This window comes from Diadema antillarum, unplaced genomic scaffold (assembly GCF_040938485.1).
Source record: "Diadema antillarum isolate AM-2024a unplaced genomic scaffold, OU_Dant_1.0 seq00001497_RagTag, whole genome shotgun sequence".
NCBI classification, from domain to species: Eukaryota; Metazoa; Echinodermata; class Echinoidea; order Diadematoida; family Diadematidae; genus Diadema; species Diadema antillarum.
In genome coordinates, this window is record NW_027272234.1 from 721,433 (window position 1) to 865,611 (window position 144,179).

The window sequence follows — 144,179 nt, forward strand, 5'->3', positions numbered from 1 at the left end:
GCAATGCAAATTTATTTAGGTATTGGCTTTAAGAAGCCGCAGAGCTATGAACGCCGGTTTTTGTTTGTTGTTTGTTGTTTTTGGGGTTTTGTATTTTCTCTTTGTACATAACGCACAACCATGCCATGTTTTGTTTTGTTTTGTTTTGTTTTTAAATCTGGTAGTGACATCTGTATAGTGGGCAAGTTCACAGATTCATTTGGGACGTTAGTCTGTTGTGGGGTCATTCCTAAACAAATTTAATGGCACTAGCTCGTTATTGTATTGATGCCACATGGGTTAATAAGAGCCTAATTTTAAATCCTGTTGCAGGAGGCGAGGATAATGCATCCACATTTACATCTACATCTAGAACGGACATTAGTTAATAAGAGTTACAGGGACTTTGTGATTGTTAGTTTATCCCTATAACGTTTGCCTGTATAGTAAATAGTGATGGGGGGGGGGAACATGCAGCAACGGCATATCATAATAGTGATAATCAAATTTTCAGCAATTTTCGTTGTTACCTATTTTGTGATCATAGGATGTATAGGATAGCAGCAGCAATAAGGTATTACATAAACCCACACATCTGATCAATAACGATTAATGATTAGCGGCATTAAAAAAAAAGAACTTATCTTTAAGGTATTCTTTATGTCATTGATACTGATAGACTGCCGCATGATGAACGCAACACCATTGTGGAAAGTGTGAGAAAAATGAGCATTAACAAGCTGTTTCATAAAGATTGCTATAATTATGGGCCTACACATTCTATGTCTATGATGAATTGTGATGTATTCCATGAAAAAGGCTGTACCTATTAACGGGTAAGAGGAAAGCAGTCGCGTGTCATTTTGATCGATCCGATATTTCAAGAAGAAAATTATCATAATCAGTGTATACAAAAGGATACAGTTTTGACATCATCAAATTGTACATCAATGATGTCGTCAAATGTAAGCAATAATTATTTATTACATTTTTTGACCAATAAACTCAATTTCTATTCAGCATCACATAATAATTTTCACATCCTTTCAAGGTTCGCATCCTACAGTTTCAATTTAAGTTTGGCGCATGCGCGTATGTAAAGTTTCTATAAAAATGTAAGCCAAGAGCTATACATTTCCTGCAATGCATGGTGTTTCACATCTTTCTTCCCTAATACTTAGAATACATCATCCCTGCCCTGTAGATGAAATGATTCTTCAACGCGATATCCGACTGCATTTATGCACGCGGAGAATATTAAACATTAAGTTTTTGTAATTTGTTAAAATACTTTATATTTCATTGATTTTATGCTTTTGGATTTTTTTTTAAAACTTGATGTTTAGATTAGACACACATATTTTGCCATGAGCATACACGGTTTATCACGTTCGGCTACAGTCAGAGTGGAAAGCGGTTTGAATGGGACACTCTAGTCCCATGTTTCCAAGTCTGAGGTTATGTGAGGCACAGGCAAATTATATGGTGTAGCTGATACCAACAATACCAAGGCGCGATCAACACTGACAGAATAGACTCAGCGTAACATCCTGTTTCCCTTTATTATGAGGGGTGATGTGATTATAATTATGGAAAGCTTTTAGCTGTTATAGGTTTGATGGTACGATACTCATAATAGCCTACATTTTTATACGAGAAGTATTATGATATATCCCCTCTCTCACGGTAGCATGATAATCAATATAAGTGCATGGCCCCATGGTAATCATGACGAGGATTTTGCCAATTTTTTTTTTTTTTTTCAATTTGAGCAGTCTAAAGGAGTTTGTATTCTAAAGTGCCTTGGGGATTTTCAAAGAAAAATAATGTCGGAAATGATCGACTATTTCGGTCGGGTTAGATTTTAGCAGATTGAGAAGTTGTGACGGTGTCTTTTTTAATCGATTTTGCGGACAGCATAACGAAAGATAATGAATAAAGCTTGGCATACGTGTACATGGGTGGACGGAGCCGTGTCTACCAACCTTTGGGTGCACACGTTCGAGGTCAGAGGTCAAAGGTCATTGGTTAATGGTCATCTTTTATTTTACGATGTGCTCCATATCTCTGTCCGCCAATGCCTGAAGGTATTTTCATGAAACTTAATGTATACCCGGTACATGTTTTACTGTACCAAACAACGATTCTCTACTGTCATAGGTTCAAAATTTTGGTCCATAGGTTCAAAGGTTAACGGTCAAAGATCAGGTTAAAACGCTGAAATTTTCTTATTTAGTGCTGAAATTGAATTATTTTCTCGATACATCAAATTCAACTTAATGGGTTGAGTGTATTACGCTCAATCACATTAGAAAGCAGCCTGCGTTGATATTGCACAATAGTCGTGTAGGGAGAGGATTGGGCCATTCAATCAGAGTCAAGTGAAAACGTTGAAATGCTACTACATTGCCATCATTTGAAGAAAAAAAAAACTCAATATTGCCGTGAAAATTGGACATTAAAAATCTCAGTGATTATTACCAGATGTGAATATTTGGAGAAAGTTGTTGGCAATGGGGTCATAGGGCAAGAAGCAAAGGTCAAATGAAAAACCTCAAATTCGTGAATACTTGCTCTCTAACACCATTTAGCCATCTAAATGAAGCCCGGTTTAATAAAGGTATAAACGATCAACACATTTGGGTTATGCCATCAAACTTTCAACCATGCCTTTTCAGATTTTCACTAGTCATGTGAAACTGTCATCCCACATTGTCAGAATGATGTACTATAAACCTTTCGGGAGAATAATCATGATAATGCGAGATGGCGGACGCATACAAGTCGCCATAGCGGCATTTCTAATTATGCCATGCATTCACTTGCAGAATCTAACAAACAAGTTAGTATAATGTCGTTACTTTAATAAAACACATTGATAAAAACAAAATTGTCTATTGCCTACAGATAAACATTCTCAATCAAAATAGAATTTCAGAATTTCAATAACTTAATCAAACTACTATCAGATCAATAAAGAAAACCTAAAATCATTACAATATTGCGCTGATAACATCAAATTCGCATAACCTTGAACAAGACATTCTCTTATCAACACTATATGATATCGGACATGTAAGCATGCATATATGAATAGAGCATATGAATATATTTACATTGAATAATACCATTATTTTTTCAAGACATCGCATTCCTTGCCCTGGCAATAATTAATGAAGACGAGGCAGTCATAAGTAACAAGGGATTAGTTCTCTGACCTACCGGGGTGATTACCGGATTCATTCATATCAAAGAACTTGAGCGATCTCAACCTCTACCTTTTTTACTTCATTCCCCTATTCAACGAGATTATAGTCTCTTCCGTGCGCTGTTTGACGAAACCCTCATACCAAGTCGCTGCCTGCATAATAATCACTACAAAAAAGGAGAAAAATAAATAAACGAATATTCAGAAAGTTCGCTATGGCAACTGGTATGCCTCTGCCATGTCGCATTATTCTCCCAAGCTTGTGAGTTTACAAAGCAACACTTGTTGAACTTTCCGTTTCTCACGCTAATACAACCTTGCATCGATTATGCTTCTTCTGTTTGGGGTCATCGTACTTCTGAATCATTGGTCAAATTGTTATGCCTACAAAAGAGAGCAGCAAGAGTGGTGAAAAGCAATACTATGATTGTGTTAATAGTCTCCAAAATGTCTTGGGGCTGATCTTATCAAAGAACTTAAATGGCAATCATTAATTTTTGAGCATCGGCGAGATTATCATAATATTTTATTCCAACATTCATGTATACACGTGTATATGGTTTAGCTCTGTTCGTTTGGTTTAATGAGATAGAAATGGTCTTTGACAGACATTCTCACAATACCCTTGCTGCTGACTCACTCAATGTGGTCCTTCCAAAACCAAATCTTGCGTGTTTCAAGAAGTGTTTTCGTTCTTAGGAGCACAAATATGGAATGCTTTATCAGCCACCTTACAAAATGCACGGACTGTTCAGAATTTTAAGCGCATGTATGAACAGGTTATATCATTATTTCCTGGGTTATATTTACTTCTCGATGTGACCATCTCAGCTGTAGAAAATATTTTCTATTTATATTTGTAGATACTATTGAATTCTATTTCGGTCTTGAAAATTGTTGAAGTTTTCTTGTCTTCTTTTTTTTTGTAACTTTGTCTTTCTGCGAGAGACTGCGATGGAATAATATCGTGTTTCATATGCTCGATAATTTTTTGATATAATTCATCTTTTTCATCGCTATAGTATATACTTTGACATAATCATATGCGTGTATAATGTGTGAGAGAGTGGATGGATATTATGTGCTCATAACTGTGTGTGCTAAATTGCGTATAGTTATTCCTGTCATTAAAAAATTTGCCATAATATGTTGGCATTCATGCTAACGTATTCTGCTGCGTGGTTGAGATTCTTGTTTTATAGCATTATTTGATTAGTTATTTCAATAACAGCAGCCGATTTGGATTTGTATACTGATCATTTTTTTTTTTCAATGATTGAATTTTTGTTTGTACTTTTATATTTCTTTCTCAGGCCCTCGATGAAAAGCAGCTCATATGCTGATCAAGCAATCCTGAATAGATAAGGTTTTTTTTTTAATAAGAATAAATGAGTGACATAATTACATGAATGGATAGACCTTCGACCTTTGACCCCAAGGGTGTAGAACCAAAGGTTCTAACTCTAACTGTTACAAAAGAGTGATGATCAAGTTTAAAAGGGAAGGAAAGGGATTTGTCAGCAAACATCAGACAGCAGTAACTGACCATGACATGGCTAGGATTTTGTTTTGTTTTGTTTTTTGTTGTTTTAGAGATAAAGTCGTCTATCGGCCTGGTCCTCCTTGATCTCTAAAGTATATCGCTGACGGACAGTAGTATGTATTTGTTCTAAGAGCAGTAGAATGATCTGCTGTGAGGCGTGGATTCTATTGACGCTAGAAAGGCTCTACAGACTTGAGACTCTACTCCAAATTACCGTTGTAAGCTGCCCGAATATCAGGAAAGGGCTAATCCTAAATTAGTACTCCAAAGCAGTTCTTGATTTACAAGCTCCATGCAGCATTTTCACTTTCACTGACCAAATTGTTGCTTCTTACAACAGGCAGAATACTAGTATCAGAATACCATAGAATTGTTTATAATATATATAGAAGTATCTATAGACCCTGTAGATTTTACAAGCCCAGTGGTGTTAGTGGATGGACCTGCGGTCGTAGTGGTCTATTGCGGTACTGAAAAGCCAGACATGTTCGACGAGACTTCTAGATAGTCTCACCTTTTATATTTCTAACTCTAGTCAGTTGCATAAGATATAACGCCAGTTTCTGGACTATCTTGACTAGAACCTAGACCATAAATTCTAGTCCAAGTAAAGTTTTCCATGTTGTTTCTATGTTTCCATGTCTAATATTTTAGCTAAGAACAGGCTTATTCAAACTAATCCAAATTACTGGAATTCCTCGAATCTTGGCATAAAATGCGCTCCTTTTATATGCATTCATTTACAGGGAGATTGATTCCTTTTTTTCAGTTCTTTTAAACAATCGCATGATGACGACCAAACAGAATCGGGTTACTTCGCAGGCCTATTCTGTCAGATTCTTTTAAAATTTGCAGTGCCGCCCCTTTTATTATCAATATTGTCTGTCCGAGTGATTACAGCTAAGGTATATGATTATACTTTCTTTAACCTACTGTAGTTCGCATTTGAAGATGGACATACTCTCGAATCTTTTTTTTTTTCTGTTCTGTTCTGTTCTGTTCTGTTCTGTTCTGTTCTGTTCTGTTCTTTTCCTTCTTTTTTTTCGTGCTCCGGCAAACCTTCGGGGATCTTTGTCTCTTGTTGTACATTCCTTTCTATTTTGCTATCTCGTTGTCATTACTAGTTTTGTTTTCTATCGTATCCTCAAGTAAGGGTTTCCCTATAAGTGGCTTTGTTGCTGTCCCAGTCTAGTTTACTTTCATGTTTGATTGTTTATTTCTTTGCTGTTGCTTTTCCGCGTATCCGTTTGTCCGTTTGTCTCTTATTAGGCTGCCAAACACTTTTGTTGTTGCTATTATTGCTGTTTCAATTTTTAAGCGATTTTTTTTTCCCAAGTGGGGCTCACACTCTACACACAAGCATTGTCTTTTCAGTGGGTCCCTTCTGTCTTTCACACAGTGCATATTTCCCTTTGATATCCTCAGCACCATTACTATACTGTATAGGTCTCAATTATTGTTGTTTAGTCTGTGCAAATTCACATGCATTCCTTCCGTCAATAAGAAAGTAAGATGTATAAATCATCATGTTAATGTGGAAAAAAATAGATAATAAAATAATATATATTAATATATGATAAAATAGATAATAAAATAGATTTGAACTTATCTTGATAATGGATGTATTCTAATTTCATTTTGTTATTTCGTTGTTGCAAACTTGGCCCCGGTCGCATTTCTGCTTCTCCACGTGTTCTATTGTTCTATTAAAAGACCTATAATTCTAAACTTATAAACTTTCGACGGTCCAGGTGCTTTGTTGTATTTCTCCGGCCAATACTTATACGGGGATTATTTGATTTGCATTGCTCTTGATTTCGACGAGCTACCGTTTCCACACAATAAACCTCACTCTGCTGTGCCCGCGGCTCTAGATCTAGAAGAAGTTTTACCGGTAATGCTCCCTCGCGCATTGATGCAGTCGGCGTTAATGCAGTCTTTTTAGATGTCTATAAAATAATCTCTCATTATAAAGGTATCTGACACGAATATTTACCCTCAATTATGAATAAACGAATCAGCTCAGAAGACAAGTGAAGCACAAACTTCAAACAAAACCACAAAAAGCCAATAGCATCACATAAAACAAAGGACCACTAATAAAGAGAGTCGAAGTAGTGCTCTACCCCTCGAACCTGTCATAAACCCCAAAAGGAGCCCCAGATATGCCGATATTCAAGCTGACGTAGAATCTTAAAAATGATGATGATAAACTGCGTGTTGAGAAAGTAAGACAGGCATTATCTTCTATATCCTTCATGCTACGGATGGTACGGTCTAGAATCACGATCGTAATTTCTCACTCACAAATTTTGCAACACGTTTGTGCAGCGCATTTGCCTTGGCGGGCAATTCTCAAACACACTACTGGTGATGAAATCATGCAGTTGTTGTTCCTCCGGCATGGGTGCAGTTTATCAAGAACAACTTTTATCTGTGGTCTTCCTCCTACTTCAAGTTTGCAGACGCGGATTACACTTGATCCAAAGCTATCACAGATTTTTTTTTTTTTTTAACATTCATGTCGCAAAATCTTAATGCTCCTGACAGGTATTTTCTGGAGCCGACAGGACTACACGATTTGTTCAGGCAAGAAAGGATCAATTTGTGATGCATTTCATGCAATTCGATATCGAGCTTGCATAAACTGATGTCATCAGCTTGTAAGAACCTTGATGATATCCCATCTCGCTTATATCATGATTAGGCTGTACACGCATGTACTGGGATGATAAAAGTAGATTGCCTTTATATCGTGCTAATTTTAAAAAGATTCATAACTCAGTGTGATCATTGCGGAGCCGCTTGGATAATCATTATATGCATCATGGCGTTTTCTCGCCAGCCATAATGGGTTGTTGAGCTCTGGATTCCAGCAATAGACTCGAAAGAAGATAACGGAACTGCCTGAGATGTATACTAAGGCCTGCATGTGACAAGATCCCAACAATTTTAGCGAGTATATGAGGAAGTGCTGCAGTGTGACGTTTACATGAACCTATCTGATATGAGGACGTGACGAAACAATTATGTTTAATCTCTTTGATAATGGTCATTCTCCCCCTCCCCAATACAAATTCTGCGGAGAGACATGGCATGGTTGTGCATTAGTGGTAGAAACGCTGTCAGTGCATGAACAAAACACCATTGCAACGTAATAATTGATTAAAAAGGAATAAATGACAAATTCCATAAAAATGAACAAATGGACGGAAAGTGTGTTGGAGACCGTACCCAATGATTAAGAACAAATTTGTGAAAGGAAATGTGAGAGCAATGGATACCTGCAACAAGTGATCAAACCCATGGACAAAAGAACATCTGAATATTTAAGAAAAAGGCATCTAAGCCCTGGGCGATGGATGCCCGGCCTGGTCTGCACCAGTGAACTCTGTCGGGGTCTCGCCATCGTTGTCGCAATCATACTCGCACTCCTCCTCGTCCACTTCGTCGCATGTGGTGTCGTTACTGAACTCGCTGTCGCTTTCGAATGTGTCACTGACATCAGTCTGCGTGTCGACGTCGTCATCAGTGACATCGGTGAAATCATCACTGTAATAAGCATCGGCGTCAGCATCGTTGTCGGGCACGCTGTCATTCCTTTTCTTTGATGTTGGTGGCCTCGGCATCATAGGAGCAGATGGCTGCTGGATGGCTGTCGTAGCGGGACGAAAAGTGAGGAAAGTGTCAACCACGTGTTTAATTGGTATAAACTCGATTCAATTCGCTGTCATTTCTCAACCACCACTGATGAATGAAAGTACCATAGCGCCACCTTTTGATAAACAACGATGACTTAGAAATCAAAACTAAACAAAACCTGAAACCAAACAACACAAGGTATTTGACGCTTTGTAAATTGCATATACTGCTACTCTTCAACATTATGATTTGTGGTGATGTTAAAAGGGCTTTGATTTTCAGTCAACGAGACATTGATTGATCACGTTGATATTGAATCAAACACTATTGCAAGATTATAATGATGGTTCTGTTATGAGATTATAATCATTTTCACCATGCCTGAATTTCCGAAAGTGTAGGCCGATTTGTAGCAAAGCCTGTATACTTTATTCAAAGCTAAGGATTATCAAAACACACAAACGCACACACACACACACACACACACTGTTGCATAACCAATAAATAACATAAAAGTCACTCGTCAAGCAAAAATCATTTAATTCTATTTTGAGCAGCTGTAGAAGACGGATTTTGCTCCTTGTAAAATCTATGAATTCTAACTTAATCATCACAGTTTTTATCAATGAAATATCATCTAATATTGATGTCTACTAACAACGATACAAAACAACGTTAACACGGAAATTATACAAGAATAGTACTACTTTGATCAACAATATTAAAATAATATAGAAGGGTTACATACCTTGATGTTGTGTGCGTGCTTCCGTGGTAACAGACACCTGCTCTCTGTCTGTGACCCGTGAGGGCAGCACGATTTTCCGGCCGTACTTGCCCATCAGGCGGGATGTCACGGGTCCGGCAGTGTTTGATTCTGCAGCAGAAGACTCACTGCGATTGTCCACCTTGGCACTTTTACCTATCAAAATTAACATTATGTCAAACCGTCAATTGTACCACCCCGTGTCATACCCGTGCAAACTTTTAATCTTTGTTTTTTAAGACTCTTTACGTTTGAAGAATTTCAAAGCGTTAAGTGCAGGCACTGTTTACCTTTACTTTGTTAACCTGAAAACGAAGTAACCAGGGATCTTTTAATCTCTCATTCTTCCCCCACGGAGGAGTAATTGCTGTTGAACAGAAATGCTATGTGCCAATACAATGTTGACTGAAAGATAACTGCAAAAGTATTAAAAGAAAAGGTTAAGAGCTATGATTTATGATCTAGCCTAAAAGATGAGATGAGAGAATCTAAAGACTAGACGGGATCAAACTACCTGAAGCTGGAGGATGAGGGGTCATGGCTATGAACTGATCAGGTTCATCTTGTCCAGTTCTCTGCAGTCTAGCTGTTCTGACTCGAGTGGTGCCGGTCTTGGGTCTGCCACTGTGTGGGGGCGTTGCATCTGGAGATGCCGGTTTTCTGCTCGGAGGTCTTGGATAGAAGACGGGAAGTTCTAGATCAATTTTCTGCGCCTTTGGAAGGACGCAGCCCACCACTTGACCATCGCTCAGCCTGTGCACGACCACACGGGTTCCGCTGCCCGGTTTCGGTGTGTTCGGAGGTCTTGGGTTGGAAGGTTCAGGTCGTCGTGGCGGTTTTGGTATGGGAGGGGGGCGTGGGGTATCTGGTACCGCTGGAGGTGCTTGAGGAAGCCTAGGGGTTCGTTGGTTGCCCGTGACCAGCGGTGGCTTTGGGGTGTTTGGTGGCCTTGGAAGGTGTTGGGATGGGTGTGGATATAAGCTGCCTGATTGACGAGGCTGGGAAGAAAAGACGGCGCTTCCACTGACTGTGGGTAAAGCTGGGAGATGGACACTTTGTGTAGTGAACGGTTCCAAGGCTCGTTCACACTCTTCGAGCTTAGCCGTCACTAAAATCATAAGCAAAGAGCCCAATTGAAATAAAAAGGTAAGGACTAGAATGATTATGAAATATTTACTCTATGCAACCATGTACACCATTTTTCAAGTTTTTGTTGTTGTTGTTTCACTTTCATTCGTTGTATTTGCTAAGCATAACATTGTGTCTGTTTGGAACAGGATTATAGATGTTGCAGCATTCATTTGCCGCATTACACAAAGACAGATAGATTTGTTTAGAACTATTAACCAAGAAATACTACTTGATGAATAGGCTATAACTGTCAAATATGAAATAAAGCTGCAACATGTGACGTCAATTTTAAATAATCATACCAATTATACCCAAACTTCTTTGCGTAAACAGCAAATAACATGTACCTGTTACCACCGTGTGTGGAAACCTGTTGTTCTAACGAGAATAAATGCAAGATCAACAACAACTCTGAATTAAAACAGATATATCATTTTCTCTCTTTTTTTTGAAGGCATTTTAACTGGTCTTTTCTATTCTCCGCTAAAGGCGACTTTAGTGTTCTCTAAAGCAAAAAAAAAAAAGGCCCGTATTGTCATGGTGAAAAATATGAGTACAAATATGACTAAATAATTTCTTGTTTAAGAGGAATAAACATTATAATCCTGTAATCATAACACCACATAGTGAGAAGATTATGTGAAAAAAGATAAACAACACTAAATCAACGCCTTCAGGTATGCCTTCACAAAACAAATTGCAACTTCAACTGTTAGAATTAGTGTAACTTCAGCAACTTTCTCCAGTGCACTTTCCAATACATGCTCTGGTTAATTCAAGGAGTCCCTTAGAGATGCGCATTTTTACATAAACAAAATATCTGAAGTAAACATATCTATGCAATAGTGAAACACAATATTATGCACTTGATGTAACAATTGCTATATTTTGTAGTCTTCCTTTACAGCCATTATATGATTCAATATTTGCTGAATATTCTCTTGCTTGTTTATCAAAGTCATAATTTGGTTATGAAATGACATGCATGGAAGATCGCTTACCTTTAATTACGGAGTGAACAACAAAGTATATAAAAGTACAATTATTGTAGTGTATATCATGCGATACAAATGCCGCCAAATTATCAAGCCATTAGTTCATCTGTTGGTACATTGTTCAATATTCACGTCGCAGAGATGCAAAGATCATGTCTGTATCAGTGATGGTTCATGATGCCTTATTTCTATGTAAACATGATATAATATACTCAAAAAAAGATAATATGTATGATTCTGTTGTACTTTTTATGCATGGCATTTGACACTGATCAAAATTATATGTTGAGGCGAGAAATCTAGGATGGGTAATTCATCGTGATTTAACAATCAATTTTTTTTTATATCTTTTTTTTTTAAATAAAATTGTGTGTGTGTTTAACATAACTAACGAGTATTTCCATTTACAAGTCAACTCACGTTCTTCCAGTCTTCGCAGTTTTTCCGCAAGACTCAAGTGATCGAACTCGTCACTTTTGACATCCCCGTCCACATCGGGGAAGGGCGTTCCCCTCCTCCGTGGCGATGGAAGCGGGAGGGGTGAGTCGAGGCGGGAAGATGTTCGCGGGGACTGGAGAGGGAGTAGTTTGGACTCCATCCCGTCCCGTCCGTCCTCGTTTAATCTCTCTGGAGATTTCTGATTGACCATGGTCATATACAGAACTCTCCTGGCGCTGAGAAAGATCGATCTTGAAAATATACACTCAAATAACGAGGTGCAATACTCAAGAAAGGTTTCCCTCTGTTCCAAATAGAACAAGTGATGGATGCACGTGAAAACACATATATCGATCCTTGTGTACAATCTAGTGTTGATATGGCAACGTTTATGATAATGATTATCTTCTGTGCGATGCGCGCATTGCTATGATGACGTATTCAATGGATGTATTGTGTCCAACACACCGTGACGCAGTGTCTATGCGCGCACGAGTGACTCTTGTAGTCGTGACGTATTGAATAAACCTTTGTTTCCACAAGCGCTGTCTCACAATGGTAATTGCGCGATATAGTTTATTGTTAGTGTTGTTTCATGTTTTCATTTTGCATTTGCGTGAGATTACTTGCTCAGTGGTGTTTACAATATAAAGTGAATGATTAAAAGGTAAATGATGGACCGAAAGAAATAATGGTCCATCACATCGCTAGTCATAAAGTGCTATTTGCATAAAAGCCGCATAAACACAGCATTGCATCCTTGGGCGTGATGGGAAAGCTAATAATTTGTTTTCTATCTAATAAGCTTACACACCTGCTTCACAGAAGATGTCAGTGAACAAGCGAGTACATTCAATATAATACACTCCAACTATCAAAATAATCTTCTCCAACTATACCAATTGTAACAGATGACGTTGGGAAGGCAAACAATAATCATAACAACCTTTCATGTGTTGTTCATGATTATCAAATACCCCCCCCCCATATACCAAGACTGCGCTACTCATGAGAGTTAAGGGTAAATGACCGTCATGTGTCTTCACCGCTTTCACATGTGGACCCCTCAGTAAAACAGCGCAACTATAAAGTATGCTGACACCATTCCTGCCCAGCGGTATATTATCGTACCCTTACTTCTATGCTAGTAGTTTGATTTTGCATTCATACATTTTTTTTTTGCATCATGTACAATTTGCTTTCATGCTTACAAAATGCAAAACAAAATTTACAAACAAAAGGAATAGACAATTAATGAACATCAGGAGGAGAAAAGAAACTGGATTAAATTCATGAATGAGCAGTACATGTACAAACAAATTTGTATGGGCACTTACTCTGTAAGCCCACTATACTTCAGAGTTATTTCTTTTGTTTGTTTTGTCTTTTTTAAATGAGTGATACGACGACCTCGTCTATCACAAATGCATGAATGTTCTTCTAAGGTATGTGACTCAAATCTTCGTATCAAGATATAGTTCCGCACGATTTGCAACGGGGGATTTCAGTAGGTTTATGTTTTTGCCTCCCATGCACGGAAACGTAGGATGAGGTCCGTCATACATTTCTTTTTGATTTGATTGCTCTCTGTGCATGTCATTCTCCCTTGCATATTTCTTTATTTTGTAAGATTTTCTGTGCAAATTTTCCTTCCTCTATTTTTTTTTTGTCGTCGTTTCAGGACATTACACTTGTTTTCGCACACTGCAGCGCAAGTTTACGCTTTAACCCTATAAAGCCCAAGGGGGGGGGGGGCACATTGTGCCCCTACCAGATTTTCATTCGCCACTCATTCACCCTGAATCCAATCTTAAGCAAATATGGGGAATTTTCCTAGAATCTTATTCTGAACATTTTGATATATAATTTAGCTATATTTGATAAACTCACAACTATGTCAGTCAGATTTTGCGTATTTTTCTGTTCCAATTCCAATTAACAATAATCGCTTGGCTGAAATTTGCTGAAGAAGCAAAATGTGAAGTAATTATGGCCCTGAAATGTTTTTTCCTATTATTTCCTAATTTGTTCTTCTGTGACAACGGCATAAGACGATAGATATAATAGGGATACATGTACTTAAAAATAACAGTATTTTCCAAAGATTGCCGTTCTATTTTCTGTCATTTTGATTCCCTTCACCCAAGTTATACCTCTAATATCATTTGTTTATCACATTATCAATCTGCAAACTTAAAATTCCAATATTATGGGAATATGAAATATGATAACTATGCATGTACCTTTCCCAAACAATACATCACAGGTCTATTTTGTTATGAATAGCGCCCCCATGTGGTGACCTTGAGAAATTTCAACCATAACAAATAATGAGCTTTGACTTGCACATCATTTGTGGCAAATATGAAAAATTTTGGTCTATGATAAGACATATATACTGGGGATAAAGACATTATACAGAAAAATCATGTTTTTCGCATATTTCCTATGTATTTTTTTATATTTTGGTAAATAGCGCCCTCTATGGGTGACCTTGAAAAAATTCAAGTCTACGGTCATGTAGAGTATGAGTTGTTATACCCATGTGCTAACTATGACGATGAAACATCAAACAATTACAAAGTTATATAGGGGAGGGGTGGGCCGGGGAGGGTCAAAATAGCTTGGGCTCGTTTGTACTGAAAGTGACGTTGGTTGTGTTGATTTTTTTTAATGACCTTAAATAGACTACTAATAAACATTGTCTTTTTTGTTATGCATAATATAATAACTAATAGCAGGGCCCTCTGGTAGAGCAGTGGCAACACTGAAGAGGTTACCCTGGGTATCAAGACATTATTATTATTATTATTATTAGTAGTAGTAGTAGTAGTAGTATCATTATTATTATTATTGTTATTATTGTTGTTATTTTTATTAGTAGTAGTAGTGGTAGTATCATTATTATTATAATTGTTATTATTGTTATTATCATTTTGTTTTTCCAAGCTGTGAGATATTATGTTTGCAAAAGTGGGATAGACTAAAGTCCTGTTTGCTTCGTTGATAAGATGTCTCACAGCGGGGAAACTACCGAGCACGCAATGTTTTGGTCCCAGAAACACGTCTAATTTTCAATGTGATAACACCTCCCCTCAAAGTCACTCTACACCAGACTCGAATGTTTTTCTGCTCGTTGACGAGGATCACCTGAAGAAAACGCTGCGATTTGCGAATTCGATATTCCAATGTTTGATGCTCCATTGGAATAAGCTCAAGCATCATTACGCTATACGTGCCTTCTTGGGACTTCCATTCAACATGACATTGTGAGAGAGATCATATTGAAGAAAATATGTAGTACCAAGGTATGTCACGTATTTCCTTATTTCGATGATAGCCTTTGAAAAATCTTGTGATGTTTGCTGTAGTCTTGGACATTATCTATGATTCTTTTGCGATAAGAATATTTTCCTGTGATACTCAAGTAAACAATGGCTTAGATATTTTCTGCGGAATCTGATTTTGATTTCAAATTGTTGATTGCTTCTGTTTTTTAAAACAGTTCTGACTTGACTGATTTCCGTCGTTCTGTCGACATCATCTGCATGACATATAATGGACATAGAAGGTGGACGATATTTATCGGGAACGCGACGTCCAGCCAGGGTCTTCGGAAGATGTTGGCCCTGTCATTGCCGAAACGGCTCGACGGGATCAAATGAAGTAGAGGTTCATCGAGGGACTGATCCAAACACCGTCACGGTCCAGATTGTCCTGTCGCCTGGTGGTGACCCAACGATCGCCGAAACACTCCGGACAGGAGACATTGGAGCGGAGGAAGCCGAAAATGAGTCACGGAATGGTTCTCGTCACCAAGCTTCGGCATCTGTTTATGTGTGTATGGGAGAGGAAGATATTGTGGTAGACGCAGAGCTGAGCGATGTTTTCCACACCAACAGCTGCCAAGAGCAATTGTCTAAGATTGCTCAGACAATAAGTTCACGTGACAGTTTTCACCAGCTAAAGACTGCGCTACAGAGTATCGGTAGAAACGTTTCAGAGGTGCTTTTGACCATCTTTGCTATGCCGATGCGGGTGAGGCAGACGTTGTTTCGCCGCTCTACCTCCTTTGATGTGCGCGTCAACGTTTCCACACGGCAGCCGTCCGAAGGCGTCACGTCGAGAGCGTCCCTCGATCTTTGTGGATCCCAGAACATGGATGCAATTCCCTACCAGCTGAGAAGGATCCTGAGCCGTCTGCTCGGGCGCACAACTGTTACGGGGAATGACTGGCGAATGCTCGCCGACAGACTCGGCTTCGACCCGATAATACGCGACTTGGAAGACGTGGCGGAGCCGGCGATGGAATTATTTGCAGTGGCGGATGAGCTCAGATGCCTCTCCAGCCTGGTCGAGCTAAGGGCCCTCCTTGAAGATATGGAACGTTTCGATTGTGTATACGAAATTGATCAGTTTCGTAATAACAGAAATCAGCAGAAGAAAGAAGAGGAGATGTAGCTCCTCTTCATAACCTAGGGAGGATAGGTGTGATTATTTTCCCATAGTGGTTGTTAATGAAGTATAGCGGAGTAGAGCAACGGAATGCTCGTATTATGCGAAATGCAGGAAAAAGGTCGCTCCTGCAAACTACCAACAACAGCAGATTTTACCCAAAGAATAAAGAAGTGCAGAAGGAACGGAATGCTATCCAAAGGCAGGTTGCGACAATCCCACTTGCTCACACATGCGCGGCAACAAAAACTCATGGACGAGTTACCCGCCTGCGATCTTGCTTATTAGAGTATTCACCTTTTGATTAAAGGGAGAAATATCTTTTGTTATGCCCTGAGATAAAACTTGTGTGCCGTCAGTCAAAATTTCAATCAGCCCCATCTAATTCAGTGATCCCTTGTAGATGCTTACTTCACAAAGAACAGCGTCACGATTTGTTTTAACAATTCTGGAGTGGCACAGTTCCTGGCTATGTAGAAGACCTGGTGATTCACACTATAATCGAATACTATCGATATACGCAGCTAAAAAGTACTTGGCTATTCCAAATCGAGTCCTCTCAAACCTCATCTGTCATGTATTCGTTGCTTGAGCACTTTTATCACGCAGTCAAAATTCTGACGTTAGATTGCAATTGACTTTAATGCAAAAAGGGGGTCGTTCATACGAATCGTCAAATGTTTTAGTGGTATAATGGAAAACTGATAGCCTTGCTTGAGAAAGCCTTTTGTATTTGATAGACGTCATCATCATAATCATCAAAATACACCAAATGATGCGTGGATCAGCCTCAGCCTCAGCTATCATTCCCCTTCTCATTGGGATGTGAGAGTTTAATCTGATTGCAGACATTTGTTTTTACTCTGCCCAAAACCCACAGATCAAATGCATTGCAATGTTCACAGTTTCATGCACTTCAGATTTTGATGGTCGTAAGTTTCAGATTTTTTTTTTCAGACTTTTTATGCAAGTACTCTCCAAGCCCTGAACTTAGCACGTACTGTATACCCTACATATTTCAAAGTAGTTTAAAGGTCAGTGGATTTAACCAACATGCAAGTTGGCACATGTTTTCGGTGAAAATTGAGTGCAAGTTCCTTATTAAACTTACAGTCATGTATCAATGCTAATCAGCACCATCAAATGTGCACGTCTGTAAGCCAAATGAATCCAGGCACAGCTAAACAAATTTAGACTTTACCTTTCTTCCATGGCCGTAGATGGGGCTCATCGTGATGTAATACTATAAATAAGATTCACAGCATACAGGTCACCGTTCGCTTGGGAAACCGAGTAGTGCTATTTCTCCTTATAATAAAGTTTTTTCACCCGTACGCACTTTCTTTCACCCCTACGCACTTTACAGGGATTGTTATTTTGGTAAACTTTACATTTACTAGTCCAGATCTCACAATAGGAAGTTGCTCCACCAAATCTTGATATAAAAAAAAGTAAGCGAGGCTCATAAAAGTCAGCATTAGCAACTGTACACTCAGTTTCATTGATGCTGTGATGGGATGCTATGGAATCTTCACCATATCATAATGGGGTAATAGGCAAACCGGAAAATTGATAGGGGTAATGGTGTTGATAATGATGACGATCACTAAAATGATTATGATGATAAACACTATACAGTGATGACGATTATGATGATGACAATGATACTGATCATATTGGTATGGATAAAGACAGTGATAATAAAGACAGCTATTACTTCAACTGATCTAATTAATGACTTGAAACGCCAATATTCCAAGAGAATCGAAGATGATTACGAACATGGCTGTACATGGTTCCCACTTCCCAAGGAATCGCTCATCGTATTATTCGGGGTTTTTTCAATGAAAATTTGAACCAGTGTGCATGCGTCTACCTAGACGCACAGTTTCATAAAATAAAAAAAGCACTGGCAACATATTCATATCATCGGAAGACGGAAGTTGAGGAGAAGCGCTGGCAAAAAGAAAGCACATCATCTTTGAACAGATGGAGATCGCATCTTTGAATTTGTCGCGTCTTTGAGAAGGAAACTCGGGAAAAGGGAGGTCGACAACACCATAGAGTACAAAAATGTCTTACAGATTGTTGCTGTGTGCAGCGGTTGTTTCATCACTCACTCACTTTACCTTGTCTATGTAGTCTGTTTTTAATTTTCTTTAAACCAGACAGCTATATTCTTATAAAGTGAACAATGTCAGAGCATGAAACTATTGCAATAGCACACAGTCAGACAGTGGTCGTAGCTTTGATGTTTCACAAAGTAACACCACATTTATCACATGTTTATCATGACGAATGCTTTTATCATTATTTTGCATAAGAAATAGACTCTGGAGATATGACTTCCCCTGTGGTTAAATAAATCACTGCAACAGCGCTCCTAACTGTCAAACTAGTAGTTGCACATTTTATCTTATGTATGAAGTCACGTATGTTTCTCACACCTTATTGTGTTTGTTTTTTTCCAACAGCGCACCGATAAAACGGAAGTAGGACCCTCGTGAAAACAAATGTGTACTTTTGTTGGTACTCGCTACGGGACTTTTTTTTTAAATCTGCAGCGTTTTCTTACCTCTAAACATACTGTATACATTGTGTTATCTTTATGAACTCAGGCTTTTGTGTTATGTTTATTCAAGAAGATTACAGAACACTGTTTAATTGTACACATCTTTTGGTTGCTATTTTGTTCATCCATGCCAAGCAATGTTCTTCTTAACTTTCAGTGCTATCAAGATCTGATTTCTTTTGATATTTCTTCATATTGCCTTGTAAAAAGAAATAAGTCTAAAGTTTGGAAGTGAGGTTGTTCAGCTAGTTCGGAATTACCCCCATTTGCTTGGTAAACATGCGGCACAACCACGCGGCTTAAAAACGGTGATCGAGGGACATGCACAGAAGGGAATTTCTTTCACTTATTCTAAGTTAACTTCATCAAAAGTTTAACAGGTTGTAAAAAGTTCATTTACTCCGGATTGACCCCATTTGCATGTGGCACAATCACGAGTTGGTGATCAGGGACCACTGCAAAAGGGATTTTTCTTTTCTTTAATCCGCTATTATTGTAAATATCAACAAGTCGCCGGTCGACGATTACAAAACACAACTTTCGTGTTTACGAATATTCGTATATCTCTATAGTTTTCCACATTTACGTTGTATGATGGGTCAAAATACGAGTCAGCATAAATTGTCTTTTCCCCCTCATAGATGTTAAGATAGAATAAACAAGACGAGTTAGTCTGATGAGTTGAAAACGCAAATGACGGCTTGATCCTCCTCGAACAGTCACAGATGTAACAATATAAAAAGCACAAATAACCACTTTTTTGTTTTTCTTGCATGAAGAGATACTGAGTTTCATCTAAACAGGTTATTTTAGTGCTACTGTCTCGGCGTGTGTCGGAGACTCTTTGAAAATCTTCGAATACATTGGTATACACCTTAATCATTCCTCGGAACATAATATATCGCATGCATGATCAATTTTGCACGAAAAAGAGTGAAATGTGCGAATAAACATGTATATTTCTTTTTAGATATGTAATGTCACGTCCGTGTACGTTAGTGCGCATGTTCACAAACACGTGATGTATTATGTATGAAGAATGTGTATGCAGACAATCTTTACAGCAACAGTTATAGTACCTAAGTCGTTTCAAATTCGTGATATATATCCGAGATGAAAGAGGTTTGCATTCGCTCTGCAAGTAATGAGTGTTATGGTATCATACCATGATGATCTTTTTTTTATGTCACATGAATTGAACGTTTTATAAACATTGTTGTGGTGTCTGAAAGTGAAACCCGCACATTTGTATACGTTTACTGGAGTATAACCAAACACAGGGATGGATTTTCACTCGAATTTGATGTCATTATGGATATACTCCAGTTTGCTTGGATAAATGAATATGGTACATGTTGTACATATAGGCCTATCTCGTTTACAGTTTAAATAGAACTCTCTACATCTACTTATTATACTAGAAATAACAGCACCAACAACAACAACAATGATGTGCCGATTGTGGCATCGTGGTCATGCAGAAATCGGAACTGAGTTATTATACTACTCATAGCAAAGCTATTGTTTGCTTTGTACGATGGTGTAACTACATGTATGCGTGCCGTCATAAATGCATGAGACCTTGGACAGTGTTATTGCACTATATGGACATAAGAGTTCTGACATGGTATTGATACCCGGGGTTTACCCCCGATGCTTGCGCAGGGATTATGAGCATTATATAGCAAACTCACGCGTGTTTTGTATAGCGCAGAAGCACGTCGCGTTTTTGCAAATGTTTCTGCGATACCCATGCCACATTGATCCATGCATTTATCCTGTATATACGGGTATGATATAATAGTGTAGTATATCATTGTAGTGAATGTGAGCATTTATCGTTCACGCCTTATCCTATATCAATGATGTGATAAAAGATATTTTGTCTTTGGGAAAATTAAGTACGATAACAGAGTTGGAAATGGCGACATTATGTTCTCGTTGTGAATTCAACAGCGTATGTGGAGCGTTAGTATTACTGCACACTGAATAGGCAACAAAGTTTTCTGAAAAGAAAAATTATACGTACTATGGCATGAATGACATATGCATGAAAATATGAGGGTCTGACGACTTGGAAAGGACGCCTTTGTTTTCATATTGTCATGATTATTGTTGTTTGAGTTTTGTTTTGAGTTCTACTTTTAGAAAGCCCCATTGTGGTTGCTGTGTTGCTCATATAACATTCTCCATTATTATGAAAAAAACAAAACTGCACTGCAGTAGGTAAACGAACTTCCGTCAATAGTGAATGATGATTTGCCTTGTCTGGTTCTGTTAATATTTATGTGTGGGATCAGTACTGCTAAAAACTAAAGCCCGCCGCACACTACACGATTTTGCCCCGATTCACCGGTCTTAAGACCTTAAGACTAGAAGTGTGACGTCACAGTCGTGCCAGTGTCTGGTCGTAAGACTGGGTCTTAGCGCCAGTCGTAGAGATTTGACATGTTGAATTTCTACGACTGGTCGTAGGCTTTCAGCCATTCACAATGCAGTAAAATGCAAGCGCACGCAGTGCGCACTGCGCGCGCTTTACAGTCGGGTCGTATAGTGTGCGGTGTCCGGTCGTACGACTGGTCTTAAGACCCAGCTTGGCTTAAGACTTTAAGACCAGTCTGATCGTGTAGTGTGCGGTGGCCTTTACTTGTCGGTGCCGATGTTGCTAACAGTCTCTATTTTTACCATTATGCCATACTGATATTGAAGGCAGAAAAAAAAAAGTTTTCGCCATGTATGACGATCTGGAGGTCACATGCACTCCTCGTTCCGAACATGAAATCTCATGGCTTACTTTAGATTTTGTGACACTTGTGTTTCAGTTTTATGAATCAAATGTGTACAATGTATATATATATTTGTGTGTGAGTGTGTGTGTGAGCGTGTGTGTATGTGTGTATGTGTATGTGTGTGTTTGTGTTTTGTATCATGCAATACTGATATTGAAGGCACTGAAAAAAAAAATGTTCGCGGTGTATGACGAACTGGAGGTCGTTCATGCAATCCTCATTCCGAAACATGAAATTCCGAAATATGAAATATCACGACTTACTATTGTGTAGCACTTGTGTTTCAGCTTAATGAATCAAAGGTGTATAGATTACATTTGAGTGTTTGTTTGTTTGTTTGTTGGTTTTTTGGTAGTATGCCATACTGATATTGAAGGTAGAAAAAAAAGTTTTCGCCTTGTATGACGAACTGGAGGTCACGTGCTATCCTCGTTCAGAGCATGAAATGTCATGGCTTATTACGGATTATCCAAGTTGTCCGATATCTTTATTTTAGCTGTATGTATCAAGTCATGTGTATCTATTTGAGTATTTCTTTTCTTTTCGTTTTTTTCCTTTTTTTTTTGGGGGGGGGGGTATTATGCCATACTGGTATTGAAGGCTGAATTCAAAATCGCCATGCATGAAGAACTGAGAAGGTCATATTAAGTTTTCGTTCCGAACATGAAATATCACGGCTTACTACAGATAATACATCACTTGTGTTTCAGCTCTATGATATATGTAGTATATAATATATTCGAGTGTTTGTTTTTAATTTGTATTATGACACACTGATATTGAAGGCATTAAAAACGAAGTTTTCGCCATGTATGACGAACTGAAGGTCACATGGAATCCTCGTTCCGAACATGAAATATCACGGCTTACTATAGATTATCTAACAATATTGTCCTTCAGCTTTGTTATTCAGGTGCTTATATATTGGATTTTTGTTTGTATTTTGTCCTTTATTATAATTATAAACAAGTGCATTCGCATGTTTTTGTTATTTTATGCCATGCTTATATTAAAAGGTAGAAGGGGAAAAAAGTTTTCGCCTCGTATGACGCACCGGGGTCATAATATTATTATGCGATCCTAGTGCTGAACATGAAGTATCATCTCTTATTACATTTTCTGTAATAAATGTGTTTCAGCTTTATGAATCAGTGTTCAAATTTTCGTTATTTGTGTCTATATTGTTGATGTAACCATGTGTTTTCTCATATTTTGTGTTGTTCTCATATTTTCTACAATATTTATGTAAGTGATTCTCTGTCCCACCTGTGTATGTAGTTCGGAGTTAGCTCATGGGCGCATTGGTACGAATGACCTTTCTCTTTTCTCAGTCGGTTAGGGGCACTTCACTCGTTTTAGAGCGACATAATGCATAAGTTTTGCAGAACAATTTATGGGATTCACAGTCCTGTTCAAACAAAGAACAGAGTTGCGTAGACCAGATGAGCAGAACGATCCGTCAATTTACACTTGGGAAAGCATCCATTTCATTATTTTGCATTGAATGTATTGACAATCTCTTTCTATTCATATTGCCAAATACCACTTTTGCTGTCAGGTAGATGTGCTGGCAAGCAGCATTTATAAGTATCTCACGAATAATCATTACATTACAGATGCTTATCCCAGTGAATTTAAAAACCATTATGCCTGTTGGTCCGAATGACCTTGTTTCTGCTCATGCGCAAAGTAGAACTACGAACTGGCTTATAAAATAAAATGCTTCTACTTCTAGATAAATAGCAGTACAACAGCAGATACTACTACTGTTACTAGATACCCCCACTTCCATTACTACAGCTTATATTACGACAGCAACTGACAACAGCAATCGAGCTGTCCCTATATAGTTCAATCACTTCTGTATTTGCTCTCAACACTCCCCCCCCCCCCCGTGTTTCTTTATAGAATTAGGCGTATTCATCTCATGAGCATAATAAGGATAATCATGAAGGTAAATGACCATAAAAAGAAATTATTAATTATCGTAACTTGTTATTGATAACAAGTTTTATGAAACGGGGCCCAGGTTTCCAACTTTTTTTTTTTGTGAGACAATGAGAAACCGCTCATGAAATATGAAAGAGCATATCTTAGAGGAATACAAAGTTTATTCGATGAAAAATGGGTTTGAATGGCTCAGATATCCAGAAGCAAAGAGGACCTAATAAAAGGTTGGATTCACCTTTTATTATATAGGACCACTTTGTGTTACGTTGTTTTTGGATATCTCGGCTTCAACAGATGCTCGTCAAATAAGATTCGAATTCCTATTAGAAGTGTACCCTCTTTGCAGACACATGATATTTCATATAAGTTGTATTTCATTAATTATCTCGCAAAAAGTTTAAATCTGAATTCCCACCTACCAAAATTATACCATCCCTTTCATCATCATTGTCACCACTGGACAATATTGTCATTTTTTCTCACCTATTGTAATAATCTTCCTGACATTGACTTATCATTCTCATCCATAACACGATCGTGGTCGACGTAGTTGCCGTCGTTTTAAACTCAAGGAGCACAATTTCATAACCAAAGAATATTACACGCACACACACACTGAACCGTCCGAAGTTAAGTGCAACTGTTACCAGTATTTTATTTTATTCCGTCTTTGCTGCATCAGCGCACAAAAGTACAAAGTCAGAAATAGAGTCAACATCGAAAATCAGTTGTGTAACTACAAGGTGCTCCGCTGTGAGGTGCAAGAAGTTATAACCGAGTTGTTGTTTTTTTTTTGCAAACAAGTAATAAATTAAATTGATTTAGTACATTCTAATTGTGAAGTGATAATTGGCTGCCAAGCACTTCAAAAGATTATGAAACGCAATATACTTGGATAATGATGATAACGATGATAGTAAATAAAATACTGGTGAAAAATCAAAAGAAATGATGACACTGAAACTTCATGATAATTAGAATAATAATAATAATAATGCCTTGTTTATCCAGGGTAGCCTCTTCAATGTTGTCACTGTTCTACCAGAGGGCCCTGCCATTATTATTATCCAAGCGTTGCCAGATACCCATTTATATACAAAATTGCATCTGGGTCGAAAGGGACGTTGTGGGTAAAAACATCTTGTCCAAGGACGTAAGCACGGGGCGGGATTCGAACTCGTGTCATCCCCGATTGGGAGTCGGGGGTCTTATCCACTATGCCACAGTGCCCCGAATATAATCATCGTTATCATCTTCACAATTTAGGCCCTAAGTGTTATCAAAATCAGCATTGCAGTTGAAATTATGACTACAATAGAAAAAACAAGCATGACTATGATGTTTTTGATCCGTTTCGTACTTGTGATTTTATTTTCATTTTACTCAAACGTTAGTGTCATTATGGCTAAGTTTATTTGAGAAAAGAGCCAAGTAATATGTAATCACCTACCAAGGGACATATCAAATACATAGTGACGCACCACTTGAAGCAGCGCCATTTGTTATTCATATCGGAACATATAAGTGCAATGAACTTGATGGCAAGATTTATTACGGCTAACCAACGCTGCATGTATGCCGCTTCGATTTACACTCTGCTAATCTGGTCTATCGTATCGAAAAGTCATCAAACACAATATGCCAGGTTTTTTATCATTATCATTCTATATATGCATAATATTGATGGTGGATTATTGTCCATGCAGGGACCTGGCTTTGAGCCCTCTGATCAAGCTATATTCTGTGTCAAATGATATACTCTTAATTTTTGAAATCAGATTTGCTGCCCTCAGTGCTACTAGGTAGGAGAAACTTAGTGCTCCTAAGTCGTTGGGCAAGTCATGGCTGTTGTAAGGAAAAGCCAATGGTTGGATTGACACATGGAAAATCTAACTTGTAGTGAGCCATTGCATTTAAATGATACAGCAACGCTCTAATGGAATATACCTCAACATTTGTGGATTCAGCAAATACAGCAATTATATTGATAGAATGAATCTCTGTAGTTTGAGGAAAATCGCACAACTAGTTTAAAAGTCATGAATTTTGCAATAATTTTGGTGCTGCAATTCACACAATGTACAAAATTACAATAAATCTTTTTTTTAAAGAAAAAATACACATAAGTATTTTCTTCGAGTTACTACTGACAAACAACTATGTTGGGATTGATTGACAATTTTCCCTTCCAACTGAGGGAGGAAAGTCGAGTGCTGTTTCATCATGTTAGAAAAACGAAAACAATAATATGATATTATTATCTTTTTGGGCTATTGATGATAATCTAGATAGCGAGCTGTTGTAGCCTGCTTATTCAATTATGACGGCACATGGATTTCGTAACTTTAAAAATTCATAACTGTTTTGTTTACTGTTTGTTAACTGTTGTCATTTTTTCCTCAAATTACACTGATGTGCTCTGACATAGATTTCTGCATTCAGAAAATTTAGAAACTTGCATAAATTGATAGGCGGAGGCATAACCTGGAATAAGGCCTACCTACTGCTACCTCAAAACATTTGCGTCAAAGCATGGACCTACAACGTTGTAGGTCCATGGTCAAAGTAGGAGCGAAATCAACATCAGTGTTTAGTAAAACAGTGACTGCGCTTTCACAGACAAACTGGTACAAAGTCGTGTACATTAATGCAGTGAAAAATACCATTCTATTCACACAAAGTGCGCAAAACAGAGACAACATATTAAACACAAACAAAAGAATGAATTCAGTCCCACAGCTGAAGTTAAAATACAAGAAACCCACATCAATAAAATCTTCCTTGGCATTTGAGAGTAGGCCCTAAAAGTGCAGGGATGTTGATCTTTTCCATCTGCTGAAACAATTAGAGTAGAAGAGAATCGCCATGAACTGAAATGCCAAAAGTATAATCGTACACGCAATATCGCCATTGAAAATAACGCCTCTGATCTGGCTCAAAGAAACACAGCTCACGATCAGATCTCGCAGCAAAACAATATCAAAACTAGGATCTGTGGATTCTTCCATGCTGAACACTGTTACCAACGATGGCACAAAGACTAAATAACAAGCATCTAAATGCGAAATGTTTTTCTTTCTTATGCTTTATACACAATGGAAATCACATATTGCTATTCTTATTGTAGCAATGTCTTTGTCAGCGTCATTAAATTTAAGTACTTTAATCAAAATGTTAACCATCTAGTTCCATCTATACCCTGATCTGCTGATAGTGAAAGTGGAATGAGGAAGAAGGAAAAAAAAACTACACTCAGACTTTTGTTGTAAGGGAATGATTTGCGGTCACAAGTGAACTTGTCTTTACTCCTTGCCGCTAATTTGGAATGTTGGAGACATTGTGAAGTGATGTTTTTATAGGAGTCACAAGCGTTCGTTTTTTCCGATATCTATTCGAAAAGCTCAAACTGTCGATGCTTTCTTGACGATGACTTATTATCTCTATTATTGGTCTTCTTAATCCAGGGTAGCCTCTTGAGAGTTGCTGTTTTTCTACCAAAGGGCTATGCTATAATTAATTGCTATTACTAGCATATCATTGTCAAGTATCCATTCACCTGGGTCGAGAGGAAAAATGGTGGGTAAAAACATTTTGACTACTTAAGTCGGGAGTCTCATCTATTCATAACAGTGACTCCACTTATTACCTGAACATAGCGTTCCCTCTGAGTGGGATTATCATTTTTATTTTAAAGATAATCATCTGACGATTAAGATCTGAATCATTAACCCGACATTCTCGAACAAAAGGATGATTTTCATGATAGAAAAAAAAAATGACAAGGGCTATCAGATGACTGAATACATTAGAATTTAGCTGGATTTTTTTTTCTCCAGGTGTGCGGCAACGAGAAGAAAATATAGTTTATCAGACTTTTTTTTTTAAATCTTTGAATACTTCTGCCTTCTCCTGGTAAGAATGATGACTGGTGATAAGCAATTTGAGTTGGTTGCAAGCTTTTCAGAGATAAATGACTGAATTCAAGCTATAGGCTATAGGCTTCAAGCTCACTGATGTAGAAGTTAGTCAGTCCCCTTCCCCTTTTTTTAATCCTCTTGTATTATCGTCCCAACTTAAAAAGGGTCTGACGAAAAAAACAAACAACCAAACAAACACATCCCAATCACATGCACTTCAATTCATATAACTGCGATGCTTTCATTGTTAACAATAAGTTGCAACGAAGATCATAAGATCATTGAAGATATATTTGCTTTCAGAAGAGTTTGTTTGTTTGTTCGTTTGTTTGTTTGTTTGCTTGTTTGTTTTTTGCGCGCATTGTCAGGAACAAAATGAGGATTTCTTTTTTCCCCACTGGTTTTAGACACAGATGAATGTCAAGCGACAAAGGGCAATGTATACACAGGATGCTGTCATTCGTTACGGCTATAGCGACTTTCTCATTCAACTTGGGATGCTAGCTCGACAACAATGATGTTCAATTATTGAGTACGAATGTTGTTAACAACCTTCGGTCATCACTCAGGCTTGGGATAGAAGATAACAGTGCGCAATGTACCAACATACCGGTAATTATAACTACGGCGAAGAGGGCGCACTTACCTCAATCGCCGTCGGAGCCAAGTATACACAGATTTTTGTGCCAACTCGTTTCAGTTAGCCACAGCATGGCGTATATCTACTACTATATTCCTTTGGTAAATTCTTGCGTAATAAAGGATCATTCTCCAATGATTTTACTCACTGAAACAGACTTTGTGCTAGATGGCTCTGAATCATGTCATTTTGCTTCAGTCATTTCATGTCATTTCGCTTCAAGCATGTCAAGAAGTTAAAGACAAGGAAGCTAAATTAGGGGCATTCAAAGGAATCGTACAGTTTTGGTTGAGACCTATCTTCGGGTTTCTAACATATTTTGGTGAGACAATGACAAACCTCTTAAGAAATATGAAAGAGCATGTAATTCAAGAGGGATCCAACGTTTATTTGATTAAAATTGGCTTTGAAATGGCGGAGACATCCAAAACAGAGCAATCCTATAAAGGTGGGACCCGCCTTTTATTAGGATCGCTTGCTTTACTTTGTTTTTGTCTCAGCCATTCTAAAACCAATTTTCATCTAATAAACTTTGAAGTCCTCTTAGCAATGCTTAGAATGATATGTTGTGTATTATCTTATAAGTGTTTTCTTGGTATCTCGCAAAAAAATTAAAAGCCCATCTTCATCTCAACCAATACTATACAGTACACCATCTCTTCAAAGTATGCTTCATGTTTATGAACACGTTAGCCAACCGGCTTCAACGCAGTCCTGACAGTTGCAATGAGAGGAGTGCCTCCACCTATAACAAGTTCCAAAAAGGTATACAATGTAGTACCACATTTCTACCACTCAAAACATGTTCTGTGTGCGCGGAGAAATATGCGTGAGTGAAATAAAGAGTCGCATGCTTGCTTTTCCAAAGTATACTAATCGACTAAAGTTTGTGAGAGTAGTGGTACGGTACTGTGAATTAAGCCTCCATCCCCCCCCCCCCCCCAAGAAAAATGCCGTATTTATCGGAGTAAAACTGTAAGAGTCAACTAGAATCCCTTCTACTGATCACGTGTTTGGATGGATCTAATAACAGTAGATTATGGCACTTGAAGGTCAGCTGGTCATAAACTAATGAGGTCCCCTAACATCGCTTGTAAAACTTACTTTCGAAAATGTATCGCGTATTGTGTAACAGGAGTTTCATGTCGAGAAGCTGCTATTCAATTCCCGAGATTTATTAACTGCGAGTAGATCAATTTAACCGACAAGACCGATTGTAGAACTGGAAGGAAATAACTGGGAATTTAATGATTATTAATTACTCTTGAAGGAAAACAAAATAAATCAAATGCAGCTGTCTTGAATCAAAGGCAAATGATTGTGTTCTCGTATTGTTCATTGTGATTGTCCGTCCAAATGAATCGGAAAGTACAATGGACTCCCGTTATGACGAAGTCCTTGGGACCGGCAGTTTTCTTTCGTTCTATCGAAATTTCGTTATAACCAAACAATGAAAAAAAAAACAGCAACAACATAGAGCAAGTAATGTTGCGGCCTGAATTTTTACCTTGTTGCAACCGGAATTTCGTTATAACCGTGTTCGTTATAACGGGAGTGCACTGTAACACCTTTCTCTATTCTTGGTAAGGTCATGTGTCAACATCATGCCGGCATACAACGTAGAAAGAGTAGATAAAATTAACAGTTATCTAAGTGTACCACATATTAAAATGTTTAGTTTTTTAGGCGCATTATACAATGTGTTAAGCTGCCGTGTCGGGTCATGGCTATGGTGAAAAATTAAATCAAGATCAAGTTAAAGATTTACTGATCGTACATTTCAAAGCTTAATTACTGAGTAACACTTAAATTGAATGATCGCACGAAATGTTCGGTTAGCACCAGGTACTCGATCGTTGCTATGCCTACATGTGCCAGATTGCTGCATGATTATGATCCCTTTGACGAGGGTTTACTCGTTGATGACATCAGCAGTATGTCACTTCTATCGAGGGTGAGGAGAGGACGAGGTGAACACGGCTGCTCTTCAAGTTTGTGGTTGCCATGGTGAGCTCCTCCACTTTCCGTCGATGCCTGGAGGTTAGTGCAAACAAACGAGATACAATGTGAACAGCATTTTGTCAGATAATTATATCAATGTATGAATCGCGAGTGAGGATTTACTGACACAGAAATGTCAGAATGAATAAAGACACAAATTATGTATTACCATTGTACATACAAGATTGCAGAAGCATATATGAGATTCTCAGTGTAACTCTCCCTGTTCTCAGGTAAAGGTGACGTCGAATGTATTAGGAGTGACTCCGGACAGACAACCTTCCTGGAATGTCATTTGTCAACCCAAACTACAACATGAGCCCTCTCACACGGGGTACGGCAAAACATGTAGTATCTCCATAGCAACCCACCATCCAAGAGCCAGCTCGCCGGCCACTACATAATAATAATAATAATAATAATAATAATAATAATAATAATAATAATAATAATAACAATAATAATGTCTTATTTATCCAGGGTAGCCTCTTCAGTGTTACTACTGCTCTACCAGAGGGCCCTGCCATTATTATTACCCTAGCGTTGCCAAGTACCCAGTTATACACCTGGGTCGAGAGGGACATGGTGGGTAAAAACATCTTGTCCAAGGACGTAAGCACTGGGCGGGATTCGAACTCGGGTCCTCCGATCCGGAGTCGGGAGTCTTATCCACTACAAGTTGTATGCCACCACATGATGGAAATGATGACAGTGGGACAGCTAGCTCATGACGTAGCAGTCATGTTCTGTGGTTATATTTCATTGCGACGCATTCTGTGCAAAATCAATTTGTATGTAAAATATTGCGCGGCAGTACTAAATCTTCTCAAAGAACATACAGTGATACATTTTATCGCTTTTGATCTTGCAGGAAACCATAACAGTTGCAATGGCGCTGAAGATATGCTATTTTGTCTCTGCTTCAGGGATATCACAATGGAAATTATGTTATGTAAATATATAAATTTTTTTTTCATGCTGCCATGTTCATTCTCTGATGGGAATGTTATTTTTGGCGACAATTATAACAATGAAAGATGCCAATAATGATTATAATAATAATTCTTATCATTCTAATTATAACAATGACAACATAATCCAGTTATAGATTTATCGTTAGTACTTATATCAATATCATCATCATTAATGTCATTATTTATTTAATTGAGAACATTCAAAATCGACATTGGATTTCCTGTTTCGAATTAGACTGTTAGAAGATGTCCATTTTCACCAATGGGCTGAGAGGGATGTGGTAAGTGAAAAGTTTTGTCCAAGGATGCACGCATCGGGTAAGATTCGAACCAGAAACCTTACCTTTTTATGTCAAGAGCCCTTATCCACAACACAAACGTGCACCCGCTGTTCAAACCACTTCCTTCCAGTCCTTAAACTCTGTCAGAAAGTAATGCTCACCTCAATTGCATGTCCTCTATTCTATCCTGGCACACTCTGTGCATTCGCAGAGCCTGGGCCGTTTCGTCCTTGATCGCCGCCAGAGCCTTGCGGTAGTTGAGAAGTATTGCGTTCCGAGCTGCATGGCTCTGTATCCAGGGAGAAGGCAGAGAGCCAAATTGAAGAGTATGCGGTACAGAGGAAGAGATGTTATTACTTCTAGTTTGATGTTTCATTTGAGTGGTTACATTTATGTTTACGTGGTTATCAAAGAATCATACCAACAAGCAAGCAATCACGGGATTCACGGGATCGACGGGGTGAGGTTCCCTCTAAAGGACTGGAAAGAATGAGAGTACACGGTCTTCTTTTAAAAAATGAAAGCTGCTGCAATGTTAACCCTGTTCTACCGGAGGGCCCTGTAATCATTATTACCCCTAGCGTTGCCAGGTATCCATTTATGCACCTGGGTCAAGAGGGACACGTTGGATAAAAAAGCATCTTGTCCAAGGATGTAAGCACTGGACTGGATTCGAACTCGGGTCCTCCGACTGGGAGTCAAAAGTTATTCCCTAAACCCTAGCGCCCTCAACCTTCACGGTTAGCAAGGCACTCAAACAACACACAACAATCTGGCAAGATTGAGATTCCCTTGTCCTAATGAGAGAGTGAAAAAAAAAAGTTTTTTTTTTTTTTCTGGACTGTGCCGGTTTGACATGAGTAATGGAACGGTGTGTGCTTTTCAAGATCAGATAATCATTCAGTATGATATGAATATCCCCATCACGGTTTACGGGATATCAACAGTGCTCATAAGATACCAGTAAAGCAGGTTTAGAAATGATGCAAGCGTGAGAATAATCACTTGACCATTCTGAAGAATTCTTTATCATTACTTCTAAAATGGTTATCGTTGTATTCTCTCTGTTCTACTAATGCATTTAACGGATCTGATTTTCTGTCAGATTGAAATGTAATACTTGATTTGTTTTATCATATGAATCTTCCCTTCACTATAATTAGGACAACTATGAAACATGCACTCTTCCATACTCCACACACACACACACAAAAAAAAACTGTCCTTGCTTTTGGATATCATTACTTTATCCTCTGTCAAAATTTATTAACTACTTTTTGTAATCACTAAATCTTTGAGACGTCATTCATTATTGGGGAATAATGTTTTTTTTTTCTTTTTTTTTTTTTTTTTTGGGGGGGGGGGATGGGAGTGGAAGGGATGGTAGGGGTGGGCAGAGGCATCAATAAATTAATCATTTCATAGTTAACCTTGATTGAATCGCCAAAGCGAGCTTCTGCGGATAATTCGTTTTCCTCGTCTCTCCTCTTGAATTTCCACTGCCAAAGTTTGTCTCTGTATCTCTTCTTGATTGGAGGGTTGATGTCAGGCTTAAACCTCACGACGTAGAGTTTAGGGACGAAGAGGCAACCACAGAGGGCGATATTCGATATCATGAGGCCGAATGAGATGACGTAGGTTCGATAATGGCGGCCGCTGGGCAGGACGAGGTAGATAGCCAAGATGGCTGTCCACATCATGGCTGCTATGATGAACGAGAAGAAGACGAACTTCCCTTCCTGGAAATTCTTGTCGCGATTGCGGTTGCCGAATGCTACGAAGATCCCCAGGATATCAAGGGTCAACGCGTAGGCTATCAGGACGACCATCCCGTCGAAGTTACCCGAGCTGACGCAGTCTATGTAGACTATGCGCTGGGTGCGGTCCACCAGGTGGGCAACGACGGGCCGACTGGCCAGTATCCACAGAAGGACAAGGAGGCCGTGGACGAAGAGGACGGCAATCATAGCCAATGTCCAATTGTTTAATTGCACGTGTTTGCGATGATATGTGGTGTACGCAGCAATGATAAGGCTTCCTTCCGTAGCAGATAACGGCAGTAGCTGCGTCGCGGCGACGCCAAGGCACGCTACGTCCGACGCGGGAATGACCGAGAATGTCGCGGTTATGAACGACGCCATGATCCCGACCATGATCAACCTCCAGGAACGGGCGAAGGCGTGAAAGATGATGACCGTGTTCTCCTTCAGTGTGAAGATGACAGCGATGACGATGCACACGAGCCACCCTGCAACAGCCAAGGTCAGGGCGGCGATGCTGATCGCGGAGCTGGGCGTGGCATAGCTGTATGGCAAGTCGAAGCAGTCAGTGTGGTTCTCGTTGGACACCTGCTCGTCCTGGCAAATGAGGCAAGTTAAGGCATCAGTTTCGTTGGAGAAGTAATTGTCGGGACACGGGACACACTGCCAGCAGCAGCTACTGAAATCTAACGTAACTCGACGCGTACCAGCCGGACATAACTCTCCACACACCGAGCTAGGAGAGTCTCTCGACCACGCACAGGTGTCTCGCGACGGCCAGTATACATCGTCAGTAATTTCTACTTGTCCCCTATCGTTTCTCCATTCACCGACTTGTCGAAGTGTAAATCTGTTCGAACAAGGGGAAGCTGGCTGCAAGTTGTAGAAATCGTACCAAGCAATGGCCGCCAGATTCCCACTGGGGTCTGGCCGAAGTCTGTATCCAGAGTACCCCTGGAAGCTTACGTTTTTCATGCAGGCGATGAGATTTTCGCCCGTTACAGCCGCCGGTTTTTCCGTACAATCTTTGTCACTACAGCCTAATGTTTCATGCAGCGCGCGGGCTACCACCTCTACGGAATCCAGCACAGCGGATATCAAAGACTCATTGGTGAATAAATACGTATCGTTTAGAGACTCGGTGCCATCGCATACCCTCAAGCCTTCCACATTTTCACTTCCATCGGGTACATGACAATTGAAAACGTTTTCCCAGAACTCGTTGAAGAATGGATCCTTGTACTCGAGAGAGGCCGGCGTCAGGTCAAAGACGTACTCGTCATACGCGGGTATTACTTCCGCGTGAGGAAAAAGTCCCAGCATGCCGTTCGTGACGCGAGATATCACTGGATCTTCCACGACTTGCGATGATCCCCATCCATCACTGGCAATCCACACATAACCTGTGACATTGCGCTCAGCGAAATACGTGAGCAGGTCAATCATGGGAGCCTCGTTAGCGAAGGCGACGATCACTCGCACCTCTGGGATTTGTCTGTAGCGATGGAATGAAAAATGGAAATGGAATCAGACATATCAATGTTATGGTTGTTTCTGGTTGTTGGTAATCATATCCAATGTTACAATGCAAAATTTACCTACAGTACAACTTCTGGCGTTCAGTGCTGCAATGGATGCCGTGCAAGAACTACTACTAGGGCGTGGAAATAGAGAGAGAGAGAGAGAGAGAGAGGGGGGGGGTGTAGATAAACCTATATACGTGAGCAGTTGTGAACGCACTGACCTGCAGTATTAACGTCCTTGGTATAAAAACGTATGGATGACTAATAAGATACTTACGTGTGGTATGAAATGTTATCTACACAAGTACATTTTTACTCCAGAGCAATGCTAGTTAAGCCCGCCGCACACTACACGATTTTGCCCCGATTCACCGGTCTTAAGACCTTAAGACTTGAAGTGTGACGTCACAGTCTTGCCATTTTCTAGTCGTACGACTGGATCTTAGCGCCAGTCGTAGAGATTTGACATGTTGAATTTCTACGACCAGTCGTGAGCTTTCAGCCATTCACAATGCAGTAAAATGCAAGCGCACGCAGTGCGCAGTGCGCGCGCTTTACAGTCGGGTCGTATAGCGTGCGGTGTCCGGTCGTACGACTGGTCTTAAGACCCAGCTTGGCTCAAGACTTTAAGACCAGTCTGATCGTGTAGTGTGCGGTGGCCTTTAATTGCTCTCTTTCACAGCAATTTCTGAAAGTACTGGTACATTGTAACGCTTGAGCTGCCTTAAAGGTCCTGTTTACTTTTGGGAGCAGTGATTAAAAAAATGTTCAAGATATCACATTCGATGCAAATGTATTGGTCAGTTGTATCACAAAACATCCTACCACATAAAATTTTCGCAATAAACCCTAAAATATAAGGAGATATCACTATTTTTCTCAATAAACCATAGCTGTAGACGGTTTAGTCTGAAAACATATTTATTATAACTATTGTTCACATTTTGCACATTCAACAACACTTAATATGTAACATCGATCATACTGATTCAAATCTTTACATTGGTTGTTTCTATCCCTAATTCACATTTTAGAACTATTTTGAGGTACTAATACTGGGTTTTTGTTTCATCAGCAAATGGTAAATTATGCCTTTAATACTCTTTATGGCACTAATGTTATCAAAACACAATTACAATCTGTTACAGTTCTTTCATCTATTCATCTACTGATAGCCAGGCTATGCACAGTCTCTCAACGGCAAGTGACGCCAAGAAGGACGAGAATTGATAATTATAATATCTATACTTCTGATCAAATGTCCCCCAGATTTACGCATTAACACCTTTTGAAATTGTGGGATTGGTGACTTTATAGGTAATGGGATATACTTGTGGACAGAATGTGCATTGTTCTCGACCAAATACGAATAAACCAGCGAAGGCCGAGAAGTGATGTCAGTAAGTGTTGTCGAAAATACGAGGAAAACGGCACCTGAGGTCGTTTAATATCTCTTCATATCGTAAGCCAGTGTCGTCAGTGTCGAAGATCTTGGAGTAGGCGACGCAGATATTCCGCTCCAGCGCTTTGTCTTCGAACAGGTGAATGCCGCTGACGCCGTAGGCGCCGTCGTCGGTGGCGAGCACGGCCACGGTCTCGAACTGGAAATGGCTCACAAGGTGGGCCATGGCTTGGGCCTGATAGGTGTCCTCGGGAATGGTGCGCGTGAAATATCTGGAATGTCAAGAAATGCACACAACAGAGTTCTTGTAAATAACAGAACAATTTCTGAAGCGAGAGCTAATTTGTGGAATTGTATAAAGGTACCTCTCCTTGAAGAAACCACTAATCTTTTATTTAATATCATGACTTCACAAGTGACAGCTGGTTTCATGTAATCATTTGTTTTTACTTTTTTCCACAAAAGACTCATTCTTTGGCAAGATGGAATGAATACTTTTCCTGAGCGTCCTCTGATGATGGTAGAAGGAAAAGAGCAGACATTTTGCTCTGGTTGATTTAGCTTTCTACTCATAGTTGTTACCTTATTGCATCAAGTCATCTTTCCTGTCATAACCTTGGTCCTTGGTCTCAGAATTGTCAGTTACAAGTGTTCACTTAAAAGAGACAAACATTTTCGACAAAAGTGAAATATCTAGGAATTTCTGTTCATTTTCCTTTCAGCTTTAACTTGAAGCGTGTTCCATTTGTGAAGTCAACATATCAAATAAACACCAATATTTCAAATTCGCAATAAGGTAATGCAGAGGTTTTAATATAAGATATCGATAAGCATGAAGCTACATCCAAATTTGAACGTTTAAAATGTAGTATTGTCGTTTTGCACATCTTCACATCTACCTTGGAAGTCGTTCTTCACATGACGTAACTTCCGATCAATAAACTGTATTCAGGACTCTTGAGTCGAACCTTCCTCACCGATTGGTCCGAGAGCACAAACGGCATAGGCTGTTATGGTAGATTTTATTTTAGATATTGATAATGGCAACAGCGGCTTTCCATACTCACTCATATCTGGACTCGCTGAGGAAGTCACTGGTTGCCGCATAGCTGACCTGGGGGAGTTTGAAGAGGTTGAAGAGACTAGCCACCGACACCGCCGAACTACTCGTTCCTGGTCCAACCACAGCCACGATGTCGTCAATGTCATTGTCACTGTATATGATTTTGATATACATAATGACACATGTTAAATTATTTGATAGGATTTAACTTCTGAACTTAACATTGTATGCCTGCGTGTGTTTCAGTGTGTATGTGCGTGAAAACTATTTCACTCGCCATCTGTTACAGCTATGACAAATGCATAGAAGGAAGATCCTATGAAACTACCGATATGCCGAGGAGATTATAGCGACTAAAAGATAATGGCTGTTAGGGATATCATTAGCTTAAAAACCCGGATGGAGGAGAAGGTTGGCCATATTGAATCGATCGATCGACAGGGGGCGCTGTGGCATTGCGGATAAGACTCCCGACTCCCAATCGGAGGACCCGAGTTCAATTCCCGCCCAGTGCTTACATCCTTGGACAAGTTGTTTTTTATACCCACCATGTACCTGTCGATCCAGGTGTAAAATGGGTACCTGGCAACGCTAGGGTAATGATAATGGCAGGGCCCTCTGGTAGAGCAGTGGCAACACTGAAGATGCTACCCTGGGTAAATAAGTACTTATTATCATTGTTATTTACTATTATTTATCATTATTCGCTGCCCACGGAGGTGTAATCGAAAACCACTACCGTACCATTTACCCTTATTCTATACTGCGTCAGAGTCAGGCCAATATTGCAATACCTTGTCGAGCATTATGATTAGTCTAATTAAAGGAGGTAGACTTATGTCTTCCTTATTTCTTATCCGATTTTGGTCATTATTTCATCGTTCTGTGGGAAATATTTTTCTCTTTCTTTTGAAGTTTATTTATTTCAGGGGTGAATTTCCTCTCTAAAAGAACTGAGAGACAAGAGGGGATGGAACAAGGATCAGTTTGATCATCGTGAAAGAATTCTTCTATTGCTTGTCTTTGTAAAATTCTTTCTTTGCAATGCAGGCATTTTGTGTGGCCAACCAGTATCAATGAATTTGATCAAGTTTACCAAGTTGAAATATTACGCAAGACTCGTAATAACAACACTGTTGGAGGTCTTTTTATAATTATTTTTTGCACGGACCTGTTTAATTGCTTTCTTTGTATATTTGGATTTATGCAGCGTTAATGAGATGAACACTAGCTGCTATTGGTTGCTCTGTGTATGTATCCGTTTCTTTTGAATCTATAGTTCTTTCATATTCATAAATAATAAATGGTGATGGGTATGACTGAACAATCTGAAGACATGTGTGTGTGTGTGTGTGTGTATGTGTGTGTGTGTGTGATCGTGCGGGCAAGGAGTGTGCAAGCGAATGACATACGAGGTAAAGTAATGACGTATCAACTTTTGCAAACATTCTATTCATGAACCGCATTTGACATCTTTATTTTTTTTAAATCTTATACCAGGTGCGTGGGTGCATTTCATTACCCTAATGTTCCAAGAAATGGGATGAGATCAGAATCTATTTCCATCTCTACGTATCACACAGTTGCATTTTTTTTTTCATTGGGTGGTATCACCGCACAGGCATACCTCCAGGTCCATTCACATCAATTTATCATTTTCTATTCGGAAAAAAAAGAGTGGGACAAATCTATTGGATGCGCACTGTTCAGACCGGTCCCATTAGAGATTACGGAATATCAAAGTGCGCGCGATTTAATCCTCCGAGAGATTGGTTGTATAGGGTAAAACCGCCAAAATGAGTATGTATAGTGAGTGGTATACGTTGTATACGTCAACATTGAATATTATTGACCCAAGCAAAACAAAAAATACAATAGCAAACGAAATAAAATTCATCTTACGTTGGACATTATAGAGATATGGAATAACGAATTCCGTGCTTTGTTTTTTTTTTTTATAATCCATACAAGGAGACCTGTTTTGTTCAAGGAAGATTTATGGAATAACTGTTTGTTGCTAAAGAAAGATAGAATACCCGCCAGTGATTGATTTTGCTTTCACTATCGTAAACTGCAATGACACCACCTTCCAATAGTTGCAGACACTTTTGCTTACTAGGCCCGTACAATGCCCTTCTTGGCATTGTTCTTAATGGATGCTTTCAATGTGCGAGGTTCAGGGACAAAAAAGGGTCTAAGAGGGTAAAACTTCGCAGTAATTCAAGCAATGATGGTGGCCCTTTTGTGATGGACGCACACGACGCACGACGCAAGACGCACGACGCAAGACGCACAACGCAGGACGCAGGACGCATGACGGACAACGGATGCCGGACGATGACGGAGCGCAATTATAGCTCGCATGAGCATTTGGCTCAGGAGAGCTAATACCAACAATAATGCTTTTCCCTCACAACGATAACTCGCAGTTAACCTGACTGCAGCTATAGAAACTATCAGGGAGGTGGATTCCACCTCCCTGGTACTATAAATTATGCGGAATTTCAATAAACCTTTGGGTACCTGAAAAGGTCTTTTCTTTTCTTTTCTTTTCTTTTCTTCTCTTTTGTCTCGGCAAGATTGCACTCACTTTTCGATTCTGTTTGCCCATTTCTTGAATTCAAGTCTTAATTACCTTTTCTTTTTGTCCATTACAAAACCCAACGTCTGCATGATCTGAGGCTTTGAAAGCGATAGGAGGCATAAGATATTTTGCTATACACGTACGCCGCCACTGTCGGCTTTAGCCTAGACGAACTAAATTGAAGGATTTATCCTTTTATCGGTCTTCATACGGCTCTCATAAAACATAATCAAGAAAACATCAACCCGTCAAACCAGTATTGATGTTCTCTTATTTTACGCGTTTAACGTTTAATGCTGCGTACCTCTCTGTAAACTGCTCGACCACATCAGTGAAAGTGAACCAGTACTGTCATATTCGGTGGATTGAAAAAAAAAATGTGGATGGCGTTTTCCATTATCCCATCTGGATAGATGGTGAACAATCCCCAATAATGGTGATAATAGTATTATTATTATTGATAATAATGATAATGATGATAAGTAATAATGATAATAATGATAATAATAATAATAATAATAATAATAATAATAATAATAATAATAAGAAGAAGAAGAAGAAGAAGAAGAAGAAGAATTATAAAAGAAGAAGAAAAAAAGACCTTGCAACATACCCGTCACATGATGAGCCTTGAGTCTTGATGAAATGAACCGAGTTTCGGACCGCAATGTTTGGGTCTGCACATGTGTCGTAAATGTCGAAACCTGTAAAATTTGAAGTTGTAAAGAAAACAAAGAAAGATTTGTAATCAAAGTCCTTTTTTTTTCAGAAAAAAAAATTGTTACAGAGAGTTTACTTATATGCAAAGTGATCGCTTATCTGACATTCATACAAATTAACTTCCTCGCTTACAATGAATAGCATGATATTCTAAGTAAAGAGAGTGAGGGAGACCTGGCATGCCTGATACGAATTAAAATCTAGACGAGAAATTGAAGAAAAGAAGAAAACATGTTTAAGGGCAAGTAAAAAGCAAGCAAACAAACAAAAAGTTTCCGTATGTTATATCAGGGAGGTGCGTTTCACCTCCATGGTTATATTCTAATCAGCATACTACCACCAGTGATGAGCAAACACATGATCTAATGACGTCACAGAAGCATCACATCCGATTCTGCGACGTTGTGAAACTCATCTTATCAGTCTCAGTCCCTGAACAGTTTGTGGCCACGACAACTCGTGCGTTCAAGTCAGACGAGCAGCACATCCTGTGAGCACCTTCATGTGATCGAGATATCGCTGTTATCAATGTCATCATTCAAAAATTAGATACGAAATCTTTACATGTGCTGATGTTCTTTTACCCGTTTAAATATTGTTAGCCCACTCTCACCTAATGATTCAAAAAAGGGAGCCGAAGAGTTGTGTGCAAGGTGACCTTGTTTTAAGCATTCTTTTTCCATTTCGTAGTACGCTCCTGTCGCACACTTCCTGTCTTTTTCTATAGACACCAGTATAGATAATGTGTTTATCAAACCTAATTACAAAAGTTTCTGTCAACAAATGGATAGCCTTTCACATTGCGTATAACAGGTTTACATCAGAGGTCTAGATATTATCGCATTGGAAACAATTCATGCAGTGAAAATGCGGACTTAGTTCCACAACATCTTCCTGTGAATTCAAAAAATTGTAGGACGTTTTCAATCCTTTAATCATGTATTGTGAAAGCATTTTTTGATTATTGCAGTCTGAAAATTTTTCGCGTCACCATGATATGCGTTTCATCTACATTTTCTATAATATAGAATCGTTACAATTATGGCCACAGTATCGACGCTTTAATATTGTAAAGTAGAATATACTCGTACCAACATACTGAAATATTTTGCATATTTAACAATTGGAAATTCCTAACGAGAAGCTTGTCAAGTCGCGTGCCCTAGATAGCAACAACTTATGCATGCAAACTAGATTTCAAGTATTGTGGCGAAGACACTCAGATAAATATCATACAAGTGGATATAGAACATCATTTTAGTAATTCCCCAGAGCAAGCCGAAAAAAAAAATACATAAATTTGAGTACACGAGTAAACCGACATAACGTGTAATTATTATCAATCTGCCTGTATGGCTTTGTGACGTTTGTCATGTTAATGAGTGATACGAATGAAGTGAGTACAGTCATGAATAATGTACGAGTTTAAATTCAGTATTGCTTCACAGAGATTACGCTTATTAGTTGCACTTATTTAATCGTTTCTCTCTTGACAAATAAACAGTGTGTTCTTTTCACGGTAGTAGCACTGGTTTAAAAACCACAAATCGCTGCGGAAGGCCCTGGCGCGAAATATCATTTGCAAATAGTCTTAAAATCTTTTTGGGTGCGTGCCCTGGCTTTGTCATCACATCTAAGAAATAAAAGAAATCTATCAAAATCTAGATATCAAATAATCCTTGCCCTTCACTTGATTTCTCTTTCGGCGGTGCCGGTGTCTTTAGTGGCCCATCCATTTCATTGTGCTTAAGTCCGCCCTTTTTTTTTCTCTATTCCCCCTCCCTTCCACCTCTCTCTCTCCGACCATTCATCTCAAGATCATTCATCCACTCATATGCGGATCCAGGCTTTGCTCTTCCCGAGCGATGGACCGACCGATCGTTTGATCGATAGACGTCGATCTGTTAAAAGCACTTCGAAAATGTCAGTCGCCCGATGAGTGTAATTTGCGTCGACCTCCGACGCCAATTACGGTGTCGTCATTGATGCCAAAATTGGCGCTGATTCATTAACAATAATTATTTTGCTTGCAAATGTTGCCACTGACCTTGACTTGGCATGTTGCATTAATAATCCATATACCTGCAGTTCGAATAGGCCACGATTGGATGTTAACGCATGATTTTTTATCCGTTTAATATCTCAAGTTCACTCTCTTGTTTTTAATAGGAGTAAATGCATTTTGTCATTACTTACATTTCGTCAGCTGCTTGTATAGATGCCAGTGTACACCGTACGTGGCAATTGCATGCTGACGCGCATTATGGATTCCGTTGGTGTATGTGTGCACGTTTTTATTATGAGCCTTGGACTTTATCAGCTTAAAGGGATCGTACAGTTTTGGTTGAGACCTAATTTCAGGTTTCTATTATTTTTGGGTGAGATAATGACAAACCTCTTATGAAATATGAAAGAGCATGTAATTCTATGAGGAATTCAATGTTTATTTGATGAAAATTGTTTTTGAAATGGCTGAGATATCCAAAAAAGAGCTATTGTAATGAAGTGTGGGACCCATACTTTATTACGATCGCTTTGTTCTACTTTGTTTTTCGATGTTTCAGTCATTCCAAACCCGATTTTCATCAAATAAACTTTAAATTCCTCTCAAACTGGTATTTTCTGTACTACATCATAAGTGTTTCCTTGGTATCTCGCAAAAAGTTAAAAAGCCCAATTTTCATCTCCACCAATACTGTACCATCCCTTTAAAGTTCAAAATAGTATGTAGACCTAATAAAGCTCCACGAGTTTCATATTGCATCTGACTTTCTTTTTTTTTTTCCATTTAATACTGCCATTATGTATCGATTTACTTGCCAGTTGAGCGATGGGTATGCATGCGGACATATTTTGTGTCATTATTTTTTTTATATTAGTCGGCATACAATCTTCTTACTTGACCCTTTTAAAGCAATGGCTGGTGGATGTGTTATTCAAGCGAATGGGCGTTTAGCTGATGGATAAGTTACGATTTTCCGTGTGGCGTTAGGATGTGTCTTTCCTATGAACGGTCAGTTACATCCCACACTCGAAGCCTCCATCTGCACGTAATGCGAAAGGCAGGTATATTTACGAAGCTATCTTTGACAGTTTGCGCAGAACATGCTGACTAACCATTAACTTGACATGCAAAATGTAACCACTCGATCTGACCATTTATCGATTTTGCAAAGATCAGTTACACCCCATGGCTGGAAAAATATAAAGCATATCAGAAAATGGTGTGAAAGCAAATTGTATCGCTTAATGCAGGAGGTTTAAAGTAAACTTTGTTTTGCCTAATATTTACAGTATTCGTAATATAAGGGGAAAAAAGACCTATCAATTTACTGAAAATTGTATAGCGATAACTCACTTAGAACACTAAGGGATATGTCGGACTCAATAAGGATGGCCTGCTGCACACATCACTTTCATAAACATATACCAAGAGTCAGATTCTGTCGCGCAAAATTTTAAATCTCAGCCGTAAATGCAATTTATCTTCTCATTGATTTTTCCACAGTACTTATAAAAAAAAAGTATTTCTGTATCTCGATTCCGTGCTGAAAAGCTATTTCTTGGTCTTTAACAAAGGACTTCATAGAAAAGCAATTTGAAAACATTCGTTGGAATTTATTTACTGCATCTTTTACGAAAAAGAATCATTCTGTTGCCTCTACTATAATATAATCACTAAGGGCTTTTGAACGTGTCACCCCGACAAAATATTATTTTGTCGGGGTGACACGTTCAAAAGCCCTTAGTGATTATGTCTGTAAATCAATGACAGCGCTCACTCTGTTCATCGACTCTAAGATGAAACAACGTTTAGATGCAATTCAAGAGTATGAGCTCTGCGTAAATAATGTGGCAAATTATTCCGCATGGATAGTTCTGCGGAAAGTAAGAAGCCTTTCAGATCTTAGGCTGATCGTGTTTGAGTGTGACAATTAGTGCTCAGTATGTGCTAATTTATAACCTGAAACAATGTAACTCTTTTGGAGACATGAATAAGCAGCTACCATTTTTAATACTATTATAAAAGTCATTAGACAATGCCTTCATGCTAAGATGTATTTATATCCACAGATAGTTATCAGAGGTAAGATTCATCATTCCACCGCCTGGCATTATCTGATTATATATAATCGCATCTGCCCCTGTATTTGTCGGCTTCAGACCTGCACATTAACGTCCTGGGGATTTTTCTCTACAGCATCATCCAAAATAAATATTTGCCGAACGGATCAGACCTTCCACCACGCGATTCCTCGCCAGTAACCAAATTTAACCGAATGTATCAGAGATCAAAGCACATGCGTATACAATGATGGCGAGCACACCGGAGAGTTTTAAAGACAGTATAATACTAAGATTTATTATAAAAAAACACCCACAAACAATCGCAACGACCGTGAACATGAGATTAGCGTAACGCTATTGATTGTGCGGTTTTCTATACCAGCAATGAAAACAACGATCTCATTCAGAGATGGAAGTCACTCAACAATGTGCTTAATGCTCGCGAGTCCTGTCATTACCCCAAGACAGTCCATTCTCACACCAGAGTTGTATATTAACCATTTGCAGAAACAAAATCCCAGCTTTAGTGCTTCAAAATAAATTTAAATTGTGAGTTGGGGATGGAAATAACCAATGTAAAAATTTTCATCAGTGTAATCAATATTATGTATTGTTAAATGTACAAAATGTGAATAGTTTCATTAAAATTGTTTCTAGAATAAACCGTCTACCTTATGGTTTATTGAGAAAAATAGTGATATCCCTCGCCTCATTTTTTAGGCCTGATTGCAAGTTTTTATGGCAGGATGTTTTGTGATACTATGACCTACACATAAGTATGCATCAAACGTGATTAAACTCGAACATTTTAAAGTCACTATACTCTCAATGGTAAGGAGCTTTTAGCAATTTGCCTTAGCCAGTTTGTCCAAGATTGTATAATACGCACTGGTACAGGACCTGGACACGGTGTATCTAATGTTGGTTTCATAGGAGTCGGGAACTTATGAACCAGAACATTGTATACTACGAGAATTAACACCAAGTATCAGTTATGATGATATCGGTCCTCTTATGACCATACCATGACTAGCGGTATACGTCGACTCCCATTCGAGACGGCAATTACAAGGTGATAGGTTTGGGGTTGTTGAACTGGGTTTTTATTTCTGTGGTGGTGTTGGGGGTGGTGGTGCGGGAGGGGGGGACAATTGCCAAATACCAATATCACGATATCAGTTACACGAGCATGGACTCATTTCCCATTGCTGGACTAACAAGGACGAGTATACATCACAGCGGATTTTAATCATTATATTATTACTGCATACTGAACGTCGCTAAGCATCCACTGCACATGGAATTTTTTCTTATTTTATCATGTATTGTGATCTCAAATAGTCAATAACTATACATTGACCTTTCCTGCTGGAATCCGTTTGGATTTGGTTTGACTGCTGCGCAGATTACTAAAACGATGTTATGGAATGGCCATGCAGATAATTATACAACCACTGACAACGTTAAGAGCGTCGGAAATTCTTCACGTGACCAACACAGAAACCATTTGATGTTATAAGCAAGCAATCGCTGTCATTCGTTCGATCAAAATGGGTAACTATGATAAATATAGTATAATATGATTCATGGCTTCCTAAAAAACATTTTTCTATGATTGGACCCAAAGGTTTGTTGTAATATTCTTGCGAATCTGTTACTCGCTAACACTTAGTTGACGCATCCCTACCCATACCCCCCCCCCCCCCCCCCTCGTCACCTCGAATTGTATCGCTAAACTATCAACGTCCTGTCATTCACAAACTGTCATGGACTGCAAAGGTCGGTGCTATTTGCTGTTTAAATGACTTGATGATGATGCAGAGTAATTGTCGAGCAATCACCACGGCAATGCAAATATTCTCAGAGCGCTTAATGCCTTGTTAATGCGGAAGTGCATAGCAGTGCCGTTAATATTTCACAAAACGATCCCATGCAGGCGGGCTTGCCAAGTGCTCCGTTGGGATTTCGGCTGATAATTATGTTGTTTTTGTCTATGTAGAAGGTCTTTGTGTATCCGTGCACGATGTTCCACAACTCTGTCGCTTGATACATTGCATTCGAAATGCAATAAACACTTATGTGAAAACCTTTAGACGAGAAGAATATAGCGCGTGTAATGATCATGAGAATGGCGTGATCGTATGATTACATAGATTAATATTTCAGTTGTATTATTGTGGAACAGTGTTATTTCTTGGAATGTAAGTTGTATGTTATTACAAGACTAGAAATGTCGCTTTGGCGACTGGTATGCCTCCGCCATAATGCATGATTTTCCCAATAGGTCTAGATAGTACATGTGGACAATGTGTGATTACATTTTCACAAAATTGGCAAAATATTGAAATGACAAGTTTGTCACAAATGTGTTGAATGTTCACCTTCCTTGACCTAGGTTTAATTGGATGAATAGGAGAGCATGTATCTAGGGATTTAAGGACTTTAACTTGACTTTGACCCATTCATACATTTAGGCATTGAGTAATTTTCAAGGTACAGGTGTGGAGAAAAAGTGCAATTTCTGAATTGAATAGTAAATTGTTACCATTTTCATCTGGCCCTTGACCCTAAAATTCATAAGATAATCACTTTCAGGTAGAACATGCATAATATGTACTAAGTTTCAAGATAACTTTAGTCACTTCCGAGATATGGAGGAAAAAGTTAGTTCAGCACTTTCACTTGATCTTTGACCTTTTGACCTTTGAGGCAAAAAAAGAAGAAAAAAAAAACTTTCCAGAGAATTTCTATTAGGTTACACATGCATACACCAAGTGTAAAGAAAAAATAACCCTGCTGGCATTGCATAAATATGAGGGAAATAGCAAAATTTTGAAGTGTTGCACTTGACCTTTGACCCCTGACCTTTGACCCCATGAACCCTAAATTCTCTAGATAATCACTTCCAGTCAGTACATGTATATACTATGTTCCATGAAGATACATGTACCTTGAACAATTTTCCAAGGTACGGAGAAAAAAAGAAGTTTTGATATTTTTACTTGACCTTTTGACCTTTGACCTTTGACCTTTGACCTCATGACCCAAACTTTCACCAGAGAATCTTAATTGGGTAATACATGTATACGCTAAGTTTCAAGAAAATATCTTTGGGCATTCAATAGATATGGTGGAAATAGTGAAATTTTATGTATTTGACCCTGAACTTTTGACCTTTGACCTTTGACCACATGACCCAAACTTTCACCAGAGAATTTTAATTGAGTAATACACGTATACACTAAGTTTCAAGAAAATATCTTCAGGCATTCAATAGATATGGTGGAAATAGTGAAATTTTATGTATTTGACCTTGACCTTATGACCTCTGACCTTGAGCATGTGCACCAAAAAGTTGATAGGCACAACTTCACCCCCTAATACACATACATGCCAAGTTTCATTAGGATACCTCAACAGGTTTTGATAGTTACCTTGTCCACAAAATTCATTACGGACGGACGGAAGGACGGACGGACAACCCGAAAACATAATGCCTCCGGCACCACTTCGTGGCGGAGGCATAAAAATAGATAATGAAAATGTTATCTCGAATTAACAAAGGTAATTACAAACTGTAAGTACTCACAAACAGAACACATGATAATAACAACAACAACAACCACAACAACAACAACAATAATAATAATAATAATAATAATAATAATAATAATAATAATTATAATAATGATAATAATAATAATATTGATAATAATGATAATAATGATAATGATAATAAATATAATGATAATTACAATAATGCCTTCTTTATCAAGTGTTTCCTCTACATTGTTGCAACTGCTCTACCTGGGGGCCCTGCCATTATCATCACCCTGTAATAATAATGATAATAATAATAATAATAATGATAATAATAATAATAATAATAATAATAATAATAATAACAATAATAATAATAATAATAATAATAATAATAACAATAATAATAATAATAATAATAACAATAATGATAATAATAATAATAATAATAATAATAATAATAATAATAATAATATTAATAATAATGCCTTCTTTATCCAGTGTTGCCTCTACAGTGTTTCCTCTACAGTGTTGCAACTGCTCTACCAGGGGGCCCTGCCATTATCATCACCCTATAGCGTTGCCAGGTACTCATGTATACACCTGGGTCGATAGGGACATTGTGGCTGAAAACATCTTGTCCAAGGACGTAAACACTGGCAACTGGATTATGGTAATATGATGCACCACAAATACAACGACGTATATAATAGCACACTTGTATTTTTGGTCGAGGTAATTTTGGCCGAAGATTATTTATGGTGCTGGGACTCCCACGTAGGTGGGACAGGATGTTCTCGATATGACGTATATATGACAAATTCAAATGGGATATATGCAGAGAAGGAACTAGCCTGACACAGGTACGCTTCCATTCAAGTCAGTTCATTTTTATTCTTCTCTCACAGAACATAACATAATAACCATGGATACCAAAATATTTCAGAAGTAATGGCCTTTATTAAGTAGTGCACAATAGTTGACTACAGAGGTGTTTAACGAATCAAAAGCATGTGTATAATGGTTTTAAACCAACATAGCAATATCCATGCTTTCAGGGGGGAAAAAAAGGCAGGGGTACGTTAAAAGCAAATCTCTTGTATTATGGACGACTCATACAATGGACTCGAATACTTACAAAGTCAAAAATCTTTAAAACATGACAGATACTGTCTAAGGACAAAAGACAGAACCTCCCCTACACCCACACACACGCACATCAGCACATCCGCCCATAGTCACCGAAAAGATACACATGCGACATTTAAACGAATACATACAATGTAAGTACACAACATTACACGGTTGCTATTTCTTATCAAGAAGGGAACGTGCTGGGTTTGATTCATTGTTTCAATTGGATTGTGCCGAAACGAAAACCGGAAATTAAGAATAGCGACATGAGGAAAAGTAATCGAAAAAGAAGAAAGATGGAAAAGCGAAGCATGGAAAGATGACAGAACTGGAACATGAAGACTGAAGAGACTTAGATGAGGATGTAAACGACAAAAGAAGAGAACCGAATAAGAATTTTATCACTACTTATTAAGGTATGACGACTTGATTGAGGCTCTGAAGCCTATAGGAAAATACACTACAGAGAGAAAGGGTGACGAAAAAGGGAACACACCAGAAAAACAAAGAAAACAGGAAAGTACGAAATTGATATGAAAAGGCAAACGAAATGCAGGAGAGTTATTCATACCAAGAACAAGTCTTTTGAATCTTGAATCACTCTTTGTAAATACTCTCTTGCTATGATGACATACTAAATAGCAGTGTTGTTTGCATACCAATACTATTTCCCACGCATGTATATGAATACACAATCAATTGAGGAAAACAATAGGAATAGTGTCAAGCAATGATCATGAGAAAACAAAGTACTGCCCAGGTTAATATCATACAGGAAAATAATTGTCGGTCTTATGGGTAATTAAGGATCATTTCATACTTGCTTTAAATGAGGATTGTGTGGAGTAAAATTTGAGCTATCAGTTAGGAAGATTATTTCCCACTAATTGGGAACATTGTAAAGCCTCTTTTCTGTGCTTTGGGAAAATGTTTGGATTTGTGAGGTGTGAATTCCAAATTTTGAGTGTTAGACATGCGTGAATAATGTTTTTAAACTGAAAAAGCTTTCAAGAGATGAAGAAACGTTTTTTGTTGTTGTTGTTGTTGCAACTTGAAGAGCATTAATATATCAGTCACTTTTATGCAGGCGTCACACTAAGGTTTTATTATCCCGAAAGTGAGCAACCGGGGAACATGATAAAGGAAATGTCCAATTCGGCTGTGATCATAAATCGGGTAATTCGTGAGGGCATCTCGAAGCTATCGTATATCTCTCAGGCCGCAAACAAAAGATGATCGGTATCGGGGCTATAAACTTCGCACGAAATTGAAAATTTTACATTCCTAATGTCATCTTGTACCAATTTCGGTAAAGTGTGACGCCAGCCTTTATCAGCGTTTTCAATTAATGGACTGGTGGATTTTAATTATTAAAGAGGATAACAAGCGAATTGACTTTTTCCCCACAATTGTTGGTTAATATTAACGTTTGCATTTCCTGAATTAAGACAGACGGTGTTGCAATCAGATATAAATGACAATGCCACTGTCTTATACAACAGAAATTGGGTTCTCACGGGTAGAATGATCGAATCTTATCTTAGATAATAATTCCCATGCTTTCTGATTTGGAACTTGTGGTATGACATGATTATGATAGAGCATCCTAGGTTATATTCTCGTCGAAAACATTTCAAATCATGTGTGGAGTTCTGTTGCTGTTCAAGCATGTCAATGAGAAAACTATCAATCTTAATGTTAGCAGAAGTCGTAGCCAGTTTAAACATTACGGTGTTTGTATGAAATGCATATAATGGATGTTCATAATAATAATAATAATAGTCAGTTCTTAGAAACGCATAATACCATAAGATAGTCTCTTATGCGTGTACAAAATAATGAAACAAAATCTATCACATATTTCTCTAATTCAAACATGTAATCAACAATTGTCAAAAAGGTGAGTTTTTAACACAGATTTGAATTTATCAAAATCTGTAATGCATCTAACACTGAGAGGGAGATTATTCCATAATGAGGGTGCCATTTTTCCAAAAGACCTATCACCATATGTCTTAGATTTGACACTTATTTCAGAGAGGAGATTTTTTGATTTTGAGCGCAGATTACGACCAGGATGGTATGGCTTGATGAGTTCACTGAGATATGCAGGGGCATTTCCATGAAAACATTTGAATACAAGGGTCAAAATCTTAAACCTGATACGAGCTCTTATGGGCAACCAATGAAGACTACGAAGAATGGGAGTTATATGATCAAATTTCCTTTTGCGTGTCACAAGCCTTGCGGCTGAATTTTGTATCCGTTGGAGTCCTTTCAGGTGAGAGTCTGGAACTCCAATGAGCAAACCATTATTGTTATCCAAATGACTCAAAATAAACGCATGAACCAGTTTTTCTGTAGTTGCTTTATCGAGAAAGTGTCTCAATTTTCCAATCCTGTGCAGACCTATGGCTGCAGATTTGCATATGTTATTGATATGGGTTTTCATACTAAGATCATCTTGGATAATGACGCCAAGGTCACGTGCCTTAGAAATTGGCAGCACAGGAGTATCGCAAACATTGACGGACAAAGTTGTTGAGGACTTGTTACGAGATCTTACATGCACAACTTCAGTTTTCTCAAGATTCAATTTCAAACCATTTTGCAAAGACCAATCTTCATGATATTTATGGATGATTTGTGGTACCTAAACCATACAGAACCATTCGGTAATCCCGAATTAAGAGTGTTCACTTGGGTTTTGATTTCACTGTGTAAATAAAAAAGAATGTTGGAATCATAATCAATGAAATACAGATAGTAAATCTTGGTAAAAGTGATGTATTAAATGTATCACTAGCATACGAAAAAAGGATTGAACTCAAGATTGAGGATTGCATGTAATAATCTGTTACCTGTTGAGAGATGACGTGATTCTGAAATGCCGTTGAAAGTTACCTATATTTTTCCTTCTTACGTAGTATCGATCCAATGAAAGCTCTTGGCCATGTATAAACGGAATTTACGAATCAAAATTGCATGAATAAGCATGTGGAACATTTTGCCCAGGACTAGAAATATTCCACTTTCATGTTTTTTGTCGAAAAGTGCATTGTATTTTGTCGCAAATCTGTAATAAGGCCAAATCTGTATTTTTCCCTGAAACCGTATTTTGGTAGGAGTTCAATATTTCATGTGTGCTTAAAAAGTTCAAAAATCTTTCGTACATCACTTTCTCAAAATGTATATTGTTGAAATTATAAAGTTAAATGATTGTTTATTATATCAGGCGGATATAGTGTTTTCTTTCAGTAAAATGAAATTGGAGTAACTGGGGCAAGTTTTAGTAAATCTGGACATAAACTTTATAGATTCATTAGACTAGAGTGAAAGTTTGGCTTTGCAATGAAATGGATAATGTGCTTGATAGGTTTGAGCAAGGAAGTACATGACTCTGTATAATATGATCATATTAGCTGGAGTTCAACGCTAAAGTAATGTTGAAAAATTCATTAGATTTGGTATTAGTTAGGAAAAGACATCCTTGTGTCTAACGATTCTGAGAGAAAATTTGTAGAACGCGTAATGTGCGTACTGAAGATTTTACTTGCCATTTGTCAATAGTTGTTTGTAGGCCAATATCGCTGGAAATGATTTGAATGATGAAAGATAATCTGATGTAGGAGGCATTTTGCTCCCATGTATATTGAACTTATCCTTGGCTGATGAATCTGGGTTATTTTCAAAAATTTTCTTAGTGGTATGCAGTGCAGCACTTGCATTTAAAAAGATTTTATTTAGTTTTGCGAGTAATACAGCTTACGATCGAGAGTCACGAAGTACGCATATCAGCGTATATCTTTCGTAACACTAAACATTGTGTTTCAGTTGTTGGATTTGTCAGGTATACATTTTGTAAGAGGGTCCCTCATTTTGATTGATTTCATAATCTCTTTCATTATCCATGGATTTGGGGCTTTCTGGGATTACTTTGCTCTCACAAATGGGATGAGTCCTCCCCCCCCCCTAATGAAGCTAAAGTTTATCATCATATTTTTCATAAGCTATATTCACATCATTTACACGGAGTACATCATTCCAATCTCCTAGACCTAAATCTCGTTTGAGCAGTTCCATATTCCTCGGAGTTTCTTTGCGATATAGTGGGTGGTTTGAAGCAATATGTATTATTTTCCTGAACTATGAAATTAGGTAGGTTATCGAAAAACTCTGAACAATTCAGTCCTCCAGTAATCTATTACTGCCGTTTGCAAATGATAAAACTGAGTGAAAATGTACAAATTTGATTAAAATCGGGTGGAAGTGAGAAAAGTTCAGATTTTGTGAAGTTTCGTTAATATTTGCAGAACAGTTCTCGTACAGTTGATATGAATGTGCAATCAAATGAGCTAATGATGTCATTACTTCACAATTCCCCATGAAGTGTGGACAAAGAAAAAAAATCAATGTAATTGTAAAACATAGCGTTATTTTCTGGTTGAAAGAATCCAGAATTATTAGTTAAACATATTAAGATTTGAAACTGGGGGGTAGCTATATTATACATTTATATCACCTTGAAAAAAAAAGCATGGAACCCCGACAAAAGCTAGAGAGGAAGCTAACAGGGTTATATTATTTAGTTAAGGCACATACACTGTAGTTTCAAGCACATGTTTTTGCATGCTGCCAATTAGATCAGTAGATCGCGGTTTTTTGTTTGTGTGTGTGTGTGTGTGTGTGTGTGTGTGTGTGTGTGTGTATAAATCCTTCCTTTCAGGATACACATCAATGGGATTTCAATGACTCACACTTGGACAATCGGACGATTGGGGCTTAACCATAGATGGGCCTCAGCTGCATGTCTTTGAATACTTATAAATGTGACAATATTATCAGCAAGGACTAGCATGGTGAATGCAACCTCGTACATCTATACCACAATGTAATGTAAGTGTGATAATCTTCACCACATTGGAAGTGGGAAGACGAGCGGAAAGTGATGGTTGAAACGAGGTTATACGGGTCGATGAAGAAAGTCCGCATGCATATTGTTCAACGTAGGGTGGACGAAGTTATAATGACAACATTTACTGAAGCGGCTTCGTCTAGAAGATTGTAAAAAAAACTGTCACGATCAGGAAAACAGAACTTCTTTTCTTTTCCCTTCTTTTCTTTCCTTTCCTTTCTTTTTCTTTTCTATTCTTGTCTTTTATTTTTGCCATTAGCGAGTGAGGCTCAATCTCGATGTGTTTTCGTGGGGATTTTATTTTCACTGTACAACCTCTAGCACGACGTTTAAATTCACCATGATCACTGGCTTTGAATGTTGTGTGGCTAACAATGGGCATTTAGATATTTTATTAGCAACACCAACTGGGCATGGTAAAAACATATCTGCGTTCATTTATGTATATCAAGAGCAATTGTTAAGTTTGATGCTGAAATCAGATAATGAAAATTATTATGATAATAACGAAAACACATTCTATAGTAATAACAAAATTTTCATTAAAATAACAGCGGTTACTGTCATTTCCATTAGCATAATTAAGTCATAATCATAGAAATGATATCATTGATTATTCTAAACAGTAGCAATAATGATAAGGTGTTAGTCTGTTACTGCAAGGTAATCTTATATCAGTGATAGCACTGCCAGCAAAGAGTGCCGAGATTATAAATCAGTCCATCTGTCCAACGCGCGGGTATTTATTTTTACACCTGCTTCAAGTTGTCAAGACGAGGAAACTTGCTAAAGAAAACTGGCTGACCACGGCATGCCATGACACACGGCAGAATTTGAACGCGGAGCTTTCACTTGAAAGTTTGGCAGCTTAATCAACAGCCCTTAGTACCCTATCATTGTTGCTTTTTTGTTGCTTTTGTTTTGCTTTGCTTTGCCTTGCTTTAGTTGTTGTTTTTTTTTAGAGGAGGAGGAGATTTGTTCATTTCCTTTTCACATTTGAAAGTAACTATAAGTGGCTATCACAATAACGAGTTTTTCGTCTCTCTCTCTCTCTCTCTCTCTCTCTCTCTCTCTCTCTTTGGAAATTATTCCCTGATATCGAAAGCTGAAGTAGAAAGGGATCACATTAAAGTTGTCGCAAATCAATTTAGATTAGATCCGCTGAAGCAAGGACATAAATATTAGCGAACTAGACGTCGTCAAGACAGTTGGTAAGCTCCACAGAGTTAATTTCTACATGGTTGCTGGTATATATTATACAGCATAGTCCTATTTTGGGCATTGCCCCGTCACGGAAATGATTTAAATGTTCACCATTCACGGTCTCATGCGGCCGTAGATACTTGGAAATGTGATATATCTGAGGGTATACGCCTCGTATGTCTCTTTGTGCTTATATACTGTATTCAGTAAATTGCATATCATGTGACAATGTCAGCTTCGTGTTTTCCTCATTTTAGGGAAAGGTAAGAAGGTAAAGTTTGCCTTATACTTTCTGACGAAGGAACTAATCAGCAATTACATCTTTTGTTCTTCTTTTTTTACAAGAGAATTGTCACATTTTCTCTACTCTTATGGCACTCGTCATTAATCGCTCCATTACTTTGTGTCCGGTATTTTTCAGCTCCGTAACGCAGGACGAAACATACAGAACTAAATAGGAGTGTCATCTCTTTCATCTCTTCAAAATACCACATAAATCTCCACTTCAAATGAAATACAATAAAACCTGCCTTAGCGGCCACCTGTGTATAGCGGTCATCTGCCGTATATGCGGCCACTAAAAAATCCCCTGAGAGAAAAGCCATGAATAAGGCCCTGTCCATAGCGACCATCAATGTTGTTTTCCTCGGTAGATTTGAACCTGTCTATAGAGACCACAGACCAAGGCAGAGCCGCAACTGTAATGAGCCGATAATTCACTGTTTTGTTTAGTGTTTTTTTTTTATTCTCTCTGCTTTGCCGATCATGGCTAACAGCTGTTAGCTCAGCAATCGCCACCGCTACATTCTCTCGCCGTTCAGTCATAGTAATCCACTCGCGAAAAGGCTTGCTTGCTGCACTCATGCTACTGTGCAAAAACTCGATCAATGCCAGCATCGTTCAATGCACGAAAATGCACGTGCATATAGGCCTACATTATACAAACACATAGGCCTACATACTTATGGATGTATACAACAATAATATATTCACATGTCGGCACGAGCACAAAAAGTGGGATAATCTGTCTAAATAGCGATCACCTGTCTATAACGGTCATTCTTTTCATCCCTCTTGAGTGGCCGCTGTAGACAGGTTTTACTGTACTTGAAGTGACAGCCCTTTAGGTTTAAACCCAATACCTTCCAATGATTTCCTTATATCTGACACATTATAACAATCGGTTCTCGTACGCAAAGAAATATGGATAATAAATCATTGTTGACGGTGCTCTTCGTGAAAGTGAAGAGAACATCAACCGAATATAGTACGAGGCAACTCGACAATGTTCCCTCTTTTCACAAGTTACGTGTTCTCACGGAGGATCGGCGATCACATGGCATTGATTACTCCAATTGTATCCGTGAAAACCATGCAGTAAGTGCATGTACGGGAACTGTATACCTACAACTGTAGCGTATTAGACCAGTCTTTACCCGACATGTTTGGAAAATGTCTGGAAATTTGACACCGACACTGCTGTGATCTTGTGATTTTTCTCCTTGCAAACTGCGTGTCTGAATAGCATTTTCCCGTTGATAAGTGGGAGAGAACAATATGTAACTGAAGAGGGCGGCTAATTTGTTTCAATTCTAAATTCCGTTTTGTTTGTTTTGGTGTGTTTTTTTTTTTTTTGGTATTGCTTTGTCAGCCGATATCTATAGTCTACACACGGACTGCACGATATGGCGCTCACTATCAAAGGCAACCATTTAAACTGACGTATATAGATGGTAGAACCCGCAGGGAAACAAATCGATGTCTAGCCTGCTCCGGTGATCTGTCTCTCGAAAGTGTCTTGGTCGAGTAATACTCGTATCGAGAAAAAGGAGTTAGCTCGACAGACTATGTCCTTTTTTATCTGTATTTTTCCGGTGTCGCTGCATAATGACAAGCCTCTGGAGGGCTGGGTTTCTGTTTAACTGTAGAGCAGAGTTCCATCACGGAGCTATTTAGTTCCTCTACAAGTTGTGACTTTTCTATGACGTTTAACATGTTTAATGACAACGATGGTGATAATGAGATACACCAGTGTATCCGTTGTTCAATTTTCGTGTATTGCAGTGTTTTCCAGATTTCTTTTGCCCCCATTTCGAGGTCTATATACAAGGTATATTACGTTCTCCTTTGAATAGATTGATATTAAACATAAGCGTATACTTCGAAGTGCTTTCTGTGTATAACACTGATATAACTATTAACCATCACTGCCTTGGAAAAGACATGTGAAAATGTAAAAATATGCTTTGAGCATGTGCAAAAAGAAGCGTGGGGAATCTTATAGTGTTATTAGGTAAATTGAATTATTCATGACTGATATCAGCTTCATTGTAGACAGCGACGAAGTGACAAAACTCGTTACTCACAAACAGGTAGACTGTGCTATAATTGGAGACTTTTCAAATACTCTTGACGGGAAATCGTCTTCCTCGTGCCAAGTCGAATCAAATTACATTCAAAGGAACATGACCGTCTGGAAACTTCAATTTCAAATTAATTCGGAGCGATTACACTCGCTGCGCTCGCACACACCCCTTCAATTAGTGATGTACCACTTTGCTTATACCGCGCGTCCACTTTGATTCGCGGCGCAAACATTAGGCGTTAATAAAGTGAGAGGAGCACGATATGAGACCGGGTGGCTGATTGGATACCCCCTGAATTCCTTGGTGTTCTGCTATTGTTTTGGAGTTTGTTCAGCCCTGCACCTGTCATCCGTTTTCAATAGTAAACGTAGCTGATTGATGGACTCCGTTCTCGTGAGCTACTGGTATATCTTACTCAGGACTCTCTTGCCGAAGGGGCTGGCGGCTTTCTCAGAAGGCGCCGGATTTCGAAGTTCCGTGGCTGACCGTGCATTTTTCTCTTTCTTTGCTTCCATAATAAAGCTGATGAGTTCCTGTACTTGCATGCGTAAAATACACACCCATTACATTATCCTGACCCACTTGCAATATTATTATTATATACTGGTACCATTATCTTCATAACAGATTAACTGTGATGGCTACGAACCTGTGCGCGTGAATTATGCAAATTGGTGGTTTAAGATTGTTGGTTTAAAATGATGAGAGAAGGTTACAGAGAATCTCTTTCCTTTTTTGTTTGTTTGCATGTCACTAATGTGTTCCTGTTTAAAGTCGCCCCAATGACTTGCCTCGAGATATCCTTTATAGAAAGAAAGTGATCACATTCATTCTAAGTTGTATGGTGTGCGTGCGTGTTTAAACAAAGACAAGTCATAATCATAGTCGTACAGTGAAAGAGAAAGAGAGAAGTGAAAGAGAGAGGAAAGAGAGGGAAACAGCGAGAGGGATAGACAGACAGACAGACAAACAGACAGAAATAAGAGAGAAGAAGAGAGAGTTCGCTGCTACCCAAGCAAAAATCTCTGCTTAAATGCATCGTTGAGCTATCACATCAGTCATGTTTGAGCGGAGCACACAAGGTGACATTGTTGTCGCGTCGCTCGAAGTCGAGTCGCATGAGAGAAAAGTCGATTTCTTTTTTACCACGCTCTCTCGCGGGCTCTTTTGCCCAACCTATTCACTTGAGCAAGCGAAGAGAGAGAGAAAAAAAATCGGAAAGGAAATCCCGGAAATATTGCTCTTTGATGTGTGAAAGGAATCTCGTTTTAAATGCTCCTTTGAGTAAATGACATAATAGTTATATTGTGTATAACTCCCATCGCAGGATGTCGTTAATTCATCTGTTCACGGATGATCGTGGCGACATCTTGAAATTAAGCTTTAGCTGTTGAATTATATTCATGGTGACACAATTTGCAATCAGTTCCTGTACATGCATGCATAAAAAACTAAAAGACCTCCTCTGAATGAGCGAATTGTCCGGTGGTGTGAAATGATCCCATTATAAAATCTTATACGGAGATGACTGCATGTCGTATTGGATCGAATTGATGCCATGATAACATTACATCCTCCCCTTTCCTTCCTTCCCCGAATGAAGCTTTTTTTTCGGACAGAGAGAGAGAAAAAAAAAATAGGCGACAATTAGGGATGAGGAGTAGGCACGTACACTTTCAGTTTAGAGAAGATATCGCATCAGGCCGATATATATATTTTTTTTAACCAAGCCTTTCTCGAAGTGTTTGAGTAGAAACGACCCAGCGCGGAAACAAAATGTCAAGAAGATTTAAATTGTGGACACTCACGCTGTACCAAAAAAAAAAAAAAAAAAAAAAAAGATCTAAACACATCTATGGACAGATATTGTTGTCGTATGAGGGAGGGGTTTTTTCCACCATCCTGGTCAGTGCCGGTTGACCTTGTCTTGGAATAAGTTACCATGTGATAGCAATTACTGTATCTTTTTTTTTAATCGCTACTACAGACTGAAAATTGTATTGGACGAATGTTTCGACATTGGCCAGCACCTATCTTGCTATCAAGAGAAGATATGAACCAACCAAATCTTACATCGGTTCTGAGGGGCTTGGATCTGATTAGCTATCGCTAGCCTTCTCGGTGTTTCCATCAAGTTTTATGTGATCAAATCATAGATGATGCTGATTTTTTTTTTTCACTGAGCCATAATCCCCATGCATAATAGGCTATCGATAAAGTAAAATGATAATTATAGACTGAGTGAGCGCATAGGGACATTATCACTTTGTGTTATGCGCTATATAAGAACTGTCAATCATTATTATTATTAAGTGCATATCACAATGCCTTTCACAAAGGACGTAGGGTAGAGATCTCCTTACACAGAAAGTAAGAACGTTCCTTCGTTGAGAATGTAATTTTTCACGGGTGGACTTCACGAGTTCGACAACCACGAGACATAAAGCCCACGAGTTATACTGCCCAAGAATCATTATACAATGTAGTTCAGGAGATAGACGCTATTGTGAACAAGGCCCATGATACGAGCTCGATATTACTTACGTAAGTTTGCACTTTTTGCCTGTTGTGTCGAGCTTATGGCCTATCAAATTTGTCCGATGTCTAGTTCACGGGCCTGTTTGAGTCTATGAGCCTGTTAATACCTGGTGTCTAGCACATGGGATGTGTGACTCGTGAACCTTTTTTCAATGTCAGTGGAATGTATATCTCGTGTGGGTCGAGCTCGTGGGATGAGCCCTCTTTTACGTCTCTCTCTCTATCTTTCACTCACCACCCCCTCTCTCTCTAATTAAAAGTATTGTAGTGAACATGCAGTCCGATGAACTTCATTGCAAGCAGTGCATGGTGATGCAGTAATCTGTTAATGGGAGGTGAATAGCTTCAAGTTGAAAAGAACAGATTATTAAAGGGTCATCGTGCCTGCATGCTTACATTATTGCTCTGTGATGAATTCATTTTCTGGATTCCAGACCGTTACGTGCATGACAGTGTGTTTCTATTTACGGCTATTTGTGCGTCAAACTGAAATAATTCCCATTTCCTGCGACCAAGCCATTTCATTATGATGATGGCCTGCGTGTACTTTTCTCATTTCAGTTAAAAGTTCAGGAATACTCTGTACTAAGCACACAAAATAAAGACAAAAACAAGTGGAGAAAATACTATTTAGATGCAGTTTTTGCGGTCTCTTTGCTTCCCATGTGCTTACAAAAACAGATGAAACATTAGATGAATACAATTGCAAAGTCACGGGTAGCTCTAAGTCACCTTTGCATGTGTTACAATGATGATGTGTATACTATTCTTTTGTCTATAAAGGTTTTACCCGTGCACTATATTACTCCCCGTAGTACATCCTGGCCGACGGGGCATTCGTTATGATAGTAATAGCCATTATGTATAGCACAAAACTATAAAACGTACAAAGCAGCATTAGCTTTTAGGCAGATTCAGCTACCTTATCATTCCTGCGTAACAACGGTGTTGACAAGTGCTAAAAGGACGCATATACATTGTATGTGTATATCATAAATGTCGATTTTCTTTTTATGCGCTTGAGAATGAATATCTGTGAGATACTCAAGCTAAGTAGTAAAGGGGACCAGTCCAGACTAAAGTTTCCGCTTTTATAGGGATGTAGCACATGGCGCCGAGGGGAAATGAACTCTCAGAAACATTCGTTATTAGTTATTATGCAGTTTTTATACCATTTAAACATTCTTGCTTGTACGGCATATCAAAAGTATGTCAATGCACTGCTTGTGCTCATTCACGATGTCCTTGTCATGATAAAACAAAACTTCAGCATGACTGTTTACAGTGCTCATCTCTATGAATGCATTTCTCCCACCCCACCCCACTCTGATGCCCCCAAAAGAAAAATAGATAAAGCGATGACAAATAAACAACTCGTCCCAGAAAACATGGAAAAAGTCAATGCACTTTTCTGCATGAGAACTGAGGAGCCGAGTATTATGCTCTCGCTACGCCTGTAATCGAGAGAGATGGATAACAGATATAAACTGGCTGATATCTGAATGTAACACTCTGAATCATATAATCCAGTGTTTCATTCATATATTAACCCGTTTGTATCTATTATCTCGCTCTCTCTCTCTCTCTCTCTCCCGATCTCTCCCTTCCTCCCTGTATTATTATATATATATTTATGGTACATGATTATCATTATAATTGTATATATATATATATATATATATATATATACAATTATAATGATAATCATGTACCATAAATATTTTCTTTTGTGTTGGATGTTGCCGTCTTAGTATGTACTCTTTATACCGTGAAGTGAATTTATTATTTTTTACAGTTTTATCAAATAATTATGAATATATAGTATGTATGTATATAATTATTATGTATTGTTTTCATCCAATAATGGCATTTCATATTTTATTGTATGTCACTCCGCAATTCAGCCATTTGGCTGCCATGGCAGTATATTGTGAATAAACCAGATTGAAATGAAATGAAATGAATTATGTGTATAAATACATCGAAAGTGTTCTATTCAACGACACTATCTCTTTGAACGTTCAAAAAGATTATTTGCCTCACATTATGCACAGGCATGTATTGGGCTGGCAGTCATTGTAATTACAACACCCTGTGACGAACATAGCGATGGGTGTCAATCTCTGTCCTCTATGGATGTGTATGATTATAGTAGTTAAGCAAAGCTTACGGTAAATACCTTGCACCTGTCGTGTGGCGTTTTTGCCGCTGTGACACGTACGAAATCCTCTCAGCAAATTAAAAGATCCATATTTGAACAAGAGATGAGAGAGAGAGAGATCCCCCCCCCCCCACCAAAATCATGATAAATTTTGTGAGATTCTGCGCACGTTTTCTGATAAGGTTGACAGGCTTCTCTGCCAGGTTGGTAAATACAACAAACTGTCTGTCAGTAATTTCTCTCAGTCAAAAATGTGCAAATGACAGAACGCATTGATATGCTTTTTTGTTTGTGAAAATGATTCATCGCACAGCGCAGTTGAACTAGAAAAAAATCAGAAGAAAATCACAGCAGAAAGTATATTGTGTAACTTTTAGAGGTGAGTTTTGTTTGGTATTGTCTTCGTTTTTTCCAGTGCAATTATACCATGTATACGAATATCTCATTCCCATGAACTATCTAATAACATGCCTTAATCCAGTATGCTTGTACAATTATGTTCCACTGGTATGTAAGGGAGATTGAGACGTGCACGAGCCAGTAATGACACTTTCACTTTCAAAATCATTCAAATCACAAATCAGTTATGCAACTTCCTTCAGAACCAATTAGTGAGCTAATGAGTCAGTCAGTCATATTATGAGCTCTATGTCAACCCATGTAAAATGGTTGCAGGTATAACCTTTCTCAAATAATGTTTGCTTTGATATCGACACCAAATAGTTCATTAACTTTGTCTAACAATGGGTGTGGGTGATAGAGGCATTCTCAATTGTTTGTTTTCGCTTTTGTACTACGCTTGCTTTCTTTGGTTGCTTTGTTTTATGTTCATTCTTTGCTAGATTCTTTGCATTCAAACAAACACTAGGCGCGCAGAGGACCATGTCCATATCATGCATTCTTTTACAGTTCATTTGCTCTCCATGGATGATGCGAAAGGTCTTACATTTCCCTGACCATCAACGATTCCACCCACAAGTCTATTTCGGTGACACTGTTGCCAATGAAAGAAAGCGTGATTCACAGACGAATCGCCACCCGAACTGCAAAGTTTAACCATGCATTCACCTGCGTCAGTTTAAAACATGAGCAAACACGTTACAAAAACAAGCAAGCAATAATGTAACAGGGCAAAAGATAACACTGTGCCTGCCCTTGCCATTCTCTTCCTATCCGGATAAAGTTTGAGATTCCTTTCAAGAAAGCTGTTGCTTGGTTTAAAAAATACAGAGACAATTTCAGAAAAAGCCTGTGTAATCTAGCTATCATTACTGTCCCAGAGACACAGTGACAAGGCATCGAATAAATTCATCTATTTTTGCTTACTTTTAAAGATTTGTCGTACTTTGTATATCCAGCTTGTATTGGTATTGTTTCAGCTTGTCATATATACAGGCCATGTTGGGCGGTGCCAGGTAAAAATGTCAGAGGTAAAAATGTCAGAAGTAAAAATGTCAGAGGTAAAAAAAAAATGTTAGCGGTAAAAATGTCAGAGGTGAAACTGTCAGAGATATTTTTACATCTGACATTTGTGCCTCTGACATTTTCACTTCTGACATTTTTATCTCTGATATTTTTAGCTCTGACAGTTTTATCTCTGACATTTTTGTCTCTGACATTTTAACCTCTGACATATTTTTTTTGCCTCTGACATTTTTACCTCTGACATTATTACACCGAACCATGTTGGGCGGCCAGAGCATTATTGTGGTAAGAAATAGCATTTTGCTTCATATGTCTTTGGCATGACTACTGCAGTATATATAAAATGTAAGTATACACATTGTAGGTCAGTCATATGGGGGGGGGGGGTAGGATTAGAGAGAATGTGTGTCATTGAAAATGTATTGACAAAAAAACACCTTCAAAAGTGGTGTGACTTTTTGCATATGCAATCAACGTTATTTTTTTGTTTCCATTTTATAAGCCACTTGTCAAATTTTGTTTCATAATCTTACCTTCATTTTAGAAGTCAGTTTTGTTTGGTCCTGCTCATCCCCCCCCCCCTCCTCCTTGAGAAATCGAATCCTCCGTATTTACTATGCAATATTGTGTGTGTTGTGAAAATACAATGTCTAACGGCAAAACTGAGGAATTACTTATTCCTTGCTTCATCGTTTGCTCGATAAGTTCATTAAAACAGAAGTCCTGTTTAAGAATTACGCCAAGAGGTAATTCGAGTCTGTCGAACCCGGGCAATTAATGAGAATATCATATTATGTTGAATGGCACGCATCATGTCAAACAGGCCAAAGTCCGATTCTAATTCTTTTCAAGCGACCCATCAGTCAATACTACACTATTATAATTATACCGTCTACCATGGTCTACAGAAAGCGTGCTAATGTTCCAGCAAAACTATGAATTCACGCCATATAATCACCCATTTCAGCTCTATTGTAGTAATTGTTTGTTTTTCAGAGAAAGAACGGAGGGGGAAGGGGTAGTAAAATATTCATAAAATTACGTTTCAATATACGTGCTCATAACCATCCACGTCATAATCATCCGCAAACTATATATGAATAATTTCTAAGTGCAATTACACAAATTGTTGTGTCGAAACATGAATAAATTGTAGATTTTGTAATCATTTTGGCAATAGGTCATATCTACGAGTTCGACGCTGCATACAATTGTCCCTTTCGGAGTTGCATGCACTGATTACCAGAGGACTGTAATATGGAGAGTGGAGGTCATCAGAAGACAATAAGTGGAGAAAAAAAAAGATTGATAAGTTTATTTATTTCTACTTTTCTTCCACTTGCTGAGCGTGAGACAGACAGGAGACAAAGGGACACGGGTCACGTGATTCTGGAGAACTGATGGCGAAAGTGGTGGAGACTAAAAAGTACTGTGGTCAAACCAGACATTTTCGCGTCCATGAAACTTTCGCGAATTTCGCGAGGAACCATGCAGAATTCGCGAAAGTAAGATGCAGGCAAAATAAGGTTTCGTCTATATAACTATACACAATCACAATCGAATGCCAGTGGCAATTCGCCAAAACTTCATGCCGCGAAGAAGGCCGTCGACTTGACGTGTTATGGTTTTAAAGTACGGGCAGTATATCTTGTGATAGAGTGAGACATAGATAGATAAGAGGATATCATTATAATATTTTAGTGGTAGACTGATAAGCAGGTAGGTAATAAGTGAGAGGGGGCGGGAGAAAACTAGTGAAAGAGAAAAAGAGAGAGGGCGGAGAGAGAGAAAGAAGGTGTTGGGTCTAGACAGACACACATACAGAAAAACATACAGAGTGAGTGCTAGATTATGAGAGTGCATTCATGGCATTGGAGATACGTTATCGTCTCTTCAGTGCCAGGACTGCAATACAACTCTTTCCCTATTTTTTCGACAAAGCATTTTTTTCTTACGAGTAAAGGACTACAGCGTCACGGTGGATGAAGATGTGAGAGCTATTAAGCGCGCTTACTCATCTATAAAATACATGCAAAGCTTTTAAAAAAAGTGCTGCTAACAATTATTAAATTATTATGACAAAGAACAGATACTCATATCACATTCAACTGTAACAATGTGAGCATACAATGATTAGCATGGTCCCATGACATTTGCTCCTGCGACAAATGCTTCCATGAAATATCTGCACGCTAAGCCAAACATAAATTCTACCCACACACGTAACTCTAACCCTACAATCCTAATCCTCACATCAAACTTAACCTTAAACCCTAACCCTAAGTCCTTGGAGAAAATAAGACTGGAGCAATTGTCACAGGAGCAAATGTCGTGTCACCGATTAGCATAGGCCGTAATCTTCACGGCATTAACAATTGTCAAAATTGAGACTTCTTCAGACTTTTTTCTTCTTCTTATTGTCTTTTCTTTTATTTTCCTTTAGTCTTGAGAATTTCTGACATGACAGCAATACACATTCAATAATCCTAAAGTGTCAAATTTTGATCTTTATCACTGTAATAACGTATGGCGAATCATCTCTGAAATTACAAACACCTGTTGCAAGTACATACGTATGCAGACAGCAAGTATTTGATAAACATAGCCTGCATAGACAGGCAAGCGTTGTCATTTATACCGCACAAAATAGACTTTCGGAGTTATCCTTGACTTACTCCGCGCAAATGGACCAAGTGCGGAGATTCAATTTACGGGGAATATAATGCTTGTAATGATAATATATATAGTAATATGAAAGCGTTATCATAACGGTTGGTTACTCTTTTTTTCTCTCGCTATCACCTCATTTTGTTTGATATGCAGAAGCTCATCAACTGAATTGCCGCAAATGTAAACGTGTTAGTGGTCACAGTTTTGATTGCATCAAATCTACTTTCGCCGAATATTTCCTACACATCGTTGCTTTCAAAATAGATCAATTACATATCTTATACGAGCTTGCGGGAACACGTATTCCCGTCGGGGGTGCGCAGGTGTCGAACTGCGGCCGTTCCCCAATAAATCTTAAACTGGTTTGCAATTAATTGCCCGTGGCCAATGAATATATACATTGTACTTGAGAGTCGGTGGTCATTGCTCTCACCGATCTAGAAGCTTCTTTTTATTGGGGAAAAAATAGCGGAACTTGTTCGCGTATAACGACCTCTCTTATCCACATAAAATATACATTAGAATATTTGATCCATTCTGCTCTCCCGATAGCCAGTTTAAACTTTAAGTTTCTGCCCTCTATCTTTGCTGGGACACGGAGGGCAAAGTAGCGATTTAGATTTTTTCCCCCTCGAACTGATCGCAGATGTACTAAACTGAATATTGATAGTGTTTTAGAGCTGATACCATCTAAGTAACAGTGTTAGAATTTGAAACCGATATTGTCCTGCTTGTAAAAAATGGTAATTTTTTTCAGATGTCACTCATTTCAGACTACTCCTCTGAGCCATAAGGTTTTGACCCAGACTGTCACCCCTATCTCTCCGGGTATAGGTAAGGGGAGCGCTTAATGTCATCGAGGGGATAACCACAAATTCAGGCTTTTTGTGCGGTTGCCCTTTTCAGGAGTTCACAATCAATGACAATACGGGTAGGGAAACCATCACATTTCATTTGCAGATCTTTCCCGGAATCACGAAAGCATCTGTCATATCTGGCTCGAACTGCTGACGGGCCAGCCGGATGGCCTTATCAGAAGTTTGTGGCTTTAACATTTCAATGAATAAACAAGGCATTGGCTGGAAAAAGAAATCGTTTCATTGGCAAGGATTTGGTGTCATGTTGCGGCAGAATTTAAGATGCTTTAAAAACGCTTGGAAAACTCCCCAAAGTGGTTAGCAACCGAAAGATACTATTCACCTAAATCGAAGTAAGAAATTTCTGCTGGTTCGGTGACATGAGTTAGAAATATTCAATATAGCAAACTTGAGGCGTAAAAAGGGCATGACAGGTTATAATGTGAAATTCGCTTGAGCTGGATTGAGGCGCGTGTACTGACCCTTACCTGTCAAGCGCTTATAGTTTTAACTTGTTTGTGTATGCGCTGTGGAGGCGTTGACGATGTCCTTGGTATTCTCGCTCATTGGGTGCCATGCGAGCACGATTCGGCTAACGCGATGGAGTAACACTAAAGAAAAACCATGAAAAAAAGGAAAACCATTTGAACCAAATTGAAGGGGCGTGAAAAGTCAGCCCTCTCTTCAGCATCCTGCATGTCGCTTTGACTTGCTTCATATTATAAATAGGGAGAGAGCGAACATCGAAAGATGTCGTGTTATTGTCGGTTCTTACCGTATTGAACACATTGCAGAGGTGCCAACTTTGCACATCCAAGTGAGGTTTCAAAGTACAATCAGAGAGCGTGCGTATTAAAACATCTTGACAGGCAAAATAAAATCCCAAATGAAAGTTATGTTAAACAATCAGAGAGCATGTGTGTAGCATCTAAACAGGCAAAATTAAATTCCAGATGAAAGTTACGTTTATCATAGGGTTTATACTCTTGTAAGGACATGAGAAGATATATATAAGTTTACAGAGAGCTGCCTTTAAAATTGTCTGAATTGATATCTTTGGTGCCTTGTGATGGACCATTAAGATCTCTTTTTTTCCAATTTGTTGAAAAAAAAAAGCTCTATCATTCCTTGCAGTGATAAAAGTCTGGTTGGGAAACTCAGATTGTTAAAAAAGAAAGGATGATATCATATGAGGTCGGCTCGGCTTTTTGCACCTGTACTTATCAATCATTACGACCCAACAATATCACACATGCATATTCATGATATGACTTGACAGAGGCGGAGGATAATCTACAAAGTTTAATGACCTATCATGGCAAAAATTGTTCTTCATGGCAGCAAACATTACCATGTGTATTCCATTTTTTTTTCGTGTAAAACGTATTTCTTCCCGAAGAGTGAGTCGGCGGCGAAGCCAAAGAACTTTGGGAACATGTCTGCCGGATTTAATGGGTATTGATGGCAAAGATGAGGAGGCGGGCGCTGCCTAGCTCCATTACCCATCTTCGCCGTATGATAGACTTATTCCACTTCCTTGGCTGCTTGCTTGAAATGCGACTGTCCATAACGCAAACCCTCTAATGGAACGTCAGCAATCAGGGGCGAAGGTTAGAAATAATCGGGATCGGAGGGGGAAAAGAACAAGAAAGACAGAGAGAGGGAGAGAAGCTTTGCCCAAAGGCCATGATCTGAAATGATTTCCAGAGAAAATGTCAAATGGCATGGGATGCAGTGCTTCTGGCAGTCGAGTCAAATGGATCGAAATGTCGGAAAAGTTTATCGTCTCTCGCAAGTTTTGGAAAGCTAAAAGCTACTACAGAACCATCCACGCGAAAGGCGCATGCGCTAGTATTATGGATGCATTAAGGCAGAACAGAATGAAGATAAAACCAAAAGCAGAAAGACCAGAGACACACTTCACATAGAGATGTTGGTTTCAAATTATGGCAGTTGATGTGTGTAATAACTTGAACATTTGCAATAGACAAATCGGTCGGATCTTGACAGTTGCCACTACAGGGTAAGAGCAATAAAGTTGGAATTGGAAAGCAACCCCTCAACTTCCCGTTTTTTTCTGGATGTGGTTGGTAAGCTGCTGTCATCAATGCTATCTCGAGACTTACAACATGAAACAATTGCAAAAATATGCATGGGCACCAGATTCGTCCATCCATTATCCAATCACCATGCAAGAGTTACAGTCACTGTATAAGTAACTTTACACACAAAACAGACGAATAAATTAGAACAGAATTACTTAAATACTTTTCTCTGTACTGAGTAGCTTCTTGACTCATTTTGTTGATGCTCCAGTTGCATTCAAAATAGAAGTGATAGGGTGCCTATTCTAACTTCTGCAGATTCTATTCAATTTCAATTTCAGGTTTTTCATGAAGAAGAAGAAAAAATGTTTTTATTCTCTCGGGAATAATCAGTCAAAAAACATTTTCAATGAGAAAAAAAAATCCCAAAGAAGTCAGGAAAATTGCGTTTATGAACCATGTCGATAATTATTTTATATAGAGTAAAGATGAGAAGATGAAATTGTGTATGTAGAGCAGACATGCGTAGAATACGCCAGGCACATTGCCCTTTTTTTTTTTGGGGGGGGGGGATTTCAATAGACTTTGAAAGTCAATAAAATGAGGTATAAACCAAAAAGTAACTGGAAATGTTGCTATAGCGACTGGTATGCCTCCGCCATAATGCATGGTTCTCCGAATAGGACTATAGCACAATGTCTTGACAATGTGTGATGACAGTTTCACATAACTGGCAAAATATTAAAAATGACAGGTTTGTCACAAATGCATTGATTAACTTTCCTTGAACTAGGTTTATTTGGATGAATGGCTATATACTGTCTAATTAGAGTGCAGGTATTTGGGGATTTGTACCCAACTTTTGACCCTTTTATAAGTTTAAAGAAGAAGTGAAATTTAGCACTTTCACTTGACCTTTGACCTTTTGACAAGAAACTTCCAAGAGAATCTGTATTGAGTAATACATGCATACACTATTAAAGTTTCAAGAAAAAAATCCTGCAGGCATTGCATAGATAAGAGGGAAATGATGACAATTTGATGAGTTGACCTCGACCTTGGACCCCTTGACCTTTGAACCATGACCTATGAATTCCCTACATCATCACTGTCAGTCAGAACATGCATATACACTAAGTTCCATGAAGATACCTTGATATATTTGTGAGATATGGAGAAAAAAGTGTCATTTTGACATTTTCACTTGACCTTTGATCCTTGACCTTTGACCTCATGACCCAAAACTATCTCTGGGGAATCTTTATTTGGCAATTCATGTATACATCAAGTTTCAAGAAAATACCTCCAGCCGTTGCAGAGATATAGGGGAAAAAGTGAAATTTTGAGCATTTGACCTTGACCTTTTGACCTTTGACCTTGAGCATGTGCACCAAAAAGTTGATAGGCACAACTTCGCAACCTTATACATATACATGCGAAGTTTCATCAGGATACCTCTAACGGATTGTTAGATACGCTGTCCACAAAATTGATTACGGACGGACGGACGGACGGAAGGACGGACGGACGGACGGACGGACAACCCGAAAACATAATGCCTCCGGCGACACTTCGTGACGGAGGCATAAAAAGCGATTAAACATCCCGACTTTAATCCTCCCAAATACACCAAACCGGAGATTTAAAACACTCAGGGAGAATAGAATCCAAAACGGGGATTTACGAACGTTCTGGGGTTGTTGTTACTTGTTGTTGTCGTTCTGTTCACGCTTGACAGTCAGTATACCTGATGGAAGGTAAATCTGGAATAAATCCCACCCGCTAGTACAACAGTAAAAATGATTGAAAGATGCTTTACTCTCAGGATGAATATTTCATTATTGTTTTATCCACATTTCATCCTTCAAGGGAATCTACAGAATGTCAGCGTCGCATGATTAATTTGAAAGGGATTCCATGATATATCACAGGTGAGATAGTTTATGGATATTTGGCTAAGTATCCGCAAAATTTTATCCTTAATAGTCTTATAGCATGATAAAACTGTTACTTGTCAAGTTTTGCTTGCAGAAAAAAATGGAAGGGATAAAGAGATTTACAACAATTCTTCTCTTATTCGTTCTTCAAAATCATTATTCTGGAAATCAATGTCCGCATCCACCACCCCCCAACCTTCCTGGCTCAAAAATAGGGATGATTTGGCTAGAAAGTAGAAAAGAAAGAGTAGGGAGTGGGTAGTGACATAAAAAAAAAAAACGGAAGCTGTTACTGAAACAAGACCTGGGAAGAGTCACAATTCAGATTCTTTCTTCCAAGTTCAAAATGGTTGGAAGGTCTGAATTTCGATACAATAACCGCGACAATCCAACTGTTTTTGTTTGTTTGTTTGTTTGTTTGTTTATTCGTTGTTTTTTACACATTTCTAATGAAATTGTGAAAGTGACAGATCCCAAGATGATAGCTAATGGGTAACCTTTTTGAGAAAATAAACATTCCAACAACACTTATATAGAATTATGTTACTTCGATGTTTGGTGAACTAACGGAAAGAAAATACATGAACTCCTTGTATAAATATTTTACAGAACGATATCATTTCATGTTTCTTTTGTTTCATATCTAACATGGTCTAATAGTTTATGTTTTTGAGACGGTCATTTCCTGTTTTTTTTTCTTTTTTTCTTCTCTTTACGACCATAGTAAGATTCTAATAATGGTTTCTGTCTCAAATGATAGGCACGAATGCACTTCAATGGACTTTTATGTATTACACAATGAAGGGTTATCCCAATGTTAAGATCGTTTCATGATTGGCGACGTACGACTATACCTGCATGAACCAATACTATAGGTATTGTACAAACCTCTGAATAGACCGTGGGGCATTTATCCCGCAATGACTGCCCGTTACATAGTGAGACTTAAGTCAATTCTCCTGATAAGATAAGTGGTTTTTTATTGACACTAATGCCCATCTGTTGTGACAATTATCTCCTTGTTCGTTGGCCTGCTTTGTAGAATAGTTAAGGGGGACACACTTGTAACGTTCATAGTCTTAATACTGCTATTCAGGAGGGGGAAAGATGGTGGCAACTCAATAACACGTCACTCACACACATCCTCAGTCACTGTGACACCGAACACATCACCACCAAACTTTCTTGGAGTAAAAGCAACTGAACTTGCATTCTTCCCCTCGAGCGCCATAGTCAGTCCGAAAAGTCTCGAAACTTCCAATGTGGGCTGCAAATGGTTACACTTCATTTACGTAAATTCATATTCATGACAATATCTTCAGTAAAGACATCCAGCCCAGCAGGAGCATCAGGAAGACAAAAGCTAAAAATTATGTACGGCGACCTAGGAGATAAATATTTGAATGGATTTTGTAACAATGGAAACATCACTCGTAATAATACCGATGATGAGATTATACAATAATAAGGATAATCTTTAAAACGGCAATTATGGTAGCAATCCGAACAATTATGGCAAAAATGACAATGATGATTGTCATTAACGTTGTCAATATATACTTATAAATATTATGTGCTTTATACTTTATCATAAATAACATGAGAATAATATTGAACTGAAAATGTTGTTTTTATTATCAGACAGTTCTATATCAAATGCCTATTATGTATTCAGTGTATGGGGTTCGCGTCCATTAGTAATTCATTCCATGAAGTATACCCTGTACAATTATGGGGGAAGGTCACTTATATTTTACTTTTCTTCCCTGTAAGACCCTCTCAGTTGAGCTTGATCCCTTTAACGCAACGTTGGGACGCAGTAACCATGGCAACTCCGGTGTTATCACTCGAGCGTGCTGATACACTCAGTGGTGGGGGATAACCTCCTTTGAACACAATCAGACTAAACAACAATTGACGTCCCCATTACTAATTTACGCACACCCATCGTCATCCATCTGTAAATGGGGTTAACGAGGTGATAGGAGTTTTGTCTACCACCAGAACTCGGGCACTGCTATAATCAGAGCACCGTCAAAGAAAGGGGAAGATTCCAAGGTGTTAGAGCTTGTGGAAAATACCTCGTGACTATTTTAGTTCATAATCATGTCATCCCGCTCAAGGAACCTCTTCGAGTGTAACTTGCGATGGAACCTAACAGGTCATAGTCACTCTCGACGGAGAAATGATACCCGCGAGAGCCACCGAGAAAGAAGGATAAGAAAGTGTGTATATGAATAGAGATACACAAAGTCCCTTCAGAAGACAGTCTAAACATGAGTCCTTGGAGAAGATTATTCAAACTGAATTAAAACGATATTCAATTAGACAACAGCGAAATGTGAGTTAAGGGTGTGAAAATACAATAAGGTAAGTCTCGTTCTTTCACCCGGCCCCTCCCACCTTCTCACTTCTGTCTTCGTTATCACTGATTTGAAACTTGAACCTTTAATTTTGTTAGAACAATTTTTTTTTGACAGCATGGTGTATACAATCTATGAATTTAAAGCAATAAGGACAACAACGCTATCCTTTGAGCCTTAAAATTGTAGTATCATTTTTAGCTCATTACCTTCTCTGTCTATAAAATCAACTGATTAGTTGTCTTGCATAATGATAAGATATTAATTGCGTAACAACTTGTTTGTCGTCATAATGGATATCCATTCCAAAGTTTGAGTCGCATTATCATGACATGGCCTACCATACCTCAGCCACTCGTGGCAGTTTTGAGACACTGGGATCATAACGGATGCAAGGTATCCCAGGACATCCAGTAAGAGAAATAGAAATCTTGGGAATCCTTCAAGTCTTTTTTTTCCTGTCCTTACCTACGATGACTTTTTGTTTTCCTGAAAGACAATATCTTCAAAAGACAAACGATATTGAATAATGTTGAAATAGAGCTTTTAAATTTACTTGAACTTTTTTTTAGGCATCCAAGTTGTCCCTCCCACTCATCCTGACTGCTATGATGCTTAAGCTTGGCAATGCCAATGTAAAGGTCAACACCTTGGAGGTAGGTAGACCATTAATGTCATAACGTTTTACGCTGTACATGACATCATCCGAACGAAGAGATAGTGAGCAGGTTCCATTTTCTAATATTGCGCTCAAGGTGAAATCGTATTCCCAAACTTGAGTTTTATAGCTATCCCACTCTCCCACCGGAACAACATAGATAAAACAACAACAACAACGACAACAACAACAACAACAACAAAAAGTTATCAGCTTTTATATCAACCCAAGCGAACACAGTTCTTATACAATTAGAAGGTTTTGTATATGTTCATCTGCAAGTTTAAACCGTAATATCAGCAAACAGATTCACAGAATGCACATAAAGTTTGGACAATTGCGAATTCCATGCCAAACATGATAATACATTCAAGGGATATGGGCTGGTTTACTTGTGATTTACCGTTGACTAGTTGACTAGTAAAGACAATAACATGAAAATCATAGTGGTAAACTGTAATGATAAAAGTGGAAATAATCGATTTGAATCCATAATTTATTATTAAAACAATCAGTCATTCTAAATGGAACTCACAACGTATTATAATTACATAAACATAATAATAACGATCAACACGTAAACGGACATCTCTCCCTTACACTCCCTGTACATACTTGAAAAGAAAGTGGCTTAAACTCTGGGTATTTCGATCAATTTTACGTTTTATTACTCGAAAGTTATGTAATAATAGTAAAGGTTAATGTGGCAGACATCTTACTGTGCATGCTTGTGGAGGGCAAATTCTTTTCCAACTGTGCTTTGTGAATAATATTGATGGACATAAACTTTGTGTTCTATGATCGTTTAGGTTGGTAATTCAAAAGATATGTAAATTGATAGTTCAAGTTTATATGCTGCAGTCTTTTTATTGTTTAGTGTGTGCTTGTGAAATGCATTTTTTTTTAATGAGTACAGACAGTCAGTGTTTCAAGGGTACATTCTGCTTGCCATGTTTCATAAACAAGCCTGTATATTCCCACGGAAAACCAAGCACAGCTCACGAATTTTATATGAACTCGCGAAGGCAAAGTCCCGGCCGTCGTGCATTTTAACATATCCTGCACTTATGTGAAAGAAAAAAAAAACACGAAACATAGACTAGTAGAAGAAATGAATAACACAAATGCACCATGACATTCGTTAGTCTTGCAACGGCAATCCTTGTCTGTAATGGCACTGAGCGAAAGCGAAAGTGACTGTAGAACAATTTACATACACATGCAAGGTCAATGTGTGGACAAGCAGGTATGGGTAAGCCCTATACCAAAAACGAAAAAGGTGAGGGGGGGGAGGCGTGCGCTTATTAATTACCATACAAATCAGGAAAGGCGTACTTTATAATGAGGTGACGCTCACAAGCTCCCCCATCGACTGAGGCTTAGTGTGTACAAGGACATCCAGCTTAATTAGAGCAAATATCCTCAAAATGGCGACCCTCGAGATCTTAGCCGTTGCCTGGGCGGGCAGCGGTTTCATATGCCATTCGGGACACAATCCACGGGTTTGCTCAAAGTACAAACATTTCTGCAAACTGGCGGTACAGATTGGCCAAGGCTGACCCATCAGACACAGTCTTTGAAAACAGGTTTTCCTTCTGGCATTTGTCTGAATTGAACCTTAAACATAATTCACCACTATAGGACAGTTTTCTTGACATTTCTTTCGTTTTGTATCTGCTCATGTGAACAAAATAATTTTCAGTAAATGTAAACAATGGAAAACAGACCAGAAATTTATCAAACTGATACGTGAAAAATTGCGCAAAGAAAATGGGATTCCAAAATAATGTTTGATAACATGCAAGGGCTGAGTCCTACAATACGTCAATGTTGTTAAACGTGAAAAAAAGTTTATGTTTTTCTTTTTCTCTTTTATTTTCACGCATAAATATGTTCATCAATATTTGCACAGAAACATTCGAACGTGTGTGTCTTTTAATGATGAAAATGGCGTTACAGACTACAGTAGGCGTTCTCTGCACCGACCTCAAACAGGTTGGCGCAAAAATAAAAAAAAAAATTTAAAGTGAGAAGCTGTCATGTGACCCCCCCCCCCGCGCACACACACACACACACACACACACACACACACACACACACACACACACACACACACACACACACACACACACACACACACACACACACACACACACACACACACACAATATCTCCACTTCAGATTAACTTATAATTTCTACCTCTCAGACTCCCCCTGTCACCCGTGATGTGGACCTACATTGTACATCAAACTTCACATAAGTTCTGCTGATCATTTTTATACGGTAACAAAACTTTCTTTAAAATAATTGCATTGAGGTATATCATTCCATTATATGAGATTAATTAAGCATCATGTTCAGGGATGAAGGAAGCATTCATTATAGTTGAACATCGAGTATTAACAAAGAGGTAGTAGGCTCGCCTAGTAGTCCAGGCTAGGCTCCATAGAAAGTGCACCTAACCTTGTTTTTTGATATATACAATGTTTTTTGATGGTTTCTTGTCAATTCGAGAGTGCTGATTCCAAATCCGATTGATGCCACTCGCGTAACCTTGAGCATTTTCGGCAAAATGCAAAAATCCAAAATGGCCGCCAGATATGCTATAATTTGGCCATGATAATCCTAGTTATGTCAATTTTATGACCAATTATTCCATCAAAGTTTTTTACATTTTTGTTCCTTGAGTAATTCTACTTGCACTTGCAAGAAATTTTTCATTTGAAGAGGTTCATTTAGTATTTTAAGCTTATTTTCAATCCAAAATGGCCGCCACTCCTATACTCATGTACTATATGAATGGCAAAAAATATGCATAGAAATAGAAGGCGAATTTTCAGTCACATACCTACGCTTTTATCAAATTTTGCATGTGCCATGCAAATCTGATGAGTGCCACTAGCAAAACAAGCAAACAAACAAGCAAACAAACAGAAAATGTATTGCTTTTAGGCTTATTATATTCTTCTTAATACAAAAACTTCACTGAACGGATGCCACTCATATACCCCTGCACAATATGAACGGCAAATGTTTTAGTGTACGTGGAAAAAAAAATTTTTTTTTTTCTGTCACCCGGGTACACTGTTTATCAATTTGTGTGCTGATTATAAATCAGAGGATTGTTACTAACAAAAGCTGTTTTATTCTTTGATGCAAACATCCAGATTTACTACCTAAATCTGAATTCTTCCCAAGAAATTTGGAAAAACCCATCAAAGCTTGAATTTCTTTCGTGCTCTTGTGAGGTTCGAACTGATGCCAAGATCACGATCATTTATCAGGAATTATTAGACATGAACAATTTGATACTTACTTGCCTTGAGATGTACAACATCATAATATTCACGCTGATTTACTGAATTAAAAGGCTGAATCCTAGATGATGACACAATGAAATTTCCAATTACCTGTCCTGTTCTACATTATCTAAAAGCGATATTATACAAACTTTTCAGTCCCCTCACCCGAGAAAGAACTTGAGGCATGCAGGGGAAAGTGGAAAAAATGGACCACCTCACTTCCTGTTGTCAAATCTGTGAAATGAAAACAATGCCCAAAAGTTTTTCATGTTAACCCAGATATAATTATGGTAGATGAATTCTACCTCCATTTTTTTTTCTGAGTGAATGTGTTTGCGTATATGATGTCAAGGGAGACTCTGAGATGTACAGTGCTGCCTCATTCTGAAAGTAGTGTTATAACAACTTCACACTGCTTGTCTTTAATCTTCAGCACTGAGAGACTCCAACTCTCCAGCTTTCGACGGGAGATCTCCCGCCCCCGTTTCGCAAAATCTCCCGTTCTCCCGCGTGAGATTTAATTTCTCCTGTCCTGGCTCTGTGTCTCCCACTTGAAATGATTTCTTACTTTGTGTGTTCGTATGTTGAAAAATAGGCCTTAGATAGCACAAGAGAACATTAAGAACCCTATTATTTAGAGCTTCCAGAGCTCAAGCGGGCCCTGGACCCCGGCCGCAGGAAACTTCGCGCTCGTGATAAGCGCTTCGCGCACATCAAGTTGGAGTCTCCCGTTTGCTAGGGGTTTCAGGCGGAAGAATCTCCAGATCAGAAGGTACTTGGATTGGAGTCTCTGAGCACTTGCAGATTCAGGATTGCTCTAGGTAACCAGACCAGCAGTGTTAGGACTCTGAATGATGGCCTCCTTAATGGTGGCTGTAAAGTAACTCCACTATAGAGCTCTTTTTACTATATACATGGTGACATAACATTCCCTTCACTTAGGAAGTTTCCAGATGATCTTGCCTTTGCGTCTCATAGAAAGTCCTTGGATGGCATGAGCCGAGTACTGACCCAGTCAAGACAATAGAGGAGTTCTTCACGTTCTTAAGACTTTGCCCCAACCTTTATAAGATTATAATCCGACCCATGCCCTCCATCTTAGTATAATAACCACCTTGTCAATGCTATGTTCAAGGTAGTCCTCTATGGCAAGCCTTCCAAGCATAGGCTAAGGAAGTCTATCCTCCTTCACTGGCACTCGATCACTCTCCCTCACGCTGGAAGGAAAGGATGGCAAGTGTCACCAGTGCTGTCAACGCATTCCCTGACCTTCCAAACGCGATAGAATGGGGGCATTTCATGAAGCGTTTTGTCTGACAAATTTGTCTGACAAATTTGCTCTCAGCCAATCAGATGCAAGGATGTTAGTAGCTTATAACAGTTAGTCAAAAAGAAAAGATCTGACAAAACGTTTCATGAAATGCCCCCTTGAACAATCTGCCATCAATGCGTCTGAAATCCCACAAGCCTATAGATTTCCCTCCCGTGACTAGAAAGCTTTGACCCCAAAACCGGTTGGTGAAGAAGCTGGTCTAATGTCATCTCTGACACCACCTAAGTTACCTACAACACTGTCTCTGGCCTGGCAACAAAGCCATAGGGCTTCAACTGGTGGTGATCAAGTCTTCATGTCTTCATTCTGTTTCTATGGCAAATAATCGCCCTCTGACCCCTGAGGAAGTGCTGAATATTACCAGATGTGGTTGCAATTAAAGGAATTGCAGGACTGGACTAATATGCCTCTTTAGCCTGAGAATTCTGAAAATTTGGGGCCTATGTCACCTGCTGCCAAACATCCAATTAAAGGGTTCTTTAAAGACAATAAAAATGACAGTTTTAGTTTCAAGACAAGACTGAATGAGATCATGATGTCAAAGTGTATATTATCAACACATTTGAACTGTGAGAGAACTGAAAGAGGTATCTCACATTGCTCCTTGGTTGATGTTTAATGAATAGTTTGTACGGTATTGCGTTTAGACAGTTTCGTTTATGCCTTCACCAGTTTTTGTCGTTGTTTTAATTCAAGAAGAAAATCAAGTTTGCTCTATAATATCAAGGCGGTACTTCTAACCCCCCCCCCCCAACTGCTTGCTGGAAAAAAAATCTACAATGAAAAGGGTTTTTAGTTGTTGTTGTTGTTGTTGTTGTTGTTATTTTAAAGAACGAAATAAGAGAGAGAGAGAGAGAGATAATGGGGCCCTATACAAATAATTTGCCCTAAGTTTTTTTAGTTGTGTCATTAATGTCCGGTATGTTTTTGTCTGCAACTATGTATCTCTGCACTTCCTGTATAGGATTTTTTTCTGTACTTTGTTAACATGGTTTTAGGGGAATGTATATTAGAAGCTTTGCTTTCTAGCTTCCCCTCCATTTTCAACATTATTTGATAAATACCATGTATCTAGGCTTCTTATATATATTGTGTTAGTATTACATTTTCATATTCAACCTGCGTGTAGAATAATGATGGTATATTGATTTCTTGCGAGACGTTTGGTGAACTTATATTCGTTGTTGAGACAAAATGAAATAGACAAGAAATTGTGTTAAACATAGTAAGGTTTATGAATATGAAATGCTCAAATACACATGTAGGCCCTGTATATTGTAAGTGACACCCAACATATTTGTATTACACATGCAACACTTTATGACAGCGTAGGTACGGGACTGGAAATACAGTAAATTTGTTCTATATTCTATGCATTATGTTTTGCCATTCATATAGTACATAAGCATATAGGAATGGCGGCCATTTTGAATAAAAAAATAGCTTTAAATGCTAAATGAACCTATATGAAATGAAAATTCGCTTGCAAAATCAGATGGAGTAACTCTAGGAACAGAAATGTACAAAGTTTGGTGGAATAATTGGTCATATAATGCACATTATTATGTTTATCATGGCCGACTTAGCATATCTGGCAGCCATTTTGAATTTTTGCATTTTGCCGAAAATGCTCAAAGTTACGCGAGTGGCATCAATCGGATTTGGAATCAGCACCCTCATATTGACAAGAAACCATCAAAAAACATTGTATATATAAAAAAACAAGGTTGGGTGCCTTCTAGCCTGGACTATAGTACCTCCTTGGCATTAATAAACTCGTGGTATTGAAACGTTAACACGCACGTTAAGCACCCTTTTCTGCCGGTATCTATAGTTACTTCCCCACCCCCCCCCCCCTCCCCGTCCTCCTTTATTTAAAAGCAATTTAAGAGCTTGCAAGTAAAATCACATAGTCCGGAGGGGAATACGCAAAACGAAATGACCTTTTCCCCCCTTTTCCTACCAGTAAGGCAGATTTGGCCAATTACATGTATATCCAGTAATACCACCTCAATTGAAAGGGGTGTGATTATGATGATGTTCAAGTGGCATCTGTACACGGTTTATTAGTGGTTAGGATCTCGCTATACTGCATTAGAATTTACGGGAATTTACTGAGCGTGAAGTTATTAATAATACCTCTCAATTCCCGAGAGTGGTGCTGCTCCGCGCAACAAGCAGTGAAGGAAAGATTCAACGTTCGTTACTCCCTTATACAATTAGCAGAAAATGAATTGTGATGCAAAATTTCCAAGCGTGTGTCTACGTTATTATATTAACAGAACATTGGGTAAGATAATGCAAACATGAGGACAGACCCGTACACAACCTCATTTTCAAAATCAAAAGACGTACCAAACACTCATAATGTATTTCGCTACCATTCTTACTCCAATATAAGTTCTTCTGGAATGGTACATACAACCAAGTTTGTCAATATGTAATTTACTGTATATCTGCCTGAGTATTATGACGCAATAAAGTAGCCACTTCATAACGATGTCCTTGACCACTGATTAATTATCATTGTATTGAAATGTCCCAATGCTGCTTAATTTTTAAAGAGAGAGTGAGAAAGAGACAGAAAGAAAAAGAAAAAACAGGGGGAAAGCGAGGAAAGCGGCGATCATTTTGTATGAATTATACGTTTCGCACAATGGCAGCAATTACGCCACTAATTTGGGACGAGGTGTAGTTTTTCAGTCATCCTTTTGTTGTTAAATCAGTTGAACATATTAATGTCAGGCCTGAATCATTTGCCTTCGTTGTTGCAATGAGTCATGTGAAACGCCATCCCGAATGGAGCAATGTGATATGTAATGTTTCATTAATCTCAGGAGAACTCGAGCCCATTACACCGCATTACGCAATTACAAGGCATTCTGCAAAAGTACACGGCAAAGCTTGCGTCAATCAAACAACAGAGCATGATACTAAGCAATATGATCTCTGTAATCGTTTGTCTCATTTTTATCGAACTTAGGAAGGGGAAAATTGAACAGAGCTACATACTATTGAGACTTAAAACTTTGTGCTATATAAACTTTGCGCTATAAAGTAGCAGAAAATGAGCATGAGAATACCCCGAGATGATGAGCTATAGGAATTCAGACAAAATAAGCATAAGGAAAGGATCAGCGTTCATGTAGATCAAATTTATACTTCCTTGCAACAAAAAAAAAAAATGGAAAAAATGGTGTACATGTACGGCTCTAAAACATGAAATATTTGTCTTTCTCCTCCGCTTTACGTGGCACTCCTCTACAAGCTTGGCAAACATCCATGAGCGAGGATGGGGTCTACTTTGAATTCTAAATCTTCGCGCTGATTGGTTAAAACCTTGACAAGCCACTCATTGGATCGTACGCTTGAGACCCAGACGCTCACTGAAAGTTGAAAGTCCTTTCTCCGTCATTGGTAATGAATAATGACAAACACACATTTTGCCATCTCGCCTAATCTAGATCGCTTCTGCAGGAGTCTATAGGAATCTCTCATGGATAGGTAGGTCATTATACCATAGTGTGACAATAAAATGTCGCTGTAATCGGTGGTCGCTTGTTTGTCTAATTATTGTTCCATTTACAATGGCAGCATAACTGATCGTCTGGCGAGCAGTCAACTATTTACCCACAGTTCGTTTCGTGGCATCTTACGATTTCTCATCCCAGCCACGTTGAACTACACGCGCAAATTTTGAAGAAGCATACAAAAAATGACTCATGACAGTGTGCTCTATAAAAATGCAGAGGGAAATGTAGGAGAATTGACCATAACCATTTGCTAAAGCCTCTAAATGTCACATAAATGACATCCTCGATATTCCTAAATAATATTACAATATATTGTCTTTATAAACCTGACTGTAAGACACACATACACACACACACACACACTAAGAAAAGAGACACAAAACAATGCCACTTATTGGCTTCGACTTTGTGGGCGAATCGTTCGCGAATGTCAAGGTTCTCTCAGGAATGTCCGCTGCCATGTTTACTTTGATCTATTGCAGGGAGTGAAGTGGTTCGCATACGAAAACCAAGGCCGACCTCACTCGGCGAGACCTTCCGGTACGATCAAGCCCGAATCCCAATAGGGCGGCATGCATGCACTCACACACACACAGACTCGACAAACATTTCTCGATCTCACGTAGATCGCATTTGAGTTATACCCACAGCTACGCATTTCGTGCAATACCCAATTTGTCTGACAGATGAGAATGAAAAGATTAGAAATCTCGTTTGTTCTGGGAATCTAGAAATAGAGAAAACACACAGGCGGAATAGTCAGCCGCGCACAGCTAAGTGTTTCGCATCACATTTTTGTGTGCGTTTATACGCAAGTAAATATCATACATGCTTATCACTTATTCTATTGTACGTGTATGCCGTATGTATCTCGCCCCGCCCCCCCCCCCCAAAAAGTCAATGGGACTTTCTGCAATGATAATTATAAAAGAAGTAATCAATCGAAATGCAATTTGAAGGTATCAAACTATAGCTTATATCCGACAACTTAAAAAAACAAACCCATCCGATTTGCTTTAGCGCTCACAGAGAAATGGGGATCATTGTCGAACAGGTCAATAATCCCTACCCTCCAAGTTTAGTCCATTGTGTCATCGATGCCAAGGGCATCCAAGTGATGCTAAACTTTGAAGAAACAGATCCATGACATGATTTACAATGATCCACATTTCTCTGTGACCACTTAACTAAATCAAATGGGGCTTTCTTCAAGAAAGTTATACTTTATTACCCTGAAATGGCATTAAGATTGTTTGGTTTTTTTTTTTTTTTGGGGGGGGGGGGCATACACTGCAACTGACATAAATTTTATTCCATCATTCAAACAATATTGAAACAAAATGCAAAGCATACATTACACTACTATTGTTTTATCATGTTGTAAGAATACATAATGATAAGATTTATATGATAAACTTTCCAATTTTGTATCACTATATATTACCACCATTATAACCACAAGGTCTTTCCGAGGCGTGGAAGTGGTTTGATATTACAGTATCATTGGACACCCAGGAATCATACAGCCCACAAGCCATGCAGCCCATGAGTCATACAGCTCATGAGTATTTTACAGCCCATGAGTCGTACAGTCCATGAGTCCGACACCAGGCTAAACAAGGCCCACGAGTTCGACACTATCAAAGCAAACAATTACGCCCACAAGACCGACACATTAAGGCCCGCGATGTAATGCCGAAGTAGTGGTCGCTTTTACCTATCTCTACACATGTAGTTTTAAACTCGTCGGCCTTGTTTACTTACACATTATTTTTGTAGTGTCGAACTCATGGGCCATAATGACTCGCGGGCTCTATGACTCATGGACCCTTTTTTCGCCAACGTCGAACTCGTGGGTCGTATGACTCGTTGGTGTCGGTCTCGTGGAATGATCCTTTATCATTCGCCCTCCCTTCATGACCACACTGTAATTTTCATGCACAATGGTATGATGAAAAAAAAAAAACCCAAACACCTGGAAATAAGTAGATTTTGCAAATAGAATATCATTGCGAAAAGATACGAACATTGTCTAAAAAAAAACCCTCCCCATATGCTCTCTGATGAGGTTCATGGTGAACCAATCAAGAAATTGGCTTGAATATTTCATTGGAGGGACGTGGTCCACTAAGCCCGCTGCGGACTGGCATGCATAACGCGGGTCTACGATATTTAAAATCTCAACCCTCCACCCAACACAGCGTGAAATTCCGGCTGGGGGTAACCTTGGTGATGATAACGTGACGTCTCCATAGTCACCTGGTGTGATAAGGTCACGTGTACTGACAACTTGGAAGAGTATTTCATAGAGGACCCCACAGCCTACCAGGTGATCATCTCTTCGCTTTGTGATATGGCGATGATAATGTCTTCATCGCAAACCGATATTATAAAGTAGATGAATGAATGAATGAAATGTTAATTCATCAATTAAAAGTGAAATTGCAAGAAAATAAACTAGATAAACATATAAACATACATATATATATGTATATATATATATGATATATATATATATATACATAAATATATATATATATAATACGCCATACATATTATATATATATACATATATATGTTTATATGTTTGTATTCTACTCTAAAAGCGTATGTGTGTGTCTGTGTACAAAAGCAGAATTTTTATAACTTCGAATTGTATGGGAGAGCTAGTTAACTTGTTTCTTTCCATTCTTTTATAGCTAGCATGATACTTTGATAGAGATGGATGGCCATTCACAGAGAAAGAAAGAGAGAAAGAGAGAGAGAGAGAGAGAGACGTTGAAATCATTTCCATCTCAACTTTGTCACGTAACCAAAGATGTTGGACACTCACAGGGTGCTATTTCTGAATGTCTGTTTGTGTTATGTCGCACTAACTCTCTTTCCAGCAGGCCCCATCAATATTCTACCAACACGGGGGGGGGGGGATGATTAACGATGCAAGACAGGCATTAGCACTTAAGCATTGCGCGGAAACATGTCAGCAGTGATGTTACTGGAAAGTTTAAACGGCTAAAATCCCTGAAAACAATCAGGGGTGCGAGTTTCATCAAGGTATAGATCTACCGTAAATAGTACACAGCCACATACTCAGGAACTCGCCGTGCGGGAGAATATCGTGTTAGAAGGGCCCAGCGGGGAGACAGCTGGGAGTTTCATTAACGGTCTAGGGTTCATGATCATATTCCCTGGATGCCGGATATCATGGTCTTCCTTGCAACACTTTAAAAACAAATAAAATAGTGCAAGATTCTAGCGTGATGGAACATCTGTGATCCAAATCACGTACATTGTACAAAGTCACGTGGGTGTGATATATCAATGAATGAAATGTAAATCATTCATTCCACATACATAATGAATGCAGAAGATCGATCCTGGTGAGAGTCTGTGAAGATCGACCGAACATCAAATTACCTCTTAATTATTCATCAAACTGGTGATGAATGGGCGTTCTACTAAAATGACCCGGTAAATTTCCGTCAGTATATTTCCGCATTCACGCAATGAGTTAAAGTGTACGGAGAGTTTCCCTTTCGCCCCATGACCTGCTGGCTTTGCGATGTTTTCTCTTTTTTTCATACAGCTTACACGTTCTCAGAATTACGTAAGAATATTTTATTCTTTGATTCTAAGCTGCAAATTGTGGTACTATATAGCTCTCTCCATGGTTCCGAAACACACGAAAATTGCAGCCTTGTAACTATGTCAAAAATTCAAAGAAATGACACAAAGAGACCAGGAACGGATTAAAAGAGACAACAGGGTGGAACGAAAACGAAACACCGGATATGCAAGCAAACATTCCACAAATTGTGCCCCCAAGGTCCAAGCAATATTTTAGCTTTTGTCATTAGGATCCGCATAACAATGCTTCGTGCTGGTAGCTATTATCTGTAGTAAAGTATTACGGTACACCAAAAGGATTTCTTTAACCATGCTACATAAATCCTTTCTGTGCCAGGGAATTTGGACACTGTGTTAACGTTGTTGGGTTTTCTGTGTCAGTCTGCAATTGGGTTAAGGGGTGAACACAAAGGGTTAAGTGACTTGTATATCATTCTCCTTCACTATGTCCTTCGTGCTATATCTTATTATGTAACTTTCGACATCCGCAGTGAATATGTGGAGAGTTATTGTCAACACTGTACCAAAATACAGCAGCAAGGGAAAATAACTGATTGATATTGTTGGGTGTCGTTAAGAACACATATTTTCTAATGGGACCACATACAGCTGGCATAGTCCTATTTTACAAAAAAAAAAAAAAATCCAGCTAGAAGTTAAATAGTGCTATATGGAGCTATTAGCCATGCGTCACTTTTACTAGTGCTAGCTGTGCACTCCTCGCAAGAATATCTTTACTGCACAATTGCCTCCCAGCGTATAATCCGAGATTCCGAGGTACGCATGCATCCGCAATTGAGTGATATTGCTCTATAATCATGCCAAAATAATCTTGACAAACTTGCAAAGTTCTCCGTCTCCGTTCCTCTCCTGAGATCCAAGCACTTTGCTGACAACGAAGTCAAAATGTTCACTGTGAAAACTTCCATCACTGCTCAATGTTATGACTTATATGACACACACACAGAAAAACATGCATATACACAAAAAAAAACACTGTCAAAATATGATAATGATAATTGCGAAACCAGAAGTTAAAGGCATAATTTACCATTTGCAGATAGAACAAAAAAAAACCAAGCATTAAAGCTTCAAAATAGTTATAAAATGTGAGTTAAAGATAGAAACAACCAATGTAAAAATTTGAACCAGCATTATAGATGTTAAGTATTGTTAAATGTACAAAATGTGAACAATAGTTATAATAAGAATGTTTCCAGACTAGACCATCTACAGATATGGTTTATTAAGAAAAATAGTGATATCTCCTTTTAATACATTTTAGGTTTTAGTGCGAAAATATTATATGGTAGGATGTTTTGTGACACGACTGTCCTACACATTTGCATCAAATGTGATATTTTGAAAAATTTTTAAATCACTGCTCCCAAAGGTAAACAGGACCTTTAATCTTATTAACACAAAGCAGCAAAGTTCATGAGTACGTACAGATAGGTGGTGGCGTTGTGACGATGAATCAAAAATTGGTCTAGGATGGACCTAGATTTTTACCACGTGATCCAGCAATGTCAAAAACAGCACTCTTGAGATTTCGTCGTTTGTTGACGGATTTTATGACAACTAACACATCATCCCGACGCTAGAACCTCTGGCATGTCAGCGTATCGGGGAAGTGTGGCGTCATGTCAACGTATAGCCTAACAAAAGACAGTCATCTATCCTCAAGTGTTTAGTCGTAAACTCTTATGTTTGGAGCGTCCCACATGCATGTCACGATTGAGGCGTACACTCCATGCAGTACGTAAACTTACCAGTGGGTAGGGCTTAAAACAAAACAAAACAAGACAATCTAAAGACTGCTTTTGAAACTTTGTTTGCTTCCACATTGCTGGAAGAAACTCAAGATGTTTAAATAATTGCAGACACTGCAAGTATCAATGCTAACCATTATTGTTTGAGCGTGTAATTTAATTACACAGTAAGTATGACCTTCACTGAGTGCATAATATGCACTCAGTGAAGGTCATACTTACTGTGTGTAGGCCCTATATTATAACTCATACATAAAATATGAAACCATGACAGTTAATTTCGATACATTTTTTATGTATCATATATATGTCGCATTATGTATATTGTTATGTCATATACATACCCGTGAGAAATGGGGGAGGGAGGGATGAATGCATACACGAGAAATACCAGTCGTTATTCTACTAGCTCGTGCATGTGCAGTCGAAAATCATAAAGAAGATAATAAACGAGAGATATCTATACAAGTCTCAATCAACTTTGTGTTTTTGTTTAATCTGCCGCTCTGCAATTCCAAGTCCCTCTTTGGCTGTCATGTATGACCTCGATTTAGCTTGTTGGTATCACCATATTAATTTGTTAAAATGCTAATTCGACGGCACCAATGTCTTCTTCATTACGTGGTTACGAGTGTGTCCGTTTCCTGCCACACGGAAAGAAAAAAAAAATGTGCGTACAGATTACGACAAATTAGATTCGATATATACACAACTCCAATGTTCAGTCAGAAAACGTGTGAGTCAAAAAAAAAAAAAGCTTTGGTGGGAAGGAAAAAAAAATTATCATAACACGATCTTGAATAATACATGCACTGAATTACCAATTCGTAATTCCACCACGCTCTTCATGGCACTGCTCAACCGTGTCTACCACAACAGCCGTAAATAAAGTGGAAGCTTCTAATTTGACACCAGACGACATTGGCCATGATGGCATGAATGCAAAGGGTCATCCCTATATGCGATGAATCGACTGGAAATGAGTTGCAAGAAAAATAACGCAACCCATCATCCTCCTTCACTGAAGATGATGACAGAGAAAACGAAGAAACATGGAGGCTTAATAATGCTCTGCTAGAATTCAGCGAATGACATCCAATTTACATTATGATAAATGACTTGTGAAGAAATATTGGAATTTAGAAGAAAAAAAAATCCACCAAGATATCAGAAATCCCACTTATCATTGCAGATGAAAGTGTTGTGTTTTAATGCATAATGAATTGTGGATCAATCATAGAGACAGAGAGAATCCAACAAACTTCAATGTGACAAAAACCCACGAAAAAATCTTGTGTTTCTTTCTAAAAAATACACAAACAGATGACGGGAACATCGATTTGAAAGAGAACAGGTTTAATACTTTCAGAAATAAGAAGCTAATTTGTTGCTTTATTCCGCGACTATTTATATCTATAAAGGTGTAAAGATGATCAAATGATGCCTGTCTTCTCAAAGTGACAGTGTTTAATTTATTATCTACGTGCCAATTCATTCCATTTTACATTGTAGTCTAGTGGGATTTCTGAAAAAGGGCTCTCTAAAATGGTGTTAGAGGCATTTTTGAGTAAAAGTTGGGAACCGGTCTCTTTTACCTAATTTGAGTATGCTGAATCCGAAAAATCCGGTTCCCAAGCGAAATTCACCGATCTTGACCATCTAATTTGCATAAACAAAATGGCTGCCAAGCTACAGAAATTATCAGTTTCAGATACGCATTTTCTAGCAATTCTTTGCAAACAAGCTGGAAAAAAGTGATTTGAAATGTTTGTACAGAGAATAGAATTACCAACTTATATGGGATAAACGTTTCTCAGGTGGTAAAAAGTATATTTTATTCATAATTATGCAAATTAGGACTGAAATATGCAGATAAATATATATATATATATATATATATATACATTAACACTGGAAGAGTAATTTTGACATTTTCGTATTTCTTGAGAGGCAAATTGAATACTAAATATGTAGACTTTAAGGTTTTGAGGGTCAGGAAAACTCCGGTTCCCAAGCGAAATTTACTGATCTTGACCATCTAATTTGCATAAACAAAATGGCTGCCCAGCCACAGAAATTGTCAGTTTCGGACACGGATTTTCTAGAAATTATTTGCATACGAGCTGGAAAAAAAAGGGATTTAATATTTTGTACATATAATAGAAGTAGCAATTTGAGGATAAACGTTTCTCAGATGGTAAATAGTATATTCTATTCATAATTATGCAAATTAGTACTGAAATATGCAGATAAATATATATTAACACTGGAAGAGTAATTGTTACAATGTTTTTCTTGAGAGGCAAGTTAAACACTAAAGATGTAAACTTTAAGGTTTTGAGGGTTAGGAAAACTCCGGTTCCCAAGCAAAATTTACCGATCTTGACCATCTAATTTGCATAAACAAAATGGCTGCCCAGCCACAGAAATTGTGAAGTTCAGACACGCATTTTCTAGATTTGTGTGTGTGTGTGTGTGTGTGTGTGTGTGTGTGTGTAAACGAGCTGGAAAAAAAAGTGATTTGATATCTATGTATACATAGACAGGAATTAGGAACTTGAGGGACGAACGTTTCTCAGGTGGTAAATAATATTTTTCTTTCATAATTATGCAAATTAGTACTGAAATATGCAGATATATATTAACACTAGAAGATTTTTTACATATTTTTTCTTGAGAGGGAAGTTAAGAACACTATATATATATATATATATATATATATATATATACACTTGAAGGTTTGGAGGGTTAGATGAAATCAGAATCCCTTCTCAGTGGTATCAAAATAAATGCAAATACATGTATTGTAATTGGTATGCAATATTTATTTTTCCCCCTCTGCACGTTAAACACATGATGCTAGTCAATGTTGTGATGTATGTTTGGTTCCCTGTATTTTTTGAGTATTCACTTGATGTTTTATATGTAATGTAATATTATTTGCTATTTATCTGTTGTCAATATGTGTTTATAAATGTGTGACAAAATCAAATTTCCATGCCATGTTTTTATACATAATTTGGACAATACAGAAATGAAATGAAATGAAATGAAGACAGTTCGAACTCTGAAATTGCATCGGCCAGTGCAATCTGCGAAATAAGGGGTTTACACCTTCCTGTTCCTTTTTGTTTTTGTTTTCAGTATACTTGGATAACATGCCGCCAGTGATAACCACCAAGTATGATGCATTTCAATGTATTCTTAACTTGACGACGCCACGCTCCCTTGTCTGTCTGACTTCTGATACATCTCACCAGGTGTGATTCAGATCATAGAAATGACATTCTTAGCAAACAAGCCTCTATAGCTTTAAGGGCCAGTGGATTGTAAGAACTGAGGAATAATGAATACTCATTAGAAACCATACATACAGAAGATTCCACTTCATATCAGACGTAAATGGTCGCCATTTTGCCTCTCATTATATGCTTCATCAAGTATAATTTTTGAATACCCACATTGTCACTTGAATTTCTGTCCAAGAATTAGGATATGGATCTTTTCATGGAAGACCTGGGTTTTCCACCACCTTGCGAACATGAAGTTACTTTTGTTCCCTTGAGAGATAACATCGATCCGATAGCTACCTTAAAGAGGCCTTCTTACGTAGATACTGGAGTTGTGCTTTTTCTGCCAGACTGATACTGACAGTAGCACTCTTATTAAAGCAAGTGATCAATGACTCACAATGATCAAGGATGCTGCTTGTACGAGAAGAAAACTAAAGGATTCCAAGAACATGGTTATTATCAGTCGTCTTTATAAGAATAAACTTATATTCGATTCAAAAGATGCATCACACAAGCTCGTTTGGCACAAAGTATGTTCCGCCATTTTACCGACAAAAGTATACTGAACGCTCGAGAAGCAGTCCAACGACAATACTCCAGTATTTAAAAAAAAAGATAAAAAAGGAAGAAAATCCTGCTCACTGTGCCAGACCTGATCTTTCTTCACCAGTAGACAATGGATGGGAACGTTTTGATCTGGTCTACAGCCTGTACAACTGATATATCTAGCTCCAATCCAAACAAACCAAATGCAAACCTTGCATGAATGTGGATCAATTTAGCTCGATTGAGAAATAGACTTTTTGACTCAGATTATGTTTCTTTTCAGCCAAAATATAAAGGTGTTGATGACTACAATAATACAAAGTTCATCCTTCGTTTGTGTTTCCGACACTGTCTGAGATACTAGGATTTTTCTTTCATTTTTTTTTTTGCTTGAGAATGCAGAGTGGGTGAAGAGATAGATAAAGAAACCCAATAAATTATGACGAGATTTATGAAAGTTGCCACTTGATTTTAAATTCATCAGATTGAAAATAATAAACCAATCTATCCAATGAAAACGACAAAGTACAGGGTGGATAAAGCGACCTTGCACTAATCCATAGAGTAATGTATAGTGATGTGATTGCTCGATAACTTTGATGGCAAGATCTTGTTTTGGTGGCAAATATGTATAGAAAATGGGTGAATATTTGCATGATTTATTATGCAAATGAGATAATAGATATGTGTTGTTTAGTAGTTGCAGTTCATTTTTGCATCTCTTAATCACACCAGGAATCATTAACAGGTTTTGATATTGTTATAACTGTTATGAAACATATTCATATATTGCGGCAGTGCGTTGAAGAATCTCGAAACCTGCCTTGTCTACGGCCTCTTTAATATCAATTTGCAAACATATTTCATTTTAGTGTCATTCAGTTCTCCTTTATTGTTTGATTCCAGTACTTGATTTACTTCGGACTCTGACGACATCATTATGTGCAACGTGTTTGCCCGATATCTTAGCTGTATTTTAGTACGCCAAGGTACATTTTGATAGCAAGACTTTGTTTTAGGGAAAATATCCATAGAAATGGCAACTATTTGTATAATTTATATGCAAATTAGATTATTAGGGTATTTCTAATAACTGTGTTTTTTTCTTGTATCTCCTTTATCACAAAAGAATCATCAACTTACGTCTTGATATTATAACTATAATGATTCAGATTCATATATCGTGGCAATGTGTTGTAGAATCTCAAAGCCTGTCGTAGTAAAGCCTCTTGCATACCAATTTACATACGTTATTACAAATATTGTTATTCATTTTTTTTTTAATTCTGAATTGATTGATTCCAGTACTTGACTTTCCTCGGACTCAGATGACACCATGTACACTTTGTTTGACCGATATCATATCTTTATTTTTCACTACGCCAAGGTACATTTTAATAGCAAAACTTTGTTTTAGGGGAAAATATGTTGAGAAAATGGAAAAATATTTGCATAATGTATTATGCAAATGAGATGCATGTTTTGTTTTAATACATAAGGTTGGTTCTCGTATCTCTTTAGCACACTAGGAATCGTGAACCGGTCTTGATACAATGATAACTACCTTCAGAATTGTGATTCAGATCCATATATTGCAGCAATGCGTTGTAGAATCTAGAATCTACTATGTATCCTCTTGTATACCAATTTGCATAGATATTTGCATAAGTGTAATTCAGTTCTTTTGAATTGATTGAATTCTTTTGAATTGATTTATTTTGATTCGACTCCGGCGACACAAAGTACTTTTTTTTCCGTTTTTTTTTTTTTTTTTTGTTTAAAATGATCAAAAACAGAAGTGAACGCGTAAGTACTATACATGTGCATATATATGCGGTAATGCATTACTGTATCAGCGGCAACTCCTAATTTGCATATTTCACTTCTTAATTTGCATATATAAGTGAAAGTTATGAACAAATGATGACCTAGTTATTGTCTTTGCACCTTAATTTCTGAAATTATTACTATTTCTGTATGTCTAGGGAGATTTTATGAATATTAGATCATCGAAACACCTTAAAAAGCAATGAATTGGCGGCCATTCTGTTTATGCAAATTAGATGGTCTTAGACTCAAAATTCCGCTTGGTAACCGGAATTTTTGGATTCAGCGTACTTGAATTATACAAAATAGACCGGTTCCCAACTTTTACTAAAAAATGCCTCTAACATTCATATTTTCCCCAAATCCCACTAGACTATTGTGCTTACTTTGATATCTATCACAGTTGTTTGGGTTTTTTTTTTTTTGTCTGTCACTGTAACCATTCCATATGTTACAGATTAGGGATTACACGCATCCCACAGCGTTAAGACTATAATGTAGATTTATTTGGTATCCTGCACATCCACTGCTAGTTTGAATGTACAGAACAATAAAGAGAAAAGAAAATGGACAATGGTACCGAACTGTGCAATATTTCAACATTCATCTTCTTTATCTTCTTTTATACAAACAAGAAATATCATAGCAGTGGTGTAAAGCGCTTGAATGTTGGATATTTTTCACATGATTTTTGATAGTGTTTCAATGAATAGATTAGTTAGGTAATTGTGATAATTCAAAGGAAACTGCGTTTGCGGATTGTCATTATGCAATGATCATTACGCGCGATATTTGATTTAAATGCGTGTGATCGATCGCATTCTTTACACAATTCGATAAATGTTGTATTTTGTATGTTGAAATTTAAATAAAAATAAAGGATTGATACTTTTTGAACAAACAAACAGTCAGCAGATTATTTTCTTCTAAACCACGATAAAGTCGTCGCCACCATGAAATGTCGTGAACTACCCATGTACTTGCGTTAACTGGCGTCTAAACCCATCATTCTTGTCAGCTATGTATGCAAACAAAAGACTATTTTAAGATGGTGGTCCAAGGTTAACCTGAATGGAGCTACAACACAGCTTATTTTGTTGCTCCATGGTTTAAATGCATTAATTACCTTTTTTACTTCTTTTTTACTTCTAAAATGTGAGTTTCATCCGACGTAAAAATGTTTGTAAGTATGATCAATGTTAAGTACAAATATACAAAATGTGAACAATAGTTATGATAAAATTGTTTCTAGAATAAGCCGTCTACAGTTACGGCTTATTGAGAAAAATAGTGATATTCCCTTATATTTTAGGCTTTCCTACAAAGATTTTATATTGTAGGATGTTTTGTGATACAATTAAGTGACCTACACATATGCATGTATATGATATCTTGAACATTTCTAAATCATTACTCCCAAATGTTAACAGTACCTTTAACAGATTATGACTCCCAAAGCTGTGACTGGTCACAGGGTCAAATAAGGGTCATGACGGTCAGAGGACTGACACACATTAGGCCAGTATATGAAATGCAAGAAAGAAAAGTACCGCTTTTCGTGTAGACGACCAAATAAACTCTAAAGCATTAAACGAAGGTACCTCGAAATGCACTTTGTGATTAATTCTGTAAGTGAAGAAAGCGAAGAGCGTTAAGGATATATCTTGGTATATAGATAGGATAAGTAAAAAAATCCGTAAATAAATGGCCGAAGGATCTGCGTTTATTTATCATGACAACAGATGCCACATCATGCCATATACTCCGCTTGAACCCCGTAACCCGAACTGGGTTGGTCATATTCCACGCCAAAAAGTGTTTATAAAACTAAATGCCCATTACGAGTGACCTGCAGAGTGATCCTGAAAATTTGGCTCAAGTAACCTAACTAATCCAAACCAGCTCGATTCAATCGTGCACTATTCCAGGTAAGTCATCGTCACAGTAAGCATGGTAAGCGTCATGTCTATAGTGTATCTTTCCAGAGGCTTCACAGGTAGATCAAAACACACAGAGACACATTACTTGGTCCAAGTTGGTTGGTTAGATAAACTACATGTATACGAGATTTTCCCAGGTAACTTCAGTTCCGATGTAGTAAATAGCAGTTCCGTTGTAGTATTAAAATAGCAAAACTACCGTTGGAAATGGGCGTACCAGCAACACGATCCATAACCGGAAATACCGGCCGGCTATTCAAAACGGATGCTTCATTTATAGTTAATAGGTGTCGATCTGATTTATTGGAGAGATTTTCAATTTATTTGTAATTCTATATACTTCATGTGGAAAAGCGGCTTAAAAGAAAGCTATGCTGGTTAAATGATTTTCACCATAAGAGGAAAACGTGAAGAATTAATCAGAAGGTATGGCTCGTATCATGTGGTACAGTATCTTCAATTTAAATGACAGACATTCCATGTTTAATGTACATGTATAGTGACTGTAGGCTTATCTGTAGGCAGCCAGTGCATGAATTACCTACTGTATTTAAGTATGGAAAGAGTGTACAGTTGTACAGTTGTTTGTGTCTGTGAATACCATGCGTGTGATATTTCTTTGCTGGAATGAATAATAGACTGTATTGCATTGTTTGTACACGCCCGAATTATGTGATCATTCTCCACCCAAAATAACGCGACACGGCTGGCAGGGTTTCAATGATCCCTTCGCTTACGAGTCGTCACCTCGCAAGGGTACTGTTATGTATTGACCCTCTAATTGATACAGAATCATTTTGTTAAATAGATACAAATCAGAATGGAGGTGAGTTCACTGTCTTCAGTGCTGATTTATTTTGTAAAAGCCAAGTGTCTTTTGCCGCAAGTTACTTCAGGTCCCACAGGATTTCACCTCGTTCAAAGAAAGACTGACGCGAACAGTCAATGTATATTACGGTCCAGGTCCTGAGACCCCATTATGATTTTTTTTTTAACAATTTTTTTTAAAAAAAAAATCTCTTTATGTTGTAATGCTTAAGGCACCCATGAAAACAAAGGAATTCTGTGGCGAAACGATACTTCACAACAGGTGTTTCGGATTCCATTTGGTTGGTATAAAACATACGACTCAAAGGTTGCCATGTAAAACACCTGTGCGATTTATTTGTCGCATTTTTCCTATTGTATTTGTTTATAGTATCAAATGAGTCACATGTGCATTAAATCCCAAACTACAGACATAGGACAAGATCCTTCAAGATTTTCTCTTGGAGTTGCGACGATTGTGTTGTTGTTTCTTTGATATTTTCATTCAAACACGTTTCCATTCGCCCTGGGCCAGATAATACGACGACTTTGTCGACCTGGTGCGCGTATAGGACATTCTTCCATCTCACTGTACTCACGGCTATATCAAAGGGACTATGTGCAATGCAATAAGTGCATACTGACCTGTGCATGTATCCGGATTATCACATATGTGGCTAAAAGTATCATGTAAACATGTGCCACATACTTTTGCAAAATTTTTTCTACCATTTTTCTTCAGATTTCACTTCGTTACGCCCACAAAAGACATTCAAAACCAGGGTTCTGTCAATGACATATCTCTTGTCAACCACAGGTAAAACACTGATAACATTGATAAAAGACAATGGAATGCACCTTTCTCTAGACTGAACATAACTTGCATGTTTACCTAAAATGTCCTTTCCTAATAGACTGGTTCTGTATAATGTATTCAGATTCCATGCATGCCTTTTTTTTTTGTTGTTTGGTTTGTTCGCAAAAGTTGCCCTTAACAACCCTTGGTAACAAGCACAAAGCTTGCCGCAGGCTTGTTCTGCCTATAGCGGGACAACTGAACAAATTATTGCCATGAATCTAATGGGAGGGAGGTGGATGAAAGACTTTATTAAGAGGCTGTAAAGATGAAAAGAAACATCAATAAATTGTGATAAATTACAGAAAAGGTCTATTGTATGTGTAACATGAAAACATGCAGGCTAGGTTCAGTCTATGGAAAGGTGCATTCTGTTGTCTGTTATTAATCATATTTGTACTTTAGTAGTGATCACGTGATTTTTTGGTTGTTGTGTTTTTTCCGAAGTAATATGAAGGAAAAAAAGTTGTGGAATACATGGCATAAATGACATTCATCAGAATGTCATGAATAAATACAAGTCAACAGACATTTTGCATTCCGTATAAGTCCCATGAAGAGAAGGTCGTTGAAGTTCCATTGCATGCCATATTTAAAATGACTTTTGATATAAACAGAGCAAAATAAGATTAACAGAATGGTAAAAAGAATGAAATGTCATCAAGATCGGATTAGCAACAAGATTTGAGAAGAAAATATTAAACCTCTGCATTTCTATTCACGGACTACTGATGTTGTTCGCAAACATTATCATGCCAAATGTTTCACTTTGGAAATAATGTCATCAACTTACACCTTTCCCATTGATTTGCGCAAGCAAACAAAGTCAAATGTTTGTTTTGTTGTTGTTATTTTGTTGATAATGTAGCCTCTACAACTCTTTTCCTTCAAGAAATGTTTTTAAAAGTCTTACTATTTGGTTATTTTCCCACAATTTTGACGCGAGAAAAAGATAACATATCATTTTTTCATTTTGTCAGCGTATCATTGAAAACAAGTGAAACTCTACAGAAAAAAAAAAAATATGGGCTATCCAGCCATCTTCTCAGATGGAAAATGAACAAATAAATAAACAAGTGAAAATCCATATAACTATTTGTAAAAGTTACATTTCGCTACAATATGTATACTGGTCCTCGTGTTGAGTTTCCTAAGACTTCTATCTCTGACTGGTTTTCCCCCCTCATGACACTTTAACCTCCGGCATTGTCACTTTGGACACTTTTAGCTCAGCCATGTTGACAGCTGGGATTAAACCTGGCACCATGCATGCACGAAAGCCAACATGAACATCAAGTAAAATTGCTTATTTCATTCCTTCGGTATTAACTTTTAAAGAAAATTGAAATTAAAAATGTCGAAAAACTAATGCAATCCATTCAAGAAGTGTTCGGAGAAGGCATATCAAGGTCTCTGTATGAAATAATAACTGAAATCATATACGATATTGCAAATGATACAAATAAGTTTATCCGTCCTTTCCTACACAGGCCTTGCATTCAAAACTGGGTATCGCTCTAATTGCTCTTTCTTTTTTCTTTTCAAATGAAATATTTCATGTTGTTCTTTGCCTTTGAAAATATTCACGATAACTCGTGCTTTGGAAATTGTTGTTTATAGCTATGTAGCTCTTTCCTAATTGACAACGACGTCACAAACATTTGACTATGATACAAATCGTCTCATCTTAAACAACAAAATTAATTTGAAGTAATTTCTGTTTTAAGAAAGAGTGGTAACTTCCACGACGTTTTTGCAAAATAAATCACTTTGAACTAAAGACTAACCAAATTTGCTGTGGAAACGATATAATCAAACAATATCGTGTAGACACTCTAGTTATAACCCAAGAATAGGAAGTTAAAGAAAGAGAAAGGGTGTACATGCAGCTATTGACTGCGATAGGCAAAACTAACCCGAAGATGTTTTTCAAGCGCGCATTCAAGTGACAAGTAGGCCTATATATACAAATTGTATGTCTAATGAGAATAAATGCTTTATTTGTTTGCTTTTTCCAGCAGCGTGGGAGTCACCTACTCGCAATCACACTTTTAATCAGTGGCAAAGGGACATACTGGGCCACGTTTTATCATAAGATAAAATCGATTCTAAATTTCCTTACCACACAGGCTGCCATAGACTTACAGTTGAAATCAACTATATAATCAATTTTAACTCTTCATAAAACAGGGCCCTGATCAACCAGCCATGACTTGATAGATTCTGCACGGGAACATTGGGACACATAGTGCGTGAATAAAAAGAGGAAAAGAAAAGAAACCGTGTTTCCCACAGCTGCAACGCGGTGTTTCATACCCCACACAGAACGTAATGATTATTCTCACTCACTCTATCACTCACAGTTACATCGAGTCACAATGAAGTAAAGGCAGTTAAAGAGAAATTTCCATACCATGTTCAAAATTCACCTTGATAAGTCAAATCAGACAAACAGAATGGTATTAAGCTTCATAAAAATCGGACCTGAATTGAGACTTTTACGAAATGCTAAATTTCGATATTTCTTTCAACGAAATACATGTACTGACACTGATCAGTGGCGGATCCAGAGGGGGCGCAAACTGCACACGCCCCCCCCCCCCTTATTTTTCGTTAAAAAGAAAAGAAATAAAAAGAAATGAAATGAAATGAAACCCGGAAGTGGCACCAGAAATATTAGTTGCGTCCCCCCCCCCCCGCCCCCCTTTATAGATTTCCTAGATCCGCCCCTACTAATCACAACCACATACTGCAAAATACGTTCAAACCTGTCTTTGAGGCCACCTGTCCATAGTGGCAACCTGCCGTACCGCTAACGACTATGTCTATAACGGACATTTTTTGTCGCCTAGGGTGGCCGTTGTGACAGGTTTGACTCCAACCGACCTTTTTTTTTTTAACAATGCCGTCCACTAAAAACTCTCCCACTGCTTTGTGCACATACACAAAAAACAATGAAGAAAATTAAAATCATGTTTGCGCACATTTTTCTTCCTCTTTTTTATGTCACTGCATCACTGATGTAAACATAATAATTATTATCAAACTGTGCAGAAAATCAAAATCTTGTCTTTCTTAACATCGGTTTAATTTCGATAAAACACCCGACATCATTCCATTTCTCTAAAACCATAATCTAATATTTCCCTGCTGCCACCTGTAAATATTTCCCTTGTTTCAACTTTAATCTTTTAGTTTGTTTGAATTGGTGTGTAATGTACTTCAGGGGTGCACACAAACATGGGTATATATTCATACCTTTTTCTCACTCCCATAGACATGTTTTATTGTGTCTGAATAAGTACAATACAGTATAATACAATTTTACCCCTAACGTTTGTACCTCTGACATTTTTAGCTCTGCCATTTTTACATATCCTGGCACCCACGTATAAGTTAACTGACTATTTACATGAAGTGAGATTGCACTTTAATCCTTCAGAATTAGCTACCTTTTCAATTATGAAAAACGAACTCATGAATTTGTAATACACTCACAAAGTGTTCGGAGAGGGCATGCTGCTGTTTAAAGTGTAAATTGATATCTGGAATCCTTTTTAGCAAATGATACTGCATATCATACGATAAAGCTAATAAGAACATTTTCCATAGCTCTCAGGCTTTGCCCTAACAGGTCGGAATCAAACGTTTTTCAAGAGTTCCGTGAATGTGTATGCCTGTGCTGTGTGTGTGTTGTCACTATTTTTTCAGTGAGACTGAGGGCTTTACAAAAAAGTTTGTTATTCTTTGCCTACAACGTGTTCAGGAATAATAATGAAACTAGTGCTTTGATAATGTTTTCATCAGTATACAGCTCTTTCTTAATTGGCATTGACGTCACGTTATGTAACCGTGTCGAGGCAATCAGACATCGATACAAACTTGTCACATCTTCAACAAGAGAATTGATATTTAAGCACTTTTGTCAAAAGAAAGATTGGCAATGTCAACAGATATTTAGCAATTTCTTCATTGCAACTCTCTGTGACATCAATTCGAGCTAAGATTAACCAGGTTTAATATGTAAACGATAATGATATAATGAAAGGATATTATTTATGATAAATTCCTTTCAAGTTAAGGAAGGGTGATATAGACCTAAAAACTACCATGGTCTGCAGGCCTGCATGAATACAAATATCCTGTGGATTTTTTCGTTCAAGTGTGACAAATATGCAAATATCTATAGTGACAATGAATGTTTTATATGTTTGCTTCATCACGCTGAGAGCAGTCACGTAATTCACAATCGCAGATAATCAGTGACAAAGGGGAATCTACGCCACAAAATGGTCACCCAGCCGTGACTTGAAGGCTCCTGCACCAAACGACGGGACAAATGGTGCGTGGAAATGTGGAGTTTTCTTTTCGTTTTAATCACAATGCACAGTGACTCATATCGTATTCGCGTATATTTTCCCAATGCATCATGTACATTCATCGCTATGTGCATGTTGGGGACATTCGAATGCGATCACCATAGCAAGCTATCTAGTGGTCTCCCAAATGCACGACCACTTTCGATTCGCTAGTTTTGTTGTCTTTAGTTTCAAAACTCAGCCAAAATATTCTCGGTTCAGGAATTAGACCACTATCACTCAAACATTAACGCCACCCGTGCCTATGAGTGATTACTCGGCCTATTTGCATGATTAGGGCCTCACTTTACTTACCGAGTAGTCTAGACTTGTAGTCAGTATTCGGGGATATAAGAAGAATCAGTGTAAAATCAACATCTCTCGCAAACGGGCTATCAGTATCAACTTTGAATGGAATCATCCCTCCCATGAGCAGTGAAAAAAAAAACAGAACATTTTGCTTTGGCTACTGGTACACTGAACTCCAGATTTCGCCGACAACACAATCTTATTGTATTTTAGTCTTCGTTCTTTGCTTTCTAGCATGCAAATGTTAGTTTTCATTTAATTCACGTAGAGCAAGTGCACGCTCGACACACTGGTAATAACGACAGTTGCGACAAACTGACATAAAAGCATTGAGCCCGAAGAACGCTGCATCTTATACAGACACCCCCCCCCCCCCCCCCCCCCCCCGCTTTAAAAAATAGAGCAATTCATATGAATCGATAGTAAATTAATTATCGCAATTTTCATGCTCGGCACACTTCCGTAGAGTTTCATTAAGAACACAAACACAATCGCTGCTGCTGACTTACCCAGGGAAATGTTTGGCAGAATGTCACGTCTTGCGTTGATTTGATCGATGGCAAACACCATGGCGTACATCCACTGCAGGCCACGTGGGTTGAAGTCCCCGCATTCCCCGTCCTGCGACTGGTGCATATCGAAGAGGCCCCCGAGCACCAAATCGCCGTCCTTGCGGTAACTGTTCGGGACGGCCCCCGCCGCCGCCGAGCCCTCCCCGTCGCCGACGCCGGTCGTGACCGTTTCGAGAAATTCCGTGGTGTTAAGCGGATTAATGGTGGAATAATTCTCTCCTCGCGCGAGATAAAGCAGGGATAACCAGACGATAAGGGCAAGATAAGGCGGGAAGTTCGCTATCTTTAACAGACGGTAGTGGGTGACGTACGGTCCCATGTTGTGCGCCATGGCTACATGTTGTTTGGGCCTATGAGAACGACCAAATAATTCACTCGATCAATACTTGTAGTACTCAGTCATAGCGCTGCAAATTTTACGGAAACTGCTCGCTCTTTGCAGAGTTCCTGGTTATTGATGAATTCAATACACAAATCGTTCCTGTCTGCGAGTGTCACCACGCCGTGGGCAAAACTAGGCCTTCTGTCGTCACATAATTCCATTTTGAAGGATGATAAAGTTCTCCGGCTGTATAGATTCACATTCATCTATTCATTCCAAAGATCGGGCTGTATCCAATAGCAATGATTGTAATGATATTCATCATTCCGTCGAACCGGTGTGCATACCAGCAGGTAGGGGTGTCCGATGAGCTTCAATACACTCCCGCTGCTGTACTGGATCGGTCTCGTCTGTGTATAGAATGACAAAACACGGGAAAAAAATAACAAATGAGTGTAGGGATGTGCGCTCACAGCTGCACACACATCTGTGCTATCGAGCGGATAGGCAATTGAGCATGCGCATTCGCACTACGAAATTGCTAAATTTCTGATTGGACGTTGTCGTGAAAGAGTTTGACAAGTTTTCCTCATCTTCGATATGTCTTACTCGTGAGGAGGAGTTTAGGTCGGCGATAAACCTTCTAACAATCCTCATCCCAATTATTACACCGACAATATTTACCAATAGGTTGCCGATTGGGGGTGTTCCTCGTTAAAGTTAGCTGTGCATTGTTTGCGGTGAATGCGTATAAACGTTGCCTCTGTCATGTCTGTTGTGCTCGGTGGAAGACGGGAAAGTTTCAGCTATTGCAATTTCCTTGATAAGAGGTAGTTATCATAGCATTGACACAAATCACAAATCGAAAGTATGTGTTTGTAGGAAATGGTTTAGTAGGATAACAAAAGAGCATGTTTTTATCACCATCTTGCAAAAACACTCCAGAACGAAAACACAGAGAATCTCCATGTTTTCGTTCTGTAGAGATAATTTTCTATCTGGCGTGCCTTGTACAATATTTACTGTTCTTATATCAATAATTGTGACTTCCCGTCCCAACTTTATGTCGCTTCATACATTTGGCATTGTCCCTGAAGACAAGTTAAATGGTGCTTTCAGGAATTAGTAAAAAAAATACAGATATAGATGACGAAGATGATGATGATGATAATGATAATAATAATAATAATAATAATAATAATAATAATAATAATAATAATAATGATAATAATAATAATAAAAACAATAATAATGATAATAATAGTTATCATTATTAACATCATCATTATTAATATCATCATCATTATTATTATCATTATTATTATCACTATTATTATTATTATTATTATTAATATTATTATTATTATTATGATAATGAAGGGGGTACATATTTAACCTTTCCGATCCTATACACTATATACATCGGATATTTGCGGAACAGGTTTTCGGTGGTAAGACAAAAGTTTATGTCAAGTTGTTGGTTGTTACTGTTGTTGTTTTTTGCGCTTCAGTGAAAACAAAACAACAACTCTCCCTCTCTAAACAAAAGCTTGACAAAACTTGGGAGAGAACTTCTCAGTTTGATGTCTTTGGTGGTTGGGTATTTTGGATATTGACCATTTAAAGCAGTTGACTTCTCTGTTGCCTTCCAGAAAAGAGAAGAGCATGAGAATGAAAGGATACATAATGTTGGAGACAGATATATATATATATATATATATATATATATATATATATATATATCATAGGGATATAGAGAAAGAGAGAGAGAGAGAGAGATAGAGAAAGAGACAGAGAGAAATTTATACCATTTCTTTGTGTGTGTGTTTGTATAAATCCGCAACACTGACAAGATGTACTTTGCTATTGTTACGTTTACCTACATGAAAAGGTGAAAAGTGTATTCAACTTACAGATACACGTATTATTCCAGTCATGTGTAAATATCCGAACTGTTAAATACAAACAAAATGAAACGAGAGCCACGAAGTCGATTGAATAACAGCGAAAAATTGACAATAGATTTCCACTAGATGCCCAATTGACCATACTCCAGTTATCAGATAAGCGATAAAAAGCTTTCGTATCATGTTATACAAGGACACATAAAGGTCTATTGAGTCTCGATAGCGCCACCACTTAATTCTCTGACTTACCAAGGATGCTTCTAAAATGAAGTGATTGTCTCTGTAATGTAATCAGTGATTTTTGTGTGTGTGTGTGTCTTGGACAGTATACAGGCTTCTACTATCGTCTACTATAATCAGCAACGTTGAGTATAAAAGAAAGATAAGGAAAAGGGCAGTGCACAAATTCGTTTTTTCATCTTCATCGTCTCCTTTTACTTCTTCTATACTACTACTTCTTCTCCTTCTTCTTCTTTTCTCCTCCTCCTCCTTTTTTGATCAACTACTTGCACTTAACTGAAAGATAGGAAATACTTGCGCAAATAACACAGTAACTTTTTGACGAAAACAGAAAAAAACCTCCAAAACAAGTGTTTCGGAATATGTGGTGTTACCCAGGAAGTTGCCAGAGTTTCTTCACTAACCTATTCTACCAGTGAGGCCCGCCATTATCTGCCATTATTATTGTCCAAGCATTAGTAGGTACATGTATCTCATTTTTACACCTGGGCCAAGAGGGACATGATATGGGGAAATTATCGGCTCTTGTCCAATTTAATCATATGATTGCACAGAAGTCGAACCCCGGGACAATCGGTTTAAAGACCCCACAATCTTAACCACAGGACCATGACATCAAAACATCTCAATTCTGAGGCCAGAAAAAAAAAATGCTAACAGTTCTATTGTCAATAATCAAGGGTTAGACAAAGAAAGGCAGCAAACCGTTTTCATTTTTACTAATGAGAGCTACCAATGAGGGCCACTTTGTTTTTTGGTTTTTTGTTGCTGTTTTTCTTGCTATAGTTGGAATACAATGCAGCTCTTTTAGATGTCATTTGGAGTACATCATCATAATCTACTGCAAATTTTGAGAGCAAAAAAAGAAATGTATTTATTGTAAGCTATTTTTTTTCTCAATAGCCACTTTCTACAACCCAATATGACTCCCAGAGTCATTAAAAATCCATCATAAAAAATGTCATCCTAAAAATCCAAACGTATACAGCCGAAACTTTTATCTCTAAAGTGCATCTCACGTCATACTCTGAATATCTGTTTGGCTAATTGTCTCTCCCCCCCCCCCTCCCGCCCCTTCTCTTGCCTTTTCATATCCCCCAGTCATCTTGACTCCTTTCTTCACTAATTATTTTCGATATTTGCCGTGAGCGACTGGAGAAACGCTAACCATCTCAGCCGTGGCTCCAACCTTTATCGTTTTTGACAAGCTCCGAAGAGGTTCCGATTTTATTTTTTTTTAATCCGATGATACAGCAACCATCCCAAAAAACTTGTACTGCTGCAGCTTTGGAAAAAAAATGGTTTACAGAAATACACCACATTACCAACGGAGGACGATGTGTCTTGGGGGGAAAAGCTGTCTGCAGCACTCTTTTTGCTTCTTCTTCTTCTTCTTCTTCTTTTTTTTTTCTTCTTCCTCTTCTTCTTCTTCTTCTTCTTAAATCTGGCAGTAACCAATATACCGTTATAAATCTAATGAGTGATGCAATGTATACTAATGAAATAGAAAATGGCTAGTTTTATTTTTCTCCGGTAGTTTGTGTGTAGAAAGTAGCTGGCCTACCAGTAGAAGTACGTACGATGGCTTTATCGTAACTTTCATGTTTGTTTCCTTTTCATAAGTGAGCTCAAGGATACCGGAAAAATAGCTGTATCGTAAAATCAATTACTTTTCAAAAACCTGCCATCGATTGATTGTTATCCCGTACTCTTGCAAAAATTAAACAAAAACAAAGCAAGAATAAAATCCTATACTCACTCCCTCGCAGAGTTATTTGACTGTGATTATATGTCTGCAATTATTTTCCTACATTATAGTCTAATAAGAAATTTATTTTGAAACCGGTTCAATTGATTGCCTGCATCGCATCACATCGTAAGTACAACAAATTACAGTGAGATAACGATTGAAAAGAAACGTTAAAGAATACATTTCAATCAAATATTTCTCCGTCCCCCAGCATCATTTTTTTTTTACTAGTTGATAACGACGGCACAGTACAGTGTCCCAATCTACACAATTAAATGCTTAAACTATTTAAAACATAAGGCTGTGCAATTAGTGAGGCAAGTCGTTAGTCCCAGGACATACTGTGAAATGAAATCGGGTTGTCGATATGACATTATTCAGGGGCGGAACCAGGAATTCCGTAAAGTTGGGGGGGGGGGGGGGGCTTTACAAAATCAAAGGGGGCTCACGTACGCCCCTCCCCCCCATTTTTATGCCTCCGCCACGAAGTGGTGCCGGAGGCATTATGTTTTCGGGTTGTCCGTCCGTCCGTCCTTCCGTCCGTCCGTAATGAATTTTGTGGACAGGGTAACTATCAAAACCTTTTGAGGTATCCTAATGAAACTTGGTATGTGTGTGTATTAGGGGGTGAAGTTGTGCCTATCAACTTTTGAGTGCACATGCTCAAGGTCAAAGGTCAAAAGGTCAAGGTAAAATGCTTAAAATTTCACTATTTCCCCCATATCTATGCAATGCCTGAAGATATTTTCTTGAAACATAGTGTATACATGTATTACCTAATTAAGATTCTCTGGTAAGAGTTTGGGGTCATGAGGTCAAAAGGTCAAAGGTCAAAAGGTCAAGTAAAATGTTAAAATTTCACTTTTTTCTCTCTATCTTGGAAATTGTTCAAGGTATCTTTATGGAACAAAGTATATATGCATGTACTGACTGGCAGTGGTTATCTAGGGAATTTGGGGTACATGGGGTCAAAGGTCAAGGGCAATACTTCAAAATTTTACTATTTTCCTTATATTTATGAAATGATGGCAGGATTATTTTTTTAAAACTTGATGTATGCATGTATAACCCACTAGATATTCTCTGGGATTTTTTTTTTTTTTTTGCCAAGAAGGTCAAAGGTCAAAAGGTCAAAGATCAAGTGAAAGTGCTGAACTTACTTCTTTCTCCATATCTCGGAAGTGGCTCAAGTTATCTTTAAACTTAGTACATATTTATGTATGTTCTGCCTGACAGTGATTCTCTTATGAATCAAAGGTCAGATGAAAATGATAACAATTTACAGTTCAATACAGAAATTGCACTTTTACTCCATACCTTGAAAATTACTCAAGTGCGTAAACTTATGAAAGGGTCAAAGTCGAAGTTAAAGTTCTTAAATCCCCAAATACATGCTCTCCTTTTCATCCCATTAAACATAGGTCAAGGAAGGTGAACATTCGATACATTTGTGACAAACATGTCATTTTAATATTCTGCCAATTTTGTGAAAATGTAATCACACATTGTCCACATGTACTATAGACCTATTAGGAGAATCATGCATTATGGCGGAGGCATACCAGTCGCCATAGCGACATTTCTAGTTCTTTTTATTTCTTTTGTTTTAACAAAAATTTACGGGGCGGGGGGGGGGGGGGGGGGGGGCTCCCGCCCGGTGCGCCCTGCCTGGATCCGCCACTGATATTAAAGGTACTGTTTACCATTGGGAGCAGTGATTTGAAAAATGTTACAGTTATCACATGTGGTGCATGTGTGTAGGTCAGTTCATCACAAATCATCCAACCACATGAAAATTTTGCAATAAAGCCTGAAATATATGGTGGTATCACTATTTTTCTCACTAAATCATAACTGTAGACGGTTTAGTCTAGAGACAATTTTATCATAAATGTTGTTAACATTTTGTATATTTAAGCAATGTTTAATATTGATTATACTGATTTACTTTTTTACACTGGTTGTTTCTATCCCTAACTCATATTTCAGAACTATTTTGAAGCACTAAAACTGGGTTTTTATTTCACCTGCAAATGGTAAATAATGCCTTTAAAGTGAATAAGAAAATCATTATGCCCACAGCATCAGACATGCATTCTGTGAACACCAGTAACATTTCAAACTGGAACTGTGCGTTGAGCATATATATGGCGGAAGTTAAAACCAAATTATCTACACCCTGTGCTGTCGTAGAAAAGTGGCAGTTGATTGGACGACGCCACGATATTATCATTCGTGACGTTGTGAATGTCCTTTTGATCGTAGTTTATCTCTCAGCAACAGCTGATAAACATATTTCGAAGGAAGGAGGAGTAGAATTAAGATGATGTGAAGTAGGATGTCCCTCAAGATGACTACTTCATAGAATTGATAGATGACTATAGCTACACACTGATAAGATTAATCGGAAGTTTGGCGAGACATTGGTTTTCATATTGAAAAAAAAAAGTGCCAATGCTTTGAGGTTTGACAGGTTGCTGGGACATTGGTGGATGGTGCCGTCTGCAGATTATCTAACTGATGCAAAAATCTGGGAGGGCTTTAAATTTGACTGCGACCATTCACTCTGCCAGGGTTCTACTCACTCTGGTTTTATTAAAGATCATGTGATAAAGAGATGTATGCAGATCCCTACTTTCCACTTTCCATGCCTGACATGCGAACGCAAACATTACCCAACTTACATTGGCGCCAATGATAACGCAATGATTATTTTGTCATTTTTTCAGCTTTTGCTACTGTATGAATGAATACAGTCAGAGCGGTTATTATCAATGTTGTGGAAGATTGATGTTAAACAAACATCAAATTACATACACTGTACATGTATTAGATTACAATGTCGTGTACACAGTAATTGTCTATATCATGCATAACGTTTAGATGTATTGGTTCCCGTGGTAACCCAGCTCTAAAATTCCTTACTGTGTACAACGTCTTATCGGAGGCACATCTGTTTGCACACAAGTCATTTGTGCATGATTTCGCTGGGACGAAAAAAAAAATCGCAATATCTCTATAATATAAAGCCAAATGGAGAGTTATCTGTTGTACATCATGGTTGTGCTACAATAAAAAAAAAATTGCCCATGTTCTTTTCTTTTGTATTCGTTTGGCCAGTTCGTACCAATTTCTGATCTCCATGTTTTCTGACCTTCATTTATCGACGCTAAAGACTTATATTTCCTTGGAAACCTATTGTTGCTACATATTACTTTAGCTTTTCGTCGGTTTCCTTCAGTTTTCTCTCTCATATCAATTCACAATGTCAGCATTGAATACTACTTTTACTGCATATCTCTCTCAAAGAGATTTTGGGATTTTGTCTTTTTGTACATGTTATGTATAATATGTGACCACTTTTTTATTATTTTTTGAGAAATGTACAAATGAACTTAACTAGATCAGAGACTGAAAATTACTATACTGCTTTAACAATGTCCTATCAACCAGAACATTGGTTATATGACATAAAACATAAATGTGCATATCACCTGATTAGATTTAAAAGAAATATGAGATATATGATACAAACTTGTCTCCATAAAATCAGCTCATAACTCTTGCAAATAAGGGCGGCTAAAAGCCTTGAAGACGATTTCCCTCCGAGTCGGCTGTCTAAAGGTTACACAAAGACCCAGCAACTTGAATATTCATAATGTAATAACAATCCTTTTACGAGTTCCTATTGCCTTCTTGCTCCGTTATCATGCCAAGGACCAGTAAAATACATTCAAGTAAACGATCTACGAATAAAAGTGCGCCCGCAACATTATACAGACATTATCTTACAGCACCTTGAAATTGTGCACGTGATAAATCTTGATTTGATACACCTTAACATAAATCTTAGGGGCAGGGAGACATTAACATATTTAAGCATTTTTTGAAGTCAAATTGCGTCCTTAGAGTCAGCTCACCTTGCGTCTGCTGGATATAAAGTGTTCAGCAGAAGAGCCAAGGGCTACACTAGCTGAGTCCGGTGTGTACACACACTCGTGGACCAAATATTTGGATATGAATTAAATATGATTGACGAGCGGAAGACATGGTCTGCTTCGGCCAACCAATGTGTTTGTATATACAAACACGACATGTTGCGAGAATTGAAGCGGTGGTTAATTAGGACACCGTATAGCTGGAACTGTGTGTGCTGTTCAATCAAGAAATGGAGGGAGGGAATCTCTTTCGCGGTATAGCATCGTAAATATTGCCTAGTATGTCTGATCGTCTGCCAGTCCGTTTGTCTGTTTGTTACGATCACACGTAAATCAAGCGAACCGTGCTTACAGTGACTATAATTGGACATCTATAGGGAGTGGGGAGCAAAATATATTTTAAAAAATAGAGAAAAGAGACATGAGAGGGATAGAGAGAGAAAAAAACAAATGCGTTATATTTTGTATTGTGATATCATTCCGGAGAATTGTTAGAAAGTATATTTTGGCGAAATGAAAATCCTCCATTGTCTTAAAGTATAGTAAAAGAAAGAATGCATTTCAGGACATCGAGAAATTAATTGAAAGTTGTAATTGCTTTCTTTGGAAAATGTTTATGTAATATGTGTAATGTGTTGGAATTGACAATGATACATCTTATTCTCGACGAATTACAAACTACAGTGTATATTGATATCAGTGTATAACTGAAATATTTTGGGGTCCATGATAATAATTATTATGTGCATTATATAAGCTGGGATAAAGGGAGACTTGTGGCTATCTAAATATGGATTATTCCGGTTAACATGCAATCTCCGTTAACATATCTATCTGTCGAGGATGAAGCACATGATTTTCTCTCAACCCGTTTCCTATGGGAACCTAGAGGCCTGTATATTAAGTCTATTGGGATTTCAGCATTCAGTATTTACGGAAAGGGTTAACTTGATTTTCCAACACTCGTGACTCATCATCAAACACTAAGTATGTGTTTACAATCATAACTTGCAAAGACAGGTGTACACGGATGCACAAAGATTTATTCATTTGTTTATGCATTGCACAAGGAATGCAAAACAGTTACAAACAATATGATAGTTTACGCACAAATGTAGTGTAAATCAATACCATTACACTTTAAAAATTCTCAGTCAAGATTGTTCGCATACTGCGTAAACAATTTGTCGGTGACCATTATAGCATACTGTGTGAAAGGGAAAAGACGATAATATGAAAATTCCTGCTTTAGTCACATTAGTGTTGTCATATAGAGGCGTTTATGTCCGAAAGGGAACTAAAATGAAACTTAAAGTTCGATAAACTGGCAATATTGCCACAATCATGAGCAGGAAAAATTTACCACCATCTCGTCGTAGCACGGAAGTTTCCCCAGCGGTAGATCCGGTTTCCACTTGTTTTAATGTCTCGTTTTCTCACCCAGTCAACTCTTAGACATTCGATATGTCTGTCAGGCGTTATACAGTTTGTATGCACAGTTATGAAATATTTGGCATGTGTAAAGATGCCAATAACATATGCATACTATATTTATTGTTTTAAACAATGGAGTCAATATATTTGTCATACAGCGATAATAAATGCAGTTATAAACATTCTCTGTGTCTGTCATGTTTGAAACCATATGGAGACGACAGTCCCATCCAGATATACAGCAGACCATCCGTCACCATATCCGTGTTTGTGACATCGAGAACAAATTACAAGGTCCCAGAAATTCACATAATTATATCGATAACTGCTCCTAAGAGTTACTGCGTATTAATATATGAAATATAAATCATTATAGTTATAGGCCTATAAATGCCGATGATTCTTCGGAGAATGTCTGATGTTGTTTTCTCAGCATAACAATATTCAAATACAGAATATACAACTCTCAGAGTGTGTGTTAGCGCGTGCATGATTACATGTTTTGTGTGTGTGTGTGTGTGTGTGTGTGTGGTGCATGTTTTTGTGTTATCATTGTGTTATTTTCACTTTGTGTATTATCATTGTATTATTTTCACTTTCACTTTCGCAACGCGAGAACTAACCTATTCATTAGCTATAAATAGCCATTGATAGATCAACACTTTACCACCATCATTGACCATTGGAAAAATTATCATGGAGTAGACATGGTAGAGAAATTTAATCGTTGGTTTATGGGTACGTCCAAGAGAGTAGATGATTTGAGACGAAATTAGCCACTGGACCATGCATAAAGTAAACCCCCATGAATCATGTATTAACTCCCCCGTTGCGACGACAGAGATTGAGTGATTGAAATCAAATTTTATCGGCACTTTGCGCCACCTAGTTTTCAAGAAAATTGCCTCCCAAAAGCCAATAAACACCGCCTTCAATATCTCAACTGGCTCGGTGTGCCCTGCACTCTTGGCAAAAGTGTACGACGTAATCTAATCTGCAATGCCGTAATATTTGGCTTACATACATGTGCTTTGACTGCTACGAATTTATTCAACATCGTTCAATCTAACGCGTCGGAATATGCAGCGTCAAATTATTATTATCTTTTTTTGAAGAAGAAGAAGAAGAAGTGAGTTTCATCTTCTGCCAATATCTTGGTTCAGTTGTAATACAACAAGAATAGAACATAATCATCACGAAGTAGTTGCCATGATAGCATTGCACTCACTCCATTATATACCGTATCGCATGTTGTATATGAAATATACATTTGTATATATATTACATTTTTATATTACACAATTGTATTGACGACAGCGTTCGACAAAACAGAATCATAACTAAAGCTGTATTGTGGTTACTGCACAGCGTAGTCTCGATGTCTGCGAGTACAGCTGTTATTGAATCGAGCTGCAGGTTAGAAGTGGCAGCTGCGACACTCTATATGAATGGTTGCCCGTCCTTAACTCTCTTCATACCACTGGCACCTTAAATGGTATAGATATCAACAGTGCGTTAAACTAATTCTCCAGAGAGGGTTAACAACTGGTTAAATGCCCTTGCTCAACGTTTGCAAGAATCGTCATGATCATTGGTATACTGCTAACTTAGATGTTGTTGTTCCTAAGTTTACACTGTTTTAATGCTAACATTCCACACAGAGGGAGCAAACGTGCCTAACTATCGGAGAAGAATTACTTTAAAACACTTTGATGTTGTTGTTGCTCTTTATATACGACATTTTATATCGCTCATTTAAGAGTCTTGGTGACATAACGTCATGGTGAAATTATATCAACATAGATGCATGAATAGAGTGTCATAATACACGGATACGCAAATAGGTATATACTATATGCAAATACACGCATACACATATGCGCATACGTTAAAACAGTAACACGAAATGAATCCATGAGAGATATACTATATCAATATCACGATTGGTAATTAGTTGAATCGGTGCCAAGTGACATCCTGGGTTCTACAACAATAGATTCTTGCAATCTGAGAATCGGCGTAAGAAAATACTCAAAATAGTCTACAGAAACATGATAGATGCCTAGAGTAGGCCTATATATGCTCTTTAATATTGACTGCACGTTTGTCAAAGAGTTACCCTCAGTTTTCCTTTCTTTATTTCTGGTAATTTTGTACTTATGGTGCATGAGATTTGATACACTGTAGTTGAGACAAAAACATCACGTTGATAGCTTTCAGTTTTGAGTCCGTTTGTGTTGATGCCCCTGTCGTATTTCCTTTTTCTCTCTCTCTCTCTTTCTCTCTCTCCCTCTCTATCTCTCCCTCTGTGACTCTCTTTCTCTTTCACACTAACTAGAAATAGATAAAAAGATACACAGTATTGTGAAAAGTTACTTTAAAAACCTGTTCTCATTATACGCCGTTTTAGAACAATAGCATGGTATTTGGTGGCAGGTGCTGCTGGGGGTCTTGCATTTTTTTTTTTAAAGATTAAAAATACAAACAAAACCATCTTTAATTCAAATTTTTAAAACCTGATAATCATGAATTATTGGTACTAACCTAAACCAGCCCATCCTACCTTTTTGGTATTAGCTGCCATAGACGTCTTCTAAAAGAACCAGTAATACACGCTGTGTTTTAAAACAAAAGAAATGTCATGAAGTATTTGTGCACCTCTCGTGTTCGCGAGAACGAGCATTCTTCATCCGACCAATCTAAAAACGAAGTGCAGTTGCCACGGTGACGAGACGATTCTGGTACGTATGCCCAAAATATACATGAATGGTATAAGCAAGAAACGCATTACTTGGACTTGTTGGAGGGTCTGGGTGAGGACTCGCCGAATAATCAAGAAGAATGATAAGAAAAATCTCCGTCATGTGACACGTATGAAGCAAGCTGATTGGCTGATTGGTTTTTGTTCCTCATTTCGTCCCTTATTTTAATTTGTCCACTTCCACAGAAGAAGAAGGAAGAAGAACAAAAAGAACAAAAACCCGTCTCACTTGTTCGAGAGTGCTTGCTGTTCGGTTGGCTAACGAGCATTCTGCAACCTGACCAGTCAGTTTCCATTTAGGATGTGCAATTTCAGCGAAGATTGGACTTTATTGGATATACTCTACCGCGTTCGCCCCTGCATTAGAGCGTCCAAATAAAGGCAATGGCTCGGACGGTACATCGACGCGAATCCGTCACCTGAAATACGCTGATATTATGCTGATGAACTTATTTATATTCTCCCAATTTTTCTCTCCAGTCTCCTGTGTGTCTCTATTTCTCACCCCTCTCTCTCTCTCTCCCCCTCTCTCTCTCTCTCTCTCTCTCTCTCTCTCTCTCTCTCTCTCTCTCTCTCTCTCTCTCTCTCTCATAGGTATTAAACTACAGGATGTACAGGTATATGTATGTAGATACCGTTTACCAGTGGGAGCAGTGATTTAAAAAAAAAAAAAGAAGAATGTTCGAGATTCACATTTGATGCATATTATGTGGAGGTCAGTTGTATCACAAAACATCCTATCATAATAGATTTCGCAATAAAGCCTGAAGTTCATGTATAAGGAGATATCACTACTTTTCTCATAAAACCATAACTGTATATGTTTTGGTCTAGAAACGTTTTTATCATAACTATTGTTCACATTTTGTATATTTAACATTTAATATTGATAATATTGATTCAAATTTTTTATAATGCTTGTGTTTATCCCTAAATCACAATTTAAATCACATATATTTTGAAGCACAAAAGCTGGGTTTTTGTTTCATCTGCAAATGACAAATAATGCCTTTAAATGACAGAATCGCAGACACACATCCCGTGGGTGCACAGACAGACATCGATGTAAAACAGTGATACACGGGAAAGTGGTGGATACGACGCGACGGTGCCAGTGGATGTTGCGCTGTGTCATATCTTAATCCATTCGCTCAAATAAGATTCATTTGTTGCAAAACGAAGAGAATGGAAAATGCTTTATACCTGCTTTGTAGACGTTTGTGATACCATTGATAGGATATGATTAGTTACGTCAGACCTTCAAACTCGTTATCATCATTTCCTTTTTTCATGAAGGGGCAGATGTTTTAAGAATGGAGAGTCTTCGCACATTCATTCACTCCTTCCCCATGCCCTCCCCATCCTCTCTCAACCTTTCTGGGTTTTTTTTTCTGTGTATCTATTTCTCTACCCTTCTCTGTCCCTTAAATCTTCCGTTTCCGTTGTCTTTAGATGCAGTGTGAGCGAAGATAGGAATGAGGAGCATGCTTTTGGACAGAAGAAAAAAGTTCGCAGGATTACTTCGCTTCCTTACAGCCGATCGTTTCCTCTTGAGAATTCCGCCAATCTTCGAATTATTACCAAGATTGTCAACGGCTCAATTCACTGCAGAAGAATGAGGGGCCAACCAGAGAAGTGTTAGCCTCATGATGTATACTGTATTCGGCAATTATCAATAAATATAGGCCATCACAAAGATGAAATTGGTGGATATAGTCGGCGAGGAAACGAGAAAAGGGCGAAAGAGATGAATAGGATGCGGCGAAGAGGTGACAAAGAAATCCTTGTCCCTGAAGAAATAACGAGACCACGGGAAAAAAAATAATCAAGATGATGTATAGTAAACTCTTTTGAAAGGGGAAAAAGTGCGTCTTCTTTTAATCATGAAATATATTTGTGAGTTTTATATTCCAGAAAATTTCAGCTTATCATAAATTGTTCGTTTACGTTTCTTCATCCATATTAATTGTCTCAGTGATATCAGCTATTGCATCGATGTTATATTCATTCATTCGTTACTTCCATTCATTCATTAAGAAATTTTAAGTTATCATACCGTCATCGGAATTTGTGTTGGCTATATGGTTCGATATCTTCACATTATGTTAAAACCCAAGATGTCTTATCTCACCTGTCAACAAAGGAAACATTGCACAATCTTAATTCATTCTGTCCGGAATTTTAGAAAAGGTAAAATAGTCAAGCTATAGATATTCTTTCCATACAACATAATTTGCAGATAGTCAGAATATTTGTCAAGGGAATGTGGAAGTATCGATCATCAATTGATTTTAAGAAGGCTATATGGGTGAAGCCAAAAAGTAGCAAGATATCCAAAGTTAGCGTTCTGTCTGGAATCAGAAGATGTTAAAACATTCTATCAATGAGAAGCAGACAGAGAGAGACAAAAAAAAAATTACTTTCATACGTCTCCGACGAAGATCATAAAGATTACGGAGGCAAGGATATACCTAAGAGCTGCCCACAACACAACGTTATATATTGACATACAAGCAATTACGTGTTCTTCGTGTTCGAATATCATTGATTACACATTTCACCTGCTTCTTTTTCGAAGATTAGAATAAAACATCGATGAGATGGCTAAAAGGGAAGTAAATTTATTGCACAATACTTAAAGCGATTCACCGCCGAATAAATGCCCACTCCTTAGTCAAAAGCCACATCATAATTCACTTGTCGGCATCACTCTGAGGAACGTCAATTCAAATAAAAAATACTGAATAATATTTAGCCCTCCATAGCACTTTACAAATGTATAATTTAACCTTTCAAAAAAGCAGGACGATTTTGTGTTCGAGGTAGAAGGTTAATCTTTCTAAAAAGGGAAATTTCCTCGGCTTGACGTGCAGCCTCGTATCGTAAAGTTAGATAAGCTAAATCTACAAATCTCTCCCCTGAAAACTCCGTTATAGTCAATAAATATTAAAGATATTCGGACGACCTTTCCAAAATGCGAAGTCCGTGAGATTGGCGAGCTTGGCGTAATCGAGTCCCATGCGCCGAAAATGCGCTCGAGTTGGCGATTAGAAAAGAACTGCGATCGTCAATTTATTAGTCGACTGATGTAGGCCGGTAAACCCTGATTGTCCATCACCGGAACATCATCATTCGCTCTCTCTTTTTCTACCTCTCTTTCTCCCTCCCTCTACGCCACCCCCCCCCCCCCTCTCTCTCTCTCTCTCTCTCTCTCTCTCTCTTTAAAGCCACTTGAAAAGCTGTATGATCCGTCCGTAGAAAGGTAGGGCAACACCTCTGAACACCGGTAATGTTTGAATTTTAAACTAATGAAATGGAGTTAAGCGTTGCTCTAAACAGCAGTTTGCTGCCTGATAATGGCCAAAGTATAGAACAAGTTGTCATAGTTGTTATATAAGCTACTGTAATCCTTGCATGTGATTGTCTTAGAGCAAATTTGTCACAGAAATGTGGCATTTGTCACTGATAACAAGTTTTATGAAATGAGACCCTGGGCCTCAACTTTCATTAGGACCAGCTCTTTTTTGGATAATTATGTCAGCCATTTAAAAATCGATTTTCATCGATTAACGAGTTTGATTTTCTTTTATAAGTGTATGCTCTTTCATATTTCGTAGGTAGTTTCTCATTACCTCGCAAAAAATCAACAACACACAAATCTGAAACCCCATCTCAACAAAAGCTATACCACATCCTTGTAAACAAAGGGTCATGTGACGTCCTTAGAGTTCAAGTTTCAATCACTGTCTTTCCGTGATGTTTCATTGGCGATACATGTATTGTTCTTGAGCATTGTGATCCCGCCAACTGATAGCTACTATCTGTTAAGAGGTTGATGGAAAAAAAGATTAACCTCCCTTCTTGTCGATTTTAGATGTTTGCGATTAAGCCTGCTAAAGATAACAAAGAAAATGATCGGAAGATACGGCTCCGAACTCAAAAATATTCCTATAGTTATGACACAAGTTATATAGATATCATTGGAAAGGCTTTTTTTTTGCTTCATCCGATATTTTCGTTCTATGGTGATTACGATGACCTTACTTGAAAATACATGTATGTACTTACTTTAAAGTGTTTTAACGTGGCATTTAACCCATTTTGGCTATTTAACTCTTCATTTGCTTCTAATGTAAAGCATGCTTATCTCTTCTTTCGTGCTTGAAGTGAACACACATAGTCCGTCTGGCTCAATCATGATTTATACACTCATTAGTTGATGAGTTCTTTGTCAATATTTGAAGATTCATTTTTCATGTCTGATAGTTTGTCCGAGTTCATAAAGAGTCTCAGGGGAATTGGCTTATTGTAATTTTATGGATTCCCCACCCCTGAGGTTATAGTGGAGGCTTCATAATAAAAGATACACAATCCCAGCAATAGCGCGTATTCGAAAATAGCGTTGAAACGATGAAAATGCATTGGAAAAAATGATTCACAATAACTTAATGGTGTACGTGTATGGTTGCATGTTACAGGAAGGTGTTGCTGCAGAAATTAGTTGGAAAGTCAACACATGTATGACATTTATTAGGGGTACGTTACGTTTTAAAATATCCGTCTCACCATAATGCACCCTATATCAATGACACACTATTTGCGAAACGTAATGGATTGCCATTGAGTCGCATTGACTCGGGTACACTGGCTTTTCAGAGTTAATAGACAGAGGGGAAAATCCCCCGTCTCGATTTTAATACCAACAACACTAGACGTTGAGGGCAGCCGTCTATATTCCTTACCAGAGCCTTCTATAACATCTCATGCGAAGAAGAGCCACCGATTTTCTTCTATTCTAAAATAGATCAGTACTTCATGGTACATGTTAGTGCATTTTATTTATGATTTATCATGTTTACTTTGGGCCGTCAGAGAAAGGATGTACGTAACGACACGCTATCTAGATCCTCAGTTTGATAATAAACAATGATTATGCCAACAAACGGAGTGACTTAGCATTGAAACTATCCCATGATCATATTGCGTTCTTCAGAGAAACAGCAACTCTTTTGGATGAAATTATATAATATTTTCATATCATATCGCGTGTACTGAGGTGGCACATGACATGGAAGGGGAGAAATTGCATTTCATTGTAATACCTAGACATGATTGTACTGAAGTATGCTATACATGAACTCGGCTAGAAGGTCTTGAATTGAAATTCACTAATCGTTTACACTATTATTCGCAGCACAGAGATCAATTTTCACTGTTTTCTTGTCTTGGATCACAATTTAACTTTCTTGTCAAAGTGTGTAAAATGTTTGGAGTAAAAGAACTCTCGAAGGTCCTATGGATTCAACGCAGCGACTATGATTTTGATTATTATTATTTGTTTCTCGAAAATAAGATGATTGATGCTCCACCTCCATCACGGACAGTTGATGTCGTTCCCTATTGATAGAGGGCTGGTGTTATATACCATTGACATTTACACCAGTAATATCAAATCAGCACCATGCGGTGGCATTGATGAATTAATACCAGCGCAGTGTCAATATTCCATCAGCTACGTGCAGTGTCAACTTAACACCAATAAGTGTCATGTGAACATTTCTCAACACCATCACAAGGTACTTTTTACACCTGACGGTGTGGTCCTCTATTGACATTTGATCGGTGTAAATTAGATTTTAACATTCATATGCACGGTATTATATCTAACACCGATCTTTTCGCAGTGTATGTTGATGACTACACCATCACTTACACTGCGAAAGATCGGTGTTAGATTTAACACCACGGGTATTAAATCTAACACAGATCAAGTGTCAACAGAGGACCACACCGACAGAACGCTGATATGTAGTGATGGTGTTAAAAAGTGTTTACCTCACACTTTGTGGCGTTGATTTGACACTGTAGCTGCTGATATTTTTGGCACTGCGCTGATGTTAATTCATCAATGACCCTGCTTCCTAAAGTGTAACCTGAGCAAGTGCCCATCTGCCATCAAGACAGCATGTTACAACATTCTTGTCCGACCAATCGTGGAGTACGCCAGCTGCGTTTGGGATCCTCACACAAAGACGAACAAAACTAAGGTCGAATCTGTCCAACGCAATGCCGCCCGCTTTGTCACAAATAACTACAGTCAAACCAGGGATGTGGGCTTCCAACCTCCCTGGTCAAACTTGCCTATAGCGGCCACCCAAGGGAAACGAAAAAAGTGGCCGTTATAGACAGGTGGCCGCTATAGGGCTCACACCTGTAAATAAAATGGAATGTCCCAGATCCCTTCACAACTTCGTACCAAAGATACCAAAATAAATGAAGAAAAAGATTAATTAACAATCATTAATACAGTTTGGCATAAAACTAAATAGCTGCAGATATGGAGTATGAAATCGTCTACAAACTGCATTTTGGTTTGAAGATGAAAGCTTTTCTCATGGAATTTGAAGGGACTATATTTCATTGGGTGCGTGTACGGGAAATGAGTGATTTTTTTTTGAGTGAAAAGAACTCGTAGTCTGGTTTAGCGGACCCTTGGACAGAGTTTGAGCCAAAGAACCTGCCTTGGAAATTTTGATGGATGACAGGGTATAGCTCACTTATCCAGGTTAGTGAAGATGAAACACCTTATTTCTCCCAGCTATTTTACAGATTTTTTTTTTTTTGTATTTGAATTTTAACACACGTCTCTATAGGGAATTATTTACCCTTGTGAGCCCTATAGAGAGGTTATCCAACTTTGTGTGCATTGCCAATACATGTACATGCACACGTATCATCGTTGTATACATTAATGTACATGTAGGCCTACATGCGTATACTGTATGCACACGTGTGTTTCATGCATTAAACAATGCCGGTGTTCATGAAATCGTTGCACAGTAACGTGTGTATAGTCGTGAAGAAAGCTGAACACTAGTGCATTATCATGGCTGAATAAGTGATGAACGCAGTGGTGGCGATCACTGAACGTTGCCCACGAATGACTGGCACGACCGCAAATCAGAAAAACACGCTGAATTACCGGCTCTGTGGCCGCTGTAGACAGGTTAAAATCTACCGCGGGAAACAAAATTTGTGGCCGGCGGCCGCGTTAGACAGGTACACGCTATATAAAGGGTCTTTAACAGGACTTTCTCTCTGGGGGATTTTTCAGTGGCCGCTAGAGACAGGTGGCCACTGTAGACAAGTGGCCGGTAAGACAGGTTTGACTGTACTCATGAGAAAGCAGTGTCACCACCATGTTAGAGCATTTGAAGTGGGACTCTCTCAACGGCGTAGCCAGGATTTCATCTTAGGGGGGGCGGTTAGTCTGCGAGGGAGCGAAGCGACCGAGCCCGAGCGAGCGGAGCGAGCGAGGGGGGGGGGGGGGGGGGGGGGGGGAGGGTGTGGGAGGGGGGTGTCCCCCCTCCCACGGTAAGAACTTTTTGCATTTTGATGTTGTAAATGGTGCAATTTGATGCATGTTTTTGCGCGTTATATCGACGTGAAACAGTCCCACTTGTTTAAGGTAGCAGTTTATTTTGATGTAGATTATTATTGAACAATTTGCCTATAGAATGCTATCAGTTAAATACACTTCTTGTATTAACTCTTTTCACTGAATATCATGAATGCGACTGAACCCGAGAGAGCGGAGCGAGTGAAGGGGGAGGGGAGGGTGTGGGAGGGGGGTGTCCCCCCTCCCACGGTGAGAACCTTTTGCATTTTGATGTTGCAAATGGTGCAATTTGATGCATGTTTTTGCGTGTTTTAACGAGTTGAAACAGTCCCACTTGTTTAAGGTTGCAGTATATTTTGATGTAGATTATCATTGAATAATTTGCCTATAATATGGTATAATTTAAATACACTTCTTGTATTACTTCTTTTCACTGAATATCATGAACGCGACTGAAGCCTAGCGAGCGGAGCGAGCGAGGGGGGAGGGGAAGGTGTGGGAGGGGGTGTCCCCCTCCCACGGTGAGAACTTTTTGCATTTTGATGTTGCAAATGGTGCAATTAGATGCATGTTTTTGCGCGTTTTATCGACGTGAAACAGTCCCACTTGTTTAAGGTAGCATTATATTTTAGTGTAGATTATTATTGAACAATTTGCCTATAAAATGGTATACGTTAAATACACTTCTTGTATTAATTCTTTTCACTGAATATCATGAACGCGACTGAACCCGAGCGAGCGGAGCGAGTGAAGGGGGAGGGGAGGGTGTGGGAGGGGGGTGTCCCCCCTCCCACGGTGAGAACCTTTTGCATTTTGATGTTGCAAATGGTGCAATTTGATGCATGTTTTTGCGTGTTTTAACGAGTTGAAACAGTCCCACTTGTTTAAGGTTGCAGTATATTTTGATGTAGATTATCATTGAACAATTTGCCTATAATATGGTATAATTTAAATACACTTCTTGTATTACTTCTTTTCACTGAATATCATGAACGCGACTGAACCCGAGCGAGCGTAGCGAGCGAGGGGGAGGGGAGGGTGTGGGAGGGGGTTTCCCCCTCCCACGGTAAGAACTTTTTGCATTTTGATGTTGCAAATGGTGCAATTAGATGCATGTTTTTGCGCGTTTTATCGACGTGAAACAGTCCCACTTGTTTAAGGTAGCATTATATTTTAGTGTAGATTATTATTGAACAATTTGCCTATAAAATGGTATACGTTAAATACACTTCTTGTATTAATTCTTTTCACTGAATATCATGAACGCGACTGAACCCGAGCGAGTGGAGCGAGTGAAGGGGGAGGGGAGGGTGTGGGAGGGGGTGTACCCCCTCCCACGGTGAGAACTTTTTGCATTTTGATGTTGCAAATGGTGCAATTTGATGCATGTTTTTGCGTGTTTTAACGTGATGAAACAGTCCCACTTGTTGAAAGTTGCAGTATAAGTTAGTGTATATTATCATTGAACAATAATTGCCTATAAAATCATTTAGCTAATCTTTTTGTATTAATATTCTTACACTGAATATCATGAATGCTGTCTGTTCAGCAGTCAAACAGAAAAAGCATGCACACGAGGGTGTAGATAGGGGCATATCCCCTCCCACACGAAGGTGATTTTGCGTTTTCAGACCTGAAATTCAGCGATCTGTTGCAAATTTTTGGTGCAATACTTTTTCATCGAAGTGATAAAATCACGGAATTTAGCTCTTATTCCGAATGTGCACCATCTGTGTGTATGTATAAAGTCTAGTGAGGTATATAGAGGAAGGGGGATTCCTCCTCCCGCTCGCGGAGCTTTTGCGTTTTTAGAATTGAAATAAAGCGATCTGGGTATAGCCACAGTCTATACTTCTATGCATGGTGGAAGGGGGGGGCGGGGGAGCAGGGAGAAGGCGTGGGCGAGTGTTAAAACTGATTGGAGGAGGGGGCTGAGGGAGGAAAGGGTCGATTAAAAGGGGAAATTCCCCTTATACATGACAGGAACCTTGAGTTTTCGGAATGTAAGTGATAAGTCTTGTGCACTCAGAATTATTCATAATTTTTTGTAAATCTAAAAAGTGTACTAAGCTAGGGAAAGGGGCACAGAGGGGGAGGGTTTGGGAGGGGGTATCCCCCTCCCAAGCACGAGAGATTTTCCATATTTTGAATTGAAATTCAACGATCTGGTGCACACTTTGAGTGAAATATTCAAAAAATATCTTATTTGATGAAAGGTTGCAAAGGAGACCCGCTTCATGTGCATGCATATACAGTATACACGCATTTTTTTTTTCCGCCTCCCAAATCCCCGGTCCAAATCTTAGGGGGGGCGATCGCCCCCATCGCCCCCCCCCCCCCCTGGCTACGCCAGTGGGTCACTCTCTCGAACACCGGAGAGCCATGGTCAAAACCACCATGATGTTCCGCATTGCCAACAACCTCATTGACATCCCTGACGATCAACTCATTCCCCCCAACACTCAAACTAGAGAGCACAACAAGAGGTGAACTCAACATAACTTGACATCTTCAAATCAAAGATCAAAGATGTCAACTTCAACTTTAAAGACCCAGGGCAACGCAGAAGGATTTTAACATTGTACTTTTTTTTTTCAGAAACATGTAAATATTTTGGGGGATTTTTATACCTGGAGTCTCATGTCTGTCTCGTAGGAGAGCCCACCAAGTGTGCGAGTATACTCTTAGGAGGTTCTGCAAAGTATAGGAAGAAGAAGAACTTGATATTGCTGGTGTTAATTTCAATGGTATAACACCTGTCCAGTGTCAATAGGAGACCACACCAATTGGTGCTACTGTGGTGTAAATGTATTTTTCCCAAAATCAAATACTTTATCGGGAAGTTCTAGTTCGTCCTGTTTAAGTTCAAAATCAACAAGAAGAATATGAACTATAGTATACTTACTTAAGAATAAGTTTTATAATTTCAAGTGACACCACCAGTAGGCACCCGAAATGAAACACCTGCTTGGTGCGTCATATTTAACACCGAACTTTTTGCAGTGTACTCTCACTGGACTTCCGATCCCAGTTTAGCTTTTAACGAGCTGATTTAGGAATTATTTCATCAAGAAAAAGAAGATGTGCTGTTGTTGGATTTTTCGGCAAGCAGCAAGTGCGTGAGAGATTGAACGATATCAGACGTAGCTGAACTAACTGTTATTCATTTCAAACTGTGCAACTTTCCTTCCTAAGATAGAGTGCAAGAAAAGATGGAAACTCGCTAAATAGTCCTCATTATGACAGTGCACTTATGGAAGTTCCTAGCGATGCTTACCGAAGTTATGGTCTTATGTGAAAGCAGGGGGTATAGAACATTCAGATTAATGCCTTCAATTTATACGACGATACTTACCGCAATACTGTGGAAACAAGAGATGTGAGTGTAAACGTGTGCTGCTCCTTTCTACGGTGACGAAAGAACATAGCAACAGCAATATTACTCCAAGATCACATTCAAAATGATTCTCATTATAGGTACCATAGACACTGTTTCCATGAGCACAGCTATAAATGATGAAAATTCCGCCTCCTTGTTAAGCGCTATGTATATACTGGAACCAACGGGATGATTAAATGGCGGAACATTGCCGTCACTCTTGCGGTGTATAACTACTAAGACGTGAAGATAAGGAGAGAAAAGGCGAAGAAAAAAAGAAGAAGCTTAACGCGGAAAAAAGAGGCGCAAGAATGTAGATGGGGTCATGCAGGACTAGTTTCGCAATGATGATCAAAATCCTGCCGCGAGCGATCTCTCCCGTTTGAGAGGGTTCCTATTTACTCACTCTCCGCAAGTCGTTCACTACTCGGACAGCTTTTGTTCTCGGGAATAGCGCGACAATCCGACAAGACCATCTTCAATTGTTGTTGTTGCTGTTTGTGTGAGTTTCATTTTTCTACTTACCCCGGGTCTGGCGGATAACGTCACTAGCATACTAAAGCAAGATCACTCGCATGGAACAACACGCTGGCAAAATATATCCCTTGTAATTCACGAAGACAAGATGATGATAATGTGTCACAAAGGAAGAATATTCCAATCAGTCTTTAAGTCATCATCCAGGTCCCTTGGCCGAGAGGTCTGCTTATACACATCCTCCACCCATCCGTCCCAAATCTCGCCTACCCCCCCCCCCTCTCACAAATCGAGCATCACAATATTTGAAAAGCAATGGAAATCTTCTTAGCCATTGTTAAGAGGCGGAGAAAGAGATGCAAGAGCTAGATTATTGAGCAGAGGGGTGAAGGTTGATGTGTGAGGACTTTTTTTTCCCAATGTGTCTCCCTTTACAAGTGAAACTCGTAGAGATCCCAACTGCTGATCAATAATTTTAACAAAAATGCTGGGGAAAAAAAGGTATATGTTACGGATTAACTTTGTCTCGCTTGTTCTACAAATTGACAAAGACAAATTTGGCTTTGCTTGGTCCATTCGTGAAGTGACAGGGGAAGAATTGTTTATCATATCGTTAGAACACCGTGCTTATTTTCGCACCCTGTTGGCATAATAGATTTAAGATTACTCAATACTTCGAAGTTCATTTCAGAGCTGCATTATGTTTCCCAATCCGTCTGCTCGAGAAGATTGTATGTATAAAATTGAGGGGAAAAAAGAGAAATCCTTCCAGTCTGGATTGATGACAGTGGAATGCGTTATTGATAATGTATTGACGAAATTAATTCCCATACGCGTCAGGCATAATTTCGTGCATCCGAAGAAATTTCCGAAGAAATCTCGTAAATGTGCTGTTCATGTGTATTTACATATATTATACATATATGTCTCTCAATGGTCAGTGCCTGCCTGCACTTCGTTTACACTGCTTTGACACTCACGGATACTGGTACAGGGGAATCCCGTTATAAGGAGATCGGATACAACGAGAATCCATAACGAGATAAATCGTCCAGTCCCAAATAAATTTGCGTGTTAGCCTATGGAGATTCGGAGTTCCGGTTATTGCGAGATAATTTTCGGGCCTAAAAACAAAGAAAAACAAAGACGAATTTGTGCGGATATAACGACAATTTTTTTTTTGAAACCGAACTAAACAACGGGCATAATCACGCACTATATGAAAACCAGAAAAGGTTAACTCTCAGTGAATTATCGTTGCGTGCAAGCAGAGACTAACATCTGCCAGTGCCAAACAGAACGCAATCGCGGTGACGCGTCGCAAGTTCATAAAGTCTCTTTCCGAGGGCCGTGATGGAACAGCATCGGAATATTTAGAAGCTATAGTCTTCCCTGTTTATGCCTAAATGTTATCACAAAAGCTACAATTCGAATTAGCGTTCTTCAATGGTTTAAACAAGAAAGCATGGTGTGCATGTATTGTATCGAAAATGTTAAGTTAACCTTTCCAAAGATACGTAACGGGAGTATCTAACTGCGAGCAGCGAACGCAGCGAATTTAATTTTTGGGAGAAAATTAATTTTGAACATCTTCGCGATAAGAAAAACTGGTTGCAAAAATGAAAACTGTTTTCGAGTTTGATTGCAACTGTTACCGAGCCTTGACGAAATTCAAAATCTGTTATTATTCGTTGCTTTCGCAAACATGAGCCGCTCAGTTTAGATACCCATTTACGTAAGTTAGGAGAGAAATTGAATTGGATGTCAAAATTAAAATACGATGGGGTTGTGTGCTAAAATTTGAATTAACTCAACTCTAGCTTATCGAAATACAACTACCATTTCAGTCGATTTTGCATTCCGCAGTTACCGGGTACTGGTTTTTGTTTTCATAAACGGCATTCAGCCGTCAATCTCGTCGGGTAAAACATTCACGCAAAGCACGCATTCAACCCGATGCATCGCAACAAGCTGGAAGCACATGGCGCTCTGGCAGTAGCACGCGTTTCGCTCATCGCACTGTACAGTAATAGCGAGAGAATAATAGGATGTTGGGCACGGTTTCCCTGGAGGAAATAAAAAATGAGAGTATAAATTGTGGTGCAAACTTTCACCATAATACAAGTGGTTTATATCAATAATTTGTCATAGAATGAAATATAAATTCGGATTTTAGTCACAGTTTTCATCCACGCAAGTTCCTCGCTAGTAGCGTTGATAGCGCGATGACCTTACCTGTAGTTGCATAAAATTTAATTTACTTCATCTCTCTCTTCTCAGATGTGCAGATTGATTAGCATGCGGATAACAAAAGACAGGTCCCATCTACGACATGATTATATGATTTGTCAAATCTGAAACATTCGATAACAAGCGTCGAGAAAAAAAATAATTGTAATTATCGCGAGAATGCTCTCGCATTTTCCTGTCGCATTTCATGTTTTTCTGTTCATGAACATGACGTCGTCATTATTATTCGATGCATTTTACCCAATTTTAACAACATGTTTATATAAAGTGCACATTCTACAAGTGTTCGGATACTACGAGAAAAATCACCCGGAACCGACGATCTCGTTATAACGGGATTCCCCTGTACATGTTCATTTCGCGTGTCAAAAGATTTGTGTCAAATAACTTTGGAAGGGTCTACTAGCCAGCAAAGAGCGAACTAAAAAACTGTGCCAAAATTAAAAGCTTTTTGAGAAGTTTTGTAATGTATAACAATAGTAATTATGATAATATGTGTGTCTGTGTGTGTGCGTGCGTAGGTGTGTGTGTGTGTGTGTGTGTGTGTGTGTGCGTGTGTGTGTGTTTGTGTGTGTGTGTGTGTGTGAAACGTGTGCAGGGGGGGGGATACGTTTCTAAGTTTGGTGTAGTACCCAGTCAATGAGGATTTCATGATGATTTTGAGTTGTTTCTTGTATATGAAAAGTGAGCCCAGGTTCGTTGTCCGATGAAAATTATGGTGTTTTTTTTTTTTGACTCAATAATTGAACGCTTTACATTCCATCATACTTTGAAACTTAAGTTCATTCTTCAAGAATATGATATTCGTCGAAGAGAAGAGCGTAGCGTGTGAATATTCTATATGAATATCTATGATTTTTTTTTTTTTTAATCACATCCCTTCCTTAACTCACATACAACCAGAATGATACTAGTACTCAGTACCTGGTAATCATGTGGTAGTGACCATGATAAAGTTGATCATAATGATGATGATTGTTTTCTGCATCAAATCGCCCTCCCCCCCCCCCCCCCAAGAAAAAAAAAAGTCATACTGTAAATTTACACATGGCCGGCGGAACGACGGGGAGGGGCCATGGGGGCTCGCCCCACTGGCGTAGCCAGGGGGGGGGGGGGGGCGATGGGGGCGGTCGCGCCCCCCCCCCCCCTAAGATTTGGACCGGAGATTTGGGAGGCGGAAAAAAAAATGCGTGTATACTGTATGCACATGAAGCGGGTCTCCTTTGCAACCTTTCATCAAATAAGATATTTTTTTTTTTAATATTTCACTCAAAGTGTGCACCAGATCGTTGAATTTCAATTCAAAATATGCAAAATCTCTCGTGCTTGGAAGAGGTGTCCCCCTCCCAAACCCTCCCCCTCTGTACCTCTTTCCCTAGCTAAGTACACTTTTTAGATTTACAAAATATTATGAATAATTCTCAGTGCACAAGACTTAGCACTTATATTCCGAAAACTCAAGGTTCCCTCATGTATAAGGGGAATTTCCCCTTTTAATCGACCCTTTCCTCCCTCAACCCCCCATTCTTTTTTTTCTTTTTTTTTTTTGGTGATTTCCCAAATGTTGATTCCATCAAATATGTGTATACGATAGATATCTCAATTTCAACCTTAAAAAGGCAAAAGCTCCATCGGAAGGGAAGGGTGGAGATAACACTCGCCAACGCCTTCTCCCTGCTCGCCCCCCCCCCCCCCCCCCCCGCCATGCATAGAAGTAGACTGTGGCTATACCCAGATCGCTTTATTTCAATTCTAAAAACGCAAAAGCTCCGCGTGCGGGAGGGGGAATCCCCCTTCCCCTAAGCTCTACCTCACTAAACTTTATACATACACACAGATGGTGCACATTCGGAATAAGAGCTAAATTCCGTGATTTTAACACTTCGATGAAAAAGTATTGCACCAAAACTTTGCACCAGATCGCTGAATTTCATGTCTGAAAACGCAAAATCACCTTCGTGTGGCAGGGGATATGCCCCTATCTACACCCTCGTGTGCATGCTTTTTCTGCTTGATTGCTGAACAGACAGCGTTCATGATATTCAGTGTAAGAATTAATACAAGAAGACTAGTGTATTTAAATTATACCATTTTATAGGCAAATTGTTCAATAATAATCTACACTAAAATATACTGCAACCATAAACAAGTGGGACTGTTTCAACTCGTTAAAACACGCAAAAACATGCATCAAATTGCACGATTTGCAACGTCAAAATGCAAAAAGTTCTCACCGTGGGAGGGGGGACACCCCCTCCCACACCCTCCCCTCCCCCCTCGCTCGCTCCACTGTCTCGGGTTCAGTCGCGTTCATGATATTCAGTGAAAAGAATTAATACAAGAAGTGCATTTAGATTACACCATTTTAAAGGCAAATTGTTCCATAATAATCTACACTAAAATGTACTGCTACCTTAAACAAGTGGGACTGTTTCACGTCGATAAAACGCGCAAAAACATACATCGAAATGCACCATTTGCAATATCAAAATGCAAAAAGTTCTTACCGTGGGAGGGGGGACACCCCCCCCCCCCTCCCACACCCTCCCCTCCCCCCTCGCTCGCTCCGCTCGCCCGGGTTCAATCGCGTTCATGATATTCAGTGAAAAGAATTAATACAAGAAGTGTGTTTAAATTACACCATTTTATAGGCAAATTCTTCCATAATAATCTACACTAAAATATACTGCTATGTACCTTAAACAAGTGGGACTGTTTCACGTCGATAAAACGCGTAAAAACATGCATCAAATTGCACCATTTGCAACATCAAAATGCAAAAAGTTCTTCCCGTGGGAGGGGGGACATCCCCCCTCCCACACCCTCCCCTACCCCCTCGCTCGCTCCGCTCGCTCGGGTTCAGTCGCGTTCATGATATTCAGTGAAAAGAATTAATACAAGAAGTGCATTTAGATTACACCATTTTAAAGGCAAATTGTTCCATAATAATCTACACTAAAATATACTGCTACCTTAAACAAGTGGGACTGTTTCACGTCGATAAAACGCGCAAAAACATGCATCAAATTGCACCATTTACAACATCAAAATGCAAAAAGTTCTTACCGTGGGAGGGGGACACCCCCCTCCCACACCCTCCCCTCCCCCTCGCTCGCTCCGCTCGCTAGGGTTCAGTTGCCTTCATGATATTCAATGAAAAGAATTAATACAAGAAGTGTGTTTAAATTACAACATTTTATAGGCAAATTGTTCAATAATAATCTACACTAAAATATACTGCTACCTTAAACAAGTGGGACTGTTTCACGTCGATAAAACGCGCAAAAACATGCATCAAATTGCACCATTGCATCATCAAAATGCAAAAAGTTCTTACCGTGGGAGGGGGGACACCCCCCTCCCACCCCCTCCCCTCCCCCTCGCTCGCTCCGCTCGCTAGGGTTCAGTTGCCTTCATGATATTCAATGAAAAGAATTAATACCAGAAGTGTGTTTAAATTACACCATTTTATAGGCAAATTCTTCAATAATAATCTACACTAAAATATACTGCTATATACCTTAAACAAGTGGGACTGTTTCACGTCGATAAAACGCGCAAAAACATGCATCAAATTGCACCATTTGCAACATCAAAATGCAAAAAGTTCTTACCGTGGGAGGGGGACACCCCCCTCCCACACCCTCCCCTCCCCCTCGCTCGCTCCGCTCGCTAGGGTTCAGTTGCCTTCATGATATTCAATGAAAAGAATTAATACAAGAAGTGTGTTTAAATTACAACATTTTATAGGCAAATTGCTCAATAATAATCTACACTAAAATATACTGCTACCTTAAACAAGTGGGACTGTTTCACGTCGATAAAACGCGCAAAAACATGCATCAAATTGCACCATTGCATCATCAAAATGCAAAAAGTTCTTACCGTGGGAGGGGGGACATTCCCACACCCTCCCCTCCCCCTCGCTCGCTCCGCTCGCTAGGGTTCAGTTGCCTTCATGATATTCAATGAAAAGAATTAATACCAGAAGTGTGTTTAAATTACACCATTTTATAGGCAAATTCTTCAATAATAATCTACACTAAAATATACTGCTATATACCTTAAACAAGTGGGACTGTTTCACGTCGATAAAACGCGCAAAAACATGCATCAAATTGCACCATTTGCAACATCAAAATGCAAAAAGTTCTTACCGTGGGAGGGGGACACCCCCCTCCCACACCCTCCCCTCCCCCTCGCTCGCTCCGCTCGCTAGGGTTCAGTTGCCTTCATGATATTCAATGAAAAGAATTAATACAAGAAGTGTGTTTAAATTACAACATTTTATAGGCAAATTGCTCAATAATAATCTACACTAAAATATACTGCTACCTTAAACAAGTGGGACTGTTTCACGTCGATAAAACGCGCAAAAACATGCATCAAATTGCACCATTGCATCATCAAAATGCAAAAAGTTCTTACCGTGGGAGGGGGGACATTCCCACACCCTCCCCTCCCCCTCGCTCGCTCCGCTCGCTAGGGTTCAGTTGCCTTCATGATATTCAATGAAAAGAATTAATACCAGAAGTGTGTTTAAATTACACCATTTTATAGGCAAATTCTTCAATAATAATCTACACTAAAATATACTGCTATATACCTTAAACAAGTGGGACTGTTTCACGTCGATAAAACGCGCAAAAACATGCATCAAATTGCACCATTTGCAACATCAAAATGCAAAAAGTTCTTACCGTAGGAGGGGGGACACCCCCCTCCCACACCCTCCCCTACCCCCTCGCTCGCTCCGCTCGCTCGGGTTCAGTCGCGTTCATGATATTCAGTGAAAAGAATTAATACAAGAAGTGTATCTAAATTATACCATTTTATAGGCAAATTGTTCAATAATAATCTACATCAAAATAAACTGCTACCATAAACAAGTGGGACTGTTTCACGTCGATAAAACGCGCAAAAACATGCATCAAATTGCACCATTTACAACATCAAAATGCAAAAAGTTCTTACCGTGGGAGGGGGGACACCCCCCTCCCAAACCCCTCCCCCGTTCATGATATTCAGTGAAAAGAATTAATACAAGAAGTGTATCTAAATTATACCATTTTATAGGCAAATTGTTCAATAATAATCTACATCAAAATAAACTGCTACCATAAACAAGTGGGACTGTTTCACGTCGATAAAACGCGCAAAAACATGCATCAAATTGCACCATTTACAACATCAAAATGCAAAAAGTTCTTACCGTGGGAGGGGGAACACCCCCCTCCCAAACCCTCCCCCCCCCCCCCCTCGCTCGCTCCGCTCGCTCGGGCTCGGTCGCTTCGCTCCCTCGCAGACTAACCGCCCCCCCCCCCTAAGATGAAATCCTGGCTACGCCGTTGGCTCCCCCCCCCCCCTACTTTTTGTGCACCATACACCATAAGATGTCATCACTTTGAGCCCCCCTCCCCCCAACTTTTTAACCCGGAAGTACGTAAGTGGCACTAAAAAAAAAATAGACAGAGGTCTTGAAGTGTGAGCGCCAGAAGGTTATGTTTTTGCGCCAAAGACCCTTTTTTTTTTTTGCTTGTTAGCTCATGAAACCCGGAAGTGCCCCCTCCCCACTTTTGAAAATGCTCCACCAGCCCTGTTACATGTACGTATGCGTCAATGTATGCCTATAAATCAAAGGTATGCTGAATGGTATAAGTTCAATGGTATATAAATCGTAGACTTTGAATGATAGTTCTGAATGGTGAATGGTAAACAAAGGGTGAATGGTAAATGAATGGCAGAGAGAATTCGCAGTGATATGCAAATGAGTTGTTCCAAATATTTAGATTAGTTTGAATGATATTTCTGAATGGTAAATGAAGAGTAAATGAATGGTATGCAAATTAGATGTTCCAATTCTTTTAGTTTGAATGATATTTCTGAATAATAAATGAAGGGTAAATGAATGGTATTTATATTCCTGTCATATAGATCAACACTCTACCCTCAGTTCTTATTTCTCTCGTATTGTTTTGTCTCACTTCTAGACCTTTATAGTATAAATGTTATAATTATTCTTTTTATTGTCAGGAGACACTGTGACTGGTCAATAACTTATACCGCTTTCTCCGCACTTATGAATCAGCAATGTCAGGCTGTGCACGTATCCATACATGGACATGCATAATGTGTATGATGATAATAGACTGACTTGTAATTTGTTTGGTTTCCACGCAGTTTAGTTATTCTTTTATCCGAAATTGTGGAATCAAATGAAATACAAAACAAAAGAAATGAACTGAATCATCGTTTCTGTGGGGCTTACTTTGATCGCAAAAAAAATGAGAGAGCCTGAATAACAGTAAGCCATATCGATAGGAAATTATGGCGTATCTTCATCAGTAATGAATAAAGATTGTCAAAATACTGTGGTGAGAAACAAGTGCGACAGAAAGAAACATTATTTGAACGAATAATTCCTCATCACCGTGCTCATTGTGACAGAGCTCCAGTTGAACAATAACAACCAACTACACAGCTCACTTTATTGTCACTGGTCAGTAGACACTACTGCGCCCTCTCTGGACCGATACAACAAAAATGGGGCACTGTCAGTTTCCACAAGAGCAATTTGAAGAGTATCTTTTTCATATTATAGAAAAATGCATATTATGTAAAAGCAACAAGCCCTGAATATGAACTTCTCTGCGAACAAGGCAGCTGCGCTGCTAACTGATTAGCCCAAGCCGAAAACTTGACCTTTTAGATTGAAAAAAAATACCCCCTTCCTGTACCTTTTTGTTTCTCCTCGGTCGTATCAATAATATCAAGTCTTCATCAGACAGGAAGAGATGAGACAATAACTTGTCAATGAAATTGATGACAACCTGAAAGAATAATAATGATAATGATATGTGGGACTTATAAGGCGCCAAATTTATCCAATAAATGAATGCTCAAGGCGCAACCATCACGTGCAAGATACAAATTACATAGGTACAGTAACAGAAAGAAAACGACGAAGTGAAACAGCACACGACATGATAATGGCGATCAATTATTGTACACCAAACCAAACAAATACTTCTTGAGATTATCATGAAATGCTTCAACAGAATTACTATTCTAAAAAAAAAGAAAAAAAGATAGGCCTATCTGAGAAGAAGTTCCCACGAAAGTGTCACTTATTTTATTTTCAAAATTTCTTTGGAATAAGAGAATGAACATCAATCGATTATTCGCAAATGTGGTTTTTATTTATCGATATTTCATTTGTCTGAATTACTAGTGCGGTGTACATGTATTACAAAAATTGATTATTAAAGAAAAAAATCCCCTTCAGTCGTACATCACTGTGTGGGATCAGTCACTAGAGGGCAGGCTCATTATTTCCATTGGAGATGGAGCCGAGAGAGAGTGCATGCAACATCCAGTGATGCGAGGGGGAGAGGTCCACGGACAACGGGTGCGGGTGTCAATCCGAGCTACCTTGATCTCGCTGATATGATGGGGGCACTAGATCAAGCTCACCCAGCATTGCATTATGTGTTTCCACTTGGACTTGTTCGATCCCGTGTTATGTGCAACTAGGCCCTAACTGCAAGCAATGTCAGCCTAGCGACCTCCGTTGAGGTGTGTCGGGCTCGGTGGGATAATCATTGAGGGTACTTGCCTTCTAGGAGCCAGGGCTCAACACTACCAACCTTCTGCTGAAGGGCTGGGGGATATTTGACGCAAGGGTATAGGGAGATTCACCTTCCCAACGCAACGACGAACTGTAACGTTGGTTGAACTGAACCGTTAACGGGCGTTAGTCATACAACGCCTTGATCGCGACCCGGCTCCATCGGCATCGGGGAGCGCGCAGGCTGGATGCCCGCTGGTTTCCTTCAGCCCGCTGGATGACTTCGATGGGTGTTGTGTTCCACCATGCCAGTGTCAGGTAACCGAATATGAATGACTGCATTGCCACTGCTGAGTATCAGTTCATGTATCGAGGTCCATGCCTTCTCTTGAGCAATTTTATCAATTTGTAGAATGGTTCGTGGATGGAAGCAATTGCCTAAAACAGACCTAGTTTTGAGCTGCATGCTGATGGGATAGATATAGCCTATATAGAGGCCTTATGGTAGTGCTAGTAGTGCTATTCCGACGTAAGATAAAACCATCCTTATTGTTATTGTAAGATTGGTAACCATGGACAAGCCACAGTCATTCCACGAATAGGTGCAAAATATATGTGACATTTATATCTGTTAAAGGCATGGTGTACTGTAGTTTTGGTTGAAATGGCCCGAGCATGACAGATCTTCAACTTTTCTTGTGTGAGATAATCAGAAACCTCTTATCAGCTGCTTATGAAGAATTGATCATACAAATGTACAGTTTATTTGATGAAAATTGGTTTTTGAAATGGCTGAGATATCCACAAAGAAAGAAGTTCTTATAAAAGGTGGGACCCACCGCGCACTTTTTATTCAATAGCAGGACCACTTTATTTTACTTTACTTTTGCATGGATATCTCTACTCGGCTATTTCAAAACTAATTTTCATCAACACGTGGGTTTTCTGTTAGAATTATTTGTTCTTTAATGTCTCATTTTATAAGTGGTTTTTAATTATCTGACAAAAAGTTAAAATCTCAATTTCCCATCTCAGTCAAAACTATACCACCCCTATGGGCTAGTTATGGTAGGCCTACACACTGAGTTCCATACAGATAATGAATGTTTATGAGTGCAATGGACAGAATATTTCAGGAGGTGAAAGATGTTATGTAAAAAATTCATCTTTACCGAATGAAATATTCTGTCCATTGCACGAATGAAAAAACATTCAACACCTGAAATAGATCCTTGTCATTATATGTTTTATGAATTTAGAAACAAGAGAGATTGTGCAGGATCTGAGATCGAGAGAGTGCTCGCTGAACGCTAAGCGCTAGCGCGCTGTCGCATACACACACTACAAATGCAAGCGTTTTACGTGCGTAGTGTGCCGGGCTCTCGCCGTGTGCGCAGTGGAGCAAGTCATATGGATCCAAGATTGCATGGTGTGGAGCCACAATTGCGCGAATGATTTTAGTAAAATGGGATGAATTATCGATAGCAAACAACCAACCAAATGACAAGGGTCTATCTGTAGGTGTTATAAATAACATTAATTTTAGTGTTATAAATAACATTAATTTTAGTATACCAATACACAGTGCCATGCAAGATTTCTTCTGTGTGGCTTAGGTGTATCCTGTAGATTATTGAATAATCATCAAGACAATCCCTGTCATCTTCAAATAATAGGACTTTTCATTTCTCATAGAAATTTGCAGGTCAGTTTGCTAAGGCTAAAGTTCTTTTGAAATGTTATAGATGTGTAATATATCAATATGTTTCTCCCTTTATGTCTGTGATACGTGTGTTACTTTAATAGTTTTTGATTGTCTTCAACTAGGAAATATTCTGTTAAATTCTCTGTTTTCATTTCGAATATGTTTATACCATTTATGTTGTTAGTGATTCCTTTTGTGCCATTTTTAAAAATCTTTGTCTGCTTTAATCAAAGATGAGTGATTAAATTAATCAATGTCATGAGTGATATTATTTACATTTTCATATATGCTTTGCTTCATATCACAGTTTAAAATGTGGAGATTGAGTCCTACCCATGCACCTTGAGCTGTTGGTGTAACACTGTACTGTTGGATGGTGATGTTACCGATCTTCACTGCTGATCAAGAGGGAAGGTGTGGAGGATGGCAGCAAATTTCAAGAAGCATTCTGTGGTGCCATATGGATGCCTCTACATAGGTAAACAGGAGTATAAATGGGTACCCGGTAGGATGAGAAAGCTTAAATGTTGGTTGATCAGCATGTGCGTGCCTGTAAAATGGCTGCCACTGACTGTAAATGCTCCCCAGGGAGTGGAGAGTGAGCACTGTTTAGTGCTGGTTGGAAATAATGTGTCCAGTGACTGGGGAAATACTAGTCTGTAAAGCGCATTGAGATACTTCACAAGTGTGAAATGTGCTTTATAAAAACCAGCTATTATTATTATTCTTATCAAACTTGTGTGAATTGGGACACTGGGATATTTCATGACAAACTCTAATACTACTAGTAGGCCTACGAAACTACTGCTACTACTACTACTATTACTACTTCTACTACTACTACTACTACTACTAATACTACTATACTACTACTATACTACTACTACTACTACTACTGCTACTACTACTACTACTACTACTAGTAGTAGTACTATGTACACGGATGTACTTCTACTACTAATACTACTACTATTACTAGTAGTAGAATACACTACTACTAATTCTACTACTTCTACAATGTACTTCTACTACTAATACTACTACTTTACTAGTAGTAGAATACACTACTACTACTTCTTCTACTACTACTACTACTATTGCTGCTACTACTACTACTGCTACTACTACTACTACTACTACTGCTCTACGTCTATGAGTCAACACCACACTGCAACCTGTGCAATATCAACATGTACACAAAACTTTTCTATTACTTACATGTGACTGTTACTTTGAAAAACCCTCTTAACTCTTAACGTGCCATGGTCGCCGAACGGCGACCTTAGTCCTGACGTGCCATGGTCGCCAATCGGCGACTAAGAACAGCGAGAAAAACATTGATCATTTAAGTTCTTGTGGTACCGTAATGTGTTACACCAAGCAACTGCCAATGATATGTACTGGTAGCTGATTAGCATAGCCATCGTTTCCACTAAAAATATGAGCATGCTTACATAGGAAAATTTTGAGTAAATACACGATTTTTCAGCTAGATGTATTTTTCTCACATCGGGAAAATCCGCAGCGGGCGCACCCTCTGCGAGATGTGTATGGATCAAAAGTCTCATAGGTAAACCACGCGTGTGTATGCTATTGACTCTGCGTGTATTGTCTATGCGGTTCCACTCGCATTGTTCCGCTTGGACGCTGTCCTGCGGGAAGCTGCTTTGATTTTGTCCCTCAAAGAGGGTCAGCTTTCGTTCGTCGGTCAAGTCTTTCATCCTTTTGTTTTGGTGAACGTCACTAATCATCCCCACGCTAGCATAGGAATTGCGCGTGGATAAAGGCCTGCCGATTTCAATAGAGTACGCCCGCCCGTGGTCCACGTAGACAAAATGAGGATTAGCAGGTTCTTCCTTCTCAGGTGGACAAAAGACACTATTCCAGGGCCCGGGACAATTACTTTAGTTTCAAATACAGGATCTGGGACTAAAGGACTCAGATTTGGGAATGAATTACTGAGGCAGAAAGAGAAATTGCCAAGACAAAATAAACTGCTAGTATCTTTGGAATCATACAATTCTAGAAGGCAATTTTGTTATCATTTGAAAGAGGAAATGTTGCTCTAAAACTTTCTCACAGAGTCAAGGGAGCGTTCCATTGAAGAAAAAAACAAGACTGACTCTTTTTTTCCATACTACACAAAAATTTCTAATAATTTTTTTGATGTATCAAATATTTCTGCGATATTTCAGATTCAGATAGATATTGTGGCAAACTGACTGCATGACACGAAAGAGCAAACATTTCTTGATATATGTTGTGTAGAACTCAATTCAAAACAGTCAATAGTTTCAGAGATATGGCAGTTTCAAATTTCATTGTCAGTCCAGTCTCGAAACGTTCTGGCGTTAGGTAAAAACCTCTGGCACGTTAGGGGTTTTGGGCCTGGCACATTAAGAGTTAAGTCTCACAACCTCAAACCCCCATTGATAGTACCTCCTAACAGATGGTTAGCAGGGTTCGAAATTGGCGATGGTCCGCTGGCCATTGGCCACCCAAAATCATGTCGGACTAGCTAAAAATCATAAAATTTTGAAGTAACTGGTCCGTCTGGCTAGCCAAAATATTGCTTCAGTGTCAAAATTGATTCTAAGTAAGTCCGCCTGGCTAGTTAAAAAAAAAGTTAAGTGCGACCCCTGTTTTAGCAGAACTGAAGGAATCCTGGGTGAAATAATGCTTCCATAATACGCCTGCATAAAATATCAATTTTTGCTCTAAAACGGATGCATCTGCAATGTGTGAAATATCGCTATGATGCAATTTAAGTTGGGCAAGGCAAAAATGCAAAAATATTAGCCCAAAAGGTCCACCGACAGTATTGCAATCATAGTACTTTATATCCGATCATGGTTGCTACAAAAATGTACGTAACGTTTTATGATTATCACAAATGGGGCAATAGCAGTATCCTACCAGCGACCATGCGAATATGATGAATTGCATGCAGCTTGTTGGGATATCATACTACTGCTAGGGTATGATTGATCATCACATATTATGTTCTACTTACCTACTACTGAACAGGGAGGGCGCTTCAGGAATTAAGCTTGTCTACTATAAATAGAGGTGGGCTATAGAGGGTCAGTTTTAGGTCATATTTTCAGAACATGCTCATCACACCTTAGTTTGATGACTTTTTGCCTACTGACACCATTTTTGAAAAAAAGAACGAAAAAAATACAAAATCCGGGGTGCCCCGGCCGAAAGCGTAAAAAATCCAAGATGGCCGCCGTTTTGGCTTTAAAAAGACATTTTTGGCTATAACTCGGCTATTTTTTGGTCTATTGTGACAATTTTGGTGTCTAACCCCATGTTTTAGGGGTCAAGGAAATGGATTATCATAATAATTTTAGTGAAAAACCTAAGCTTCTACATGAAACTAACTTTTTTCCCATATTTAGGGTTAAATTTCCTTCTCCTTTACCCCTACCCCAACGGCCATTTTTTGCTTTTTTTCCCCCCCTTTTTTTTTAAAGTCATGTTAAATACCATACTTTTAATAACAAGTTCTAGCAATCCATTTTTTTTTTCTACCAACAATACAGCAAGAAATTATACAAATAACTTACGGTATACATGTATGTGTCATGCCAATACTGGTATGTGGCTGGTGCATTCAGAATGCATGGTAACTGTGGAACCAGTATTAAATACTGTATCTGCTTTATAGTGTCCATTAACATTTTGGTCCTAAGACCTTTAACAATATAAATAAATAAATATAATAATAAATAATAACAAATAACTTACATTAATACATGGTTTGCATATGTGTCATGCACATATCGATATATAGTGTGGCTTGTGCATTCAGGATGCATGGTACATTGTAACAGAAGCCAGTGCTTATACTGTATCTGCTTTGTAGTGCTGATAAACATTTGGTATTCGGACCTGTAGTGCATGACGCATGTAAACCATGTATAATGTAAGTTATTTGTATTTCTTACTGTATTGTTGCAAGAAAACACCATATTGATAGCTAGAACTTGTTATTAAGAGTATGGAAGTAGTTAACATGACTTGAAAAAAAATACGGAAAAAAATGCAAAAAATGGCGGTTGGGGTAGGGGTAAAGGAGAAGGAATATTTATTATTATATCTATTTATTTATATTGTTAAAGGTCTTAGGACCAAAATGTTAATGGACACTATAAAGCAGATACAGTACAATACTGGTTCCACAGTTACCATGCATTCTGAATGCACCAGCCACATGACCAGTATTGGCATGACACATACATGTATACCATAAGTTATTTGTATATTTCTTGCTGTATTGTCGGTAGTAAAAAAAACAAACAGATTGCTAGAACTTGTTATTAAGAGTATGGTAGTTAACATGACTTGAAAAAATACGGAAAAAAAGTGCAAAAAATGGCGGTTGGGGTAGGGGTAAAGGAGAAGGAAATTTAACCCTAAATATGGGTAAAAGGTTAGTTTCATGTACAAGCTTAGGTTTTACACTAAAATTATCATGATAATCCATTTCTTTGACCCCTAAAACATGGGGTTAGACACCAAAATCATCACAATAGACCCAAAAATAGCCGAGTTATGGCCAAAAATGTCTTTTTAAAGCCGAAATGGCGGCCATCTTGGATTTTTTACGATTTCGGCCGGGGCACCCCGGATTTTGCATTTTTTTCGTTCTTTTTTTCAAAAATGGTGTCAGTAGGCAAAAAGTCATCAAACTAAGGTGTGATGAGCATGTTCTGAAAATGTCACCCTCTATAGCCCACCTCTACTATAAACAGAATTATGTACAATTGTACTTTAAATCTCAAAATACTCCAAAACATGCCATTATCCTTGCAAATTGCATCAGCCAGAAAAGTTTCTTGGTAGACCAGGCTTCGATATAAATAGCAAATTCCAAGTGGTGAAAGATGAATTTGAATACTTCTGTGGACTACAGATGTATTACCTTTGACTATGTAGTGTATGTGTGCCACAGTAAAGCCCTCTGTGTGTTACACTATTCCAAGACTGTAGACCAGTGCATGAGCACTTTTGGAAAACATTCTGTTTTTCAAATCCATATAACTTTTCATATTTTATAAGTGTTTATTCTACTGTATAGAAAAACAGTGAGCAAAATTGAGGGAAAAATTGCAAGCTTTGCTGTGATGTAAATTTTTATGACAAAGCTATGGCCGTTTTTTTGGGCGAATGGTCATTTTTCAGAACCTGAAATCAGACAGCAAAATTGTCATCTTTGTCCTGATTATTGATCTGTATACAATATTTTGTAGGTCAGGGAGACGTGACTGTTTTGAGGACACAGCCTTTCCAGAAAAATCAGAATTTACAACAACAGCAACAACAACAACAACAAAAGAAATCCCTTGATGAAACACCACAATACACATGCACTGCAAGCTCTCTGAACTCTGGCAGTACTGTGAGGTACCGATCATTTTGTGTGTGAATGTGTTTTATGTTGCAGTATGCGAAGCTGGGAAGCCGTCAACTCGTGTGTGCAAATGTGGTACCGGTACACAAAGAGTTAAAGAACTATGCTGATGCCTGACCATCCTGCATACTTGGGTATTACTAACGGCATAACCTGCTACAGTAATCTTCTTTTACGGAGGATGTGGACTAGTGGATTTAAAGGCGCATAGTCCTGGTAGTGTAGAGGGCGCTGTTGATGATACTGCTGATCACCATTAGCATTGATACGAAGATTACAGAGTTGAGCTGTCATCAAGAGTAAAGTGCATAGGTGTTGCTAAGTAACATTGCCTTCGTTGTATTCTCTGCGCATCGCGCAGTCTGTAGTAATGCAAGGGTGCGTGCATATTATGTGCTTGTTATTATGACATCACACAAGAAGTTTGCTAAAGCTGTTATCCCCCTCAGCCGAATCATGAGCCGAACTGTGATCTGACCACTGACAACAGTGAATCGGACTTCTTTGGACTCGTGGAAGTGGGCCACAGCGTAAGCGCTAAAGAGGAGTCGATAGTGTAGGTCTCTATAGGAAACTTGCGCCGTGCGCCCGCGTACGCATTTGACTAAAACACCGGAACCATGTACCTTTAAAGGGGAATGATGTCCAGATAGAATCATATCCATGAATGCAGCAATATCAACACCGAACACATCAGCGTGAGTTTAAGGAAAACTTGACAATCTCTTAAAAGATACAATGATTATTTTTTTGAAGTTTCGATGAGGCCATTGCGTGATGAAAAGACTACATTAGTTTGTGACATCACTGCAGGACAGCGATATAAAAAATATTTGAATAAATATGTTTGTGTATCAACTGCACTTTATGTAATAACCACATGTCCTCTGTTTTTGAGGTTTTTCTAGTCAGCAGAAAACCTCTGGTTAATGCAGTGATAGATTTAAATAATACTTGAAAATAACTTCCTGAAACTTATCCACATTATCTGACAAGAAACCTGTTCAGTGTGGGATTCTTTGAACAAGTCAGTTGAAGACTGAGCTGCAGCTAAATCTAATGTAAACTCTCTTTACAGCTTTTGTTCATTGGTTTTAGGCAGTTTGCTTTGAGACTATTCCTTTGCCATTGCCTTTTTCATTTGATGAGGTGCCCCTGGGTACTCTAATTGTTAAATCTGTGTTTGTGGGGGGGGGGGGGTATTATTCAAAAGGTATCATCTTTTCCATATCTTGTTCCAGGGATTGGCTTTCTATGGCATGAGAAAGTCTATGGCTGGAACGTAGCAATTGTGTTGGATGCACATCAAAATGAAGTCCTTTTGTGCAAACTGTTCGGTTC

General features: G+C 38.5%; 2 protein-coding genes across 2 annotated transcripts in view; one reads left to right on the forward strand and one right to left on the reverse strand.

Moving 5' to 3' along the window:
- Positions 1-31,381: 31,381 nt before the first annotated feature.
- Positions 31,382-102,621, reverse strand: LOC139710085 (metabotropic glutamate receptor 3-like). Its single transcript, XM_071622029.1, has 6 exons — positions 102,228-102,621; positions 40,227-40,317; positions 37,034-37,180; positions 35,999-36,238; positions 32,712-34,536; positions 31,382-31,570 (listed from the first exon to the last, which is right to left on the reverse strand). The coding sequence occupies exons 1-6, from the start codon at positions 102,619-102,621 to the stop codon at positions 31,439-31,441; spliced, it is 2,829 nt and encodes a 942-aa protein (XP_071478130.1). The 3' UTR covers positions 31,382-31,438.
- Positions 102,622-135,707: 33,086 nt separating this feature from the next.
- LOC139710087 (uncharacterized) overlaps positions 135,708-144,179 on the forward strand; it is a 20,813-nt gene continuing 12,341 nt past the window's right edge. The window contains exons 1-2 of the mRNA XM_071622030.1: positions 135,708-136,032; positions 137,727-137,897. Coding sequence (XP_071478131.1) covers positions 137,843-137,897 — 55 coding nt within the window. The 5' untranslated portion in view covers positions 135,708-136,032; positions 137,727-137,842. The remainder of the gene's footprint in view (positions 136,033-137,726; positions 137,898-144,179) is intronic.

Excerpts from the sequence above, each read along its gene's own strand:
- LOC139710085 (XM_071622029.1), bottom strand. The coding sequence starts at position 102,621 with ATGGCGCACAACATGGGACCGTACGTCACCCACTACCGTCTGTTAAAG. Across the intron at positions 34,537-35,998 it reads GAGATATTAAACGACCTCAG|ACAAATCCCAGAGGTGCGAG; the intron begins GTGCCGTTTTCC and ends CCATCGCTACAG. Across the intron at positions 31,571-32,711 it reads GCTTTGGCGATTCAATCAAG|AGCCATGCAGCTCGGAACGC; the intron begins GTTAACTATGAA and ends CCCTGGATACAG.